Genomic DNA, 144,179 nt, shown 5'->3' on the forward strand with positions numbered 1-144,179 from the left:
AAGCTTAACTGTGTCAATCTGCAGCCCTATGTTCTAACTAGTGATATCAAGTCACCCGACGACATGACGTAATTGTGACGTCAGCCAATACACGCTCGAGGCAAGCCGCCCAACACACACTGCTCACCATAGATATTATTACGCTGAAACACCTATTTCTGTATGGGGACAATGAATAACGCCAGCATTTGACTAGCGTTATTTACTCGAATGCTATTATCACTCCGGTAGTACGTCACAATGATGTCATATGACGTCATGTCGACCGGGCGACTGCAACTCGTAAGTTCTAACATAAGGCCCCTGTGCGTAATATTTTTGCACTTTTACAAGGTACCAAATTTACATGTGTTTCCAACAAAAATCAATTCATAATTATTTGAATGACGTGAATACGCCACGTTCCTCTACTCATCTACCGTTTAGAATTATAAATTCAAATGAACAGAAGTTATGTAAAATTAGTGAACTACACTAAATGAGCCGGTACATTTTTAATTTATTCCTCTCTAATGGGTGGGATTCGGGGAGAATTTTTCGTTTTTAAAGCACGAATGTTTGTTTTAATATTTTCACATCTATAAGTACCTATACATTCTTTCACGCAAAAGAACAATTCGATACAGTGACGCCCCGAGACAAAATGCAGCCCCATTTTTTATACAGTATTTTTTTATCATCCTTTCATGACTCCAATATCTAAGAAACGTGTTGTATGGATACATTACTAAAAAAATAATATATACTTACCACTAAATCTAATTTAAATGCTATACTTCAATTTACAATATTGCGTGTCCACGGTTTCAGATAGAATTAAATATACACCTGACATCTTTCAAAACTCGCGAATGACTGGCAAAAATATATGATAAATTATGTAGGTCACTACCACAGAACAGATAATAAATAGAATACCGATAGGCCATATTCAATACGCCGCATGGTGAAGCAGGATTTTGAATGTGTGAGTGTCCTACGAAAATGAAGCACGCATTATGCACATGCAATGGTGTGTGTAATACACCAACATTAAATGAGCGTAAATACATAAACCGAGAGCAGCTTTCAGTATTCGATGTAAAACGTATTATTGACACGTGTGAAAGTTTAGCCCGGATTCTTCCTTACTCGAGTCGGTTACCTGCTATCGCCTTACCCGTTATATATTTCAGTTCCCATTATTGCTGAGTTGCCTGGTCACTACCTATAATTCAAATATAATTCGCAAATATGCACGTGTCATTGATAGTCATCAAGGATGTGACGTCCAAAGACAATGGAAGTGAACTAGACAAAAAAATCAGGCTTAATCAGGTTAAGCCTTTAAGTTAAGTAATAGGTACATTTTGTTTCTAACCAGTGAGGTCAATCTTTTAATGGAAAGATATTTCCGTTATTACTAAGTTTAGATACCTATTTGTATATACTTACACCTAATGATTCTCCTCGATTTGCCGCCCTTCGAGTAACTGCCGCCCCCAAACGACGCTCAATCTGCCTACCCCCACGGGACGTCACTGATTCGATATAATTATCACTATGAGAGATTTAGCAACTAATCGTGATGCCTATTTCACACTAGTACCTATATGGCTGTGACCATCAGACGAGCTGAGCAAGGATCGTGGTTTAATTGACGACGTGTTCACAGGTAAGACGGTGGCTCATAACGATAGATTCATAGCGATCGACTTACTTGTCGGTATTTTATTGAACACAAAGAGGATCGAGGCAACGTGGCGTGCGTTCACTGCGTGCGCGTGGAATAAAAAGCTGTTTACGGGCACCCTCGGCTCGGCTGATGCTCGCAGGTGTGTACGCGACAGAATTAAGGCACCCGCAAAGCGAATACTATCATAATGCGGATTGAGGAATAGTTATCATTAATGTTACCTCTAATTATTTGATATTTGACGTGTGCTCTAAATATTCAGGATTCTGCACGACATTTCTACGACTTCAGATCAATTGAACCAAAAATAAAAAATAAGCGAGTGGTCTGCGCGTCTCTTCCACCCCGTTACACTTTGTAGGTTCTGCAATATCAGATTACACTGTTGAGAAATTGACGCGTAGGACGTAGGTAGTCGTCCAGCCGCTTCCTGTGGACTCTGCGCTAAGATGTTCCGTTAATACCGGAGGGTTGGAGCAGACCCTTTTTTGAGTTGCTCCGCTCCGAGACCTAATACTTGATCCGGCTCCGCTCCAGGGTCTGCTCCGCTCCGGGTAAAAGTTTTAATAAGTATATATTATGTACCTACTTATACAAATATTAAAAAAAATAGTTTTAAAATAATCGTCAATTTCATTATTAATTCTATTAAACAAAATTACCGACAGCAAATCATCTCTCACTATTTGCTTCTTCTGTCAAAAAGGTGAAGTTATTATTTATCACTCGGCAGTGTTGCCTTCAAGTGTTGCAAAGTGTCAAAATATACTACATATTTTCATTGGATCTTAGGACGAAAATTTAACAATAAAAAAAACATCCGGAGCAGTGGAGCACTACAAATTTTTGGTGCTCCGGCTCCGCTCCTGCTCCGTGTAAAATCCCATTGCTCCAGTGCTCCGTGCTCCTGCTCCGAGCTCCGCTCCAACGCTCTGGTTAATACGAGTGGAGCTTCATCTAACTGCTCCGGATAGCAGACGATATAGAGAAGATCACGCTGATAGTGGCTGACTTCCGATAGAGAATGTCACACCAAAAATAGGATTGAATAGAAAAAATACTTCCACCAATCCGGCCCCGTGCTTTCCGTAGCGGAAGATTAATAATGTTTCCCCTGTCATCCTTCCAAATGGTAAAAATAATAATTATTATTATGGTCAAAGTTTACCAAAGAGTTAAACGAATTAACCAATTTAACGACAAAAGATGATTGTGGCTATTTATCTTGGGAATAAAAAAGACATGTCATTCATTATCGTAAGGGGTCAGCGAAGTAACCATGTCTAGTCAAAAATTGACTGGTCAAATGATCCAGAAACAAAGCGGTTATCTCCATTCGCCATTTTATATTTTGAAAGAATATATTATCATAATAATATGTGTCCCGCCAGCAAGCAAAGCAAGGCAGAGGCTAATTTCTCGCCTACAACTATGTAACTTTTGGCGACCGCATTTCAACGTCGCTGACATACTCAGCACTCGAAATGTACCGGAACGCACCGGAGCGCAGTTCCTGTTCGTGGAAAACTGAAAAGTAATTTATAATCATTCACTGTCAATATATATTTTTAAAGTTTATGCGAAACTTATCGGAATCATATTAAAAAATGTTTTTTTATGACGTGAGGTTAACCTCAATTTTAATCTGCGACGCTGACAACATTACGCCCTAGTCTTGCATGCCACAAGGTTGTTATCCCATTTGACCGTCTGAATTTGGCAGGTATATAAAAAATCTAATAAGTACACTTATTTTTATATAATACATAAAATTATTAAGTACATAAATATAATAATATTTTCGGAAAATTATGGAGCGCTCCGGTTCGCAAAACTGTCCGTTTCAAGCATTGGACATACTGCACCTCCAAACTCCATTTATCAGAACTCAGTACTCCGCAGTAACCTTTGCGGCAACGTCCCGTGAGGGTAGGTAAATGAAGGAATGAAAACTTTCGAGAGCATTATTTTTCACGTAGTCTAGTGTGTAAGGCATAAAGCCCATTGACGCAGCGAGTGCGGCGCTCGCGCAAAGTTTCTACAAGTGGCGCGTAAATCATCGATAATACAACGTAATCAAATACGCCAGCGCCCACTGGATTTGGCGACGCATTATACGCGCCCGCCGCATGAATCATCGTTTTTTCGCGAATCACCGCTTCTCGGCGATACAAATGAAAGAAAATACAATGGAGTCCATTCATTGAACACAGCGAGCAAAATCACGCTCTGGACGGCGTCGTCGATCGACGGGCGAAAAGTCATTATTTAATAACAGAGAACGCATTGTTTAATTTTATTGCATGTCCTTTATTTCGCTGGTTGAATAATGTCGTCGTAAATATTTATTACAAGCCCCGAAATAATATAATATTTTTATTGCTTTGTTATGAGAGACGCTGTAAAAATAATTGTTTTGTGCTGCTTGGGCCGCTTATTACATAGGTGAAGGGTAATGCGCGGCGAGAGACGTGTGATTATGGTTATGAATAAACACTTAATACGCTGACTTCGCCCGCTCGACGCGTTCTGTGGGCACCATCGCTAAGGCGTTGGCCGTACTGCGTGTAAACCTCAGTCTTGGGCATCGGCTCTTAAAACCTTCACAGGCGTAAACAACTAATGATGCTTCATATTAAAAAAATAGAGCCTAATAATACTCTTGATTAATACCGAGTGCGGTGCGGAGCGGGTTTGTTTGGAGGGATTTATTAGGTAGGTAGCAGTAAAAAGATGTCGCAGTTCGTAAGGCGCCGGCCTTTCACCCGGGAGCTCCGCGTTCGATCCCGGTGAAGTCACGATATCTTTATATGATTTTCTCAAAGCCTGGGTGTTTGTGATTGTTTCACTTATATTACTGATTACACAACTGTCACTGGGCCTCAATGCCTGTTATAGTGCTAAAAAGAATAACAAAATAAATGTGTAGACATCTTAATTAACAGAATAATGTAAGCGTAAAAAATCTTGGCAACTATGTTGTATTGTAATACTCAATGGCGGTTAATCGCAGAGGCAACATTTTCACAAGGGAGCCACCAAACCTGTCAGCGCCTCAGACCTTCATGTACCTACCTAAAAGCACCGCCGAGTGTATTTTTCGTGAAAATGCTCTAATCATCAGGTGATGATTATGATATTATATTGATGTATGAGTATGTATAAGTGTGTAAGTATCTAACAACCATAAAATTTGAGACAAAACATTTTATCTTTTCTGCCAGGCTTCAACGCCACATCCACCGTCATTAGACGAGTTAGTCCGCTTCTTCATGAGCAATAGTCATCTTCTTAACATGCCATTCCTTAGCGGAGGTTGACTAGATACCATCAGGGTGATCTGTGCTTTATGCTACCCGTAACAGTTCAGTTGAAATTTAAGTTGCGTGTTTATATCATTTATCTGGTCGACCCGCCAAGCCGGGCCCCCTAGGCTAGAGCCCTGTCAGCCCTCCCTTGTGGGGGCCATGTCATTAAATGAAACATAACAGTATCTAATCAATGGAATTTGGTTTAAATTGAATGCATGATGAATTATTGCAGTTCATTTTATTAAAATACTAGCTGAAGTACCCGGCTTCGCACAGGGTCGCTTCGTGGTTATATTTATCTTAGATATTTGAAAAATAATAAAAGGAAATTATTTTTTTGATATTAAAATATCTGTGTAATACAATATGGCAATATGAAAATAATTCTAATAGGAGTAAAGGTCAAAACATAGGAACACTAAATTAAAATCGAATCCAAAATATGAAAACGTTATTAATGTTATTAATATGTAGTAAAAAAAAAATCAAATTGGATGGAACAAACAAACAACAAACTTTGTATGTTATATAATAATAATTTAGAAACCTTCGCAGGTGTGCGCACACAACTGACAAAAGTTTCATCGCAATCGGATGAATGGTATAGGAACGCATACGAATAGTAGAAGAAGATGATTTTCTAATTCTGAAATCTTCGTGGGCATGCGCATGACAACTCACCAAAGTTTAATTGCAATCGGATTAATGGTATAGGAACGCATACGAATAGAATAAGAAGAAGATGGTTGTACTAATTCAAAAACCTTTGCGGGCGTGCGCACAACAACAGGTCAAAATTTCATCACAATCGGATGAATGGCATAAGAACGCATACAAATAGAAGAAGAAAAAGATGGTTGTACTAATTCAGAAACCTTTGCGGGCGTGCGCACAACAACTGGTCAAAATTTCATCACAATCGGATGAATGGCATAAGAACGCATTCGAATAGAAGAATAAGATGATGGTTGTACTAATTCAGAAACCTTCGCAGGCGTGCGCACAACAACTCACCAAAGTTTCATTGCAATCGGATGAATGGTATAGGAACGCATATGAATAGAAGAAGAAGAAGATGTTTGTACTAATTTAGAAACCTTCGCGGGCTTGCGCACAACAACTGGTCAAAATTTCATCGCAATTGGATGAATGGTATAAGAACTCATACGAATAGAAGAAGATAGAATAGAAGAAAAAGAAGAAGAAAATGGTTGTATCAATTCAGAAACCTTTGCGGGCGTAAACACAACACTTAATCATATTTTCATTGCAATCGGATGAATGGTATAGGAACGCATACGAATAGAAGAAGAAGAAGATGGTTGTACTAATTCAGAACTCTTTGCGGGCGTGCTCACAACAACTGGTCAAAATTTCATCGCAATCGGATGAATGGTATAAGAACGCATACAAATAGAAGAAGATAGAATAGAAGAAAAAGAAAATAGTTTAAACAATTCAGAAACTTTTGCGGCGTGAGCACAACACTTGATCAAAATTTCATTGCAATCGGATGAATGGTATAGGAACGCATACGAATAGAAGATAGAATAGAAGAAGAAGATGGTTGTACTAATTCAGAAACCTTCGCGGGTGTTGGCACAATTACTGATGAAAATTTTATTGCAATCGGATGAATAGAATAGAAACGAATACGAATAGAAGAATATAGAATAAAAGAAGAAGAAGATAGTTGTACTAATTCAAAAACCATTGCGGGTGTTACCACAACAACTGACGAAGGTTTCATCGCAATCGGATGAATGGTATAGGGACCATACGAATAAAAGAAGATAAAATGAAGAAGAAGAAGAAGAAGAAGAAGATGGTTGTACTAATTCAGAAACCTTCGCGGGTGTTGGCACAATTACTGACGAAAATTTTATTGCAATCGGATGAATGGAATAGGAACGCATACGAATAGAAGAATATAGAATAGAAGAAGAAGAAGAAGATAGTTGTATTAATTCAAAAACCATTGCGGGTGTTACCACAACAACTGACGAAGGTTTCATTGCAATTAGATGAATGGTATAGGGACCATACGAATAAAAGAAGATAGAATGAAGAAAAAGAAGAGGATGATGATTTTTCTAATTCAGAAACCTTCATGGGTGTGCATACAACCACTTACCAAAATTTCATTGCAATCGGATGAATGGTATAGGAACCATACGAATAAAAAAAAATATAATGAAGAAGAAGAAGAAGGTGATGATTTTTCTAATTCATAAACCTTCGCGGGTGTTGGCACAATTACTGACGAAAATTTTATTGCAATCGGATGAATGGAATAGGAACGCATACGAATAGAAGAATATAGAATAGAAGAAGAAGAAGAAGATGGTTGTATTAATTCAAAAACCATTGCGGGTGTTACCACAACAACTGACGAAGGTTTCATTGCAATTAGATGAATGGTATAGGGACCATACGAATAAAAGAAGATAGAATGAAGAAGAAGAAGAGGATGATGATTTTTCTAATTCAGAAACCTTCATGGGTGTGCATACAACCACTTACCAAAATTTCATTGCAATCGGATGAATGGTATAGGAACCATACGAATAAAAAAAAATATAATGAAGAAGAAGAAGAAGGTGATGATTTTTCTAATTCAGAAACCTTCATGGGTGTGCATACAACCACTTACCAAAATTTCATTGCAATCAGATGAATGGTATAGGAACCATACGAATAAAAGAAAATATAATGAAGAAGAAGAAGAAGATGATGATTTTTCTAATTCAAAAACCTTCATGGGTGTGCATACAACCACTTACCAAAATTTCATTGCAATCGGATGAATGGTATAGGAACGCATAAGGGACAGACACACAGACAGACAGACATACAGACATTCATTTTTATATATTAGAATAGCCTATACTCTTCCCGCAAGTGCAAGCAATAAGTTTACAAAGTTTTATCGCAATCGGATGAACGGTATGGCTGCGCATTAAATACGAACAAACAAACACACAAATATTAATTTTTATATATTAGATTAAGTCGCGAGGGTTTTTTTCAATTTCAGTTTTATTTTTAATATAGGTATAAACTCCATCTAATAGAGAAGGCTTTCTACAACATAATATCGACCGTGTTTAGGAAAAAGGGCGTAACCCACACAGAACGAATTTTATAGGAGAGGCAAAAAACGTTTTTTTTAATGATTTTGGTTTAATATTAAAGCATTCGCTGCTGACTATATATTGAGTTTTAATTGCCCCCTTTAAAATGCACGTTAATTACATCGATCGGCCGCCTGGTCATTATGCGCCGTGTGCGTCTTCCGCGTCCAAAGTATTAATAAAAAAATAGGCATAGACATTGTGTGCATGATGATTGATGATTTGGTGTTATATCTTTTCGATCTAATAATAATTAAAGAAGTTATTACAGAAAATCATTAAAATTGAGGGTAAATGGTTTTTTTCTTAAATTAAAACTTAATTAAAGCTCAATTAAAACCTGAATTTAGATAATAAATCGGCATTTGCGGCTTACTTCCTTTTTACAGAACTTGTATTTAGTTGTATACATTGTTAATATCTAATAAAAAACACTTTTCGAAAAATTGAGGGTTACGCCCTTTTTCCTAAACACAGTCGATATGTTTGCTACGTTTGTAATATCATCATTATACGATAAAATGCCCCAACAAAAATGAGGTATCATTCATTTTGACTATGAACAGGAACGGGTGATCGGCAAACATCACTTCTTTAGGTATCGGGAGCTCTTCATCACCTAGAAAAACAAACAAGCGTTAAATCACATTAATCTAAAAGATTGTCAACATCATCATCTGGATTCCAATTATCATATCGTCCTGTTGCTGAGTGCCAGGTAAAAATTGTCGCTCCTCCCCCCAAGCCTATATAAATCTACAATATCAATGTAAAATAACCAAATCGAGCACAATTTTACAACGTTTTTATTAGGTCGTATTCTTATTTGTCCGGTGGTTGTTTATCCAGTACAAATCTTGCAATCGATTTTTAACTAACTTCCCGACTAGGTAGACATTTGAAACTTTTCGAATATTATCAGAACACGATGCCAATGCATTTTTTTAATACTTTTAGCCATCTTTAAGCAGAATTGAATTCATTTTCAGTTAATTCTGTTTTGTATGAAAAGTTATTTCGGAAGAAATCCGTAATCCAATCCATTATTATTGGTTGCTAGGGGTCTAGGGTCCTAGTAACGTGCGTTACTATGGAAATCAATATGAATGTCAAAATGACATTTCAGTATTATTTCTATCAAGTACAATTTTTTTTTGATCGTTTAAGCTAGTCAAGTCAAGTTTATAATATGATTCAACAGAAAATTTAAAAACGTTGTATATAAAAAGTTTTTTTATCTTGTAATTATTTTTAAATAGTTAATAAGATAAACAAACATATGAGTTACAGGCGACTTTTTCACTATCCGTGAAACAAACTTATGAGACAAAATTGCTTTCACGTTTTTGGTTCAGCTAATGTTCTGCCGCTTTGTCATACAAACAACTATAACATGTTTGCAGAAACGCTTTATTTATTATGCTAATACACTGATCCATTCTATTGAGACTTTGAATGACTGCTTTTCTATGATTCTGCACACGACTGTTATTCTATATATATTAGTTATTCAAGATTTTAAACGGTGAAATAGTAATATATTATTTAGGTTTGTATATTTCGTTTTCACTATTCGATTTTCCGCCTTATGGTGAGCGCCGCCATTTGACAGTTACATTGGACAACAGTGTCGAAGGGTGACTTTTGGAAAGAGGTAGGCTGTGGAGATCTGATTAAAAGAGCACACTTGTCAGGTATACTTACGAGAAATAAGAAGATCATACGATATTTCTACTAATGAATAGGTACAAACTAATGACAACGACACACTAATTTAATGAAACTTCAAAAACTCACTGACGACATAAAATTAAGCGATCAGTTTAAATACTTTTCATTACGTATTTTTTCAAAAAATATTGTATACACATCAAAAATCATTAGATAAAAGTTCTTTTTATTTTTAATAACAGACTATACTATATTCGATTAAACACCATAGAAATATTTTTTTAAATTATATAATTATTATTTAGCTTTAGGCTCTGCGATCGGAGCTTACCTTAGTTCATACAATTCGATAGACTGGGCGGGGCTACGTGACGTAAAGTACATGTGAAAAAAATTGAGAATTATTTGAAAAATAATCCGACCTTTATTGACGTCAAGACAGATGGCGCGCTGTGGCATATTTTTTAAATCCTTTGCAGATTATTTTGTAATTATCTGTGTAATACATTCCTACACATATGGCATCTCTCGTTGGCAAAATAAATTATTTTATAGAATATATAATCAAGTGATTATATAAAAAAGTCAATATGCAATTTTAAAATATTTTTCTTAAGAAGGTAGGCTTCTAATAATCGCCTAGTATGGAGTCTTCGCCACTGGTGAACAACGTACATATAATATTATATTGTATTTCATAATACATCTCAACATAAGATTCAGTTTATAACATATACCTACCTATTATATAAAATATGTTTATTAAAACCTATAACTTTATGAGATTCATTAAGAACATTAATTTGATATTGATTGGTATCAAATATCTGATAATAATGCTGTCATGTAGGTACGACATGATACTTGCTACAATGCTATACGGCCATTGGTTTTGAATACAAGACCTCACAGTGAACTGTAATATGGATAACCGCGTACCTACGCACAATTTTCCGGACACGAGTAGCGGCCTATTTAGTATTTTGGTAAATTCATGTCTTCTTCCATTAAATTAATTTGTATTCAGGGCTCGAAATGAATCGGAACGCACCGGAGCGCCGTTCCGGGTCGTAAAATCGGCAACATTGTCATTTCGTCTCGTGGAATTAAATCATTTTAGAATGGCCATATAACAAAAAATCCAACACACTTATTTTTATAAAACACACATAAAATTAGATAATTTTACTAAGTATCTTATTATTTTCAGAAAATTAACGAGTCCTTCGGTTCGTAATATTTTCCATTTCGAGTTCTGTTTGTATTAGTTAGTATGTACAGTAAAAACAAAACAACGATTCGGTTGGTCGATGGTGTGCGTGCGGATGTTTAGCCATACTAGTGCTACTAATAATCTGCTAGCCGATGCACTCGTAGCGCTGACGACGGTATACGTATTCGTACGCATACAATCCATGAACCGAATCATTATTTTGTTTTTACTGTACGTACATAGGAACTAGTATAATATATAAACGGGTTTGTTAGTGTCACATAACAAATTAATAAATACAATTACGATTGGCTATACCCCAATACACTACATTTTAAAGCAGGGTTTTGTATGTGTGAGTGTCGTACGAAAATGAAGCACACATTATAGACGTGCAGTAGTGTGTGTTGCAATGTTCAAATACACCAATATTGAATGAGTGTCAGTGCATAAACTGAGAGCAGTTATGAAAACGAAGGACAAGCTTAGAATGATGTATTCTTGACACGTGTTTAAGTTTATCCCGTATACTTCCACACTCGATATTGGTTGCCTGTTACTCCACACCCGTTATGTATTTCAGTTCCCATTAATTCTTGTGTTCCCTGGTTATCAGTGGCGCACTCAGGATTTAATATTGCGGGGGCCCAAGGAGGAGAATGTAAATTAGTCCCATAGGCTCTTTTTCTTCTTCATATAATTATTTTTACATATTTTCACAATACATGGCGATATATTTGTAGTTTCTCTTGGTTTTTATTAAATTCAAGGCATAACGGCGGTAACCGTTAAGCGTGTCATCAGCGACTGGCGGATTGGACCCCAGCCATGGCCTACACCACTCCGGAATTCGGGTGGACACCGAGATTTTTTTGGCAGTTCCATTGAGAATTGGGTTTCTAAAAAAACCCGACATTAGTGTTTCGAAATTTTTGTGTTGGAAATTAAAATCTAAGAATTTTTTTCTAAAAACGGTGCTGGAGAATTACAAATCATTTTTTTGCCGTGTTTTTATTTGTCTAAGCCCAAGGTATAGTTTATTGGCTTTCAATTTCAATGTTTAAAATCAAGGTGCCAGGGCCCCTTGCCCCCCCCTTGGGCGCGCCACTGCTGGTTATTGTATTTAAATATTATTATATATTATTACCAGTGTCTTTAAAAGCACCCTTGCCGGCATCCGCCCAGAATTTGATTCTTTGAATTGCATTTGTAATGCTAACATTTTTGTTTTTAACAATGTCATTCATCTCGTCATTGTGTTTAAAGATTTTCTTTATGTTCATCTAAAACAAACAATTTGTATTAATACATGTTATAAATACACGAAATAAAATAGGCACTAAGTGAGTATGCAGGAATTTTCTATATACCATCGCCAATATCATAAATACATGACGTGAAGTGCCAAAAATATATTAGAGCTTCTATGGACATTCAAAGGTGGCTTTGCGTAAAAGAGGCAGCGTGATTATTTTTAAAATAAGCACTAAGTGCCGTTTGGTTAATATATAGGTAATGAGACTTAGTTCTTCGTTTTCGATATAAATGGTTTTTAAGAAATTAGTGTTGCGACGTAGTACTTTTCTAAAATATCGTTTTTCAAACGTGTTTTTCTTGGTTACATGTAAATTGAACGTATTCCAGTTCACCGTAGCACAGTTCGCCGTGAGTTTTCTTATCGGAAAGAGATGAGGGTATACAATATAGTCATCTCTATAGCACCGAGATGAAAAAAATATACGTTGTTCATGGAGCATTGCAGACAATAATGTACCTAATCTAAATCCTGTAAATCGACAAGAACCGTGTTTTATTTAGACATGAATTTTATCTCAGTACTATATGACCCAAAGAGGATGTCCAACCTTTTGGGTCTTTAATATACGTTTTATATTATATTTCACGGTGAACTGCATACGTACAAATTTCAGGACACGGTTTTTCTTACAATGTGTTTAATTATAAATTGTATTTTTTGTTCTTAATAATAATCTATTGAGAAGATTATAAAATTGTGCTTTTATAAAAAAATAAACGAATTATTCATTAAAACCATTATAACTCCGATTCAGCTTTTTGGTACTTAGTGCCTATTTTATTTCGTGCATTAAATGTTGAATAAATTGCGGTCCTAGGCAATCGAGCATGTAGCAAGTTGCCGTTAGAATATTCTTACCTTTTGGAGTTTACTAGGTAAAAGGACATTGATTTCGGCTGCATAAATTGGTAAGGATATTGCGACCGGTGTTTCCTTCATTATCTCTTTGGAGTATTTCAAAATGTCTTCGTTTTTGAAAAGCTTCTTTTCCATTTCCAGTAGTCCATTTAATGTATTCGGCAAAAACACAATCATCGACAAACCTTCCGTTTTGTATGGAATCTCAACAACCTAGTAAGTAAAAGAAAAAATATTATCCTGTAGCTGTGTGATACAACCAACTAAGAATTGGGCTCTGTGATAAACGAGCCGAAGAGATAAATTACTGTTTAGGTCTTCTTCTTTCTTCTTTTCTTTCGACCATGTCCGATCCTAATAGGATCATATGGGCCTCCACAGAGTAGTGGTTTGTATTAACAGATTTTGTTTTTTACGAGAAATGGATGTCAGCCACTTGCTCAACCTATTAGGTCCAACCCTGACAGACACAAATTGAAAAACAATATGTGCACTTGCCAGATCCAGGATTCGAACCTGGGACCCACGGCGTCATAGTCCAACGCTTAAGCTGCGCGGCCACCGTGGGTGTCACTGTTTGGGTCTACTGAATTGCAAAAAAAAATAAAAAACGAAACTGATGTTCAGAGGTCCTAATAATAACTGTGTTTTTTAATCCCGATAGAACTTGAAATAGTAAAAAAATAACATGAAGAATTAACTTTTATGCCGTACGTAGCGCCATCCTGTTGAAACCACATCTTGTCCGGATCAATATCATAATATCATTCGTGGTCCGGTAACGATTGACCGTAACGCGAGCTCCAGCTTCACTTTTAAAGAAATAAGGCCTCCGATGATGCCACCAGCGTGTAAATTGCACCAAACGGTGCATTTTTATGGATATAATGCAGTCTGTGGGTTTCTTGTGGATTTGTCTCTATATGCAGCAATTTTACTTATACGAAATATCTAAATATGTATGCTAAATGAACCTAAACATAATCGAATTAAAAGACACACGTTTGGCTAAACGGGCGAATGCTTTATCTATTAAGCCTGCTTAAGACCATGCGAGCGAATGTTTGTTCTTCCCCCACTCCAGCGAAATTTTATCGACGTAACCGCTTTTTGGCGAGAAGTGGGGGAAGAATGAACATTCGCTCGCTTGGTCTAAATGCACCTTTAAGGTCCATATATGACGTCTGCATCGCGATTTCCTAACTATCGACTCGTGTGTCACCCGACGACATGACGTAATTGTGACGTCAACCAATACACGCTCGTGGCATGCCGCCCAACACACAGTGCTCACCATAGATATTATTATGATGAAACACCTATTTGTGTATGGTGACAATGAATAACGCCACTATCTGACTAGCATTATTTTCTCGAATGCTATTATCACTCCGGTAGTACGTCACAATGATGTCATATGACGTCATGTCGACCGGGCGGCTTGGACTCGCAAGTTCTAACATAGGGCCCCTGATATAATATTGTGATGATTTGTAACGAGGGGGAGAGGGGGGGGTCAGAGAAAACGTGACGTCACAAAGTAAACAAAAAATATAAAAGGATCTGAAAACACAATATTGGGGATCGGGGGTAAATATTTAAAAAAACATTTTTTTATATTTCTTAATATTTAGGGGAGTGTCAAAAATGTGACGTAATATAAATCTTATCTTCTCTTCTTCTCTTATTCGGCCATATCCGCCTCTTAGTTGAAGCATATGGACACCACGAGGCTCCTCCAAGAATTCCTGTCGCTTGCCAGTCAACCAATGAGAGGCTGCTTGGTGCGTCCTCGTTGCTCCTAAAGTCCACCGCACACCCAGTATCCGTCACAAACAACTGTTTTAGAAGTTTAGTATATGGTTGTTATGAGCCTTCGTAAGGTGCCATGATTCGTTACCGTAAAGCAGCACCGGGGTCAGCAGCATGGTTCGGGGTCACGACCTGAGTCAGACAGGGTTGTGTCCTTGCTCCGTTTCTCTTCATCATCCTCTTTGACTTCATACTACGGAAGTCAATACCACCTGACCGAGGCATATCTGTTACCCCCTCCGTGAAGCTATGCAACCTAGAATATGCCAATGACGCTGTCCTTTTCGACAACTCAAACGAGAGCATTCAGGAGACAATCGACAGTTTGCATGACAACTCGTCTCGCGTTGGTTTGAAAATCAATGCGAAGATAACCAACATGTTATGCAACAGCACCTGTCCTGATCGAGACGTAATATAGATAAGGGGTAAAAGGTTATGTGACGATGGGGGGGGGGGTAAAAATAGCCAGAATCGTATGACGTCATAATATGTAGACGGCCCCCTAAGCTACCGAGTCAAGTAAATAAATTATAATACATTACACTATTACCCTTGCATCGCAATCTGGAAGTTCGGCAAACTGCATTAATCCGTTGACACGAAACATCCTGACTTGAAAAACATGTCCATTTGGATTGAATTTAAAGTCATATGTGCCATTCAGGACGGTGGGTGGATAGAGCCAACTGTTTTTGTAATAAATGCTGGTCACGAGGACTATTGACGTATCGTTTGGCTTTAGATCATGGTCCTCGAAAATATCTAGTAGCTTTCTTCTCGTTCTTTGGTTGATCTGGTAAAAGACGTCGAAATAAATGGAAAGAATGTGGGATCATTTGCATATAGGTATGTATAGACCAGTAGCGAAGGGTGGAGGTAGGCTGTTAAGATTCGCCATAAATAGTGCACATTAAACTTGTTTTATTTTTTATTATTGAACTAAAACTACAATTTACAGATGATTTTGGTTAATTTTTAAAAACCAATCAATCAACCTCCTTTCCTTCCTTTGGGTCCTTTGACAAATTCATATTTTATAACATATTTTTACAATTAATTGTAAGTTTATCTTTTTTTACTTAAAATAAAAAATCTTTTTCTATTTAATGTTTTCAGATACGTCATATTTATTAATTAATTAATACAGTTGAAACTGTAAGGTATCAAAAAATGTCTCAAATTGCAAGCTTCGTATTTTTCCGCTAGGTGCCACTGGTAGGTAAAGACACTAGATGCCTATGGCATTCACTTTTCTTTTAATGTTGATATAGAGGTATTTTTTAATGACACTTTTAAATTGTATTTAATCAAATTACAGTCGCACTTCCCTCCCTTAAATCGTTGAATAGGTACACAACGGTTTGTTACCTTTCTGTTTAGATTGATCCTGGATTTAGTTATGTTGGTAAAGTCGATGTAGTCAACGGTCATATTAAAAGTCGTGGTGACAAATTCGTGGAAAAAATCCTCGATCAACAAGTCTGTGTTTAAAAACATCATATTCATGACTTCAAGTTTCATATTCTGGTTGGGTTTAATGATGTTCTCCCTGTAATATGTCAGCATCTCCATTTTATCCTGAAAAATATGCGGCAAAAAATCATACAGAATAATAATATAAGTTGTATTTAGATAATTATGGAAACAAATGGTTGGTATTTGGTTAATTCTAACGCCTAGTCGAAACCAATACAGTACTCTCACACTAATCCGCCACCCCAAAAACCAGACTATAGTGCGGATTATAGTGCAAACATACAAAATATGGTAAAAATTAAAACAGGTAAGTATTTCGTAACAATAGTTTTTTTTTTGAGAAATTTGTACTAGCAAATTACTGTTTTATTTATAATCAAAATCAAGTATTTACTAAATTATAGATATTTTACAACGTTTTTATTAGGTCGTATTCTTATTTGTCCGGTGGTTGTTTGTCAGGTACAAATCTTGCAATCGATATTTAACTAACTTCCCGACTAGCTAGACATTTGAAACTTTTAGAATATATCAGAATACGATGCCAATGCATTTTTTTAAAACTTTTAGCCATTTTTAAGTAGAATTAAATTCATTTTCAGTTAATTCTGTTTTGTATGTAAAGTTATTTTGGAAGTAATCAGTAATCCAATCCACTATTATTGGTTGCTAGGGTCCTAACAACTAAATTATTAATTTATATATGTGCGTTACTATGGAAATCAATATGAAATGTCAAAATGACATTTCAGTATTATTTCTATGAAATACAATTTTTTTTGATCGTTTAAGCTAGTCAAGTATAAAAAGTTCTTTTTTATCTTGTAATTATATAAACCAAGTTTATTAACTAAATATTAAACAGTAAATCACTTGACACAACCAGTTGTTCAGTGAGGCGGATATTCTTGAATGGCTTAGGATTCCTGGCTTTCCCTATGACCAAAAGTTTCAGTTTGTGTGTCCCGATTGTATTGGAGCATGGCATAATTGTGATGCGGTCCTTGGGCACTTTCCTCCCTGGTACATTACTTTCATCGGAATGAACGTATGTACGAAGGAGAAGTTTCCAAAATAAGCCCGTCTCTCCGAATACCGGCGAATTATAGAGCTTGATTTTGTGCTTTCAACTAGTAAAAATAACGGCGGATTATAGTAGTTGTCGGATAATCGAGCGGCAGATTACTGAGAGTGTACTGTAGTTAACACGGTAACACGTTTCCGTTATTTTTATTGGCCCAAAATAACATGGACATTACTCGAAGCAATTCCATAAACAAGACAGTTATTTACAATAATTATAGTTTAACACACCGCAGTACATCTTACTCAATGATATTTGACAGTTCGTGGTTAACACAGTCATGGATGGGCGTGTTAATTAACTGCCTGAATGTAACATATCATATTTATCACTTCTTTACTAGTTTTGGAGTTCAGTGATACATATCGCCCTGCAGGGCTGGTTCGATCAAGTGCAAGGCCCAATTATTGGACCATGTGCGCAAAGCGCCTGAGTATATTAGTATATTAGTCCAAAAAAGGCTAATCCAAAAAAGAATATGGGGGCAGTATAAATAGTTTTCTTGACTGCTCGTTTCCAATTGTCGAAACTGTGATGGCTAGTGAGATACCCGGGGTTCCAGCGGCTAGCTCAGGTGTCCATCGAACCCCGGATTCACAAAAAAAAAGATATTTTAAATTGAGGAGAAATTAAATGAAACCACGTCTGTCTCGTGCGTAACTTGGTATTATCATATATTTTACACTTTTTTTACACGTTAATAATTTTGTTTTAACAATAAATTTCGCAGGTCCGTACATGTTGGAAAAGGGACGCTCACTACTTTCTTTTTCTTTTTCAAACTTCGGGTACCCACGCCGTCCAACAAAAAGGACTCTTGTGATTGGCCAAATTTTATCGCGTGATGTTTTTGATTTGACGAATCACGAGGACCACCCCGGCGCAGGCGCGTGGAAATTTGAACGTTGCCGGCAAGCGCGGCAAAATTTATTATATTTGAATAAGTACTTATATTTAATCTTAAAATTATCTCTTTCATCCATCATCATTTATACTTTAAAATCTATCTTAATTACACCTCCGCCCAGTAAGTGATTTTCACGCACCGGACGAAGGCCTTTACTCATGAATAAAAAAAAAAAAATTATGTAGTTGAGCAAGGAATCAGATTAGATGTTTTATGAAGCCGTTTCTAGAGGTCAGGGTTACGTTTCGACTTATGACTACTAAATGATTATTTTACACCGGGAGAAGCCCGCCTGTAACAGGGGTGTATCACTAGACTGCGCCAAAAGAGATTTAAGAATACTCAGTCAAAGCAACTGGAGAGTGTTTTAGCGCTGGATCGTCCTGGATGAAGGAGGTTTTTAAAGGAGTTCAAGAGTTGTGGTGCCGTAAATTATGATGATCTGTTTATATATTAAAAATGTGGTTTAGAAAAAGTGGGCGATGAGTGGTAAGTAAGATGTTTAACTGATTCAATGCCTTCAGCGAGTTATCTCGCTCTATGAGGTCGTGATCGACAGGCCTCACATACAAATTTCGCGAGTTTTCTCGTCAGACTTTAAACTCAAATTACTAGTCACTGTCGATTGATTTGCATAATCTAAAAAATTAAACACACAGTGACATCTGTTTGAATAATTATGAAATACTAAACCACAAATTATCGGTATTACAGCGATTGTAGTAAGAGCTTCGTTCTACATTTTAACGTGTGTCGTTAAAATTCTAGTAATATCGTGGCATGAGGCATAGAAAAAGGTTGATGATCATTGTAAAATAATTAAAAATGCTGTATGAAATGGTTATGTACACAGAACAGATTAATAAATATAATTCAGATAGGCTATACCCCAATACACTACATTTTGATGCAGGGTTTGTAATGTATGAGTGTCCTACGAAAATTAAATGAAACATAGACATGCAATAGTGTGTACTGCAACCTTCAAATACACTAATATTGAATGAGCGTCAGTGCATAAACCGAGAGCAGTTGTCGGAATGAACGACAAGCTTAGAATGACGTATTCTTGACACGTGTTTAAGTTTATCCCATATTCTTCCACACTCACTAGAGATCGGTTGCCTGTTACTCCACACACGTTAAGTATTTCAGTTTCCATTATTTCTGTGTTTCCTGGTTATGTGTAAAAGACTATTAAAATATTCCAGGTTATATATCGACTGCATAACCTGAAAATGTGATTTGACATGTTTTCATGCTTAAACAAAATTTCACACTTCTAAACCTATAAATAAATGCGTTATCGTTCTTTACAGAAAACAGCCAACTGTATGTGCCAAATTTCCAATATCGTAAATGGAACAACTCCGCTCTTTATATAAATTTTCTTTATATTATTATATAAAAGGGAACCTAAAATAGTGTATTAATTCATAGTGCAGCTTATTTGTAAATAAAAAAATTACCAAGTGTAATTTTGGAATTGCTAAATTCCGCTCGATAGTTAAATTATTAAGTTTTTTCTCCTTACTGAACAATTTGCCCAAATGGAGTTAGCTGGTTTGCAGATTAAACAGTCGATATATTTTATTTTGGTACAGTTCGGTTATGAGGAATACAGCGGAAAACACATTTTGAAAATACCCGATTTATTGGATTATTTATTAGTTTGGGTTAGTTTAGGTTAGGTTAGGTTAACCTAACAAATAATCCAGTATATCGGGTATTTTCAAAATGTGTTTTCCGCTGTATTCCTCATAACCGAACTGTACCATTATTTTTATTAGGAAACTGTTATTATTACCACATTGTCATATTTGAATATTACCAACCGCCAATGATTGTATGGTATAATTTTATTTTATTGTTTCAAACCTCTTTTTTTTCATGATAGTGCGTTCCATCGTTTATTTCTCGCAACGTTTCTCCGTTAACACCCAACGATAACGTGACCAGCAGCATCTGCATCCAAAATGGAGAGATCACCAGCGTTGCGGAATCTTCCCCAAAACTATCCTCAAATAATTTAGCCGTCAAATCTGATAATGCAGCCTGTAATATGATGGTTTACAGATTTTTTATTTTCGACTTTTTTTTATGTTACCGCTCATTTAAAAATACCTATTCTCTGATATAACGAGTACCGCTTATAACGAGCAAATTCAGTCGGTCCCATCTTCCTCGTAATAACCAAGTTCGAGTATTTAAAAAATTACAATGTCGCCATGCACAATATGCATAACGGTGCACTTGTACTAGCAACGGTAGAATATTGTTAAAATATAGCCGATTAGTGTATTGTTTTTATTTTGAAAAATTAAAACGTTAAAAAAATTGTATTGAAAAATTGTTATTGAACGATCGCAAACAAAAAACAAAGCATAATCGTTTACGCGTATTTAAAAACATATCGCAATAATTAAATGATTTTTACAACGTTTTTATTAGCTCGTATTCTTGTTTGTCCGGTGGTTGTTTGTCCAGTACAAATCTTGTAATCGATTTTTAACTAACTTCCCGACTAGCTAGACATTTGAAACTTTTAGAATATGTCAGAAGATGATTGCAATGCATTCTTTTAATACTTTTAGCCATCTTTAATCAGAATTGAATTCATTTTCAGTTAATTCTGTTTTGTATGGAAAGTTATTTCAGAAAAATCTGTAAAAAGTAAAAGACTATTATTGGTTACTAAAGGGGTGGTCCTAGCAACTAAATTATTAATATATACGTGCGTTACTATGGAAATCAAAATGAAATGTCAAAATGACATTTCAGTATTCTATATTTGTTTGTTTTTTATTTACTTCATATCAAGAACAAGTTTGAGCATATTGAGCATAAAAAATTATTTTGATTAAAACCATTTTCATATTTAAAGAAGTACGTAAAAATTACGAAGGTTTAATTGTACTGATAAATTTCGTTGACAATTCATTTAGATGTCGGAATATGAGGTTATATATTTTATAGACATGCCGGTTTATTGATATTTTTCTAGTTGAATATAATTCATAATACACACCTTTATAAACATATATGAATACAATTCCAATGTGTTTAAGTTACTTTTTGACAAAAAAAAAAAATGACAGACATTACAAGATAAAAAATATTCTTCTATCCATAAAATTATGTATGATTTATTTGCATATTTTAGATATTTTATAAACAGAAAATATTTTTATCTAATATCTATGACGGTTTGCTTTAAGCCAGGCTGCCACGATCCAAGTACACTTGGACCGAGTGCCATTCAAGTGTACTTGGATCGTACTTGGACCGTGTCAACGCGGCTTTAGGCATGGTTTTATGGTTTATAAACTAACCATTACCATCTGAAAATTGTGTTCTTAATTCAATGAAAACAAATATGTATGACTGACAAAGATTAGTTTGCACCATTTATGTCGAATCTCTCACATGTATGAATGATCTTTCACAGTATACAGTAGCAGGAGAAATCGACAACATTAATAAAGCAATTGTTGCCAATTCTTTGAATTTACTTGATTCTTTGTCAACATATAACTTCGATGACAACAATGGTTTTTAAGTACTTGGTCATGACTCATTTCCAATAACGCATATTTGACGTCAGTTCAGTTAATTAAATTAAATACTGAAAATGATGTTGGTGACCGCAGCAAAATCCTCTGGTGGCCGCACATGAGAACTACTGCTCTACAGCCTACCTCCACTCTTCACCACTGCATCGCGAAGTAGGCTATTTGCACAGTAAGAGAATAGTTTGACAATCAGTGTTCAAAATAGACCAAAACCAAATTGAGAGTTTGAGAGATTGAGTATTTTCTTTGTGATAGTGACAGATGAGAGTTGTGTCGCTGAGTTTCAAAACCCGCTACAACACTTTTTCATTATGTTGAGAAAATCAATAAAAACTTTTTGAACCAAAAAGGTTTTTGAATGTTTCAGTAGTGTTATAGCGGGATATGATCGACACATTGATTTTGTTTCATAAATGACAGTTAATCGTAGCGGATTTTGAAAGAGGCGATAAAATTTTCATGTAGAGATTTTAATAACGAATCCAACGATATATATATCTTAATTATTTCAAAAAAGTGTTTTGAAATTTAGCAACACAGTTGTTTAATTTGTAATACCTCAGTGGACCCAGCCAGCAAATATAATAGGTTTTTTCAAGTTGAAGAATGAAAATCTGCGAAGAATGAGTGTCGTAGATCATTACTAAACTGGATATGACTGTTCTATAGAAGAAAATATCAAATTCTAAGGAAAAAAGTATCATATTATGATACGATATTTATAGAAAAGAATCAAAGTATTGTTTAAAAAATCATTAGCTGTACTCATGATAGTCTAAATACATACCTTGTAAAATGGATTATCAAATTTTCCAACGGCATCTTGAAAATTTCCCCACAGATATTCCTTATAACACTCATTTTGCTGTGACTTGTTTGTAAGCAACGACAAAAAGAAATACACCATTTTGAGTTCAGTGCCACGCAAACAAAACATGTTTGATTGTAGCAACCATTGATCTTCGATTGATCAACATAATTTTAAATCGGCCTCCATTAGTTTTCTGTTATCACGCCGTAATTTATAGCGAAGCTAATTGATTAGGACCCACCATGTTGGAATTAAAAACAGCTTAGCATAATTAAAAACTTAATGCCGCGTAATGCACGCCGGAATATTTACAAACTTTTAAAATTCATCGATTTACTTTACGATGCTTTGTTTTATTAATTGGTTTTATATTACGTTTCAATTGAATCATTTTCACCATTAATACTATCGACCAAAGGTACTTGATGGAATTTGAATTTAAATTCTAATGGATTTAAGTTTTGTACTATTCCATTTGAGTCGTTTTTTGCGACCTGCGTTTCGCCTTTCAGCATCTTCAGGCACTGTGTACACTTACCAAAAGGCAAATATACACGGCAGACCGTGAGTGATAAAATATTACATAATACGACAAAGTCATGTGTGCTTTCTAACGACTTCCGGGTCGACGACGGGTTAAGGAAATAAAAATGGTTATGCTTCCCTTTCAAATCCTCAATGAAATCATATTATATTGCAACTGAATGTTCGCACATTTTACATTTTCACGACTCAATTCCTATGGGTCTCTATGGTATGATGCGATCGATCAAAATTCATCCCGCGATCGACACGATTGACAAGCCAACATTAGAACAACTGACGGGTAAGCATAACCACTAGGGGTTTTAGCCGCAGCTACCTAGGACCAGTGATACCCAACCCTGTGCCCGTGGGTGCGGATGTGCCCTCAGGCTCTTTTGTGTGCGCTCACGGACTCATGTGCGCATAATAAAATATGAAAATACAGATCGAAACTGACTGATGCGAGTCAAAATTACTGTTTAACATTAGGAATATCCACATACATTCCGAACTACTCAAAATTGACTGAAGAAATCCAATGCCATAGATCCCATTCATTCTGTTTTATTGTATATATTTTTGCAAATGACATTCATATTATATATTTTTATTAAAAAAAACATAATTACACGCATATTTATAATTATCTTTTTTATTATATTTAACAATGTTTTAAAAAACTAACGTTTATTTTTGAAATATAATACAGTCGAACTTGATTATTCAAAGAAGATGGGACCGACTAAATTTGCTCTTTATAAGCATTACTCGTTATATAACATTTTTTGCGCCACATTCTATTTAAGCATAGAACATAAAAAATCTGAAAACCATCGTAAAAATCCCCGAAACAAGCATGGCATTCATAAACTACAAATTGTAATGAAGTGCTGAGCCGATCTGAAGGATTTTTTACAGGTCTTTGCGGTCTAGTTAACTGCCCAGTCGGATTTTATTGCTTCGGGTCGAAAATGTTGTTTTTAAACGATCGACTCATTAACAGTTTTGCTCGGTATACCCGAGAAGTAACTTGTTATAAAAGTGAATAAATGTATGGAGAAAATCATAAACTAAAATGTCAACGAATGTTTCCTCATTACATCTGAGATCTCGCTATTTCCGTGATCGTAATAACCAAGTTCGACTATATATAACTTATGTAGTGTTTATTCTCTGTCTAAGTTATGTAAGATCCATTGAAAAAAAATTGCTCGCCATTCTATTTTTGGCTATAAATTTGTAATAAAGATAAGGTTAGGAACCCTAGACTGTCTGGATATAAAGAAAGCATAACGAGGATCCTTCTTCAGAAGGAATAAGGTGAGGTAAGGTGATTGAAGAGAAAAGTGAATAACTGAAATTCAATAACTGAGCCCGTCAGATCGCGCAGAAAGAGATCGAAATTGACAATGGGCGGCGATCATAATAAAATGACATTATTCAGAACATAAAATATGCTTCTAACAAATGAACGCAATATTTCTTTTAAATTCATATATTTTTAAATGGCAATACAAAAATAAAGATGTTTCGCTTCGGTATTTTGGCAGTTGAGTCTTTCAAGTTTCGGTTCCGTGATTAAGTTGCGTCTGTGTGTGGTAGTAAATGCAAATTTGTTGGGATTCTGTTGTTGTCTAGTTGAATGACTGTGCATTGCACCTAACACAGTCCAAATATTGATAAAATTTCAAATAAAAAGTAGGTAGATACTTTATTGTTTTGGAAAATTATCTATTTATATTAAAATAATATATACATTTTATTTACGAAATTAAATACAAATGATTTAAATTTAATCTTATTTGTCAATGAGAGTCCCGCGCACTCTTTTTGGTTCAACTTCATGAGATCTTGGCGTTCCGATTGGTCGTTTGTTCATTCCCTTCCTTTCTAATTGCTTCTCGATGATTCTGGCGTTATTGGCGTAACTGTCAGCCACCTCTCTCTGGAATAAATAAAAACAAATTAGCATATACAATTTTAAACTTTAATAATTAATCTCCACGTCTCATGATTTTCCCATTCCAATTCCCATCCCCTCTTGCTACGGGAAGAAAACGTTTGACAAATATACACAATGAAGACATAAATACATTAGAGTTATTAATTGTTCGAGTTCTAGTCATGTAATTCTTTAGTGAATACTCAAAAAAGACGAGACTGAAACTCCAGTATCTAGCTAATGTATTTCCATGGCGGCTTGCTGACGGCAAGACTGGAATCTCTGTTCCAAAACGTCCGCGACAAAAACCGAAGAGACGCGACATGCTAGTCTCCCAATGTCTCAGTTTCCAGTCACCAATAAAACAGTGGTACCAATATCAGTAGATTCGATGAAAAATCATATTTTCTCATCAAAATAGGTAGCACTGAACTGAACTAAACAAGCAATAACAGGTCAAGATGTGAAAAGTTAAAGATGGGCGAACCGATCGGATGGCCTTATCCGCGCTTAATCTCATATTGTTGCGAGTGTATTATTTGTATTATAGTTTATATGGAGATATCGAGAGATACTGATTCATCAGTATCAGTAATTTTTGAGTTACAACTGAACAAATTGACAGCCAGCACTCCACTTTTATTATTAGATCAGATTGTAATATTTTATCCAAAGGCATACCAATTATTAATCTGGACGAATATAAAGACACTTACGGCTTCAATTTCATCCTCCTCTTCGTCGATTGTAGATACAGTGACGGAGCTGAACTTGCCCATGTTCTTGGTGTGCTTGGTCACCATAATCTTCTTGGGCTGCGCCACGGCCACCTGGCGGTAGATGTCGGTGACGGGGCCCTCTCCACTTGACTTGATCAGCGACCCCTTGATGATGAAGTTCACATTGCTGGATAAGTCGTGTTTGTAGTAGATCGGCAGGCTGCATTTCTTGCACTTCTGTCGGAACTGCCTCTCGATGCCTTCAGGCCTTTTCAGGTACACGGTTTCGTCTTCATCACAGGTTATTTTGTGTGCATGCTTCGCGCCGTCAATGACACGTGCTCCATCTTTTTTACGCAGTGGTAATTTTTCGATTGCGCAATCTGTGATGGTTAGCAAATAGTAATATTATTCGACTGTGTTTAAGAAAAAGAGCGTAACCCACACAGAACAAATTTTACAGGAGGCAAAATACGTTTTTTGAATGATTTTGGTTTAATATTAATAAAAAAATAGGTACAGACATTGAAAGCATGATGATTGATGATTTGGTGTAATATCTTATCGATCTACTAATAATTAAAGAAGTTATTACAGAAAAATCATGAAAATTGAGGGAAAATGCTTTTTTCCTTAAATTAAAACTTAATTAAAGCTCAATTAAAACTTGAATTTAGATAATAAATCAGCATTTGTGGCTTACTTCCTTTTTACAGAACGTGTATTTAGTTGTTTACATTGTTAATACCTATTAAAAGCACCTTTCGAAAAATCGAGAGTTACACCCTTTTTCCTAAACACAGTCGAATATTAAATGTAAGGCTAAATACTAGATTAGAGTTATTATGACATTACAAATAATGAAAAATTTTCATTGGTATGCTTTCTTTATCGAGTGCAACCATAGTTTTTAAATATTGTTTTTGTAATTTTACCATCATCACCAACAAACATGTGAAAAAAAATTAAATGAAGCCAGCATCTTTGTTTCGCCAAGTGTTACTGACGAAAATTGGAAAGGTCTTGCGAATATGAAATTTTCAATCCACAAGGCTAGGCTTACCATAATTATGAAACTCTAATCCAGGAAAAGAACGGGATATATGGCAAAGAAACAAATTTAATCACCAAAAATTGTATTAAAGTATGTACAGAAGAACAATGCAGACCTTCTTCAGCAGAATTTAAAATTATTTTATTTATTTATTGTACCAGTCCGCACTTCTCGCTGGAATGTACTATTTTCGCACCCTTCCCCGCTATCTCATCACATAATATACGCTACTACGAACAATCATGACAATCATTGATACGCGGAACAGCCGGGACAAAATGCCAAACCGGCCGGGACCAATGTGTGAAACCAGGATGTATGGTAAGCCTACACACGGCTAAATTTAATAGTGCCGGAATCAAAAAAAAAATAGCTAAACTGCAGCTTCTATGTCGCGACATACACGTCACCACCAGGGACGGCTCTAGTAAAGGAGCAAAGTGTGCACTGCACTCCCATCATCGATTAAATAAAAATATATAATATACAACCCCCATGTATTCCGAAAAATACGATATCGAAAACTTATACGAAATCAATCATTTTGAATTCCGCGCGCATTCGAGCAATAGTGATTTCGACGCGCAACGCCACCGTCTACCAATACACACGTAACTACACCATTGAGACGCGACTAATACACACATACCTCCATCGGTGAGATATGGCAAGGAGCAAAATTCAAAGTGTACCTTGAGTTTACACTATTTTTCACGCATACATTTAAAAATTCACAACAGCAAATGAGGCTAGTAGAATCAAAACCAACAAAGTTCTATAAGACTACATGAATCTTCGTTGGAAATGATGTTTTCCAAGTTAATTCTTCAGGAGGTTGCTTGTACCTAATGCCATAGCACACAAAGCTTAACTCGGCGTTCGGACAATAAAACCATACACTGGCCGATATAAATATTCCAACACAAGCGCTTAGGCCACGCGTCGAGATATAGTTGGAAGCCTAATTATTGATGACTAATGTCATGTCGATGCATGCCGTGCAAAAATAGAAATATATTCCCGACTTATTTATCAAACGGTTAGTTTAGTAAGTTTAGTTCAACGTACGCCGCTCCCGGTTTCACCGATTTCGCCGATATTACTCGTATTATGCTAACGTTGGTGGATTAATTTTTTTATTTTCATTTTGAGATTACCCTATTACTATTAGTGTTTCAATAGGTAGGTATCTTAAATTAGATGTACACACAGTTCAGTTCAGCTTGTTGATTTTTTTAATCAGGTGGGTATTTCACAGAAACGCTGTTATTGAGAATAAATAGGTACTTAGGTGTAGAATTGTAGACGTTGGTGGGTGGGTAGCTTTTAACAATTAATTATCCTAGTGTTTGTCGTATTGAAGTAGGTACCTAGTTACATAGGACTTATAATATTTATTATTACGTTTATTTTGTACAGATAGGTAGGTAGGTATCTATTCAATAAGAAGGAAATGGAGCATAGGTACTGTCGTTGAATGAGAATTTTACAAGTGGAATTATTATTGTTCATCGTTATTTTAATGAGCGATTCACATCGAGACGGATGACAGTTTACATTGGCCGACATTATTAGCTCAGCCAGGTATTCATTCATTGAACGGTACCTACCTACCTATTTATAATTTTTCTTATTTGAAACGATAATGGGGCCCTATTTCGTGATCGATTTGAGATTAGGTGGTACCTATTTTGATAGGTAAGTAAGTACGATAAAAAGGCTCCATTTCTTTCGTGGTCATTTTGAGATTAGGTAGGTATCATTAACCTTATCATTAGGTAGGTAACTGTGTAGGTAGTATGTCGATAACTACCCACTGTCCTATAGTTTAATGGGAATTAATTTTCCGAGTCGAATTCATGAAGCAATTATTATTCACATCGGCGCATCATCTATTCTATAGGTGGGTAAGTATAAAGACTGCTTTCGGATCACAATAAGTGCTAATACTTCGATACAACCCTACCTTGGATAGCTGCCGTAGCGGCAGAATGTCATCAATGGGAATTTAGAGCATAAATCGACGATTCAATGCAATAACGTCATCGTAGGTATCGTGACAATGCATTCATTAAACGAAGCTGCGATTTTATATGACAGATCACAGCACTGTCGTGTCGCGGGAACGTTCTGCGATTTGAATCTGACATGGGCTGATTTTAAAGAAATTACCGAAGATATTGATTTTTCCCACTCAATATCGACGTTTCGGCTTAAATATGTTCAATAAGCATGTCACTCATCATGTTAAATGTGCCGAAATTCCTTCGTTGCAAAGTTTATATCATTTTTTGCAGTTCGACATTTAACATAGGGGCAGATTGGCAATGCGCGGAGGTGACATTTATTTTTTATAACTTTTATTATACCTAACTATCTTATTACTCGATGGACAACGTTAAAACTTTGGGGAATATGTAAATATGCATCGTCTAAAACATATCTACAATGCGGCTGCACGCAATGAATTTTTAAAAATCGGCGGTCACAGTTAGAGTTCCGTAAACAACGCGACCGAATTATGCCAAATTATCAGCTATGTTTCGCATTAATCATTTCAAAATCATACGTATATTTAAAATGTGTACTGAAGAGAGCTAGCCGCCTACCTAGCCGGCTGGCTTTATATTTTAGTAAATGAATTTTTTTAAATCGGGTAATTTAATACTTAATTATAAATAATGAATAATTATTATTAACGTGACAAATTTTAACTTAAAAATGAACTAATAGTCTTATACAGTAGAGAAGATTTCTACGTTACTGTTGGAGCATTATTGCTACTTCAACTTTTCACTAATAATAATTTACTGGAAGTATTTGGCAAAAGTGTTACCCTATTAAAAATAATTTGTACAATCCCGATGATTTCAGTAGGAAGTGAGCGTTGTTTCTCAACTTTAGAAAAGGTTAAGTCATTTTTGAGAAATACAATGACTCAAGACAGGCTAAATGCTCTTGCGATGTTAAGTATAGAAAAACAATTGATATCGTCAACACCAGACTTTAATGTTCGTGTTATCGACGTGTTTTCAAAATCGATGGAAGATGGGGACTTCTTGCATAAATAGGTGAGTTTTTTTGCACTCCCTCATATTCTTGTCACCGGCCGCCACTGGTCACCACTGTTGATTCTGGAACTAAAACCATAAATACCGCCAGCATGCAAAATGCGCGTGACGCAATACTGCTAGCCATCGCCATGTCGTAGATGTCAATATATAAAAAACGCACAGTGCCTATATCAATAATTAAATATAATTGTGGAAATGTGGATATAAAAAAGATTCTCGGTTTTATTTTTTCGATATTTGGATGAAAGCTTTGACATTTTGTTTATCTTAAGCTTGTCCACTGAATATTGGATAAATAAACAAATATTTAAAAAGATATCTTTCGATTTTTCGTCATTATTTTGTTTTATTCATAAGATGTTTATTATGAAAAATAGTGTCTTATTTTGTGTTTGACTGAATGGTTGACAGGTGTGAGATGTTTAAATTAAGTTTTAAATCCAACTATTTACCCCAAATTAGGGATTGCAATACCGAATGAAAATATCAATACCGGTATTTCGGTATTTAGTATTGAATACCGGTAGTAATACCGGTATTCGTGAAATATATGGAAAAAATATCTAAATATGTATTTAAATTTAAACCTTCAAAAATCGATGACGAGATGCTGGTGTTTATAAATACCTAGTAGTTGAACTATTGGCACTTTCTTCTTCGAATGATCTTTAAATTAATTTATGTAATGAAGTGTTCTTAGATCTATATGTGCCCCACTGGTGATTCCACCAAATGTTTTACTAGCTTATTGTAGTTTTTACACTTATCAATTCCTTTATTATTATCCCGTAAGAAGTAAAACTGAACAAAATATTGCTCATTTCATCGTTCAAAAAAATTTATTTCTCCTTTGTTGTATAAGCTACTCTTCAGTAGAAAAAAATAGGGTGCCTTTTACTGGTTCTCCGTCATCGTAATCTGTCAGTCGCCATTTTGAATTTTAGCTATCTTTTTGTCATCGAATTATAGTACGCGGTCCAAGCCATTATAGTATTTCGGCAAAAATTATAGGACGTGTAGAAAATGAAAGTTATTTGTTTGTCACATAAACATAATGGAGAATTCGAGAAATTCCGATGCCCGATGCTCTTATGACCGAAAAATGCTAACACTGGCCGCCATCATTACCTGTCACGTTAGTTTTTTAGAGTAGGTATACAACACAAAACCACGTCCATAGACTAATATCGCACACTGAGATCTTATATTATTTATATTATACACCGTCCCTCGCTTCACACCCCTAACCAAACCGGCAAATTCAATTAATAAAAATTTTCATAATTGTGGTATTTTTGACGTACTATACTTTTTTAATAGTACGCGGACGAAAATGTAACTTTTCGAATAGTACGCGAACCAAAATGTACTATAATTATAGTTCGGTTGGCAACACTGCGCTCACTGACAGATGACAGCGGCCGGTGGCGGAGAACCAGTAAAAAGACCCAAAAATAGGTACATTATAGTGTATAATTATTATTTCATCGCGAAATCTTTCCACTTTCAATACCGAATATATCGGTATTGTCTGATTATTAAAACCGGTATTTCGGTATCGAAAAATACTGGAATACCGGTTTTGAAATACCGGTATTGCAACCCCTACCCCAAATATTATATTTACTAATTTGGAAACAGTCTTACCTAAAATGAGTGACATTTGACCACATAAACAATAATATATATGCAGCGGTTTAGTTTCACTATATTCTTCTTGATCTTTTGTATCTGAGCAAACAATACTTCTCGATACTACTTTAGGCATCTTTATTTATTAAAAAATATATTTACTTTTACACGAAATCACTTTACGAACGAGACAGAAGAATTATTACGAATTAAAACGACCACCTTGTTTTGACACTTATTATTTGACAGATGATCATAGACAATAATGCTTAAATTTAATATTTTATAGCTGTAGAATAAATTACAAATTTTATTAACTCACGAAAAAGTTTCAAGTATTGATTCCACGAGTCAACGTAAATTAATTTTTCTAGTATGATATGGTAAATTTAAGTCTGAATTATTTATCAAATTATTAAATCGTACTCTTTACCAATTATTCGAGCGTTTATTCTTTCCATTTCGAGTAAAAGGCAAGAAGTTTTTTATTTGTTATTTTCAGAGGATACTAAAGAATATAAGAAATAATAGAACTTATAATTTATTATTATTATAAATTGATTTTAGTATTTTTTCTGTTTATAACTCAATATATTACTTATATGTATAGCCTACTAGCCATAAAAAAAAACTGAAAATTTTGTCTATGGTCGGAAAATTTAAATTTCCAATTCTACATCGATCTGTCAAAATCCAACAAATGGCGAAATGTCGCCGATAAGTTATATGCGGCAAAGGAATCTACAAGCCAAAGATGGTAATAAAAAGTCGTCGGGAATCAGCCACCGTACGACGAAAAGAAGCCTCATTGGAAAGTATCCAAAAAGAACCGACGAATACGAGTAAGTCAGTGATGTTATTGCCCTACAGATGCGCAATATTTCGACGTGTCAGCTACCTATTGTTATTGTGTTAAAATGTTATGACATTCAAAATAATACACAATTCTTAATTTGAATTCATGGTGATAAGGACAGAATCTTAAAATTTGTGAAGGAACTTAATTTATATTGGTACATTTTTTATATGTTAATATTTTGTTTTTGCGCTGACATACACAAAGGCATGAAAATAGTGATAAGAAATTTATTGCTGGCGTGTCAAATTAAATATGGTAGTTAAAGTGATATATTAGGTAATTAATTTGAACTGGCAGAAACACCTGAATGTTCTGCTATTTATTCGAAACGACGGTAATGATACAATACCTACTCGACAAAGATATTGAAAAAACCTTCTATGTAGCCTAAATGTATGAAATTGAAGCAAAACAAAGGACCACTAGTCCACTGATTACGATAGCCACAAATGACTTTGCATTGGAGGTTCATTTGCAGAGAACTTCACACTGCTGCTATGACATATATTTGCTAATTTGCAGGATCCATAAAAAGATAATCCGTCACATTGAGTAGATAAGCAGCCAATAATACTATACTTTGGCATTATTATTTACAGTACAAGTCGGTTATGGGGAAGCCAGGCGGGAACCGCGCTAATTGTCATAACAAATTTTGGCAAAATTCATTAATTTCAAACCTAACCTAAACTAACCCAACCTAACAAATAATCCAGTATATCGGCTATTTTCAAAATGTGTTTGCCGCTGGCTTCCCCATAACCGACTTGTACCTTATTTAGTTGTATCATGTACAATTTGTATTAAGCCGTTTATAACTTCACTCAAGTAAATAATCACAATGAACATAAAAAAATGGTCGCTATTGCGTATGTAAGAAAATCGGAATGGCAACTGAGCGATGTTAATATTTCTGGAGTTCAACTAAGCCATGCTTCATGCATTTGCTAAATAATTTCAAATGTCATAACAGAAATATAATATACTTGATAGCGCCTATACACGTGCATGGATTTACTGGCAGATAGTGAGTATTCTAAACTAACTGTTTATACGTAAAAGTGCTGACTGTCTCTCCAATTCATTCTTTAAGAGTGGGCGAGACGCAATGTCATTGTATGGTACTATTTCGTACTATTTAACAGGAGAAAATCGGTCGACCAGAAAATTCGTTCGTAGTTCGTTTTTTTTGCTGGCAAGTTCGTCACTGTCGTTCTACTGCGCAGGCGCAGATCGAAAAAATCCTACTGTCGAATGAAAATTCAGAAGCTTCCAAACTTTTTTGATTCATGCATGCAATCTTGTCAACTGCAGGATAATACATGTTTACCCTACATTTTCTGACTGTCAACAGTAAATCCATGCACGTGTAAATGGGGTATAAGACTTTCTATTTATTCTCCAAATTCTTTGGTACGCCATATCATCATTCACAAATATAAATGTATGCCACAATTTATGAGACAATTAAAAAATTTATTATACAATTTTATTTCATGAAAACTAAACACGATGACAAGAGCCAAAAGTAACTATGGCCGATGGTAGTAAGTATGTGAATTTTCCCATAAACAATCTTGTTCCAGTGTCCTACACAACTTTCCGAAGAAACCCAGAAACAAATAGAAACCTATGGCGCAAAGGCAACTGCAAGCTGCATAGGTTTTTGTTTATTTCTTGTCGCTTTCAGTAGGCTTTATGTCATAGTTTGTCATTTCTTCCTGGGATTCAGTAGATTGTGGTAGGATGCAAGATCGTTAATGGAAAAATTCACCTACTGCTATCAAACTTTTCAATGCTACAAATGTCTACGTAAGGCGTGGTTGGGAATAGTTTAGGTGCATCTCTCCCATGGACACGACAGAAAAAGAAGAGGGCTCTGTGAAATGATGAAATTTGAAAACCACTGTGTTATAAGATTGTTGAAATCTATATTCACTATCTTAAAACAATATATTATACTTTCACGTGTATGTATTATTTTTTTAGGTTAGTGACAAATGCCCCGACGGCATCCAGTGGTATATCATTTCCGGGAACTGCAGCCGCGTTCAGAGCGCTCCTGTCTGCGAGATGCTGCGGTGCTTTCTGGTGCCACATCACAGACTGCGATGAAGTCTTCAATTATTTGGAACCGCTTCATTACTTGAGTAAGTCTTGGATTGGCCACGTCCAATCTTTTCTGATCCAAGTCCGCCTTTCATTCGAAGAAAGTAAAGTATTAAATCGACTATATTATGTATTTATACAGAGTGAGTCAATATAAAATATGAAAGTATTTAATGTTAGACTGATCTAAACTCCCCTTCACTCGAGTGGAATACGTCAATAACTGAACAAATTCGCTAAACATTGATTTCCAGTTTACGGGTGGGGTCTTCAGACATGGGAGTACAGTGCGGCGGCGGCGTTACGCTCGTACGCAGCCCTATGGACAGTGGGCAGTCCGGGGGCCCTCCTCGCCTTCTTCGCCTCGATCTCTCCACCCGTCGTGCTCTACATCACCAGGTGCCTTCTGGCGGTGGCCTCTGCAACGGCGGATCTCTTCTTTTATAAGTGAGTTAATACAGGGTTTGGCTTCTTTGATCAATTAGTTATTCTTCTTTATTCATGTCGTAACAGCGATAATGTTGAAATCATATCTAATGTATAGCCTTAACCCTTTATAGGGCAAAGCATTTTTTTCTTCATTTCAAACGATCTCTATCATTTTGCATCAGGTATTTAATATCTTAAAACAATTTCAATATAAAAATAAAAAATATCAGAAATTTGGATAAACTATAATTTATGGTGGTTTTTTTATCAACCAGTGCCCATTCGCCCATTCAGGTGTTTTTTTTTGATTTTTTGATATATTTTTTTCAATTAAAACAAATAAATAATGGTTGTACATATTATTTATGTAATCATAAGAAAAGTTACATTTACGTAATACTTTTCAAAAAATAGTATGCAAAGCGGTACGTTACATTGCTTACAAAAATAAGATATGCGTTTTGGCTCTCTAGCCGTACTACAATACGCACATCGACAGCTTTTTTTCTTAAATTTACTCTTGAACACAAACAAAAATAAAACATTACCGTAACAGTACATACCAACCTACAACATTACCATATTACGAAATGACTGAGAAAATGGAGTATGATGGGGGAGGCCTTCACCCAGCAGTGGACAGATCCCGGCTGATGATGATGATATTACTTCTACAGTCAAATATAATACAATACAACCCCATGAAAGTTGCGATATTGATAGTAATTTAGTACTTTCGCATTCAATTGATGTCACAACTAACAAAAAACACCATTTCTTCGCGGATATTTTGAAAACTTTTCCGATCCCAAATATGTTGAGTAAAAATAAAATATATTTTTATGATAGTATACTATATTCACAATAAAATATAACTATACACAGCTCCCTAAGCCGCTTTTTTATGTTTAAATTAATTCTAGAAGTTATCCGTGCGGATTGAAAATTTGAGGTTATGTACTTCCCGCTTGGCAATAGAATGATGAAAAAAGTACTCTATCACAATATATTTGTAAATAATATAATGTTAATCGATAAATAAATGCATATTAAATACTTATGTACATACCTTTTTTCACAACACATAATATAAATGGGAACAGAATGACTTGCATAGTCAAGTGTCACTCGCTAATTCGTCGAGTCGCGACCGCAAACGCGCAATGGCCGATACATCGACCAATCGTTGAAATAGTGTTTTGCGAGCGATTGACGTACTCTTCGTATTAGATGGTTTATTTCGTAACTAGAGAACGTTCTCGACAACGTCTTGACGCACTAAGGTTGATATTCCATATTCAGTGTATGACTTATAGCTCATAAATGAGGTGGTCGATAAATAAACCGTTTTCGACCTTTGCCCTATAGAGGGTTAAGCCGGGAATATACGGGCAACTTCGTGTTGCTGCTGCTGGCAGCAAACGAGCAGCCGACTAGAGCAACTCGTGCTGCCGTAATCGGCAGCAAACAAGCTGTCGACCAAGGCAACTCATGTTGCTGTGCTTGGCAGCAAATGTGTCAGCGGGAGCTGGAGTTTACGAACGAATGTCGACTCATATCCAAAATTAATGTTGAAGGAAAAACTGTGTTGTTTATGAAAGTGTTGTTCCTTGTGCTTTTAGTACGTAAAAGAAGACGTAGAAAAACTCGCAGATTTTGGATACATCCTCTCATGTCTCAAAGGGCTGGGCATGGTGAATTTCATACTCTATTTATGCAACTACGGCACATTTTACAAATAAATCACATTTTAGATTCCAAATGCACTCTTAGTTTTTTTATGTCACTTATAAAAGCGTCCGTGTCAAAATTATTGTCGTCCATATTTGGCAAAAACTCGGACTGGAATGACGGTGCGTATGACTAGGCGCCAGGCGGTGGGAGAGGTAAGAGGGGCTGAGTTGCTATACTGGGCAGCCAGCGCTGCTGAGTATATGTTAGACGCGGCGACAAATTAACTGCCGCAACTCGGCGGTTCCGGGCAGCGCGTCGACTGCAGTGAGTTGCTGTGTGTGCGTCCATAATGAGTTTTGTATGAAAAATTGGGGTTCTTCGAGTTGCCACTGCCGGCAGCAGCAACACGATGTTGCCTGCATATTCCCGGCTGTAGAGATAGGGCGAATAAACCTTCCACATTGATGATCATTGTAAAATAATGAAAAATGCTTTATGAAGTGGTTATGTGTAAAATACTATTAAAATATGCCAGGTTATATTATATCGACTGCCTAATCTGCAAATGGGATTTGACATGTTTTCTATGCTCACACAAAATCTCAAACTCCCAAACCTATAAATAAATGCGTTATCGTTTTTCACACAAAACAGCCAACTGCAGGTGCCAAATTTCCAATATCGTAAATGGAATAACTCCACTCTTTGTATAAACTTGCTTTATATATAAAAGGGAAGCTAAAATAGAGTAACAATTCATAGTGCAGCTTATTTGTAAATTAATAAGCTACCAAGTGTATTTTGGGAATTGTTAAATTCCGCTCAATAATCAAATTATTAAGTTTTTTCTGTTTCCTGAACAATTTGCCCAAATGGAGTTAGCCGGTTAGTCGAATACTTCACGGGCATTGTATTATTTCTAGGAGCATATGCCAGGAGTTTGGAGTACACGTGGGGCGTGTTTGGCTGGTATTCTCGTTGACCAGCGGTGGCAGTTTTATAACGGGCGGGGCTATGCTGCCGAGTGCATGGTGCGGCATTCTCAGCTCTCTTGCCCTGGCCGCCTGGTGGAAGCACCGATATCCAGAGGCTGTGGTACTGACAGCTATCAGCGCTTTCGTGGGTATGTCATTGACATTATATTTTTATTCTATTTTATCCTCTAGTATCCTGAACTTTTCAAAGATAATATTTTTCATCACCCCCCTCCCTCCTTAATTGATTAAACATACATCTAATTTAATCGTTAGTCTCAGTAATATTCACATGTAAAACCTCTATATGCAAGGAAGAAGGTTTTTCTTCACCGTCTTTGAACAATTTATTATTTGTTATTTTTATTGTTGCCAGGTTGGCCGTTCGCCGGACTCCTCGGTCTACCAATCGCGATAGACCTGCTGTTCCGTCGAAAGCAGCCTCTGGTCCTGTTGCAGTGGAGCGCAATCAGCATCGTCATGATTCTGGGGCCGATGGTGTACATCGACTCGTGGTACTACGGCCGGTTGGTCATCGCGCCTCTCAACCTCATCAAGTACAACGTATTCACCGACCATGGCCCCGATTTGTACGGCACCGAGCCGTGGACTTATTACTTCATCAATGGATTCCTCAACTTCAATATTGTCTGGGTGAGATGAGAGCATATTCTATTTTAAACTAATCGTAACACAACCAAAAAGTTTGACTACAAAATGAGGGAACCTTATAATATTTTAGTATTAAAACACTTCATGGCATGGCATTTAGTGTGGCAGATTTGGTAGCTGGCACAAAAGTATTAATCTGTAATTTCGGGGATTGGAATTAAAACATGGCGACTTGTTTAGTTTTTGGTTTTCACTTTTCGATACGAACAATATAAATGTTTGACATATTTGTGATCGTTCATCTAAATGTTCTTTAAATATATTGACAATATTTACACAATACTAAATAAAATATCCTAAGATAATTACGAAACGTCACACCGGAACGTTCTCTAGCAATTTTTATGGAGAAATCACAGAAATGTCCGCTCCTTAGTTAGAGTATATGAACATCACATGGCGCCTCCAAAAATCCCTGTCACTTGCCAGTCTTCTTGCGTCCTCCCGGGTCATGTCAGCATGCTGTAGCTCCGTCGTATACATCCTGTGAATGGTATTTAGCAAGCTTCTAGGATGCCGGAATCCAATTTCCTTGTAGAATAGGCACGCCAGGTTGAAATTCTCATGAGGACATCCATCGCACATAACTGAGTCGGGTCCAATGTCGTTTCTTCACTTTCAAAGTCGTGAGAGACTGCATGGTCTGAATTCTTATCTCCTTGTTACTCCTAAAGTCATACACACCTACTATCCACCGAAATCATCTGCTTTTGAATATCAGTATCAGTTGCTCTGAGCCTTTGTAAGGTGCGATGACGTGCTTTTATTAAGCTGCAATGTTCAGAATACAAGCAAGTATCAAACAGACAATTTGGTTTTAACCAAATATACCTGAGAGTCCTAGACGTTCCGCATTAAGTTGAATGTAGTTCCAGCAATTCCCATTCGGATCCCCATCTCATGTGATATAATAATAATCATTATTATTATCTAATATATAAAAATTAATATTATCTAATATATAAAAATTAATATTTGTTTGTTCGTATTGTATGCACTGCCATACCGTTCATCCGATTGCGATAAAACTTTGTTAACTTATTGCTTGCACTTCCGTGAAGAGTATAGGCTATATCTTATATATAAAAATGAATGTCTGTCTGTCTGTATCCCTGTTTGTCTGTCTGTCTTTCTCTCTGTCCCGTATGCGTTTCTATACCATTCATCCGATTGCGATGAAATTTTGGTAAGTGGTTGTATGCACACCCGCAAAGGTTTCTGAATTAGAAAAATCATCATCTTCTTCTTCATCATTCTATTTTCTTTTATTCGTATGGTTCCTATACCATTCACCCGATTGCGACGAAACTTTCGTCAGTTATTGTACACACACCCGCAAAGGTTTCTAAATTAGAAAAACCATCTTCTTCTACTTCTTCTTCATTATATTTTCTTTTATTCGTATGGTTCCTGTACCATTCATCCGATTGCGATGAAACCTTCTTCAGTTGTTGTGGTAACACCCACAAAGGTTTCTGAATAAGTACAACCATCTTCTTCTTCTTCTTCATCATTCTGTCTTCTTTTATTTGTATGGTCCCTATACCATTCATCCGATTGCAATGAAACCTTCTTCAGTTGTTGTGGTAACACCCGCAAAGGTTTCTGAATAAGTACAACCATCTTCTTCTACTTCTTCTTCATTATATCTTCTTTATTCGTATGGTTCCTGTACCATTCATCCGATTGCGATGAAACCTTCTTCAGTTGTTGTGGTAACACCCGCAAAGGTTTCTGAATAAGTACAACCATCTTCTTCTTCATCATTCTGTCTTCTTTTATTTGTATGGTCCCTATACCATTCATCCGATTGCGATGAAACTTTCATTAGTGGTTGTGCCAATACCTGCAAAGGTTTCTGAATTAGTACAACCATCTTCTTCTTCGGTACTGTTCGGTTATACCGGAGCCAGCGGAAAACGCATTTTGAAAATAGCCGATAAACTGGATTATTTGTTAGTTTGGGTTAGTTTAGGTTCGGTTAGGTTGGGTTAGGTTAGGTTAGGTTAGGTTAGGTTTGGTTAGGTTAACCTAACAAATAATCCAGTTTATCGGCTATTTTCAAAATGCGTTTTCCGCTGGCTCCGGTATAACCGAACAGTACCTCTTCTTCTTCTTCATTATATCTTCTTTTATTCGTATGGTTCCTACACTATTCATCCGATTGCGATGAAACCTTCGTCAGTTGTTGTGGTAACACCCGCAAAGGTTTCTGAATTAGTACAACCATCTTCTTCTTTTATTTTATATTCTTCTATTCGTATGCGTTTCTATTCCATTCATCCGATTGCAATAAAACTTTCGTCAATAATTGTGCCAAAACCCGCAAAGGTTTCTGAATTAGATTAACCATCTCCTTCTTCTTCTATTTTATCTATATGAAACTTTGGTGAGTTGTCGTGCACATGCCCACGAAGATTTCTGAATTAGAAAATCATCTTCTTCTATTCGTATGCGTTCCTATAACATTCATCCGATTGCGATGAAAGTTTTGTCATTTGTTGTGCGCACACCTGCGAAGGTTTCTAAATTAGTATTATATAAAATACAGCGTTTATTGTTTGTTTGTTCCACGCAATTTTGATTTTTTTTATTACATATTAATAACATTAATAACGTTTGCATATTTTGGATTCGATTTTAATTAATTGGTCTTTTGTTTGACCTTTACTCCTATTAGAATTATTTTCATATTGCCATATTGTATAACACAGATATTTAATATTAAAAAAATAATTACCTCTTATTATTTTTTAAATATCTAAGATAAATATAACCACGAAGCGACCCTGTGCGAAGCCGAGTACTTCAGATAGTATAATATAATAATCATTTTTAATTTCAGTTGTTTGCTTTGGCCTGCCCTCTATTGTTGTGGATTCAAGGCGAACTACCCAACATCAAGCCGAGAGCACCGTTCTGTCAACCATATTGGTTGAGCTTGATGCCGCTCTATTCCTGGCTGATTGTTTTCATGCTGCAACCGCACAAAGAAGAAAGGTAAGTCTAATACTGTGCAATAAAGGAGAATGGGATGATTTGGCAACGCCATCTGGAAACCAAGACATCTGGACGATTGTCATTTTGGCACTGGGTTTTTTTATAAAATGCATTGATAATAATCAATCTTTGAATCACAGTCATCGTTTGTTTTCCAGGTTCTTATTTCCGGTGTATTCCATGATCTGCCTGTGCGGAGCGATCGGGGTGGACTGCATCCAGAAGATGGTGTTCCGCTATATTCCCATGATGGACGCCATGATCAACAACATCGCCATCAAGAAGGTGAAGCCTGTCACGATGGACAGGAACAATCCCAACTACCACTATGTCTCGCAGACAAGGAGTTTCATGATTTTCTTCATGGTTGTCGCTGCTCTCTTAGGCAAGTAACCTTTCACCAGACCCCCAAGGCAGAACATAGAAATAGTGCGTACCTCCAATATTTTATATATATGCGCACGATGGCTGAGCAGTTACCGTGCCAATTGTGCTTGGCTATTTATTCCAGTCCTAACAATTGAATAATGCTGAAAATGAATATATTATAAATTGCGGTCAGCTATTTTATTGAGAAAACACTTTATTGGATATTTCGCTGACTATTTGTGAAATGCATATTTAAGACAATAAATATTATAATTGAGGTAAGCGTTCTTATTGGTAAGCAGTGACTGGATACTGGCTGACTGCATGTGAAATTGTATGTTAAGGAAATAAATATTATAATCGACGTCAGTGTTCTCATTGAGTAAGCGATAATTGGATTTCGCTGGCTGGATGTGAAAATGTACATTAATCAACTGAATATTATATTTGAGGCTGACTCCTATATTGCAGACTTATATGCTGACAAGGCTTGGTTCTCACAGATACGACTAGATACTTACAAGCACCTACCATAATTTTATATGATTGTATTTGAATTTGATTTCAATACAATATAACAGGTTACGATAAACTGTGATATGACCAATTGCATACGTAAAAATTTCCGGACACGAACCTGAATAGCGGAATTGGCAGTGTACGCATCCGTTAATCAAAAGGTCGATTTCAACCAGTTGATGCTTCTAATTTTTATTTTGTATGTTGAGTATATCATGATGATTTTAAGTCATAGGTCAGTGCGATTCACTCTCATGGGAATTGTCATGTTCCACATGCAAAAATAATTATATTTATCATAATAATATATAGAAATTCTTCTCTTCTAGTGTTGCGTTAACGCTAATTGTCGTCATTAATATTTCTATGTTTGTTTCGTCTCATAGGTCTTTCGCGCACCATCGGTCTCTACCAGCACTACCACGCTCCGATGGACATCCTAAGAGGTCTGGCCAAAGAGAACGTCACGTACCAGGGCAACATCAACGTGTGCTACGGCAAGGAGTGGCACCGCTTTCCCTCCAGCTTCCTCTTCCCGGACCACCGATACAGGATCGGCTTTGTCAAGTCACAGTTTGATGGGATGCTGCCAGCCTATTACGCACAGGGAGAAAACGGTTAATATGCTTATGGATTAGTATAAAGTAGAATTCAATTTTATGCCTTTGAAAAGTCTATTATGAGTAGAATATATTATAGAATATATAGAATTCTCAAAAAAATTGGAATGTCTTAGTAAAACATTATCAGTACAATATTAATAACAATATAGTTATGAGGTATCACTATGAAAGTTGCCAATTCGAAAGTGTAAAAGTTAACAGAAGATCAAAATTATTTTATGTAATTACTATTACTATAGAATAGTAATCTTATGTCATCAAAGTCCAGTGCGTAAATCACTTGCCTTTCTTCAGTGTGCTCCGAGTTCATTGAGTTCAGTGTTCAGGTCATTGTTTGTGATTGTTTCACTTCTATTACTAACTACCAGTAGCGAGTCAGTTGTCGGTCATACTTATTTGTTTTCATTGAACTAAGATGGCCGAGCGTGGCTTATGCGTCGGCTTATAATGTCGTGGGTCCCAGGTTCGAATCCAGTTGTTTTTCAATTTGTGTTTGGAGTCAGAGTATGGACATAATAGGTTGAGCAAAGTGGCCGACGTCCATTTCTCGTAAAACAAAAAAACTCTGTTAATATAAACCTCTACTCTATGGAGGCCCATATGATCTTATTAAGATCGAACATGGCCAAAAAGAATACAAATTGCAGATGGTGCTGATTAGTTTTTAAAATTGAATTAAACCCCGCATCAACCAAACAATAATAGATAAGAAATATTCTTCTATCTATAAAATATTGTTTCACTTTTATGTCTTGGTTTACCCAGGGATTAATTGAATTTTAAAAACTAACCAACACTATCTGAAATTTGTAGTCTTACTTCAATGAAAACATATAATATGTATGACCGACAAAGTTTAGTGTGCACTGTCGGATATTAACAGCCTTCCTCCACCCTTCGCCACTACTAAACTACACCATTGTCATTGCCTGTTGTAGTGTTGAAAAGAATATATTAGAAATTATATATTTCTATTTGTTTTTGTTTAGCGACCATGCTCGAGCCGGACCACTTCAACGACATGAACAAAGAAGACCCCCGCCTCTACATGAACATCGCTGACTGTCACTACCTGGTGGATTCCACGCTGGGCGACGTGAGTAAGCTGGAGCCGCGCTACTCCCAGCACACCAACAATTGGACCCTCATCAAGTCGCTGCCATTCCTGGATGCCACCAAATCCGACCGACTCTTCCGGGCGTTCTACATTCCGCTTGTATCAGACCTCTTCGTTAATTATGGAGAAGTTCAACTGCTGAGGAGCTCCAAGTTAAAAATACTCTGAGGATAATTTATTTAACATCTTGATTATGGAACAACCAAAGGATATAATGGCAATTGTACAGTGTGGTTGTCAAGATATTCGACAGCACAATGGTGGTTATGAGTCTCTATTATCTTAACATTGTACCTACCGCTCTTGCCAGCGTGGCGTCCTATAGTAGCAACGGTTACGAACTGCCAGCGGTGTCTTTAGGTGACTTTGCCGTACAAAATAAATTTAATATTCAATTTTAAACATCACTGCATTGTTATTTGGCTCGTCCGGCACGTAGACTACTTTATAAATATTATTCTTACGTTCACAATCCTTGGCGGGCCCAGAACCTTTCTCCAATGTTGCGCCGAGCATCATACTATCTCAATTTCTTTTATTACCTTCAGAGGATGCGTACATAAACCCGTTTGCTGGTAACTGTTCCAGAATTCTATGCACTTGGCCGATCCAATGCAGACTCAGCATTTTCATATGCCACATGATTTAGTCGCTTATATAAAGTGTGTGTAGCTCCTCATTATACATCAACCTCTAAATCGTCATTAATTTTCTACAACCACGTATCTCAAAAAACATAACTTTTCAGGAGAGGCATGAAACAATACTTTATTCTCTCTGTTTTTATTTCAGAAATAAATATTCTTCTTCTTTAATCTATTTATTATAGTTACACACAATAATATGTTCATGAAAAAAATGTTCTTCTTCTTTAATCTATCGTACTACACTTTTGACAGAACGGTCATGATGTCGAAGATACGATAATGCATTGTAACTTTACGGTGAATCATCCCAAAGTAACTTCAGTAGAATCATTGGTCTGAGCTCAGATTTCTGTGTACATACTTACAAACACGTATCTCAAGATATGAATATTTATAAAAGTCTTTTATTGTTATACGAATTTTTTGTAATTGCTTAAATGTATTATGTTATTATATTATATGCGTACATAAGAGTTCTTTCTCGGTAAGCTAAAGATGTGTGTTTAAATACCGATCAGTCAACGATTGTTTCTAGAATTTTTCTAATAGGTATATTTCTGAGGCTTTTCCATGTTATGTAATTTCAACAAAAAGAATGCTACATTCTTAAATCTTATGTATATTATTAGTCATGAATAACACCTAATTAAAATAAATAATGTATGTATAATTTTAATCATTCCGATATTATGTTAATTAGTGTGTAAGATTTGTTATTGTTTGTTTTATTTGTATATTGTCGTCTGAGTTTTAGAATCAAAAGTCTCGGCAGCTTACCCCATGAGGATGGGGCCTGTGACGGTTCCAAAGTGATTGATTATTGGATGAAAAAAATTATCAAAGTAGAGTAAACGAATAATGCAATATCAACGATAAATATTTACTGTCTCGGAGCCGGCTGTGGAATAGGGGTTAGTTCGTTTGACTAGTGATCAACAGGACACAAGTTTGAATCACTTTGAATTCACTACTTGTGTTTGGATCCATGTTACAGGCTGAAGGAGTCCAATCGACTCTGGTACAAGTCTATGTTGAAGAAAACCTTCTTCTATAGAGATGGTCCCTTAATGCATGCATTTGCCTAGACTCAATAACAAATCAGTAATCCCATCGCGAAGATAGCGGCTGTATGAAAGATGCCATGTTTCCGTGTCATTACGGTCAAACTCATTTATACTGTGGACGACATATGCTCCATTTTGGGGTGGAAATGAGTCCCGCTTCCCGTTGTATTTTGCCATGTTTTTTTGCTCTGCTTAAATGTTACTTTTCAAAATAAATAAAATTGAATTCAAACATCTATTTTTGTTTGTTGTTATTGGACAGCTTTTAGCATTAAAACGAATGAGTTTTGGTTAACGACAGCTGTTTGACATTCGGCACAATGTAACGAATCACATATACGTATGCAAGAAATCAGACCAATTTTTGAGTCACTTCGTATGTCTGCAAGACAAGGGCACTTAATTTCGCGATAATGTCACTAACAACATAATTTGGAACGCCTAAAATACATAAAAACATCTGTACCGAACAGTGGCGAAGGGTGGAGGTTGGCTGTTAAGATCCGTCATAAATAGTGCACACTAAACTTTGTCAGTCATTCATATTTGTTTTCATTGAAATAAGACTACAATTTACAGATTGTGTCGGTTAGTTTTTAAAATTCAATTCAGTGCTGACAACGCAACTGGTACATTGCCATTAGATACTATTAGCATGTTAATTAAATGTGGTAATTAAATTGGAATTAACTGGTCGGCAGTGAATGAGTTAAACCCTGCAAAACCAAGCCATAATAGATAATAGTAAAAAAATACTTGTCTATCTATAAAATAACTAAAATTATGCTAACATTAAATATTTTATAGATAGAATAATATTTCAACAATATGTGTAATATGTAATACAACGAAAACAAATAAGTATGAATGAAAAGTGTACACAATTTTATCATATCACCCAAAATATACCAAAACTATTATGGTTTGGTTTAGGCAGGGTTTAATTGATTTTTAAAAACTAACCAATACGATCTGTAAGTTATAGTGTTGGTTCAATAAAAACAAATACGTATGACTGACAAAGTTTAATGCACATTATTTATGGCCGATCTTAACAGCCTACCTTCACCCTTCGCCACTGGTACCGAATGGGATTTGAACCCACCATAGACATTGAATTGAACCATTGAATAACACCATAGATGAAACAGCATTCATCTATGGTGTTATTCAAAATTCTGTTGTTGGTTACGTTCTTTTGCAATTTCGAATCAAAGTAGTAACAATATGTTCTCACTTTGATTCATAGATGGCGTCAGGATCTCTACCGGTTTTATTTTTAACGTACTTGCAATTTGTTATAGAACTATAAATGCGTAAATACTGTCCGATTTTAACAATTTGATGTGAAAAAGCGTAGATAAGTAAATTTATATTGATTGTAAAATATTATGTATGATTTTAAAAATACCAAAGAGGTGGATTTATAAAGAATGACATATATAATTGGGCCACGTTACGCATTAAAAGTATCCTAGTGTGCATGTCCCCTCACTACGTGAGCCCCCCCATATAGATTGCCAAAATACTACAATGTCTTTGAGATATTTTTTTTTCTCTCGCACTACTGTCAGCATTACTGGTGTACTGATTGTTCAGACTTAACTTCCTAATTTACCTAATAATTATTCATCGTACACTCAGTCTTGCTGATATTGATTTCTGAATTAAGCTCAGATCGCTGACGAACAAGTCGACAACTTAGAGTGATACCGATCTAAATAAAAAATCTTACCAGCAAAACGACACGGCTGCCAGACTAAGCCATCATGCTAGCATACTGTAGACGAGAGGTCGGCAACTTTTCCACATAGAAGGTGTATTAATTGTATTGCATTGTATCGCATCCTCCATGTGGATAAGGTTGCTGACCTTTGACTAAAGCAGTGTTTCAGATAGTCCGCAGAAATTTTCTGGTCCACAAATTTTATTGTCCAAATAAATGCCTATGCTAAAAATTCAAATAAAATTTTCAAAACCCGTACAACTGCAAGTGTTTGTGCATTGTGTTTTTGTTCATATGGCGAACCTGCCGGTAAAAAAACGAATTACGACACACTCATTTTGAGGTTGATCCATTTTTACGACCTGTCAAATAGTACTATAAAATGACAACATCGCGTATCGCTTACTCTTGAAGAATGAAATTGGTAAGACAGTCAGCACTTTTACGTTATCGCAATAGTTTAAAATACACACTATTGGTGCAAATAAATCCATGCACTACAGGCGCTATTAAAATTGATCAACGGTTATAGTCAACCACAATCAGACCTTATTAATATTTTTTATTTATGTGTTAGCGGTCCCCAAAACGTTTCTCCTATTTTCAATAGTCTGCAGGTGTAAAAAAGTGAAGAAACACTGCTCTAGCCGGTTCTATGCCTTCACAGAGTTTTCACGCTCTATGAGGCCGTGATCGAGAGGCTGCACATACAAATTTCGTGAGTTATCTCATCTGACTTTAAACTCAATTACTAGCCACTGTCAGTTGATTTGCATAATCTAAAAAATTAAACACAATGACATCTGTTTGAATAATCATGAAATACTAAGCCACATATTATCGGTATTAGCTTCGCTCTATTTTCAACGTATTTTTACGTCGTTAAAAATCTACGGCCTGTTAGATACTGCCATAGTTATATCGTGAGGCATAGAAAAGGCTAGAAAATGCTAGCACGATTGCTTATTCTGGCTGACTTGTCAGTTTGCTGTAAAGGCTTTTTATTTAGATTGGTTTTGCCTTAGGTCGCCTGAATTTCTCGTCTCTCGATTTAATTCAGTCCAAAGCTTGTTTTGGCAAAAGTATGAATGCGTAATGTGGGCCAATTGTTAATTATTGTATGTTTGGTGTTTGAATGTAGGTACTTATTAAATTTTTAAAAATTATATTAGTCGATGTGATAAAATGATTTTTAAATTATAATAAATGTAGAGCGACGGCAAATTGAAAATTACTTCATTAATTGATGTACTGTAAAAATTATAATGACGTTATTCTTAAGTAATTGAATAAAAACCTAGAAAAACCCGACTTTTATTTATTTATATATTTTTACCTGGAGTCCAACGGAGAAACAAGAGAAAGCATTGAACACAAAATTCTCCGTAAAATACTTATTGCCAGAGCCGAGTTAACTCGTCAAAGCATGTATGTCGCATCAGGCCATAGACGAATTAACTCGTGCGTTTCTTGTAAACGTCATAATTTCTGAATAAATTGTTTGTGTATATTTTCTAAACAATATTTATCATTCTGTTCCAATTTCATATTTTTTAAAGGTTTTATTTTATTTCAAAAATAGCTGGCCTACAAGTGTCCACCTAGTAAAAATTGGCTGGCTGTGAAAAGGCTTTTCACTGCCAGCCAAACTGCAAAACCAAATGCGGTACATCCGTAAGTATACTCAGCTCTACGAACAATTAAGTCCAATATAGTCAATGTCTTCAGAGTCCGACGACTCACATGGGGTAGTCACGTTAGATGCGATGGATCCAGAGCTTTCCATAATGTTTTATGAAAGAACCCCTGTAGGCACTCGGCGCTTGGGCCGGATAGACAGATAACGTCGAGAGGGACACAGTGAGCTCAGGACAGACCCTGGAATAGGTTGTGCAGTCGGTCATGGACCTGAATGATCTGTGGCTTATTATTAATATAGAATACGTTTATTGATGAAAAATGTGTCACGCTTATTGCCCGCATCCATTTTACAAATAAAATAAAATTCACTACACCAACCAGAGTTTGATACCGTGCTTACACAAACCACAATTTCCGCTTCGGTTTTATGTGCTATGCTATGCAAGTACGTAGGTTAACCAACCTTTTAATTGCTGTAAAAAATAGCAGTAAGTGGGGAATGGACAGATTATTGCGGCCATGACGAAATCACTTTGGAATGGTGTTGTGTCATTCGAAAGTAACTGACACCTAAATGAGTCGTCTACACTGCCAGAAGAATCTGACAACATACTACCTGTCATGCCAAATATAATTCGCGGAAAAAAAACATTCTGTGAACTTTACATTATGTACATGCAAAATTGTTTTTCTTGAAAATAATGGATTTAGGATAGATTTAGATCAGAGGGGGGCAAACTTTTTGGATGGAGGGCCAAATTCAAGATATCAAAATGAGCGGCGGGCCGCAAGTAAAATACCATTTTTAGATATACACTATTTATTATCACGAAAAATAAACATTACAAAAAAATTAATGAGAAGAATGAAACTGTTGTATATTTTTTAACATTTTTTTTTAAATTCAGGTGTTAATTTTGTAGTTGATATTCTCAAAACTGCTTGTAAATGGGCATCGGAGATATTTGATCGTAAAGAATTTTTATTGAGGTTCATGATCGAAAATGTTTGTTCACATATATCTATAGGTTGATCCAAAAATAACGAACATTTTTCTTTCATAATCTTTAAGTTGGTCGAATTTGTCTCAATTAAGGGCATTGTAAAATTTGTAGATTTCTTCACGACGATGCAATTCTCTTAAATCAGTGTCACACTGCAGATCAGTAATTTCAAGTTGTAGCTCTGTCGGTACACTATCAATATCTATTGAAAATGGATCGCGTACTATTGCTAAACTTGTCTCAATTTTTCGGATGTCACCAAATCGTTGTGAAAAATCGTCATTCAGGGCTTTAATAATTTTACCATATTCTTCAAATTTATATTCTGGTATATTTATAAGTGGTCCACGTTGTTATTCGATATTTGTCGAAGAAATAACTTGAGTTTTAATTGAAATCCATTCAAACTTTTTACCATATCATGGGCATATATTTTTTTTCATACAACGCGGAGTTAAAAGTATTTAAATGTGTCACGATGTTCAACGTAGAAAATAGTGGTTACATAGTGTGAGATGAGACGCAAGGAAGACGTACTGAGATAATACATTTACGAAACAACAAATTCTTCAAATTTTAATCTATTGTCAAAAGTTATTCGTAATCAGAAGTACAATTAATGATGGCGGGCCGCAAAAAAATACCCGGCGGGCCGCAGTTTGCCCTCCCCTGATTTAGATGAATGCCAATATGTGTAATATCTAAAATTTATTTGATTAGACGGTGTAATTAGGTTCTTATTAACGATATATCTTGTCTCTGGCGTGGCGGCCATGGAATATTATATGAGTTATTCCTTGCAGTGGATCCGGGATAAGTTAATGCATGATAATTAGAGTGTGGTAGATCTTTCTTTTCTTTCGACCATGTGCAACCCCACACATTGAAAAACAATATGTGTACTTGCCAGACCCAGGATTCGAACCTGGGACCCACGACGATATAGGCTGATGCTTAAGCCGCACGGCCATCGTGGGACTGTTGATCACCACCAGTCTAAATACTGGATAGTTGATCACTACCTACTGCAAGTCCGGCACGATTGTCATAGACCAATAGATATTGCGTGAAATTACTCAATATAGAATATGAATATACTTTTTTAGATATTGACCCAATGATTTTTGAAAATGGATATCTCATATTATGGAAAATACCAAGCCTTGCGTGAGACAAATTTTAGTCAACGTTGAGACGTCACGTACTTACTTACCTCCATCTTTCCACTTTATTTAAAAATAAAAGCACTATAAGTATTAGATAAATTAATAATTTTATTTAGTCTTCATAGACTTGTAATTAAATTTTGGAACAGATTTACCATTAAACATAATAAATACATGGTTGTTTTAAAAACACTTTATAAAAATATCCACTGGTGTCACAATAAATTTTATATACACACTTTTATTGAACTTAAGGGGGGACATGCTCAGCATAGGTCAAAATGGAGATTTTGTTATATTTTCAAAGCATGATCCTGGACATACCTTAAACGTTGTAGATAATCTATTTATATAATTTTGAAGCCTTATTATCCTTTATATTTATTTTAAACATTTGATGACTGCATAAAGTATTTTTATTACATAAAATAGTATTCTTTTAAACCTCTCGCTCTATAATGTTTTAGAATATAGTCATATTTGAGTACATAAATGTGCAGTGGTGTTAAGAATTTTTACATTTATTAATTTTTAAACGCATTTATAATTTCAGATAATTTCAATTCACCTATGTAATAAGGGGCTCAAGGAGCACAAAATAATTATTATTATCAGCGTCTCTTATAACAAAGCAATAACAATATTATTACATTTCTCGGGGCTTGTAATTAATATCGGACACGCAATAACTTAACAAAGAGTTCACTGTTCCTAAATAATGGCTTTTCGCCCGTCTATCGACGACGCTTCGAGGAGCGTGATTTTGCTTGCCGTGTTCAATGAATGGACTACGTTGTATTTTCGTTAATTTGTCCGGCTGAAAAGCCACACAACGGTGACTCATGGGTCAAATCCAATGTGCGCTGGCGTATTTGATTACGTTGTATTTTCGATGATTTACACGTCACTTGTGAAATTTTGCGCGAGAGCCCCACTCGTTCCGTTAAGTGGGTTTTACGCCTAATGTATGCAAAAACGGTTGAAAGTTTTGAGAGGAATATAGCAATATAGGTACACCCAGAGACGGAACAAGGAAAACAGAAATGAATTTTGAAAACAGTGCTGCCACTGTTCATAGGGCAGCAGTGTTGCCATCTTTTTCTATATGAACATTTTCGTCTTGAATAAAATTCTTCAAAATTATTGTATTTTGGCATAATATCTCGGGTAAAATTACAGTATTTCTTTTGACCATGTCCGATCCTAATGGGATCATAATTATGATGAGATTTCTATTAACACATTTTTGTTTTTTTTTTACTAGAAATTGATGTTAGCCACTTGCTCAACCTATAAGGTCCATACCAGTGTCAAAAAATGGAAGTAGGCTGTGGAGATCCGATATAGGTAAATAGAACACACTAAGCTCTGTTGGTTGGTAGTTAAAATTTAATTAAACCCTTCCTAACCCACGGTGGCAGCGTGGCTTAAGCGCTGGACTATCACGCCGTGGGTCTCAGGTTCGAATCCTGGGTCTGACAAGAACACATATTGTTTTTCAATTTGTGTGTGAGTCAGGGTATGGACCTAATAGGTTGAGCAAGTGGCTGACATACATTTCTCGTAAAAAACAAAATCTGTTAATACAACCCTCTACTTTGTGGAGGCCCATATGATCCTATTAGGATCGGACATGGTCAAAAAAAAAAAAAAGCAAACCATAAGAATATATTATTATATAAGTAAATAAATTAAATTATTTCATTAAATTAAACATAACTTTATATATTATGGATGGTATGGTCTAGGCAGGGTTTAATAGAATTTTACAAATTATCTGCAATTTGTATTGTTCAATGAAAGAAAACTAAGTTTGACTGACGAAGTGTGTGCATTATTTTTGTCGGATCTCCACAACCTACTTCCACTATTATGTTTTGGTTTAAATAGGGTTTAATTGAATTTTAAAAACTTACCAATACCATCTGCAATTTGTATTCTTAATTCAATGAAATTAAATAAGTAGGTATGACTTACAACCATAGAGGTATTAAATAAAAAGAGAGGCAAGTATTCGGCTTTCTCATACAACTGAATGAAGCAGGCCAACAATAGCCGACAACTTACGAGAAATAGCGACGCGATAAAAAAAAAATGCTGGGCATCAGAGGATTTACTTTCGCCTTTTGAGCGTCATTATAACGTATCCATATACGTGGAAGTTTTGCCGCAACTTGATTACCAGCCTGCCTCACCATACTTTTATAGGAACATGCCTGCTTCACCATACTTTCAAATAACCTGGCGCCCCTAGCTTACAACAGTTAGTATACCTAGTGGGCTCTGTTTATATTGAATCGGTAAAGGATTGCATTCGTGAAAATCCTAAATCGTTTTGGGATTATATAAAATCATTAAGAAAGGATGGTGGATTTGCCAATTCGATGACTTGGAAGGGCGAAGAGGTGACTGGACATAGAATGGCAGAAGCATTTGCTGGTCATTTCAGGTCCGTCTACGCAAGTAGTATTCCGAATCTGGATGTCGCCTCAACGTCAAGAAAACGATCGTGCGGTGCCCAATCCGTTGACATCTTCCCAATTGATGAAGGTGACGTGTTTAGATTTATTAAAAAAAACTTAAGAATACGCACTCTTTGGGACCGGATAACGTCCCTACATTTTTTTTAAAGGGGTGTGTTGATTTTGTCAATGACCAACTTGCATATATATAATAATCTTACAGTGGAGACAGGTATCTTTCCGGAAATATGAAAGATGTCAAAGGTGACTCCAATTCATAAGAGTGGTACAGAGTCGTCAGTAGAAAACTACAGGCCGGTAGCTGTTCTCTCTGTACCAGCAAAAGTTCTGGAGATGATCATGCACAGCATGATTTCTCCAAAAATTGAGTCATTTATAATGAATGAACAGCATGGATTTAGAGCAGGCCGATCAACGGAAACCAACCTGATGGTATTCACTGATTATGTGTCGTGAGTACTAGATAGAGGCAGCCAGGTTGACTGTTCTTACAATGATTTCTCGAAGGCATTTGACAGAGTCGATCACGATATTCTAATGGAAAAACTCCAACTTATTGGATTGTCGGATCGATTTTTGAAGCTATTCGGGAGTTATTTTAGGAACCGTCAACAATACGTTTCGTACGGCCTTTATCAGTCACAGACCTTTTACACATTTTCTGGTGTCCCCCAGGGCTCAAACTTAGGGCCATTGCTGTTCACGATTTTCATAAATGACATAGCATTGGTAATTAAAAATGCTATGTTTTTGTTGTTTGCTGACGACTTGAAACTCTTCATGGAAGTTGTCACCTTGGACGATTGTCGTCAACTCCAACTTGATATAGATAATATATTAGATTGGGGCAGGCGTAACAAACTGGACTTCAATATTGATAAATGCAATGTTTTATCGTTTACTAAAGCCTCACGAGTATTGTTTTTCCAGTACTCGATGCATGGCAGAGTTCTCTCGCGAATATCATCTGTAAGAGATCTTGGAATTACGTTTGACGGAAAACTGACGTTAAGTGGTCATATAGATACCATTTGTAAAAAGGCGCTAAAAATGTTGGGCTTTGTCTTGCGTACTTCCCGGGTCTTTTCGGATGTTACGGTACTAAAAATTCTCTATAACTCCTTAGTTAGAAGCAGACTTGAGAGTGGGTCTATCGTTTAGGCCCCGCATCAGTTGAAGTACGGCCTTATGGTGGAGAGTCCAAAAGAATTTTTTAAGACTCCTTTACTTTCGGCTGTATGGATATTATCCGTGGCTCTATCCGACTGATTTTCTCTTAGGGATGCTTACATACTGTAGCTTAAAATTTAGAAGGGATCTTTATTTAGCTACATATTTTTTCAGACTTATACGCGGCGTAAATGTGAACTCTGCCATTCTTGGTGGTGTTGGCTTGTGTTTCTCTGATAATTACCTTAGGAATCAAGGGCATCCGTTGTTTGTTCTCCCACGGTGCAGAACTAACCTGCCATTAGTAATGCCAATTGGGAGGGCAGTAACCATGTTTAATAAAATCGCTTCAGATATTCATATATTCCACTTACGTGAGGGTGAATTTAGGTGGACGTTGTTTTATAAGTTTTTAAGATAGGGTCTATCAAAGTTCACTCTGTGTGCATCCATCTACTTTTATTTATTTTCTCATTTTATTACTTATTCTCTGTATTTTTATTTTTAAAAATTATTAACACTTATTTTATGTCATGTCCTGAACACTTTGAATTTATAATTTGTTATGTTCATTATATCTGGTTCATACTCTGCATCAAAGCACACATTGGTAAAAAACATGTTATTTTGGCCGGGAAAATAACATACACATAAGTATAATTACATGTAATATTGTATATGTTGTTCCATTAAAGTGGACAAAACTAATACCTACTGATTACTAAATTATGTGAAAAAAGTAGGTACCTACCTAGGTATTATGTAGGTACATATTGTATTTTATTTTAATTAATACAATGTCTTTCCACCAAGAATTGACAGTTAACACCATTAAAGAAAATAGTGAATACGTTTTTTTATCGTAAAAATGTTGTCTTTGCAAAACAAATAACTGTACAACTATGCATAATTTATCGTAATACCTTCTGCACAGTGATGTCCCGTGGGGGTAAGCAGATTGAGCGTCGCTTGGGGGCGGCAGTTACTTGAAGGGCGGCAAATCGAGGAGAATCATTTGGTATAATATAATATAGAAGTAGCTAAAATTACTTTGTTTACATGTTGTACAATAATAGCATAGTAAAATGGTATGAAAATAATAAATCTGTGTATTGCAAAATGGTACAAACCAAATGTGTCAGAAATATCCACCAAATGGAACCTCAGATTCTGACGATTTGGGTAAGTGTCTAAAATAATTAATACTTATTATTATATTATATAACAGCCACGGTGGCCACGCGGCTTAAGCGTTGGACTATAAAGCCGTGGGTCCCAGGTTCGAATCCTGGGTCTAGCAAGTACACATATTGTTTTTCAATTTGTGTCTGTCAGGGTATGGACCTAACAGGTTAAGCAAGTGGCTGACATCCATTTCTCGTAAAAAACAAAAAAAAAAAATCTGTTAATACAAACCTCTACTCTGTGGAGGCCTATATGATCCTATTAGGATCGGACATGGTCGAAAGAAAAAAGAAGAATTATATTTATTCGCTTTTTATATCTAAATTTAATTTTGAATGTTTTCGTTAGTGGTATATATTTTGTTAGTAATGTATCCATACAATACATTTATTAGATATTGGAGTCATGAAAGGATGATAAAAAATACCGTATAAAAAAATGGGGTGGTATTTTGGCGCTGCCTAGGGGCGGCATTTTGTCCAAGGACGTCACTGCTTCTGCGGGATAATATTTTGTACAGTTGGTATTTGTTCCATTTTAGGCCAGTAAAGTTTGGACACGTGTATGTCCTCAGATGTAGGAAACTGAAATTTGGAAGACATTGGTCGTCAACTTCCCTCTATTGGCAAAATAAAACTCCTCAGCGATCCAAATGGTGCGGGGACTACAAATGTTGGGGTTCGTCTTAGTCTTATGTGCTTCCCGGGTCTTTTCGGATGCTACGCAATTAAAAATCCTTTATAATTCCTTAGTTAGAAAGCGTCTTGACATTGGGTCGATTGTTTGGCCTCAGTATCAGTTGAAACACGACCTTATGGTGGAGAGTTCAAAAGAAATTTTTGAGACTCCTTTACTTGAGGTTGTACGGATACTAGGTACCTATGTCTGGTTAGTGTATATTTTTTTGATTTCAGTAATAACCAGATCTTAAAATCACTTACATCCTTCTGTGTCCAGGGGAAGTCTTTAAGCCGGCGCTCCATTGGCACGCAAGTCAGACGATTTACAGTCTTCGGACTTTTTTTTCGCGTGGAGCACCCCAGCGGACTTTTTAATCCGAAGACCAGGCTCGTTGGATTTCAAACATGTTTGATATTTTTGCCAGACTTCGTCAGTCGATCATTATGCAAATTCGATTTGACATTAATACGCAATCATTAAGACTTTCATTCAATCAATCATTCAATCATTAAACATTTTCATTGATTTATTTGTTAATTTAGAGATTTACCAATTATTTTTTTATTTGTATTTATGAAATTCATAAAAGAAATCGTAAAACTTGTGTTGTTTTCACTGCTATATTATTTTATGCAAGTCTACATATAAATAACACAAAATTATATGATTACCGGAAGACATTACGAGAATCGTAACTTTTCACTTTTGACAGCTCGACTTTTTTATTCGTTCGTTGATCAGTAGCAGAGCATAGACAAATCAGACGATTTATTGTCCTCGGACTTTTGGCTCGCCAATGGAGCGCTGGCATCAGTCTTTACCTACCAGAGGCACCTAGCGGAAAAATACGAAGCTTGAAATTTTGAGACATTTTTTTTTATAATTAACAATTTAAATTGTATAAATTAATAAATATGTATCTGAAACCAAGGTATGCGTCCTAATATTGAAGCTCGATTTGATATAAATAAAAAGGATTTCAAGTCATACACATTTATGTACATTTTTATAAAAATTAATGTTTTTTAAAATATAAAAAATATTAAAACTATGAATTAGTCAAAAATCTCTTAGATACGAGTACCTACAACATAGAAAACTTGATAAACTAAATTTGAATAATAAATATGACCATAAAATATATTATATAATAATATGGGGTCCTTTGACAAATTCACATTTTATAACATTTTTTTACAATTATTGTATACATTTGAATTAAAATAAGACATATTTTTCTATTTAATGTTTTCAGATAGGTACATATTAATTAATACAATTGAAATTTTAAATTATCAAAAAAATATCTCAAATTGCAAGCTTCGTATTTTTCCGCTAGATGTCTCCGATAGGTGAAGACATCGCCTTAATACAATAACATTATTAATGGACAACGCACTCAATACAGTACCTAGCAAGTAAATTCGTGCATAGTGACATTCGCACATGCATAGGTAGACGTCACGCAATTTCCATTATGCGATATCACGCATCAGGAATTTATAGCAATATCACCTTTATTGTAATGGCGTTAGAACAGTGTTTCTAGTGTCAATGTTCATTTGAGCGAACCTGTTCGAACCGAACCATTCGGCAGACCCGACAAAAAGCAACTGGAATTTATAGCAATATCACCTTTATTGTAATGGCGTTAGAAGAGATTATGCCATTCGGCAGATCCAACAAACAAGTGAGTGTCATTTTTTTTTCCAGATGCTTCGTTCATATTAATGTCATTGCCTTAATACCAATATTTGTTTGAAAATAAAAAAATACCTTTTAATAGAAAAAACATTTATTTCTACATCAGTTTATTCCTAATGAATGATTACCTCAAATCTATGATTACTTAGAAATTAAACTTTTTTTAAATCTAAAAGTATAAAAAAATGGTGGGTATATTCTTTTACAATCCAACATTATTCTATGAAAGGAGTATTTGGGGACAAAAATATACTACTTTTTTCCCGTTATTATATGTGGATTTTTTAAAAATGATTTAGAGAAAATGACATAATTACAGAATGAATTGAGCTTGAGCTCGTGCTGGTAAATCTACACCAATCAACTCCCAAAGTGACAGAAATATGACATTTCTGTCAGAAAATATATCAGTTTTGCAGCCCCGTGTCACGTGTCCCGTTTCCGGAAACTTATACGTATGCAGTTCGCCGTTCACACTTCGCCGTGAAATGTTGTATCGGAAATATACTGCCGTATATTGAAGACCATCCAACCTCTTTGGGTCGTATAGTACTGACATAAAATTCATGTCTAAATAAAACATGTTTCTTGTCGATTTACACTTTACAGGAAACCAACAGCAAACAAATTAGTTAGGTTAGGTTTCCATTCTTGAATTCATGAATATTGCCAAAATTAGCTATGAAAATTGTATTAGGTAATGTTCATTTTGCATCTGATAAAATTGGAGACCGTATAGTATACAGTCGTCTCTTTCCGATAGAAAACTCACGGCGAATGTGCCACGTTTAAATGTTTTACATACAATTTACATACAACCGTGATCCTTGGACTTGGACTATTACTGACATAAAATTCATGTCTAAATAAAACACGGTTCTTGTCGATTTACACTTTACAGGAAACCAACAGCAAACAAATTAGTTAGGTTAGGTTTCCATTCTAGAATTAATGAATTTTGCCAAAATCAGCTATGAAAATTGAATTAATGTTCATATTGAATCTAATAAAATTGGAGGCCATATACTATACGATATATCTCTTTCCGATAAGAAAGCTCACGGCGAACTGTGCCACGGTGAAATGTTTTACGTACAACTTACAATATGTAACCGAAAAATCAATGACTATTACAAGTTTCAAATTAAGGATTCCATATGAAAAATGGCATAATATGTAATAGATATTCATAAGGCACGGTTAAAATTAGTTATAGGTTTAAATATTGAATGGAAATATTGTCCATTTTCATACTTTTGGGAACAGATCGATGTACCACTGAGGTAAAATTAACATGTCTTCATCGGTAGCAATGAGAACCACTTCGGTGCACCACTTCTTTCTCTCGAAGAGTAAATTCATCTTGGGAAGGTTCCTGATGTCATCCAAACAATCACCGTGTCGGTTGAGCAACTCTTTCGTCAGACACTTCTTTATGAATGTTAAAAAGGAACTGCCGAAATTCATGCAGCCGTTGGGACTCCAATTTAGCTGTAAAAGAAGAGAGGATTACAATTTACAAATTCAATTTTTTTTAATGTGTTGCTCAAAACCCAGTCGCACATTGAAATCATCTTGTCCGGGATATAGTCGTCAATCAAAACTGGGCGTAACATTGCAACTTTCTTCCGTGTGTATAGGCGAGGTCATGACTGGACTGTGGTGTCACACGGCCAGCCAAAATAAAAGACTAAGCCGGCTCGCACATCACAACTCGCCTCGTGTGCCTGACCGCCATGAATCAAAACTTCCGAGAACGGGCAGCCGGTGTTCTATGATACAACCTCGCACATCTGCCTAGTGACATCGACATTCGCCGCATCGCGGCTGCTTCGAACGCGGCGACAGTCTGGAGAGAAATGGTCGATTGTGCGGCTGTGCGCATACGCGGAGTCGATATTGGCCGATGTCGACATGCAGGCTCTGGCCAACGCAACTCGACGCATGCGGCAGCGTCGCAGTTGCATCAGCCAATCTGCGAAGCTCCATTTGATAACGTTTGTTTCTTGGTTGACGATGACGTCACATCGAGGAATTCGTCATAAGACGCATACGGCGAGTTCTGATGTGCGAGCCCTCTGCGTGTGAAATTTTGGGATTAAACTTGCACTGCATGTCGGGTGGAATTTATTGCATGTGACAGGAACTGTTTTTTTTAAAGCTAAAACGTCGCATTCCAGCATTGACATATTCAACAACACGGCTGTGTATCAAAAAGTGGCCTGTATAGCGAGAGCAAATATTGCTCACAGTAAAAATGGGGTGATGGTGTACCTACTGTGGATGTAATTTACGAACAAAAATTTTATGAACATTCTCCGTATCGGTGGCCGCTGTTGAATGTTCATTTCCAAAACTGTGTTATGTACCATTCAAATTACCTAACTATATTGAGTCAACATCCCAATAGCTTCGACTGGCTGGAACAATGAGTTCATTATTTTACATGTTAAATCTTGTTTCATTTTTTGATTTGTTGCATCATCAATATTATTCCTGCCTAGTAGTTATCCAGTAATATAAAAAACACTCTTCAGTTGCACTTCTAACCAGAAACATAAATTGTACCTAGTAATATTCAAACTTTATATTAGTATACCAGTAAAAGTGTTATGTGATTTTATGTTATAAAGAGGAAATAAAGGACAACATTAAATATAATTAATAATATCTTTTAATAACTCCAACCCATAACAACTGGATATTATAGAAAATATTTCAACTGGGGAAAAAGTTGTATAAATATTGATATTGTGTCAATCAAAATTATTAATACTTTTCTTAACCTATGTTCGGATTGGTTACACTGCAGTGTTGCCAACTTAACTGTATCATAATTATTTATTTTGAAAAAAGAGAGTTTTATGGCATTACAACGATTGGCCAATGCGCCATAATACATATGGAGATAAACAACTCAATCCGTGTCAGCATATTGATCGGCGATATTATATTAAATACATTACCGCAATTACAAATTCTTTAACATCCATTTCCCGTCGTGTCCAATTATGGCAAACTCAGTAAATAGCTTACTGCAATTATTAATTCCGTGATATCCATTTTTCCACATAGTCAGCCATATTCAATGACGTAAACTCCATATAGAGTAGCTGACTCAATTATAATAATTATTTCCTAAACATTCTTTTCAAGATATTATTTTGATTGTGAGTACGTCAATAAATAACGGATCATAATTCATTGGACATGTCACTCGAATATAAGTTCCCGGTTTATTAGTATCTCAGTCTCTGTATCGCTCCGCACGTCTCATTCTACCAAGATTCGGACCTCGGAACAGTATCATAAATATTGTAACATAACTACCGTAACATCCTCCATCCATGGCTCCCACGTACATAACAAATACAATACAAAATTATAAAAATGACTATGAAATGATAAGACCAACCAATATAACAAGAAAGTAGAAGAAAGGGTAACTTATTATGTAAATATTAAAGTAAAATTATAACAATTATAAATTTAACCTATTTAACATGTTCACAAACGTTAATACTTTATAGCAGTGCTCCGCAACCGGTGTGCCATGACACGATGCTAGGTGGGCCGCGGCGCATTGTGTCAAAAAATGCAAATAATTTTGTATATTATACAATACTTACTTAATGGCTAAATTTGCGTGCACGACTGGTAATATATTTGAGCACCTGAATGAAATTAATAAAAAAAATGCAAGGTCAGAATGAAAATATATTGATATGCTTCACTACCATAGGGATATTAAATAAATTCACTACCATTGAAAACAACCAATGAATTTTGGGTCCGGCCCAAAAACTTATAACTTTGCTGCAAAAGAAATTTCATCATTACTTTCATACAATCAATACGACTGGATTCGAAACCCTTTTGCAACCAATGCCCGAAATTTTATAGAAGCACTATAATTATATTCGTGAGGAATTTTGTTGAATTGAGGAACGACGTGACGCTAAAAATGAATTTCGCCGATGTTCCATTGAGTATTTTCTGGATTTCGGTTAATAAAGAATATCCTCGGATTTCCGACAAGGCTATCTCAGTTCAGCACACATTTTATACGACATATACCTATGTGAGCAACTTTTTCAACTCAAGCTATAATTAAAAATGATAAGCAGTCATACTTGACGGGTGATAAGAACTTCGGGTTTCTCTTTCGTCAGAGCTCTAGTCTGGGGGGGCGTGGCAGATCAACCAGATAAGTGAGATAAACACAAGTTACAAATTTTCTCTAATGGCTAAAAAAAAGTCGCCTGCGGCGCTATATTACTACACTGATACTAATATTTTTAAATATGCAATTAATAAATACAAAAAATAGCTAAACATACAATGAATACCATTAATTTTACCTCAAACACCATTTGAAAAACACTACCTACTTTAGAGTATCATACAGCGATAGGTAGGGGGCCCGCTTCATCATGTGGGGTCCATATTTTGATGTATAAATTGTTTTACCTTTGGTGTGCCATGGGTGCGAAAAGATTGCGGAGCGCTGCTTTATAGGTTATACCACAACTATCTTTGGTGCCAATTATCGAAACCGAATATTTTATTACAAGTTTTACCTGTATGTTAATCAGATCTGATTGATTGTAGAATTTGATTTCATCGACGATTCCATTGTCATCTCTTAGGCCACACAGTATCGTATCAGTCCCATTAATAAAAGACTTCATCCACCAATTTCTGGCCTTGATTCTCCTGCAAAGGTAAATATATAAAAACAAAACCAATTATGTATGTATACTCGTACCTATTATATTTTCAAATGTGAACTAACAGAAGTATGTATGACGAGATTGCTTGCAGAACCAAAATGGCATGGATCGATTTTGAGCGTATTCAAATTCAAATGTATCATTCGCATCGTGAGTGTAAAACCAACGCATCTGCTAATTTTTCAATTTCGAGATTAAATGCAAAACAACTGCAAAAGTCGTGAACTTGATAATGTAAAAGTGAAGTAACTGAAAGAACATGCAATATAATGTAGATATAAACCAAATATTAAGGTTTTTTTTTGAAACTCTATTTCTCCTAACAAAACGAAGACTTCAAACCCTAATATATCCAAAATATGTCTTTTGCAGATGCCTTGGTTTTACACTCACGGTGCAATATGATGAGCATGACAAATTATAAATTCAAAGCGTTCACGACACAACATAGTGTTAACAATTTTCAAGTAAAAATACAGGGTAATGCGAGTAAATAATACAATAAAAGTACAGAGTGCACTAAGTTGATAGACCCTATCTTAAAAACTCATAAAACAACATCCACCTAAATTCACTCTCACGTAAATGGAATATATCAATATCTGAAGCGATTTATTATACTTATTATACATAGTTATTGACCTCCCAATTGGTATTTATTGGTTAGTTCTGCACCTTGGGTAAGATAATTATCAGAGACACACTAGCCAATACCGCCAAGAATGGCATTGTTTCCATTTAAGCTGCGTATAAGTCGGAAAAAATATGTAGCTAAATAAAGATCCCTTCTAAATTTTAAGCTACAGTATGTATAAGCATCCCTAAGAGAAAATCAGTCGGATAGAGCCACGGATAATATCCATACAGCCGAAAGAAAAGGGTGTCTCAAAAATTTCTTCTGGACCCTCTCCACCATAAGGCTGTACTTCGTATGAATAGTATCTTCAAAATGTCATCCGATAGATGTAGCCAAGTCGAAGAAATGGCAATAAGCCAATCATATTGCTTGGCGACAACCACTGGATCGATGAACTCATCATGTTCGGTAAAAATACGTGATGGGAAAAGGCTAGGGATCGAGAACAGTAGAAGGAGCTAGGGGAGGAACCGTTTATCTGAGTTGATTATATAAATATTATGTTAATTTGGGACCTATCACGGAATGGATGAATTTGGGCGCTACAACATCATCCCTCCATCTTGTATAAGCTCGGCCAGGTCTTTGTTCGCAGCCCAGCTTCCTAAATGTCAGTTTCTTTATCATACGTGACTTGTCCATACTGCAACGGCCTAAATTAATGGACTGTACAATGTGCGGACCCCGTACAAAACGTACAACTCGTAATCGTATCTTCGTCTCCACCCAGTGTTGCCATCTCTTTACATGCTCATTATGAATAAGTATAAAAAATATATATCATTACATATATATTCTTTTTAACACTATAACAATAATTTATAAGAAATAATAGATAAACAATATTATTCTATCTATAAAATATCCAAAGTTATGTATGATTTAATTGCATAATTTTAGATATTTTATAGGTAGACGAGTATTTTTTCAGTATTATTTATTATGACTTGGTTTCGCAGGGTTTAATTGAATTTTAAAAATTAACCGACACCGTCTGCAAATTGTAGTCTTATTTCAATGAAAACAAATACGTATGACTGACAAAGTTTAGTGTGCAGTATTCAAGGCGGATCTTAACAGCTTACTTCCACCCTTCGCCACTGCCGTTAAGAATAAACCTGCTGAGGCACTTTTTTGCTTCATTTTCATACATTCACATACATATGGAAAAAATAATCTTCAACATGTTTAATTATGAGTGAATATTGCACCTGAACTTTTCCATGTCCCAAGGGGTTAACACACGTTTCATAATTTGTAAATTGACAAATTTGAGACCTCGCAGTTTTTCAACTGTCAACTCTGCCTTGGATATTTCCTCGCCTTTTTCACACATGACAGCATCCATTTCAGATGCGTAGATCAATCGGTGTCCGTCCATTTTGGCGTCATGGACACACACAAATCCATTGGATTCATTCAGAGCAGTCTCCACATCTGGTTCCTCATTTGACTCATCTAAAAACAAATATAAAAATGATTTAACAGGTTAAGTGCCCAAAGCGTCTTTGGACGCCCTAACTATACCAATTCTTATGTTAATTACTATCAATTAACTAATTGCGGCATAGAAAGGATTAAACTGAAAATTACATAGTTTAAAAGAATAATATTTTTTTTTTTATTTATTTAGAAGAAGAGTATTATGACATTACAGCGAATGGCCAATGCGCCATAATAAATACAAATTTAAAAAATGACTTAACGTGGTAATGTAGATATTAAAGTAAAATAATAAATACAATTATAAATTTAAGTTATTTAACACGTCCACAAATATTATATAGTTAATAAAAAATCAAAAACCTTCATGGTGCCATCACATCACATCCGTCCTGCGACGGGGCATCATGAATACCGTGAAGTTACGAGTAATATTGGTGATTGTAAATGAACCGACGAAGAAGTAAAAAAAAATGCTTTAAAAAATCAATCATTCTTCGGGTAGACAAGGATTGCATTGATAGCATACCCAGAAGAAAGCGAGTCGGAAAATTAATTTTATTATCATAAGGAAATAATCCATGTCTTTAACTCATTACGTGCGTCCAACTCAACTATTGCGTTGACCAGTACCTGACCATTAGATATAATTAGCGTGTTATTTAAATGTGGTAATTAATTAGTAATTCACAGGTCCGCAGTGAATGCGTTAAGTAGAGAAATCTAAGAAATCTATTGTGGACTCGATCCAACTTAATTGTGTGGACGGATCTGTTAGGACTCCAAATAATTCATGCATATTCAAGAATACCAACACAAATGATACGTATAATGTATGTACCACTCGGACGCTATATATAACCTGTAACGAAACGTTAAATAATTAATTGTTAAATCCAATTAAATCGTTTCTTAGTACTCGTCTCACCGAAGACTTACAACTTTACTAATAATAACACTAGTAATAATAGATCCCACGATGGCCGCACGGCTTAAGCGTCGGCCTATAACATCGTGGGTCCAAGATTCGAATCCTGGGTCGTGTATAAGTAAGAGTATGGACCTAATAGGTTGAGCAAGTGACTGACATCTATTTCTCATAAAAACAAAAATCTATTAATACAAAGTTCCACTCTGTAGCGGCCCATATTATTATGATCATATTAGGATCGGACATGGTCAATATAATATATAGCAGTAGCGAAGGGTGGAGGTAGGCTATTAAGATTCGCCATAAATAGTGCACATTAAACTTTGTTAGTCGTACATATTTGTTTTTATTGAGTTGAGACTATAATTTACAGATTGTATTGGTTAGTTTTTAAAAATCAATTAAACCCTGCCTAAACCAAACCACAATCGTTTTGGTATATTATTTTGGGCGATACGACAACATTGTGCACACCTTTTCATTCATACCTATCTGATTTCGTTGTATTTAGAATACATAGTACACATATTGTTGGTTCATTTTTTTTAAATTCATTAAGCCCTGCCTAAACCAAACCATAATAGATAAAAAATATTACTCTATCTATAAAATATTCAAAGTTACTGATACACCCCTGTTACAGGCGGGCTTCTCCCGGTGTAAAATAATCATTTAGTAGCTCAAGTCGAAACGTAACCCTGACCTCTAGAAACGGCTTCATAAAACATCTAATCTGATTCCTTGCTCAACCACGTATTTTTTATTCATAAGTAAAGGCCTTCGTCCGGTGTGTGAAAATCGCATATTGGGCGGAGGTGTAATTAAGATAAATTTAATTTAAAAAGTATAAATGATGATGGATGAAAGCGATAATTTTAAGACTAAATATAAGTATTTAAATATAATAAATTTTGCCGCGCATTGTGCGTGAAATCCTCGCGCGCCGGCGCCATGGTCAGGCTCATGATTCGCCGAATCAAAGATCATGCGATCAAGATTTGGCCAATCACTAGTCCCTTTTACTAATGGCGTGGGTACGCGAAGTTTAGAAAGAAAAAAGAAGTGAGTAAGCGTCCTTTGTAAACCGTGTACGGACCTGCGTAACTAATTGTAAAAAAACAAAATATGTAATGGACTATAAAGTAACGTTGTCCAACCAGATATTAAAATATATAACGCTAAGACCGCACGAGAAAGACTTAGTGTTTTATTTAATTTTACCAACATATATAAATCTGTTTAATTTCTTTTTTTTTTTGTGAATCCGGGGTTCGATGGACACTTGAGCTAGCCGCTGGAACCCCGGGTATCTCATTACGTATGATTTAAGTGCATAATTATAGATACTTTATAGATAGACGAGTATTTTTTGACTATTATCTATTATGGCTTGGTTTCCAAGGGTTTAATTGTATTTTAAAAACTAACCAACACCATCTGTAAATTGTAGTCATATTTCAATGAAAACAAATACGTATGACTGACAAAGTTTAGTGTGCACTATTTATGGCGGATCTTAACAGCTTACCTCCACCCTTCGCCACTGATATATAGATATTATAATATACAGTGGCGAAGGATGGAAGCAGGCAGTTAAGATCCGACATGAATAGTGCACATCTGAACTTTGTCAGTCAAACGTATTTTGTTTTCATTAACTAAGACTGCAATGTATAGATAGTATCTGTTAGTTTTTAAAACCCAATTCAACCATGCATAATCCAAGCCATAGTAGATAATAGTCCAAATATATTCGTTTATTAAAATTATTTTAGATATTTTATAGACAAACGAAAACGAATATTTTTTATCGATTATGGTTTGGACTACGCAGGGCTTAATGAGTATGTATTCATAATTCAATGAAAACAAATAAGTATAACCGAAAAACTGTGCAGTATTTATGCCAGATCGCCCATAGCATATCTAACTATTATGGATTTGTTTAGGTAGGGTTCAATTGAATTTTAAAAACTAACCAGCACTAAGTTAAATGAAAACAAATAAGTATGACTGACGAAGTTTAGTGTGCACTGTTAGGAAATATTATTAGGTATAAGATGTGAACTAATATAATTATTTAATATGTTACAATATTGTCAATATCGCAAGGGATGTTTTTCAATCAATAAAATAAGGAATACCTTTTAGAATAAGTACCTATTATAGTGAGATTTTTAAGAGTAGACATGTTCCCACAAGTTGTTATTGTAAGAATTAATAATAAATTGTGATGTTATATCCTGGGGTCTATATTTAGGATGATTTGTGTAATAAAATCTATTAATCAGTAGAACCCAGTGAAGTATTGACCGTGTGAATGTATCGCAGGTACAATATAATGTCTATTGTGAAAATTAGTATGTAAGATGTTACGCCGTACCATTAAGAGCGGGAATATACGAACAACATCGTGTTATTGCTGCTGGCAGCAAACAAGCAACCGAACACGGCTGCTCGTGTTGCCGTGATCGGCGGCAAACGAGCTGCCGACCAATGCAACGATGCGGCAGCTCATGTTGCTGAGATTGTGTGACAAATGTGTCAGCGGGTGTGTATCGGATTGGAATGACGGTACGCAGGACTAGGCGGAGAGAGAGGTGGGAGGGGCTGTTGCTATATCGGGCAACCAGCGCTGTCAGTGTATGTTTGACGCGGCAGCAAATTTACTGCGGCAACTTGGCGGTTTCGGACAGCGCATCGACTGCAGCTGCTGGGGTCGGCAGCAGTGTGTTGCTGTGTGTGCGTCCAGTATGAGTTTTGTATCAAAAATTGTGGATTTCCGAGTTGCCACTGCCGGCAGCAGCAACATGATGTTGCTCGTGTATTCCTGCTCTAAGATGGACATTTAGTTAGGCTAAAACCACACAGGTAGGTGCCTCGCTTGGTGCTTAATGCTACGCTACGACCTAGGTGACATATCCTAGCGAATGGACGCACACTATACTATCGCAATGGCCAAACTGCACGCTTCGCGCCTCGCTACGTGATTATTAGTCACCTAGTGAGTCTCCTGGCGAACAAACGTGTTGGTTATTTTTATTGTGTCACCTAGTGATTCTGCAAAATGGCGGATGTTTCTTCAGTATGACAAACGTCAAACACTATGTTTTTAGGTTATGAAAAATGACGCATGGGATGAATTGACATTATGCACCCAACAAATTCGAATTTGAGACTTTCGGAATTTTAAACTTAAATTCTCTGTGAGAAATAGCTTTCTGGTAAGTTTTGAGAGTGACATCGTTGTTGACTTGAGCGCTCCCAAATGTCAAATGAATTTGTACATATGCACGTAGCATGCAATGTGGCAGTAGTGTTTTTAGTATACAAGCATAGCACCTAGCGAAGCACCTATCTATGTGGCCGAAGCCTAAGTACTAACTAGATAATATATGTTGCTGGAATTTGTGACCCAATCCTGTGGTCCACACGTCCGCCCGACTGGAACATCTCTCCGCCTCGATATCACGATCGCCCTCCAAGCGAGAAACGTAAATCACTCCTCGAAACACACTGACTGCAATACGAATTGTTCCCAAATCCTTGTATGGGAAATTGCACACTGTCACCAATACCCTTCCGTACATCACAAACGGTGCGTTCTCCAGTGCAATCTTACTCGAGTCGAATACATCAATCGGCGAAGCGTTGTCTTTCAAGTAATTGCACAGAAAGCCAACCCCGTGCTTCCATTTCAACCTGGTTATTGTTTCACTTGCCCGGTGGTTCAAATCATATTCGATTCCAGAAGTTTGCGGTACTCCCCGTAAGAACCTGAGTTTCGAATTGTCTGGGAGATATTCCCTGTCTGGGAAACCATCTTCGCGTCCCTCACTGAAAAACCCGTGTATTATCGGCCTAGAAAAGTTCGGAAAGTCTACACATTCGTACAGGCTTCGATATGTTTTTAGTTCCATTTTTTTGAATTCATAAAAAAGCAGTTTAGAAGGTAGGTATGACAAGATTCGAGCAATAATAATTATCAATGCACACCCGTATTCTCCGACAGACACCGTACACAGTACCATAGATAACATACGTAAGCACAGTACACACCATAGATAGTAAACACCCCGGAAACGGAAAGATATCACCAAACACCATAGATATTAGCGGCCTGACAGTGTTGACATCTTTTTGTCACCGTACGCGGTCCCAAGTAATAAATAGTATTTCGGGAAAAAATATAGTGCACATTGTCATAGGTATTATGTTGGAGATGTACCTATAAGTTTTTTGCTACTCACCAAAAAAATAACGTAGAATTTGAAAAATTCCATAACACGTTTTTATTTGGAAACCTTTTCCCACGAAAAACGTTTACCGATGAATTCAAGAAATTTTATTTCAAACCAAAGTCAAAGGCTTTTTTACGTTTTTCGAAAATAAAAATCCAGGTTCTCCAAAGGTTCTTATTTGACGAAATTATAGTACTGCATCAATTTATACCACGAAAATATCGAAATTTTACTACTTTTTGTGTATTTTTCCGATATTCAAAATTATCGTATTTTGGGAGTACTATACCTGTTTTATTTCGTACATAGTACGCGGACCAAAAGTATAGTACAAATACTACCTATAGGTAATTATAGGGGGAATATATATTCGCACAATTGAATAGACTGTTTTCACAAAGCGCTGACAACATTTCAAAAGATGTTCGTCACATCGGAAATGGATGATATTCACAAATCAACTACAACACTCAAATAATCGATTTGCACTAAGGAAAAAGTAGTCTTCACGTATCAATATACTATTGTAACCAATTAATCGTAAAAGAATACAAACACTATGAAAATTAGGTTTAATGATTTTAAACAATATTTTGGCAAAACATAAGTATGTATTAGGCACCTACTTTCAGATTCAAATAATACTATTAATACCTATTTAGAAAGTGACGTTAATTAAAACTTAGGTAATTGTGCCGCAGATGCCGTCATGAGCTTTTATGATTTTTTTTACGAAAACAGTTTATTCCAGTAGACAATTATAATAAATACCTTTTTCTGTCGGCACATAGGTTTTTCGATCCAATAATTGTTAATTTAAAATTTGAAATGCTCATAGATTTTGATACTTCATTATCACAATCTAAGATTATATTATTAGGTACCTAATATTTGGTTGGGGTAGGTTAGGTTAGGTTAGGTTAGGTAAGGTTAGGTTAGGTTAGGTTAGGTTAGGTTAGGTTAGGTCAGGTCAGGTTAGGTTAAGTTGGGTTAGGTTAGGTTTAGTTATATTAGGTTAGATTACGTTAGAATAGGTTAGGTTAGGTTAAGTTCAAAAATGATACTTATACAATCTTATAACGGCATCTGCGCCACATTTACCAAAATTTATATCGATGAACCGAAAAAGATATACCTAGGTGGTGTTATTTGGTTGTAGATTGTAGACATCAAATAATATATGAACGACAGCAGCATGAATATACACATATTTATATTACTGCGTTAAACATTAATTATATTGACACCTAAGCATCATTTTTGCGATTGCCTTCTAATAAATTGTATTGCTGCTACAATTACTAGTTTGACATTTGTGAATTTCTACCTTTTCTTTGTGATGAACAATTTTACAAATGTGTGCAGTTGTCAAAATTGAGTGAATTTATATTTACAATGAGTGATTTATGATTTTTGTTTTGTGAAACAAACTATTTTATGTGATTTCATCTATTTATTTGTGAAATCATTTAATATATGTGAAAACTACTTTCCAAATGTTGTTATTTTTTTGTGAATTTTGATTATTGCATTGTGCGATTAATTCCCACCCTAATTATAGTACGGTTGGCAATACTGAACAGAAATGAATTTTGAAAATAGTGTTGCCACTGTTCGAATGTTCATAGGGCAGCGGTGTTGCCATCTTTTTCTATGTTGGTGTAAAAAATACATGAACATTTTCGTCTTGAATTCTTCAAAATTATAGAATTTTGGTATAATATCTCGGGTAAAATTACAGTATTTCTTTTGACCATGTCCCGATCCCAATAGGATCATAATTATGTAAAGATTTGTATTGACAGATTTTTGTTTTTACGATTGATAAACAATTTGTGTATTTACCAGACCCAGGACCCACGACATTATACGCCGATGCGTAAACCACTTAGCCATAGTATCTCAGCTTCCATCAACTAAGGTGAGTGTTTTGTGTAAGGCCATCCTCCCACGTGAATACTCAAAAAAGACGAGACCGAAACTCCAGTTTTTAGCTAATGTGTTTCAAATCGCCCGCAACTGAAACCGAGACGCGACATGCTAGTCTCCCAGTCTCAGTTGCCAGTCAGCCATTAAACAATTGTACCAATGTCAGTAGATTCGATGAAAAAATCATATTTTCTTATCAAATTGGTAGCACTTTCGTGTTTTGTTGTTGAACAAGCTCAAGGTAGCTTTCCTTGGACATTCTGTAAAAAGCAAGAAATTTAGAATCCGTTACTCGAAGTTCCTTTGCAGCAACGAACAGTCTGCAGTTTATATTTTTCTCTATATAAGGATGAATTCAAAATTTTCTTATATTATTTTGTCTCCTGTAACTATAATATTGGTAAAGAACCAAAGCCTCTCGTCGCTTGACTCGCTCGAAGACATTATTTATTAGATTAAGGGTACCTACGAAAGCGCTTTCTGATCTCCTTATTGAGGATTCCATGGACAGGATAAAAAAACTATTCGAGCGATGTATTCTAGTAAATGCATCAGCGTGCGTTTTGTCAGTTTTTAACTGTCAGTTTTTTAACACCGGCGTCATGTACAAAACAGCTGATGGTCCAGTTTGAGGTTATGAGATTATTATTTCGAGTGAGTTCCAGTAGTAGCGCTGTGTGCGAAGCATCAGTCACGGGCCGGCTTAGAGTTCCATCACCAACCAGTTCCGTCGGATTTCAGTTGCTGCGTGGGAAGAGGGCCTAAGTAGGTACCTAGGTATTTACATATTTTTTATTTTAAATTTATAAATTGATCATTGGTTTAAATAGAATAAATTGATAGAAATAATAATAATTGAGCCATAGACTAATATACATCGACTGAACCTCGTATGACGAGGATTGTGACCCGGTTGATTTGGCTGTCACAGACCTACAAACTTATCTGGAGAATGAGATGGAGGAGCCACTGTCAAAAACTACCCAATCACGACTCGTAACTGGCAAAATCTGACATTCTAATGACGTTTTTCAATATGGCGTCCTATGGTAGTTCGTAGTTCCATCTTTGGCCATTCTCCAGATAAGTTTTAGGCCTGTAATATTACAGGTTGGCCAAAGATAATATAGGTACTCAGCGTTGCCATATCTACTGAAATTTTATGAACCAGGCTTTATTAGATTATACTAATAAAAGTACTCATATACCAATAACTATAAATTATTTAAAATTATGCCATTAACATACTTAATTTTAGATAAGTATTTTATACATACAGAAGAATATTTTTTATCGATTAGGCTTCGGCCACATAGGGAGGTGCTTCACTAGTCCTGAGCTAGATGCTATGCTTGTCTACTAAAAACATTACTGCCACATTGCAGGCTACGAATCAGTGTTGCCAACCGTACTATAATTATAGTATTTGTACTATAATTTTGGTCCGCGTACTATGTACGATATAAAACAGGTATAGTACGCCGAAAATACTATAATTTTGAATATCGGAAAAAATATATAAAAAGTACTAAAATTTCGATATTTCCGTTCGATAAATTGGTGCAAAGTACTATAATTTCGCAATATAAGAAGATTTGGAGAACTTGAAAAAGAAATGCTCGAAAAACGTAAAAAAATCCCTTGAATTTGGTTTAAAATGAAATTTCTTGAATTCTTCGGTAAGCATTTTTGGTCGGAATAGGTACCTAAATAAAAAGGGGTCTCGGAGTTTCTCAAATTCTGTTATTTTTTTCTGAGAAACATAAAACCTATACATTTTCAACAGAATATGACAACGCGTACTATATTTTTTCCCCAAACACTATAATTTTGGAGGCTCTGTACTATAATTCCACTTTGAAAAGATGGCAGCACTGACGTGCTTAGGAACAAAAATAATTCATGTGACATTTGGGAGCACTCAAGTCAGTGTTGCCACATTTTTCTATGCTGATTATAGTACAAAGGCGTAAAAATTATAGTATTCCTAAAAAATATATAGTACAGGAACATTTTTCGTCTTGAATCCTTTAAAATTATAGTATTTTGGTATATTTGGCGTAAAATTATAGTATTTCACGAAATCAAAATTATAGTATTGTACTATAATTATTGCGATAGAATAGTGTGCATTCGTTCGCTAGGATATGTCACCTAGCACGTAGCCATCAAGCAAGGCACCTGCCTATGTGGCCTTAGCCTTATAGTTTAGTTAGGAAAGGTTTAGTGAATTTAGAAAACCTAACACCATTTGTAATGTGTATTCTTAATTCAACGAAAAGTAATATTATGTAAGTAGTAGGTATAACTGAAAAATGTGCACTATTGTTGCATAGCATACATAAACTCGTATGTTTTGGCTTAGCAGGGTTTATAAAATTTGAAAAACTAACCAGCACCATCTACAAACTATATTCAAATCAAGAAAAACAGCACCCGGAATGAACCAGAATGCACTGGAGCACGGCTCCGGTTTGTAAAATCACCGAATGGCAGCGAACCGTCTCGTAAAATTCTCGACCCTCGTTAGAATATTACGTTTCGGTCCAGATTTAATAAAATTAGGGAAATTGAATTGGTACCTAGGTAAATAAAAAAACATAAATATAAAGTAATTAATATTTTTTTATTAAGAAATAATTTTACTGGTTGAGTACCTATTTATCTGGATTTTCAATGACCCGTAAATATGTAGGTACTTATTAAGAATGTGTAAAATAGTGGTAAACTAGGAAACGACAAAAAAATCTAAAAGTGTAAAATTTTAATTCGGTCATAATATGTATTACAGCTTAACAATGAAACGGTACATATTGTAAAAAGAAATGAAAGCACAATAATTGTTAAATATTATAATATACTAACTAGGTGAAAACCCATTCAGGGACATGCGAAAATATATCTAAATTCTTGTTAATTATTAGGAACTTCACTGGGTCTTCAAGGCGGCTATCGACTGTAGTTTATCATATGTATGTATTGAGTCTAAATTCTTGTTAATTATTAGGAACTTCACTGGGTCTTCAAGGCGGCTATCGACTGTAGTTTATCATATGTATGTATTGAGGAGGGTAATTGTTACAATAAGTTAACCGTCTCTAAACTGTCAAAAACTGCTATTTTATAACAGGTTTTCTCTAGGCTGTGTTAATTTTTCGAGCGAGACAGACAGTTTTGAATGCTAACATACTGTAACAATTGTAAAACCTCATTACATAAATATGATTTCAATTTGAATTTATTTTTTAACATATTGTGGACATTACAAATTATGAGTTTAAGACGTTCACAACATGACATGAACATTGCTGTAAAGAAAAAAAGTACTAAAACGATAAATTGAATATATAAAAAGAGAACATAATATAAACATACCAATACACCAGTTCAATGGGGGAACAACTCAAAATTTAAAGGTTTTGAGCTAAGAATGCCATTTGATGTACAAAGGTCTTCTCTTTATAATTCAGCAAAAAAAATAATTAAAATTTTTTTCAATGTGTCATAAAATCGAATAATCCTTTCTAAGTGATACACCCCTGTTACAGGCGGGCTTCTCCCGGTGTAAAATAATCATTTAGTAGCTATCAAGTCGAAACGTAACCCTGACCTCTAGAAACGGCTTCGTAAAACATCTAATCTGTTTCCTTGCTCAACCACGTAAGTATTTTTTTATTCATAAGTAAAGGCCTTCGTCCGGTGTGTGAAAATCATATACTGGGCGGAGGTGTAATTAAATTAAATTTAATTTGATTTAAAAAGTATAAATGATGATGGATGAAAGAGATAATTTTAAGACTAAATATAAGTATTCAAATATAATAAATTTTGCCGCGCATTGTGCGTGAAATCCTCGCGCGCCGGCGCCAGGGTCAGGCTCGTGATTCGCCGAATCAAAGATCATGCGATCAGATTTGGCCAATCACTAATCCCTTTTACTAGTTGGCGTGGGTCTGAGGAATTTAAAAAGAGAAAAAAAAGTTAGTAAGCGTCCCTTTTCCAATAGGATAGGACCTGCGACTATAATCGTAAAAACCCAGATAAATTTGTGAAACTAAAAATCATAAGAAAATATAAGACCACGTCACGAACACGAAAGACCGAGTTTTATTGCCACTCTAACCGTTTATATCTTTTTTTTTGTGAATCCGGGGTTCGATGGACACCTGAGCTAGCCGCTGGAACCCCGGGTATCTCATAAGATTAATCAGTAATTCCATTATATAATCAAATTTATTTGTTAATTCGTTATTAAAGTGTACAATTTCATTGTGCATTGATGAATTCCACTAAATCAAATACAAAAAAACATACACTTTCATCGAAATCAAGGCTTTAAAATTTAAATAAGAATTACTGCAAAAAATTCAAACACCATTATCTCGGAACAAGGTTTTATGAGTTGTTCCCCTATTGAACTGGTGTATCGATACAAAAGCAGTGAAAATACAATTAAACATCTATAGAAGTTCAAAGAAGTATACCTACCGAGTTTGCTAAGGAGACCCCATTTAAAGAATTTATAAAATAGTGTCCAGTATATATATATCAACACCCGAAGCAATTTGGTTGAGCATAGTTATCGCCCTCCCAATTGCCATTACCATTAGCAGGTTGGTTCTGCACCTTGGGATAATAAACAACTGATGCTCTCTATTTCTAAGACTACCGTTGATCGCCTTGAGTATATAATAGGAATAGACCCACATAACTATAATAATTGAGGATGTGCCTCGACATGTAAAACATAGAATGATTACCGAAAGCTTTCCTATAAAGTTGGTATTTAAACAAATATCATTTTTTTATTACTAAAGTTAATTAAATATAAATTAAATATCTAGCATGTCCATCGCATCTATTCTATACACAAGACTGCTTTCGGCCGCTACGGCAGCTATCTAGATTAGGTTTGTATCGAAGTATTCGCACTTATTGTAACAATTACAATAAGTACTATCGTTTAACAGCACCCCTCTTAGCTGTGCTAAATTTTAGTGCGAGATAGACAGTTTTGACTGTTTAGACAGCTAACTTATTGTAATTGTTACAATAAGTGCTAATACTTCAATACAAACCTACCCTAGATAGCGGCCGAAACTGTGCTCGAAATGGAAAAGTTTGCGAACCGGAGCGTTCGACTGTTTTCTGAAATTATTTACATAGTTATCAAATTTTTTGTATATTTTATAAAAATAAGTGTGTTAGATTTGCTAATATAATATGGCCTATCTAGCTCTGACGGTCAAATTATTTTTTCCACGAGACTGAGCAAAAATTTTACCGATTTCATGATCAGGAACGGCGCCCCGGTGCGCTCCGGTACACTTACGAGCCCTGGGCCGAAAGCAGTCTTGTGTATATAATAGATGCGCAGGTCCATGACAAATGGGTAAAGTGTTACTGCTATGAATGAATAAAACTATTTTAATCAAAAATATGTAAGTATTATATTAAATTTATTCTTATTTAAACTGCTACTTACTGAGACATATTCTGTCACATGCAATTAGAATACTTGAATTTTGTTTATATTGAGATAGGTATCCTCTGCAATAAGCCAATAGCATTAGTGACAATACTCTGACTGACCCATTTTGCAGCATTTTCGGGCACTGTGCACGCCAGTGGCGAAGGGTGGAGGTAGGCTGTTAAGATCTGACATAAATAGTGCACACTAAACTTTGTCAGTCATACATATTTGTTTTCATTGAACTTAAGACTAAAAATTGCAGACAGTGTTGGTTAGTTTCAAAATTCAATTGAACCCTGCAGAACCAAGCCATAATAGATAATAGTCAAAAAATACTCGTCTATCAATAAAATATCTAAAATTATGCAATTAAATCATACAACACGTCTTTGAATATTTTATAGATAGAATAATATTTTTATCTATTATAATTTGGTTTATGCAGTGCTTATTGAATTCAAAAAAAAAATGAACTAACAATATGTGTAATAACGTATTCAAAACAAATAAAAGTGTGCACAATTTTGTCATATCGTCCAAAATGTACCAAAACTATTATGGTTTGGCTTAGGCAGGGATTATATTGATTTTTAAAAACTAACCAATACCATCTGTAAATTATAGTCTTAGTTCAATAAAAACAAATACGTATGACTAACAATGTGTAATGTGCACTATTTATGGCGGATCTTAACAGCCTACCTCTACCCTTCGCTACTGGTGCACGCTCACTGAATACGAGTTTAAAAAAAAGATCTGAAAAATCAGTTTATGATTGCCATGGTATGTTCCTGTTCTGTTTTTCATTAACATTTTAAGCACATTGCAGAGGCTATTCTCAAGAAATAATGTATTGAAGAGACCACCAATCGTTGCGATTCGGCTCACGCGCCAACTGTGTCCCTGATTATCTGTATATGAGGATTAGCACGAGTCAAACAGCAACATCTGGTAGTTGTGTAGGAGCACAATTTAGTACACTTCAATACATTATCTCTTGAGAATGATCTCTGCAATAAGCCCAAAACGTTTCGGAAAAACAAAGGAAGAAAACACGACAATCCAAAAACAACCTAATGACAATTAGAATTGAAATTATATATGGTTACAATGAAAATTATAATATTTATATTATGCAATGTCCTATGATACAAAAGGCTTGATGCACTTTAGCGAACTTGCTTTGATTGTATAATTACACCCATTATTTATTTTAGCAGAGTAGAAAAATTATTATCACCATAATTCATTTAAAACTGTCACTAAATGAATCAGTTATAGGTATACCGAAATATTATTACAATACTGAAAATTAAAAAAAATATTTAGGTTTATATATGTTACACCGAATGTGTGAAATTGCGTATTACAGGAAATCGGCAATATTTTGCCTAATTCATGAATAAGATAACGGGCTTGCATTATTCATAAATTAGGCAATTTATCTGCCGAGTGCGTGAATTTGGCAGTGTATGGAATTCTTAAACTGTCAACATTACAGTAGAAAAAGTAAATTTAATACGGATGGTTTTATTAGTTATAATTGGACTATTATTATTATTAGGTTAGGTTAGGTTTTGTAATTCTGAATTCAACTGAATGTCCATTTTGAGGTTAGCTAACAAGTGTCAACAAACTATCAAATCATACTATCACAAACAAACAATCGACCATTGCCTAAGACCCAAGCACGAATTAAATCGCGAAAATACCTTTAAATAAAATTCTTCCGTTATCATATTATGGTTTTAGATTTTTTTGGGCATAGTAAATTGATATGAACGTCATTGTAGTTTTTTGATTGGTATATTTTTATATAATCAATGACGTTTGACACATGTCATTTGGTTAGTTTGATTAGTTGCAAAAAACACCACCGGAGCGCGACCATCTATTTTGACCAAATGCATGAGCATTTGACACATTTGGTTTAGTTGCAAAAAACACCACCGTAGCACTACTATCTAATTTGCCCAATGCATGAACTTGGCAGAAAAATTACTACCGAATTCACGCACTCGGCAGATATTTTGCGTAATTCAAAAATAAAGCGACGGGCTTGCATTTTTCATGAAATAGACAAAATTTTCCGATTTTATGTAATACGCGATTTCACACATTCGGCGTAACATATATATCATGATTACTGCTTTATTTCTTCTGTATTTCGACGCAAGCTTTTGGTGTTTGACATATCTATGAAATATAATATGTCAATAGAAATATAATATCTATTTTTTCCAGTTGGTAAAAGATTCATATTTTGTAAACTTTTCATGTAAAAAGGCGAGTTAAAACTGTACTATTTTTTTTTTCACTGATGTTTCCGCGGATTCCACATACATTGAAAATGTAGCCTACTGTTATACTACAAAAGATGTTGAACAACCTTCTTTTATAGACATATATCCTAAATGTATTAAATTGAAACAAAAAAAAAACTTAGTCCACTGGATAACTTAACTTATTACTATATAACCATGCTTTATGCGCTTACAAAATAATTTTAAATGTCATAACATAACTAATATAATATTATAAGACTCCTACTTATAGTCCAAATTCTTTGGTTCATACCCCCCTTATTAGGTATGGAACCTTAAAATCGGCTTGCTTCTTAAGCGCGAACAAAATTGAGGTGCATGTCGTCTACTAAGGGTTCAAATAGACTATATGACGATCGGGCACATATATGCTAAAAACGTTTTAGTGTCTATGATCAAATCTATGCCATTCTGACATATTATACATACATATTGTATGAGAGCTATGACAACGTATTTACACTCTGTGACACTCTGTGACACAGGACGCCAACATAAGAAACGGGTTTTTCGACATATATATTGATACCAGATGGAAATCTCCCACAGGAGACTACCTCAAAGGGCGGACCGAACCATCATATTTCCCAAAATACCACAGCCTACGTCCACTCTTCGCGGTGATCGCAACCCTCGGCCGAGCGGAACCCGTCTCCTTGAAATTCAAATTCGTCAGAATCCCGCCAAAACAGACGCGGCCTACCGATAGCGCCGCCACTGGTCAATTTGTCGGTAAAACAGGGAGGTTCGCGACCGAGAGCGGGATGACGCCGAATCTGACGGTTGAACACGCGCGAAAAGCTCCTTCTTCGATTGGCCGCCGGACAGCGAGCATCATCTCTGCTCGCCTCGGACGCGAAGCCAAGATACATATCCCGCCAAAAGGACCGCGTCGGCAGACTTCTTAAGCATCTCCAGGAAATAAAGGACCACATCGGCAGCACGCCAAGCCGCAAGCCCCGATCCTATCTCCCATCGGACAGCGAGCATCGCCTCGGATGCCAAGCATCAGCAGCTAGGACGCAAAGAAGCCACGTTTGCAGCCCGCCAATTACCGACCGACCGCCATGACAATAACATGTAACGACTTACAATAAACCAGCCTTGACCAAATACCCCGTGCGTTTCTGTCCTCCACCCCCGCTTTGACCTTGACGTTATCACGGCCTGCCATCTCCGCTTCAGAGCGCGCAGAAGGCCGGTGATAAGTTGATCGCCGTCAACGTGGGGCTTGTGGGCAGGATTGTGTCCACCGGAGCCAGCATCGACCCTGAGATACGCCAGCAGAGTGAGTACACCTGTGAACTTCCTCAAGCAGTGACATTTGCGAGTACTCACTCTACCGGGGGAGAAACACACGGCCGGTATTTACAATGTCAAATTGACTTTGTTTCGCGCGTGCAATCGCAACATCGAGACACGCGGCGATACGTTCCTCGCAGCGGAAATGACACACGAGATCGCGCGGACCGTACTCCCGCAAGTTCATTCGATGTGGGAAGCATAGCCAGACAATGCTGGGGGCCGCGCAAAAAAAAACCGCGTGGTCCCGAAACCTGGAATTCAGCACACCAGTGGCGCCTGACAGAAGCAAAAGCATGGACATCGGCTCCATCACAAGACGGGACAGCACCATGAATCAGCAGCATCGCTATGTTCCTCCGACCAGCTGTATCATCCCTCGACCCTGGCCCACGGAGGAATACATAAGATGTCATGGCCAACGGCGTCGCGACGCTACACGGAGATGCCCCGGCTACCGACGCCGACGCTCTTCGTGACCGACGTCACCCAGCACAGCGAGGTGCCAGCCAATGGCGCTCGTACCTCCAACCCAGGCGAAACATCTGCCACCAGCGCGGATGTCTCGCCTAGCATAACCACCAGCCTTATCAAGCCTAGCGAGCCTTACGACGCTCCTCGCAAAGACTCAAGGTCAAGCTTCAGTACCAAACCCCATAACCAGCCGCTTACCATTTGGCACCGGCGTTATCACGGAGTGCCCCGGCGCGACGCCCGGCAAATGCGTGATATACCTTACGGCAGACCGAGGTTGGTCGCCTGGTCTCTGGTTGCCCAACCGGCGGTGACCAGCAGATACATCAGACACCGCCTCAATCGCCGACGGCCCAAGGCTACATCGGATCTGCAACCTGAGGGTCCAAGAAGACTGAAGCGGAAGCCAAGATTCCAGGGACGCAGCAAGACCCCCAGCATTAATCGACCAACAAGACAAACATCCGACGCCAGCGAGGATGTCACGCCCGCCTTAAAACTACGACACCTATGGCCAAACCGCTTCGACGCCTTGGACGTGCGAGAAGACGACGCTCAAGAACTCAAGGTCCCACTTCCAACACCAGACCCCATCACCAGACGTCTATTCTTGGAACCGGCGCTATCACGGAGTGTCCCTGACTGACATGTCTGACACCTCCGCGAAAACCTCACGAGGAAGCTGAGATTGGTGCCCTGGTCTCTAGTCACACAATGGCGGCGACTAGCAGGCGCAACAGGTCCCACCTCACTCTTCGACGGCCTAAGGATGCGATGAGCTGATCGATTCGAGGGAACCACCATGTGGAAGTGGAAACCTCAGCAGTTTTGACACGAAAGAGCCTCAAGCACGCCAAGACCATCGGACGCGTCAAAGCCGCACAGAGGTGAACCAGCCCCCAAGGACAAGCGACGGTAGGCTGATGGAAAAGACGACGGTTCGGTCGTTTCCCGGAGAGGTCGTTTGATACCAGATGGAAATCTCCCACAGGAGACTACCTCAAAGGGCGGACCGAACCATCATATTTCCCAAAATACCACAGCCTACGTCCACTCTTCGCGGTGATCGCAACCCTCGGCCGAGCGGAACCCGTCTCCTTGAAATTCAAATTCGTCAGAATCCCGCCAAAACAGACGCGGCCTACCGATAGCGCCGCCACTGGTCAATTTGTCGGTAAAACAGGGAGGTTCGCGACCGAGAGCGGGATGACGCCGAATCTGACGGTTGAACACGCGCGAAAAGCTCCTTCTTCGATTGGCCGCCGGACAGCGAGCATCATCTCTGCTCGCCTCGGACGCGAAGCCAAGATACATATCCCGCCAAAAGGACCGCGTCGGCAGACTTCTTAAGCATCTCCAGGAAATAAAGGACCACATCGGCAGCACGCCAAGCCGCAAGCCCCGATCCTATCTCCCATCGGACAGCGAGCATCGCCTCGGATGCCAAGCATCAGCAGCTAGGACGCAAAGAAGCCACGTTTGCAGCCCGCCAATTACCGACCGACCGCCATGACAATAACATGTAACGACTTACAATAAACCAGCCTTGACCAAATACCCCGTGCGTTTCTGTCCTCCACCCCCGCTTTGACCTTGACGTTATCACGGCCTGCCATCTCCGCTTCAGAGCGCGCAGAAGGCCGGTGATAATATGACCGATCGTCATAGAGTGTATTTGAAGCATTACTGTCACACTGTCGCGGCTACAAATTTAGTCTATGGATTAGTCATTTTGCAGAATATTTTGAACGATCACCATCTCTGTATATTCACTGAAGAATGGCACTGATGAAGAGTGCCAACTATAATGTATTAGTAATTTGAATTATTAATTATTCATGCTAATTTCAATTAATTTTAACAGTTTCTACGTGTGCGTAAAATTACTTACGACATGACATCCATAGATAATATTTTGAAAAGAACTCAACCTGCAGACCATAGATGATAGACAACATTCTTATAGAAAATACATACAGTGCCAACCGCTAAAAACAAAAAAACGTGATTTTGACATGACAGTCGTAAAATGTAGGCATGTAGAAAATGATAAAAACGTTCATTGAGTCATGCAGGTGTCGATGCAGTGCAGTTCAACGTGAGGTGACCTCATTGTTCTTGTGATTTCGGCAGATTTTGCCAAGTGACAATGTTAGTTTAAAGGTTCAAAATGTGCTACAGGATGGGAGCATCAGTCTGATAACATTTTAAACACCAAGAAAACTTTTTTCTTGTAGCGGCAGCTTACTGTGACGCCACGTGATAGTCAGCGACATGCACCTCAATTTGGTTCGCGCTTAAAGCCTGCAACTGTCTTAAACCGTCACTGGTGATAACGGAAACCAGTCTATAACTGATATTCTGATTTTCTTCGTCCTTGCCTATACTTTTGGGAACAGATCAATGTACCACTCCGGCACAACTGATATGTCTTCGTCGGTGTCAGACAGTACCACTACCGTACTCCTAGAGTGTCTCTCGAAGAGTAAGTTAATCTTCGGAAGGTTCCTGATGTCATCCAAACAGTCTCCGTGTCGTTTTAGTAATTCTTTGGATAGACACTTCTTCACGAATGTTAAAAAGGCATCGCCAAAATTTATGCAGACGTTAGGATGCCAACGTAGCTGTAAAAGATAAGAATAATGCATTAATTACAGCAATCAAAATGATAATCTGTCAATGTGACTTATAGACTGGTACATTATTATCATCAGGATAACCAAAGACACGCCCAGTGATGTCCTTACGACAAAATGCCGCCCCAATTGTTTATACAATATTTTTTATCATCCGTGCTCGTGTCGTTTCTGGTGACCAAGGACGTTGAAGGGCAACGGAAGTAAACTAGACATTGCGAACCCAACAAAAAATTAAAGTCCTATTATTGCTTTATTAATATTGTCGATTTTTCCTAATGCACTTCATAAAAAACAAATATCGAAGCCAGTTGAGAGATGTAAACTTAGATGCAGCCATTGCCAAGCGCATTGGAAAAAAGGAGTATTGACGAATTTCCATTTGCATTATTTTTAATTAAATAGATATGCACTAAAATGTTCAAATGTCTTTTATTAAATGGACTTGTCTATAAATAAATTGATTCATTTTTTTAGTGAATAAAATTTAAAAAGCTTTAGTTTTTTCAATCACAACAAAAGTGAAATTTGGTGCGGCCACCAGACGTTTCTATAGAACTGTCAATGTCAATTCTGCCCTTCTTAGGAAGAAGGCAGTAACTGACTCTCACACACTTTCGAGATAAATGACATAATGTGTTTTTTCCCAAACTTTAATACTGTGAATTAATAAAAAATGGTGGTAATTTTTATTAGAAGATGTTAAAATACAAAGTAATAATAAATAAGCAGTAACTGCAATGAATAGGTGTAATTACTGCCTTTTTGCTAAAAAAAAATGTATTATTTTAGAAGATGTCAATTTTTTCAATAAGGATTTTAACGGTATTTTAGTGATAATACTGATTTTAAAGTGAACAGAATATATAGCTTTCAAAATTACCTAGCGGATGGCATTCATAACTCAATTTCACAAATTTTGCGAGTTACTGCCTTCTTCCTTAGAAGGGCAGAATTGTGCGGGCACATTTGTTTTGATAAGATATTGACGAATTTAATACTGCTGTTGACAATTGTGGCATATACTTTATTTCCTGGAAGTACCTTTGCAGGCGTATGTGATAAAGTGATAAACAAACAAAAAATAAATAAACAAAAATGGAAAATGTACAATAATGGAGTGTAATAATATGAAGTTAAAAATAACAATAATGGAGGAAATATAGGTAATATTCCTAAATATTATAATATGACATATTATTTCGTCTCTGTTCTGGCAGAACACTCTAACTGGTGAATACTAGTTTTGAGTAATTTGAGTTGTTAAAATGTTTGAAATGGTCTATCATGTGAGTTTATTAAGTAATCGTAAAAAGGATGACTTTAAAATAAAGACTGTTTATTTATTAAGAAGGTTTCCAGAGGGTAAAAGTTTGAAATAAGGAACATTTTGGTATAACTAACTCAATATGTCATTTTTTCGAATTAGTGTCTTCTGCCAGAACAGTGACGATTTTATAATATGACATATATTATAGGTATATCAGTGGCGAAGGGTGGAGGTAGGCTGTTAAGATCCGCCATAAATAGTGCACACTAAACTTAGGTTACACCAACACCCACGGTGGCCGCGCGGCTTAAGCGTTGGACTATCACGCCATGGGTCTCAGGTTCGAATCCTGGGTCTGGCAAGTACATAATATATTGTTTTTCAATTTGTATGTGAGTCAGGGTATGTACCTGATAGGTTGAGCAAGTGGCTGAAATCCATTTCACGTAAAAAAACAAAATCTGTTAATACAAACCTCTACCCTGTGGAGGCCCATATGATCCTATTAGGATCAGACATGGTCGGGAAAAAAAAACAGTCATACATATTTGTTTTCATTAAAACAAGATTACGATGGTGTTGGTAAGTTTTTAAAACTCAATGAAACACTGCGAAACCAAGCCATAATAGCTAATAGTCAAAAAATACTTAAATACTTAAAAAATACTAAAATTATGCGATTAAATTATCCATAACTTTGGATATTTTGTAGATAGGATAATATTTTTTAATATTTGGTTAGGCAGGGCTCAATGAATTTAAAAAATGAAATTAAAAAAATACCTAGTATGAAAAATACGGCAACATAGTAATTTACACGTCAATTTAACTGGCAACTCTAAAAACGGATACGATAACTGATGGAAAATCCATCCTGTCTCGTCTCCTTTTGGTTTCCGTTTAGCTAGCTCGACGGAAACGGAGACAGATTGGATCGATAAAATTGATTGTTTAAAAGCACCTTAATACATAACTATTTTGTTTAAGGGCGGACATACTCTCTACTACTTGTATTTTCAAAGCATGATCCTGGACATTCCTTAAACGTTGTAGATAATCTATTTATATAGATTATGTGTTAATCTTGCCCACTTTTTTTAATAATAAAATGCCTAATTCTTGTCAAATTTGGGATCACAGAGATTATCAATATAATTTTTTATCGTAAATATTTCGCTATAATAATGTCGACATAAATTATACTGATGGTTTTATAAATGCGTTTAAAAATTAATAAATGTAAAAAATCTTGACACCACAGCACATTTATGTACTGAAATATTACTATATTCTAAAACATTAGAGCGAGAGGTTTAAAAGATTACTATTTTATGTAATAAAAATACTTTATGCAGTCATCAAATGTTTGAAATAAATATAAAGGATAATAAGGCTTCAAAATTATATAAATAGATTATCTACAACGTTTAAGGAATGTCCAGGATTGTGCTTTGAAAATGCAATAAAAGCTCCATTTTGACATACACTGCGCATGTCCCCCCTTAAAGTTTTACCTTCTGTTTTCTGAGATCCGACTGGTCATAAAACTTGACTTCTTTAATGATTCCGGCATCATCTCTTAGGCCGCAAAGTACTTTATCACTGCCATTAATGAATAACTTCAACCACCATTTCATTGTTTTCCATCTCCTGTAACAATATTAAGACAAGATTAATTATTTTTCAACAAATTATATTGTCTGTCGCCTGGGTTTCGAGACATTTGAGAAAACAGCTAGTAAGTACCTGAGACAGCGAATAACCATAGAATTCCAAGGAAATAATACAGTCACTCTTTTAGGTACTCTTGATGTATCCGGGGGACTAGAATATATATTTAATATACATGGGGAAACCTAAGATAGTGAGATCCCCGGGGTTCCAGCGGCTAGCTCAAGTGTCCATCGAACCCCGGATTCACAAAAAAAAAGGAACGATATATTTATTTTTGTGGTTAAATAAAACACTAAGACTTTCTTGTGTGTAACTTGGTATTAGGTATATATTTTAATCTTGAGTTTGACAAGGTTATTTTGTAGTTTTTTACAGTTACAGTCGTCAGTCCGTATCGTTCTAAAACCGGACGCTCACTCATTTTTTTTTTCTTTTTAAATTCCTCGTACCGACGCCATCCAGCAAAAAGGACTCTCGTGATTGGCCAAATTTTATCGCGTGATCTTTGATTCGGCGAATCACGAGCCTGACCCTGGCGCCGGCGCGCGAGGATTTCATGCACAATGCGCGGCAAAATTTAATATATTTAAATACTTATATTTAGTCTTAAAATTATCGCTTTCATCCATCATCATTTATACTTTTTAAATTAAATAAAATACTTACGTGGTTGAGCAAGGAATCAGATTGGATGTTTTATGAAGCCGTTTCTAGAGGTCAGGGTTACGTTTCGACTTGAGCTACTAAATGATTATTTTATACCGGGAGAAGCCCGCCTGTAACAGGGGTGTATCAATAGGTATTAAAAGTTTTATAAATATGACGTTTTTATATAATATGTTCTTATATCACGCATATGAATAAACAGAACATGAAGAAACAGAATGGTGACAAAACAGAACAGCAATAAACAGAACTAGGATGACAATTCAGAACAGGGTAAAAATACAACATTTAATATTGATATTCTTGTATAATTTTTTAATAAGTAAGATAGGTTGTCAAAACGCCGAACAAAAACAATTTATATAATTTGTGCATTGCTAGTCGCTGGAAAGTATTAATGAAACGGGATTGAACTCGATGTTACAGGCAAGCTATATCTCGTCTTAATATTAGCGGCAATAATAACATGTAGCTATTCGCTTTACAAGGACATCCCATACCTGAATTTTTCCATATCCCATGCAGTAACCATACTTTTGGTGATATGCAAATCAACAAACTTGAAATTTTGCAACGTTTCAAGAGTCAACTCTGCTTTAGATATTTCATCGCCTTGCTTGCACATGACAGCGCCCATTTCCGTTGCATAAATTAGTCGATGTTCTTCCAATTTAGCTTCGTGGACACACCAAAACTCATGGGATTCGTTCAGAGGAGTCTCCGTGTCTGGTTCTGCATTAGATTCATCTAAAAACAAATTCAAGAGTAGGTCCACTTAACAGTAAATAAAAAAATGTGTATCTCGCAGAGAAATGTTACTTGTGTTTCAGTGTTGCCGAGAAAAAAAGACAGCTCTACTGTTGGGATTAATAGGGGTGGACGGATGGACGGATGGACTACACCCCCAAATATATGGGAAATAACCCTATCGGTCCAATCGCCCCAAGGCCACTTGAATCATTTATTCAAGTGAATGCGAATTTTCGCAAATGAATCTATTTATTACCCCAATAAGAGCTTCGTTGAAGACTGATACAGTTCCGGTACTTTTGTTCATCAAACTCATCGGGCCACCAATGACACTTTTAGATCCTTCAAAATACGTCGATCGGTGGTTACTCAGTGGAAGACATTCGGCTATAGTAGACTATATGAAAAGGAATCGAGACGATTTGCCAGACAAAAATTGGACTGAACTTTGGAAATCACTATGGCCCCCACAAAGGGGATCGACCAGATAAATGAGATAAATGCACATCACGAATTCGCTCTAATCGTAAAAAAAATCGCCTGCGGCGCTAATTTCCTTCAGGCGTATTAACATTTTAAAATATATGGTTGTGTAATTGCAGTTTTTGGTTGTTTGTTGATACACTGAATACCCTTAATTCTACCTCGAACACCATTTGAAAAATGATACGTCAACGTCACTTAGTGATATGTAGGGGGCCCGCCAAAGATCCTGGACTGGGGGCTCGCGAATGTGGGGGATATGGAAATCCCTATATACTTTTGTTCAAGTAGGTATATGATGTTTTTACAATTTTATTTTTTCCAACTTGAGTTGTTTATTTGTATTTGTTTGTTCGTTTAATTTTTTATGCACTTCGTCGCATAGGAAAAGTTGCTTTAACTAATCTAACCTTTTAATAACCACATTTAAATAACATGTTAATTATATCTAACGGCCATTTACTCCAAACGCGCCAGTCGCGGTGTTGGTACTAAATGATATTTGAATATAATTTTCTTTAGTAGGTAAGAAGTTTGGCAAGAAGTGAGTTCCGGCACCTTTTTTTGTTAAAAAAAAGCCCTGTAAGCTATACCTCAGTTGAGGCATGGTCTAAAAAGATCGTGGCTAGGCGATGCGCGGATTGCGGGTCGCGGGTGCAAATGATGCATACCGAACGAAATATAATTTGTCATATAAATCCAACATGCGTCCATTTAATGTTCTGTTTATTGTACTATTAGAATCAATAATAATATATTCATTGACATGTTTTCTTTTTCAAGTAAATGGGTAACGTTTTTAGTCATCTTTACACGATTTAAGAATTAATACCCCCGTCGCCATCACGAAACAAATTGACGTATTCACACCTCGACGTTCGCTCTCCTAATGCCAGCGAGTCCAAAATTTCGTCGCGCCTATAGTTGAAAATTATTTGCTGTTTCACTGAAGTATCGTCGTAAATCATCCGAATTGGTACGAACACTACTACTCGCCGTGACAGTTTATAAGTAGGTACTTACGATATAAGATAAACTTGCAATTATTGTAAAAAAATGTTATAAAATGTGAATTTGTCACAGGACCCTATCTTAATATTACTAACATATATTTTATGGTCATATTTATTATTAAAATTTAGTTTATTAAGTTTCCTAGGAGATTTTTGACTAATTCAGTTTTAATATTTTTTTATATTTATTTAAAAAAACATCGATTTTTATAAAAATATAAATGTGTAGGTATAACTTGTAATCCTTTCTATTTATATCAAATCGAGTTTCAATATTGGGAGTATTGGGACCATACCTAAATAAAATTGTATAGTTAATTTTCAAGTTGTAATACAATACTGAATACACCCTCTTCCACAGCGCTGTATTGCGACATAATGAATATAATATAATTGCTCACATTTCGTCCCGAACGGAGCCGCAAGGGACCGATTATTTGCAATCATGCACCTCAGTTGTAATACATTTCAAATTATAAATTATCAAAAAAAAAAATCAAATTGCAAGCTTCGTATTTTTCTGCTATGTGCCACTGGTAGGTAAAGAGAGTGTGGTAGGTACATTATTATTATTATACCTGAGAGTAGATGGTGCAGGAATTTGTGACCCCATCCGTAAACCATGGTTTCCCATTCATTGGAAAATCCCTCTGCGCCAATATCACGTTCGTTGCTCATGCATGAGATATATATTACTCCTCGAAATAAACACACCGTAATACGAAACGTGCTCATATAATCATATGGGAAACGGCAAATAGACGCTAAAAGCCTTCCGTACATCGCGAACGGTGCGTTTTCCAATGCCATCTTACTAGAATCAAATACATCGATCGGCGACTTGTTGTCTTTCACATATCTGCACAAAAATTCGAGGTTCGACTCCCATTTCAACCTGGTTATTGAATTACTTGCCCGGTGGTTCAAATCATATTCGATTCCAGAAGTACGCGGTACTCCTCGAAGGAACCTGAGTTTCGAATTGTCTGGAAGATATTCCCTGTCTGGGTTATCTCCGTCACGCCCGACGCTGAACGAGCCGTGTATTTTCGGCCGAGAAAAGTTTGGAAAGTTCAAACTTACATAAATGTCTGAATTTGTTGGCAGTTCCATTTTTTTAATGTATGGAAAAACGGTTGAGTTTTGAGAAGAATAATATAGCAATAATCAACAATACAGGCGGCGGCGGACGATGGAAACAGAAATGAATTTATAAAATAGTGTTGCCACTGGTCATAGGGCAGCAGTGTTGCCATCTTTTTATATGCTGTGTAAAAATACAATAATATGAACATTTTCGCTTTGAAAAATTACAGTATTTCGGCAAGGTCCATAAAGTTGGAGTTTTAACATTGGGTGATCCAGATAAATGGATCTTGGGAACGCATTTTATATAGGGGAATATATTATATTCGCACAATTGAATAGACTGTTTTCACAAAGCGCTGACAACATTTAAAAAGATGTTCGTCACATCGGAAATGGATGATATTCACAAATCAACTACAACAGCTGCCAAATGATCGATTTGCACTAAGGAAAAAGTAGTCTTCACGTATCAATATACTATTGTAACTAATTAATATATGGATTCATTACTCACAAAATTAGTAATTATTAATATACGTAATTATTAATATACGTAACGTAATTATTCGCAAATCTGCACGTGTCGTTTCTAGTCACCATGGACGTCGAAGGGCAATGGAAGTAAACTAGATATCGCGAACCTGACAAAACCAGTGAGCTGAATGGAAAGGTGTTTTCATTATTACTAAGTTTAGGTAGCTATTTCTATATATTCCAAATGATTCTCCTCGATTTGCCGCCCTTCGAGTAACTGCCGCCCCCAAGCGACGCTCAATCTGCCTACCCCCACGGGACATCACTGACTTTCAGATTCAAATAATACTATATTTTAAAAGTGACGTTTATTAAAACTTACCAACAAACCATTACCAACACGGTATTTGTGCCGCAGATGCCGTCATGAGCTTTTATATTTTTTTTTTTACTAAAACAGTTTATTCCATGTAGACAATTATAATAAATACCTTTTTCTTTCGGCACATAGGCTTTTCGATCCAATAATTGGGCTCTATGTTACGATAGCACACCGTGTTTATTTTCGCATGTTTAGAGCGTTTTTATACGAAGGATTAAGCACGAGTGTCTTCGTATCAAAGGCTACATTATATTTATTTAAATTTTATAACATGTATTGGCAAACTCTATTATGCTATACTGATTTTTGAAAACGGCGAATTTTATTAATTAAAAATGTTTGAATTTTATTCATTGTAAATGATTTTTATATTTGTATTTATTGTCTACGCTTATAATAGCGGTTTTGCCATGATTGTCTATGCTCAAAAAGTGAGTCGTGGTCGTGACTTTAGATGCTTTCAGGTAGGTATTGAATAAAAAAAACTGACGTTTCTCCGGGGTAAGCTCTCGTAACATAGAGCTGGTATTATTAGGTTGGGGTAGGTTAGGTTGGATTAGGTTAGGTTAGGTTTAGTTTATTCTAAAAAGAAATTTATACAATCTCATGACGGCATCTGTGGCACATTTACCAAAACTTATATCGATGAACCGAAAAATATATACCTAGGTGGTGTTATTTGGTTGCAGATTTACATCAAATATTATATTATGAACGATAGCAGCACGAATATCCCCATCCTTTTTTTAAATATAATTAAACAACCAACGAAAAAAACGACAAAAGTGATCCCTAGGTAGTGTTTTCGGTTTGAATGATGCGTACCTACCGTGTTAATGGTAGGTACCTACCTACCGGACGAATTTCGGCGGCCCAAGGATTAAAATATCAAGATAGGTATCAATAATTAATAATATTGCTTAAAACCAAATGAACCCAAGCTTACATATTATATTTTCTTTGACCGTAGTCATATTATATTGCCTTCTAATAATAATGGTATTGCCGTTAAAATTATTACTTTGACATTTATGATTTTCTATCTTTTCTTTGTGCGATATTATTATTTATCGGTGAAAACAATTTTACCAATGGAATGTCGCCGCGCGATTTTTAGCCGTGACGGCCAAAACCGTATAGTGTAAAAAGAGCGTTGTGAACTCGGACCGCGTTCCACTCTTCCGAGCTAGCTCTTATAGGAGTACTTAGTATGAAGCTGTCTCGTACGAGTGCGCTCGGTCCGAGTGTACTCGGATCGTGTCAACGCGGCTTGAGCTAATCAAACCAAACTGAACCAAATAAATTGTATCTCGGATCATTCGGCAGAAATTTTGCGGGAACGCGTTGACAACTGATTAGTGTTGCCAGTACTTAAAATTATAAAATTCTCATCTCATATATCTCGTCGTCTATAAACACAACTTAATTGTCGTACCTACCTATTCATTTATTTTAAATGTATAAAATAGAAATAATGCTTCATGAATAGTTACCCATTTAGTTCATCTATGAAATTTATATGACAAAGAACAAAATACTCTTTCTCAAAGCGTTTCCTAAACACTCACTTGTTTGATTATTTTCATGTTTACATGATCTGACTTGACGACAATATAACGTAATAACAATTTAATATAAATTGATAATAATCGATAGGCAGTATTAAAAAATAGTTAGATAACATAAAACCGCATCATTCTCAGTTGATGTAACACATAGTTTGTAGTTTAGAATTCGTTACAAGATATAAATCAAATCAAAAGAAATTGTTGGTTTCATATGAAAATATGATGATACTAAATCAAACTCTTTGCATAGAAAATATGGCTGGAATTATGAGATAAAAATACTAAAAGCGGTTTCTCGTTCGTACAATATCATGGTTAATTATGAAGGTTATGCGGTATTGATTACTAAGCTATAATATACCCAGTGACGTCCTTAGACAAAATGCCGCCCCTAAGCAGCGCCAAAATGCCGCCCCATTTTACAGAGTTTTTTTTATCACCCTTTCATGACTCCAATATCTAAGAATTTTTTTGTATGTATACATTACTAAATATATATATATATCGAGGGTATACTGACAGAACGCATTAACTCAGTTTTTGCTGTTTTTCTGTTTAAAATGCCAAAATGTGTACAATTTTACGCTCTACGTCCTGGTAAAACGCATAAACTCATAGGATATAATGGTGAAAAAATAGAAACATTATTAAATCATATTGTTATTTTTTTATTCTGATAGAAAGCATGATAATGGCCTAATGCGTTCTGTGTATACAAAATACAGGACTTGTAACATGTCGTATATTGTGTTTGCCATAAAGGTTAGTCTTTATAATGTAGAAAAAATGTTTTTAAATCACAAAAAAATCTATGTGGGAGAACGCTTTGAAAAAAAAATTAAAGTCCTTTTTGCAATTATCTCAGAACTTGTTTTAATGACTTAATGCTTTCTGTCAGTATACCCTCGATATATACCATTAAATTTAATGTAAATGCCTCTTCTACTTCTACTACGACGACCGACAAAAATATTTGGATAAATTAATTATGTACGTATGTACCTACCTATAATTAAAATATGATTTTCAAACCTGCACGTGTCATTGCTGGTCATCAAGGACGTGACGTCCAAGGACAATTGAAGTAAACTAAACATTGCGAACCGAACAAAAAAAATACAGTCCTGTTAAACCTGTTATGTTAATTAATAGATACATTTTGTTTCCAACCAGCGAGCTGATTTTTTAACGGAAAGATATTTCCGTTATTACTAAGTTTAGGTACCTATTTATATATAGGTATACCTAATGATTTTCCTCGATTTGCCGCCCTTAGAGTAACTGCCGCCCCCAAGCGACGCTCAATTTGCCTACCCCCACGGGACGTAACTGAATATACCTAATTTAACTAAACTACTGTGTAAATGTCTAAAAATATTCATACGAACATTTTTTCACGATATATATAAATGCCGAAGAATGCTTATTATTTCGATTTTTCTTAATCCTAAAAATATTCATATTACGTAACGCAATATGTCGATAAAATGACAGATAGATATGGAATATATTAATATAATACCTATATATGACTATCATTTTTAGGTAAGGACTTGTCTGGACAGTTATCACTTTGACAGATCGTCAGAAGTGGTTTGACATTTCAGAGAAACCACTTCTGACGATCAGAGAATGTTTTGAAGTTTGCTGAAACAGTCAACCAAACGTTAAATCTCAAACTATTTCCGGTTTACTTTCTACGCATGTGCAAACCATCGTCGAACGATTTGCAACTTCACTGGAACGCACTTTATAAGCGACAAAACGATGACAGCACTGAATTCATAGATAATAATAAATGCAAATGTTATCTGGCAATACCTTCGTTTGATTGTCGTGGATGTTGGTGTTCCCCGGACCTGCGCGATTGTACGTCAGTGCTGCCAACCGTACTATAATTATAGTGTTTGTACTATAATTTTTGTCCGCGTACTAAGTACCTACTCTCAAGATACTATAATTTTGAATATCGGAAAAAATATGTAAAAATTACTAAAATTTCGATATTTTTGTTCGATAAATTGGTGCAAAGTTCTATAATTTCGCAATATAAGAAGATTTGGAGAACTTGGAAAAAAAATTCTCGAAAAACGTAAAAAAAATCCTTTGACTTTGGCTTAAAATGAAAATTCTTGAATTCTTCGGTAAGCATTTTTGGTCGGAAGAGGTAGGTACCTAAATAAAAAGGGGTCTCGGAGTTTCTCAAATTCTCCGTTATTTTTTTCTGAGAAACAAAAAACCTATACATTTTCAACAGATGACAACGCGTACTATATTTTTCCCCAAATACTATAATTTTAAAGGCTCTGTACTATAATTCCACTTTGAAAAGATGGCAACACTGGCATTACCAATATTATCATTACCTAGCAGCGTTGCCATGTCTACTGAAATTTCAGTAGATCTACTGATATTTTTGGCAATATACTGAATCTACTGATATTTTCTAAAATCTACTGATATTTCTCCATTTCACAAAATTCCCACCAGCCGTGAAAAAAACGAGCCAACCATGAAAAATAGGGAACCTGCGGCCCGCGGCGAAATATTTTTCCTAAAAAAAACAAGCCGACGATGAAAATCTGGGAACCTGCGGCCCGCGACGAAATAATTTTCCTAAAAAAAACAAGCCGACGATGAAAAATTGGGAACCTGCGGCCCGCGGCGAATTTTTTTTCCTAAAACAGAAATCTACTGATATTTTGTCTAATCTACTGAATTTTTTTTACACATTCTACTGAAATTTAAAATTTTGACTTGGCAACACTGTTACTTAGTTCAAGTCTGAGTCCTGTAGACCTATTGTACGCAGTTCTGTCCATTTTCATAAATAAAACAAAGAAACGATGGAATTGTCCACTAGATTTCAATCGTATAGGAGTGCTCAGTTTCCCAATTTTCCGAATCCGACAATATGCGGTTTCTTCAGTGTTGACCGCGAAGGACACACGCCCGAATGGAAATACGTCGCCGATCACTCCCAGCTCAAGTTTCTGAAGAGAGGGATCCCCACTGCTGGGATCCGCTACGATCTGAACTACAACGCGAAGAATACGATCAGCAGAATGAACCCGGAGCAGGATATTGGATTTTTGTGCCATTTTTTGAAGGATAATAAGACGCCCATCGATATATTCGACTCGAGTAAGGTTTCCCTGGATGATGCACCGTTTGTCACATTCGGGGAGTCATTGAAGGAGATTTCATCCTTTCCTTATAGTGGAATGGACACGGTCGGTATATCTGTCAGCCTGCTTAGAGGAGTGATATATCTTCAAACTTCAGATGAAAGTGGGCGTGACACGTCACCAATGACTGCAAAACAAAAGGCATGCTTTGGATGGGGTTATAAATTCAAGCAACACATATTGTCAGGTAAGAGTCCACGTCATTATCATTAAAAATGAAATAAGGCAGTGGTTCTCATTTTTCTTTGTCTGCTGTAGGAACTTAAAGAATTGGGGAACTCCTGGAATATTTTGTTCAGATACAATGTTGCAATCGGTGATCAAACTTTCTAAAATATACCTAGTTCAAAGCTAACATACCACAGAACATATAATAAATAGAGTACCGATAGGCTATATTCAATACGCCGCATCTTGATGCAGGGTTTTGAATGTGTGTGTCCCACGAATATGAGGCATGCTTTATACACGTGCAATAGTGTGTGTAAATACGCCAACATTACTTAAATGAGCATAAATGCATAAACCGAGAGCAGTTTTCAGTATTCGACGTAAAACGTATTCTTGACACGTGCGTAAGTTTAACCCGGATTCTTCCTTACTCGAGTCAGTTACCTGCTATCGCCTTACTTCGTTATGTATTTCAGTTTCCATTATTTCTGAGTTCCCTGTATACCATACCAAACCATACAAAGCTCAAAAATTGTAAAAAAATTAATCTACAATCGACAGATGGGTATTTTTTTTTCAAAATGAACCCTTCCCAAACCATTTTACCACGTTTTTATTAGCTCGCATTCTTGTTCGTCCGGTACAAATTTTTTCTTTGTCCGATACAAATCTTCCAATAATCGATTTTTAACCAACTTCCCGACTAGCTAGAGTCTAGACCTTTGAAACTTTTAGAATATATTATAACACGATGACAATGCATTCTTTTAATAATTTTAGGCATCTTTAAGCAGAATTGAATTCATTTTCAGTTAATTGTGTTTGGTATGGAAAGTTATTTCGAAAAAAATTCGTAAAAAGTAAAACACTACTATTGGTTGCTAAGGGGGTCCTAGCAACTAAATTATTAATATATACGTGCGTTACTATGAAATGAAAAAATGACATTTCAGTATTCTATTTATTTATTCAGTATTTCAAGTACAAAAAAAAGTATTTATTAATACATAGAATTGTCAAGTTTATATTATGATTCAACTGAAAATTTAAAAACGTTGTATATAAAAAGTTCTTTTTATCTTGTAATTATTTATGTGTAGTCAGCCGCCTTGTCTCGACAGTATTCATAGTATTCCAAGCATTAGGTCAGTTTGAGTTCCCTATTCCTGTGTTTGGGAACGGCTACTTTCTATACGAATTGGATTGATTAAACTTATGTTTGTTTTAGGTGACGTTAATGCAGAACCAGAAGTTGAAACTCCTCTGAACGAATCAAAACTGTTTTACCTGGTCAACGAAGCTAAATTTAACAAGCATAAACTGGTCTACGCAAATGCAGTCGACGCTGTCATGACGTCTGAAGACACGGAAAAAATATCAAAAGCGGATTTAACGATTGAAAAGTTGGATGGTTTGAAATTTGTGCAGCTTAAAATTTCCAAAGAGCCAAGAAACGCACACGAGCTCGATTCGTTTATGTAAGTACTGTAACCACCATATAACTTTATCTATCCACGACTACCCCCTCTATGAAGAGCAGCGATGAAGTGTGGAGGTGGGCTTTTAAGGCTATACTTCAGTTGAGGTATGGTCTAAAAAGATCGTGGCTAGGCGCATTGTGCAAATGACGCGTGCCGAACGAAATATAATTTGTCTTAAAAATCATTTAATGTCATGTTTATTGTTATACTAATAATAATAATAGTATATTCATTGACATGTCTTCTTTTTTTAAGTACGTACGTTAAGTTTTTTAGTCATCTTTACACGATTTAAGGGGGAGACGCATGCCAGCAGAGAACCTAGCGGAAATATACGAAGCTTGCAATTTGAGATTTTTTTTTGATAATTTACAATTTCAACTGTATTATTTAATAAATATGTATCCGAAAACATTAAAAAGATTTTTTATTTTTTTTTAAACTTAAAGATAAACTTACAATTGTAATAAAATGTGAATTCGTTGCAGGGTCAAATCTTATTATTGCATTATATTTTATGGTCATAATTATCATTAAAATTTAGTTTATTAAGTTTTAGATTTTATGTGGTGTAGATTTTTGACTAATTCATCGTTTTAATATTTTTTATATATATTTTAAAAAACATCGATTTTTATAAAAATATAAATGTGTATAACTTGAAATCCTTTTTATTTATATCAACTCGAGCTTCAATATTGTGACCATGCCTAAAATAAAATTTGATATAAATAAAAAGGATTTCAAGTTATACACATTTAAATTTTTTTTAAAATCGATGTTTTTTAAAATATATATAAAAAATATTAAAACGATGAATTAGTCAAAAATCTATACCACATAAAATCTATTAATAAACTAAATTTTAATAATAAATATGGCCATAAAATATAATGTAATAATAAGATTTGACCCTGCAACGAATTCACATTTTATTACATTTTTTTACAATTGCCAGTTTATCTTTAAATAATAAAAAATCTTTTTAGTGTTTTCAGATACATATTTATTAATTACTACAGTTGAAATTGTAAATTATCAAAAAAAATCTCAAATTGCAAGCTTCGTATTTTTCCGTTAGGTGCCTCTTTTCGCATCTGATAGTATAAGCATCCCCCTTAAGGATATTTTCATCCGACGCCATGACAAAACAAATCGACGTGCGGACACCTCGACTGTCAGTCTCCGATTGGCGACTAATGAGAAATTTCGTCGCACCTTCTGTTGAAAATTATTTGCCGTTTCACTGAAGTACGCTCTTGAGATCTGACATGAAGTGCACACTATAGATACCCAGGGTTTCTTTTTTTTTTTAAAGAACTCACATGTCGAGCTTTTTACTAAATAAAATTTGAAGCAGATATTCCTTGTCTTTTAATTTTACACGTGTCAAATCTAAAGTTAAACAAACAAACTAATATAAATATACAACTAAAGTTGTAAACAATAAAATTGTAAAAACATATCATATTTGAATAAAAGATTATAGTGATTTCCAAAATTTTGTCCAATTCACATCTGGCAAATCGTCTTGATTCCTTTTTTTTAGTGTTGGTGTTTAGGACCGAATGTCTTCCTCTCAGTAACCACTGAACAACGTATTTTGAAGGATCGAAAAGTTTCAAAGGTGGTCTGACGAGTTTGATGACCAAAAGTGCTCTTGCGTCTGTTTTGAACACTTCAAAATTATAGTATTTTTGGCTTATTTGGTGTAAAATTATAGTATAATTTACTATTATGTTTATAGAATTAGGTAGGTAGGTACTAGAGGTGGGAAAACTGGTCGATTTTGAAGATTAAGTATACTTACTACCATTATAAAAAATACTTAGTGTCGAAACTTGTTCCAAAATACTTATTAGTATTTGGAATACTATATAGAGCATTTGGCGTGCGTATGCGACATAAGTTTCATACTCAACTGGAACTAAAACTTAACTCCATATTAGTATTTGAAATATCGGCTTCAATAGGATCGCTGAAAATACACTGAGCTGGGCTTTTCGAAATGTCCCATTTATTAAAAAATTTAAAATTTATGAGTTGTTTTTATGTTATGTTATAATATTCTTGTTAACATAAATGAATAACAATGTTTTTTTTTAATTTTAAACTGACGTCACACAGTCACCTCACCACATTCTCGAGGGAATGTGCTGCTACAGAAAATTTATGACCTTCTGTTCATACATAGGATGATGTCATTCGCATGCATAGACTAATAAATTAAAATATGCTTCTCGCTCGCGACTCGCGATGGTATCACAAGTTTATTGGGCCACACGTAGAGTATGGGTAGTTTCATCCGATACTTGAGTACACAAACTGGTGACAGTATTTCCAACTCACCTCTAGTAGATACCGAATTTATAGGGGGACTATAAGCAATCATTTTCTGTTATTTTACACAGGGAACATTCCTAAATAATTATAGACGCCAGCATAAAGTTTCTAAATGTGATTTACCAATTGAGCCGTGCACATTTTATCTAATTATGACGATACGTTTATTTAAAACGCAAAACTAATTGCCAAAAATTAATGAAATTTGGCAAACCTGGGTCTGATCACCTGTAAGTATTAATTTTATGTCTTATTTTTATTTTAGGAAAAACAAAACAATGGGATGGTGGCTGGAGACAACTTTTAAGGGTGTTGAAACAGTGTTGTGTGGATGGAGAGATGCCAACGGCATTGTGACGGGACTCCGTTTCTATAAGACGGCTGAATTGATTGAAAACTACAGGGTACGTAATTATTTTAAAACAGTATACGAAGCCGGATTTAAAATAAAGTTTATTCACACTGTAGAAGTGTTTGACAATGGATTGCCGATGGCATGAAATATAGTGGAACCCCGATTTCACGAGCCCCGAATTTATGATTTGCGTGTAGTTTCTGCATACCCATTTTATTCAAATACATTAATTTACGTTTGAATTATTCAAATTTCAATAAATCGTATGTAAATTACACGTACCACGTATTACAAATATGTGTAACACAAACACATTTAATTCAATGTATGACAATCATTGAATTGAATTCCAGATGCATGTGTGCATTCTATTTATAGACATCTACAGTGGCCAAACAAAGGTTCCACAACACGACTACGTTTTTTTTATTTTTGTTTACAACCATTTCAATAATATCTGAGTTATGAGAAACATTGTCAGTTCGATAGAAAAAGAACATTCTCGAAAAGGTGAAAGAACACATTGACATAATATGCTCACAAACCAATTTTTATGATTTTCAATAAAAAATTAGTTTATATTTTTTAAAAATTTCAATACCTCGTATTTACATTTTTTATTTGTTCCTTTAAAGGCGGACGTGCTCAGCGTAGGTCAAAATGGAGCTTTTATTGTATTTTCAAAGCATGATTCTGGACATTCCTTAAACGTTGTAGATAATCTATTTATATAATTTTGAAGCCTTATTATCCTTTATATTTATTTTAAACATTTGATGACTGCATAAAGTATTTTTATTACATAAAATAGTATTCTTTTAAACCTCTCGCTCTAATGTTTTAGAATATAGTCATATTTCAGTACATGCATGTGCAGTGGTGATAAGATTTTTTACATTAATTAATTTTTAAACGCATTTATAAAACCATTAGTATAATTTATGTCGACATTATTATAGTGAAATATTTATGAAAAAAAAATATATTGATAATCTCTGTGATCCCAAATTTAACAAGAATTAGGCATTTTATTATTCAAGAAATGGGCAAGATTGACACATTTGAAGATAATTCTAAAGATACTAATTATAAGCAATGTCTTTGACCATTGAAGTGTGATGAACATCCTACGAATACTGATTGCTTTATAATAATTATTGACCTATGAATAAGATAGTGTTTTTTTGAAATACGCCATTTCTTTTATATATATGTATTTATTAATTTTGTAATTAACGTACAAAATTAGCATTTTTTTGCACAGTAATATGAAACCGAGACTATTAAAACTATAAAGACTATTATCGAGATGTAATTCATCAAAAAATATTTTTTAATGACTGTATTAACGGCCCACATGCTCGTCGTAGGTCAAAATTGAGTTTTTATTGTATTTTCAAACCATGATCCTGGACACTCTTTAAACGTTGTAGATAATCTATTTATATAATTTTGAAGCCTTATTATCCCTCATATTTATTTTAAACATTTGATGACTGCATAAAGTATTTTTGTTACATAAAATAGTATTCTTTTAAACCTCTCGCTCTAATGTTTAAGAATATAGTCATATTTCGGTACATGAATGTGCAGTGGTGCAAATTTGGGATCACAGAGATTATCAATATAATTTTTTATCGTGAATATTTTACAAAAATTATCTCGTCATAAATTATACTGATGGTTTTATAAATGCGTTTAAAAATTAATAAACGTAAAAAAATCTTAACACCACTGTACATTTATGTACTGAAATATGACTATATTCTAAAACATTAGAGCGAGAGGTTTAAAAGAATACTATTTTATGTAACAAAAATACTTTATGCAGTCATCAAATGTTTAAAATAAATATGAGGGATAATAAGGCTTCAAAATTATATAAATAGATTATCTACAACGTTTAAGGAGTGTCCAGGATCATGGTTTGAAAATACAATAAAAACTCAATTTTGACTTACGACGAGCATGTACCCCCTTAATGCATTCGAATAATTCAAACGCATATTTTTTACTTCGCCAGCTTTCGGGAATAACTGTATATTTAGAAATACATGATTATGAATGTCTTGTACAGAAAGCATAGAAGCGTTTATTTTTATAGCCAATAGTAGGTACATTATCAATTAACACATTGACTAGATCGCAACCAGATTTTTTGCGCTCAGCGATCTCAATGCTATTCTATCGTTTTTCAGGTGTTTCCGTCATAATTTTCAAAAATCCATCTCTTCAAATTTTTCAATTTGGTAATAGCATCCCAGTGTACTTTTAGACTTGAATGCCTTTTTAAAAGATACAACCTCCATTCAATCCACTTCTTTCCCGACGTGAATTCTCCTTGCATATTTGCTGCGGAGCATATTATGATACAATCATTTGTTTCCGAATGAACAAAATATATCACCAATTCTTACTTTTTGCGAATGCATCGTAGATGGTATTTCTGTTTCGATGATTTCAGAGAGTCATTCCAATTTAAATTTATTGCAGGATATATATAATATCACATCCACTCCATTTTGACATTTTTAGGGGAGTTCTCTATAATTAATACTTTAGTATTTATACTTTATATGTAACATTTACTGTGCAAGCAATCGTATTGTTCACTTGAATTGTTTGTTACGTACACCGAACACACCTGTAGATATTACTAAAATCTGCGAAAGTAAACTTTCTTTTACAATATTTTTGTGTTAGGACTGTGCGGGGGATGAAAACATGTGTGCGGACACATTTTGGTAAGGTGTGCGCGCGCACACACCTTACAGGGAACATTGCTTGGTAATATACCTCCCGATCCCTCGCAGAAGACTACCCTCTTATAACTTGAAAATTCATATTTATATTTGCATGGGGTGCTCATTAGGGCTATTCTACAAGAGCAGGTAAAACACTGCGGTTCAGCTACCGACCACGCCATCCATAACACCTCGCGAGCCAATTGTCCCATTGCTGCACCGGTTGTGTCATGCATGATCAATCACAGTGTTTGTATTCTGTATCCTTTATAATGTCCTTTTGTAGAATGCCTCTTAAGCATGACACGGCCATAGTATGTTTAGATGGTGGAGAACTTGAATGTCTAACTTGATTATACTTTTGATAAATGACGAAACATTTTGTATTTTTCCAGAAATTGTGGCTTCCCAGCGTCCCCATGAATTTTTGCGACGCCTTTTTAAGCTTCGTGAAGGAGTCTCTCTCGAAAGTGCTGCTGAAAAACCATGGCAAGTGTTTGGATGATATCAGGAATCTTCCCCAAGTTGATTTGGTCTTTGAGAGAGATCCGAGATCTAACGTTGAACTAAGTGAGGATGACAAAGACGCCATATCTGCATTGCCGGAGTGGTATGTTGATCTGTTCCCAAAAGTATGACAGATTCACATTTTACCGATTGAATACTAATATGTTTTAAAATATAACTATTTGTAGATTACTAATCAAAAAAAATAAATATTATATCACCGTTATTCATCATTGATTCTGCAAGAAGTAATAATTGTTGTAGGTATACGAAACACTATATCGGACACAAATAAACTAAATAATCATTTATTCTTGAGTCTCTGTCACTCATATCTGCCAAAGATACACATTACAGAGTCAATGATGGAATGAGTATCTACTTATTAATTAATAAAAACAGATGTCGCATATTTTAAAAATATACTAAACTTAGGTATTAATATAAAACTAATTAGTATAGACCAGCACTTCCCAACCTTTTCCGCTTCACGGCACACTATAGATTGTAAATGTTTTAGAGCTCACTGAATCGGAACTATCAGATTTTTTCTTATTGTGCCATCCCTTAGCGGAGGTCGGTCACCAGCAAGGTGATCTTAGCTTTGTCATCTGTTACCCGGAACAGTTCAGTGTAGCTGCACTAGTACTGATCACGGAGGTTCTTAAGCCACTAAATGCGGCACCGTCCTCTGCTACGCTTACCATTGATCTTTCCTTGAATGGCAAGTTGGGGAATTCTGTACTTTTGTCCTGTCCTGTCATAATGTGGCCAATGTTTTGTTACCCTCCTCTCCCACACCATTTTTCTATCTGGAACCATGCCGAAAATGTACACATCGACTATAGATCCACCAGTATCAGTTGTCCGCTGAGTTTGGGCGCCACATGTAAACATATCGTTCAATACTTTTTATACTGCGATGAGCTTAGTTCTAAATTCGAACACCAGACGATCTATGATGGTATATCTATAATACTTAATATGATTTGTGGTTTTTGCCTAGCTCTCCCAATGTACGACGAGGCTATATCACTGTAGCTATTTAATTTCTAGCATTAAATTTAAAATCATAATTTACATGCAGTATAACCCCTATTTTACGTTTTTTAAGGGACTGAAAAAAAAACCTAATTGGAGGGAAAATATAAAGGGGGGTATTGAAAAAAAGAACATTTAAATTTTATGTTTCTAAAAAAATAATGTTTTATTAAAAAACAACATTCAATTAAAATTTTTATTGAAAAATCGTTCGAATGTCACGACCCAATCATTGTCAAGCGCGCGTAACTCGCATATTTTGAATATTTCCGACGTAAATCGCGGGAAAGAAAAACGTAAATGCGGGTATTAAATGTACTGAAATACATCGGGACTGAAAAAAATACACGCAATTGCCGGGAAAACGTGAATTCCGGGCACGTAAAAATGAGGTTATACTGTATTATTATAATCTAACAATATTATCATAAGTGGATTTATTTTGAATATCATTGTAATCTTACCATAGTAATGTATAATTATTAATAAAGATTGTTTTTAACCCAAGAATGTCAATTATTTTGTTGTATTTTTGTGGTGTTCTCTTCCGCAGAAGATCTGTAAAAAAACCACCTATGGCAGGAGTGGCGAACCTTTTTATGATTAGATGCCAAATTTCACAATTCATAATTTTTTGCTACATGTTATTGTTCTTTCTTAACTTGAACCACGTGAAATACATTTTATGCAATATGATTAACTTTCTGCTGCGATTGGAATTATGAGATAAGCATTGGTCTAATCTCACCCCATTTCAAGATACGTATTTATTTCATAACCCGTTAAAAATAGTTTGTATTACTATCATGCACGAAATTTCATCGTTTAGCGCCAGGGGCGGCAAGTAATATGAAAGTATGGTGAAGCAGGCAGGTATATAAAAAAAGTATGGTGAGGCAGGCTGGTAATCAATTTGCGGCAAAATTAACATTTATATGGGTACTGAGATCCCCGGGGTTCCAGCGGCTAGCTCAGGCGTCCATCGAACCCCGGTTTCACAAAAAAAAATATTTTCAACGGTTGGAGTATAAATAAAGCTCGGTCTTTCTCGTGTAACTTGGTAATCCTTATATATTTTCTTAATTTTTAGTTTTACAAATTATATTTGGGATTTTTACAGTTGTAGTCGTCAGGTCCGTACCTATCGGAAAGGGGACGCTTACTAACTACTTTTTTCTTTTTCAAACTTCGCGTACCCACGCCATTCCAGCAAAAAGGACTCTCGTGATTGGCCAAATTTTATCGCGTGATCTTTGATTCGGCGAATCACGAGGACCACCCTGGCGCAGGCGCGTCGAAATTTGGACGTTGCCGACAAGCGCGGCAAAATTTATTATTTTGAATCCTTATATTTAGTCTTAAAATTATCGCTTTCATCCATCATCATTTATACTTTTTAAATTAAATTAAATTTATCTTAATTACACCTCCGCCCAATATGTGATTTTCACACACCGGACGAAGGCCTTTACCTATGAATAAAAAATACTTACGTGGTTGAGCAAGGAATCAGATTAGATGTTTTATGAAGCCGTTTCTAGAGGTCAGGGTTACGTTTCGACTTAAGCTACTAAATGATTATTTTACACCGGGAGAAGCCCGCCTGTAACAGGGGTGTATCAGTACGTTATAATGACAAAAGTAAATCCTCCCTGATGCTCTGCATTTTTGTTATCGCGTCACTATTTCTCGTAAGTTGTCGGATATTGGCCTGCTTCATTCAGTTGTATGAGAAAGCCGATTCTTTGCCCCTCTTTTTATTTAATACCACTATGGTTTAGCGTCATTACTTCATATCATATGTTACATATAAGGTACAAGTCGGCATATTAATTTTTAAGCAAAACTAATATTCCAGCTTTTTGCGAGAAATTTTAAGATGTTTGCGGTGTCAAAAACGTTAACTATAACGCCAGTCGTGTATTTCAGAAGCTAGATGTTTATTAAAAAAATGCTAGATATGGCAAGAAAAACACGTTAGTTGGCAACGCTGGGCAGGACACTCTTTAATGAGACACATACTGTAAATAATTTTTAGAGGTTTTAGGATCACAGGGGCCCATCTCAGTGTTGCCAACCGTACTATAATTATAGTACAATACTATAATTTTGAATCTGCGAAAAATGTAAAATACTATAATTTATGAAAATATGCCAAGAATATTATAATTTTAAAGGATTCAAGAAGAAAAATGTTCCTGTACTATAGTTTTTTCAGAAATACTATAATTTTTATCCATTTGTATCATAATCAATATAGAAAAAGATGGCAACACTGGCCCATCTACAATAACACAGTTTCGAGATAAACACAAATAAAGATTTTGCTAATATGAAATTCATTAAATAACTCACTTTACTAAACTGTGTCTTTACTAAATTATGTACGACATAAAGCTTTGTTGCAAATAAATATGATTACCTACCGGAGCTAACTCAAAACATGCATTTTTGCAGTTGAACCCCTATGATTCTAAAACAATTATTGTCCTCGTTGAGACCCCGAGACCAAAGAGGCTAGGTGGACTGAGCTAAGAGCAAAACAAGAGCCGTTCTCAACGTCAAAGACTGTGAAGGAGGGTAAGGGCTAGAATTGAACAGTAGTTGAAGGAGGATGTGTGTAGAAAATAATTCATGTACTTATGTCCAAAAGATTTCCTTTATTGAAAAACTTAATAAAAATACGTACAAAAAGATTATAAAATTGATATTCTTATAATTAAATCATTTATCACAACCATGTCCGATCATAAGATCATATGGGTCTCTGGGGAGTCAGAAACTTGATGCAAACAATTGCATTTAAATAGCAGCATAGCAACAAAAAATATTTGAATTTTTATCACAATTGAGTCTATGAGAGGTGAAGTATAATTAATCAACTCAGTATATGGCCTTTCACTATAATGACTGTAAATAGGCATACAGGCCTTTTTTATTAAAAAAAGAAGAGGTGCCGGACTCACTTTTCGTCGAGCATTTTCTAAATAAAATTATATATATGAAATTTAAAGCAGCTTTTCCTGTGCCACATGTATATTAATGAATTACTATTTTTCATGTATTTTATTTATTTTTACCAACGCCAAGATGGCGATCATTCAGATGTCCTGGCGGCTCCGAATCGTTCCATTCCTCTCATCTAGTTCAACATTATTCCATTTTGGTCCCATCATAAGGTAATTGTTTTAAAAAAATATTTCTATTAAATTTTTAATTTACTTGTCCCATGAACAACATGATTTTGTATATTATATTCATTATGACAAAATACAAAAATAAGATACATACTCAATATCTTTTTTTAATAAGGGGGTCGTCCATGTATGGTGTCACGCCCTTGGGAGGAAGGGGGTATATTATGTGGTGATTTTCACCAATGTCACAAAACCAACAAAATACACTCATATCTAGAATTTTCAACAAATGTGTTTTCGAATCGTGAGGGTTAAAAATTGTGATTAATTTAGACGGGGAGGTAGATTTTGTAATGAAAGGTGATCCAAAAATACCGAAAATCATAATATCGACGCTTAAGAAACAACACCGCGGAAGTCAATTAATTAAATTTTTTAGGGGAAACAAAAAATGTCTCAAAAAATAGTGAGACATTTCGTCGCACCTGCAGTTGAAAATTATTTGCCGTTTCACTGAAGTACGCTCTTAACATAAACGTCACTCCACAACGGGTGTGTCTAAATATACCATCCTAAACAGGATTTCGTTTGTGTTTTTATAACGGATTATCGGCTTTAACGGAAAATCGCCTCACCCGCCTAGTACGGTACCTAGTCTGTTATAGCGGTTCTACTGTACTTTGCTTTTTCAACATTTTTTTGTAAAAAATATTAATGAGTATGAAATATCAATATTCGATTTCAAAAAAATATATTATTAATGTAAACTTAACGTTTTATAAAATGATAATATAAATTATATTAAATTCTTACGTTTCTTATTACAAAATAATATTATGTGTTTTGAATTTTCATTTAACTGGTATTACCAGAGCGATAAAACCAACAAAGGGTCATCCAGTGCTGAAAGAACTCTTGCTTCATAGTATTTTGTTTCCGTTTTAATTAATATTTTGCACAAATACTATTGATATAAATATGTCGAATCATATTATGAAATCAATAATTATTTATAAAATCTTTTGTCAAAATATTACGTTTTTTATTTAAATTTGTGTCTATGGTACTCTTTTGGCGCATGCGTATTACGAAAAAATAGCTGTCAAAACTTTTTGTCAACAAATCTAACGTCTTGTCACATAACCTATATTATCTAGATTCAGCTGAATATTTCGATTATTGAAATCCGATAAGGGACATATTGTATTATGTAGGTGGTGATTTAATTTTTATTACGTCTTTATCTACTAAATTATACTATGATTTTTATGTCGGTAAAGATACACTGTATGTATATCGTGTGGTTGAGATGTTTGAGGCCAACAACCGAACACAACTTATAATACGGTTACATGTAATTTGTACGTAAAACATTTCACCGTAAGCCTTTTGTCGGAAAGACATGACCGTATACTATAGGTCTCTAATTGTATTAGTTTCAATATGAATATTAATCCAATTTTCATAGCTGATTTTCGCAAAATTTATGAATTCAAGAATGAAAACCTTACCTAACAAATATTCCAATATATCGGCTATTTTCAAAATTTGTTTGCTGCTGGCTTCATGAAAAGTGTAAACCGACAAGAACCGTGTTTTATTTAGACATGAATTTTATGTCAGTACTATACGACCCAAAGAGCTCTTTAATATACGGCCATATTTTCCGATACAACATTCACGGTGAAGACAGTGACGTCCCGTAGGCGTAGGCAGATTGAGGGTCGCTTGGGTGCGGCAGTTTCTCGAAGGGCGGCAAATCGAGGAGAATCATTTGGTATATATAGAAATAGCTAGCTAAACTTAATACCTAATAGAAAGTATCTTTCCATTAAAAAAATCAGCTCACTGTTTGGAAACAAAATGAGTGACTTTTGGAAAGAGGTAGGCTGTGGAGATCAAAGAAAAGGAGCACACTTGTCAGGTATACTCACGGGAAATAAGACGATAACACAATATTACTACCGATGAATAGGTACACACTAATGTCGATGTCACACTAAATCGATGAAATTTAATTTCAATAGCTCACTGACGGTATAGAATTGAGCAATGAATATAAATTATGTATTTTCCTATACCTACACGTAACATACGCCTAAAAATATATCATCGGTAAATATAGCGGTATCAACAGCTCAAAATGACAAACAAAAAAATAATATACCAATGTTAGTCTATGACTGAATTAACTGATAAATAATAATTATGAGATAAAATTATTAATTATATTTAAAAATATTCTATCTATATGATGTGATTGAACCCACAGAAATTATTTTTTAATTAATCATCTCGAGTCAATCGATATTTCAATACCTACTCGCTAGAGGCGCTGCTTTGTCACTTATTATTTATTTATTCTACATTATTCTGACGATAGATGGCTCCCATTCATATTTTTTTTTAAATATTAATTAATTATTCTGACGATATATTCAATTGGTTTCCGCATATTTTTTTATTTGTTTAAATTTAAATACTTTCTATCTATTTTTCTTAGAAGGTAGGCTTCAAATAATCGTCTACTATGGAGCCTTCGCCACTGACACGCGTGTCATATGACCATTTTTGTATGCAAAAGTATAATAGTTTTTTTATAGGCACTTCATTTATCTTACGATTGGACCCAATCGGGGTTCGCTTTCTAGGGAGCGCGTTTGGTCTAGGTATCACCGGCCATTTGTATTTTTAGTTCGATGAAAACAAAGAAGCATGGCTGACAAAGCTTAGTGCAAACAGTCCTTGACTTTCATACAATACACTATAAAATTTAGATTTTTGTCGATAATCTTGTGTTGGAATGCGTGTTTTGGAAGTTTATTTGTTTATATGTGTGTAAATATTTCACGTTTTATATATTTATAAACATGAATGAGAAATGGAGAAACTGCAGTGTTGATACGGACAAAAGGACTCATAAACTTCCTATGATTGAGACAAAGATGGAAATAATTAGGCGTTCTGAAAGCAGCGTTTTACTTTAATCGGCCATTCGTATGACTTAAAGGCGATGCGTATACCAGCAGAGGCACCTAGCGGAAAAATACAAAGCTTGCAATTTGAGACATTTTTTTGATAATAAAATTTACAATCTCAACTGTATTAATTAATAAATATGTATCTGAAAACATTAAAAAAAAATTATTTTTTTTAAGTGAAAGATAAACTGTGACCGTCAAAAACGTGAATTTGTTACATATTTATGTCAACAGTTACGTTATTATTTGATTATATTTTATGGTCATATGTATTATTAAAATTTAGTTTATTAAATTTTCAATTTTTTACCGTGTAGATTTTTGACTATTAACAAACAATACTTGCACTCAAAATAGAAATTATTACAATCAATAGTCGTCCCAGGGCTAGTGACAATACAAATTTATGATCGGGTTAGATTTAGTACTTACACAAAAATATGATTATTTGATAAATCAAATTGGTAAATAGTCTAAGCCGGCTCGCACATCAAAATTCGTCTCGTCTGCAACGTGTTGAATACGTCATCGTTATTCACAAAACACACGTTGCCAAATGGTGCTCGCACATTGGTGGAATGTGACTTTTTAGTTTGAAAAAACATCTAGTGCTGCTAGCAACAAATCACATGTGTCTCAGGCTGCGAGTCGAAGCCATCAGAACACATACGGATTAGTCATTCCTATACCGGCTCGCCGATCGCCGATCGCCGCATCCAAATATCTATACGTTTCGAAGGTTACGTGCGACTGTTGCTAGGTAGATGTGCGCGGTCTTCATATGCGACACCGGATCGACGTTATAGGAAGGTTTGATTTATGGCTGTGCGGCAGATGAGGTGAGTTTAGATGTAAGAGTCGGCTTAGTGCTGCTAGCAACAAATCGCATGCATCTCGAAGCCGCCAGAACACATGCACACCTACGAACTGGTCATTCCTATACCAGCTCGCCAATCGCCGGGTCCCAATATATATCCACATTTCGAGAAGTTACGCGTGACTGTCGCTAGGTGCCTATGTGTGTCTTCATATATAACATCGGAGCGACGTTTCTAGAACGTTTGACTTATGGCTGTGCGGCAGACGAGGCAAGCTTGGATATGAGAGCCGGCTAAATTATCATATTCATGTATTTGCGTTAGCAGAGTGTTAAGTCTTTTGCATGTCATGTTGTGAATGAATTGAATCTATAATTTAGTACATAAGTAGGTACTGTTCGGTTATCAGGAATACAGCGGCAAACGCATTTTGAAAATAACCGATAAACTGGATTATTTGTTAGGTTAACCCAGTGGTCGGCAAACTCATTAATCAAAAGAGCCAAATATCAACAAAATAGCAATTGAGATTTCTTTTGAGAGCCAAATTTTTAAAACTTAAAATGCCGCTCCTGGGGAGCGGCAAAATGTCAGCCCATTTTTTTATACAGTATTTTGTATCATCCGTGCACGATGTCGTTTCTCGTCATCATGTATGTCGAAAGCCAACGGAAGTACACTAGGCATCGCGAACTCGACAAAAAAATTACAATCCAGTTAAATCTTTTATGTAAATTAATACATTTTGTTTCCAACCAATGGACCTGTATTTTTTAATAGAAAGATATCTTCGTTATTACTAAGTTTAGGTAGCTATTTCTATATTTACCAAATGATTCTACTCGATTTGCCGCCCTTCGAATAACTGCCACTCCCAAGTGACGCTCAATCTGCCTACCCCTACCGGACGTCACTGGGTACACGGTACATTGTCTATTAACTTTATAAAATTTAATCAAAGTTTAAAGTCTTAATTAAACTATAGGTAGGTACACTGAATAAAACTTGATATCAGACTTAATAATGATCTTATTTGTTGTTAAAGATTAAATTGTTAGTAAGATATCCATAAAAATAAATTATGACAATAACTGACAAACACTCAATGTGAACATGGCCTTGCATCTCCTTGGAAAGTTTTAGTAAGTCAGGATTGTAGGTTGTAGTTTTTAATTTTAGGCACGATTTCAGGTTCTCATCAATAAGACGACTTCTCAATTTACTCTTGATAAGGTTCATGCTTGAAAAAGATTGTTCGCATGAATATGTAGAACCAAAAAGGGAAAGAACAGCTAACACTAGTTTTTTCAACTGATCATAATATGGTATATATATTCTCCAGGTCTTTCAACTTCACTTGTGCTGTGAACTAAGTTCAGATTTGTTTTTCTCCAATATTTCCATATCCGCATAAAGACGTTCAAATTTAGAGCTCCATAAATCTTTGTTTTTTAAATCCAGCAATTGCATTTTAAAGTTGCCAATGTCAACATTAAAGAGAGATAAAATTAATTCTGTTACAGTAGCATTAAGAGGTTTTTTAACAAAGGCTAATGTCGCTTTGCTGATTCTGAATTCCTGAAACCTGTTGAGAAAAGCTTTCCTCATATTTAAAATTGTCGTTTTGAAATAGCAAATGTCAATATCAGAATTACTTTCTTGGCGATGTTTCAGCAGGCTTGGAAAGTGAATCAAAGTTTCTCTTTCAAAATCTTGAGCAAAAAGGGATAATTTGTTTTCGAATGAAATAACTTCTTCTAACATCGAAAAAAATGTGTTTCCTTTCCCCTGTAGTTTACGATTAAGCTGTTTTAGATGAGACGTAACGTCTACCATGAAATAAATTTTTTGAATCCACTGATCGTACGTTAGTTCTGGATAGTGAATACCCTTCTCAAAGAGAAATGCTTTAATTTCTGTTAATAAGGAAGCGAAACGTTTCAAAACGTTTCCTCTTGACAACCAACGTACCTTATTATGCAACATAAGATCTGCGTACTCACTCTCCATTTCAACTAAAAATTCTTTAAACTGCCGATGATAAATGGAGTTGATAATCTTAATCGCCAATTCCATAACTTTGCAAATTTCTTCTGGAAATGTCTGCGCACAAAGCGCTTCTTGATGAACGATGCAATGGTAAGCAAGTATCTGGTGATTAATTTTTTCTTTCATAATAGCAACAAACCCTTTTTTATGCCGGTCATACTTTTCGCCCGTCTGTTGAAATTGACACAATCTTATCGAGTGGAATATGATGTTTTTCCATGCACTCAATTTCAGCATTTGCAATACCCTCTTCACGTGTTTGACCTTTGAGTGGCAATAATCCTAAAAGCTCTTCTTTAGGACCTGTAGATGAAATAAATCGTACAAAAAGTGAAACTTGCGCTGCATCATTTATGTCACAAGACTCGTCTACTGCTATTGATAAAGTTGAAACCAATTGAAAATCTTCGACTTGCTGGTTGGTTATATCTGAAGACATTTTGGCTATTCTATCTTTGACTCTTTTAGCAGACAATGATAACTCTTTAATTTTTTTTAGAATATCAGCTTTGTTATTAAAATCCCGAAATAACTCTTCGGATGCATGTATAAAACAGCTTTTTATGTATTCGCCATCTGTGTATGGTCTTCCTCTCTTAGCAATCTTTTGACTAACCACAAAACTTGCAATATTAACATTGTTGGGCGATTGTATCCAGTAATTAAATACAGAACTTAATTTTTCTTGACTCTTCTGAAGTTCCGCGACTGCTTTCTTCCTTGCATCACCAACAGGATATTTAGTGCTAAATGACACGTGTTTAGTTGTAAAGTGTCTCTCCAAATTTGACTTCTTGTTATGCGCCAATTTTTCCTGACAAATAAGACAGGTCGGAAGTCCATTTATGTTTTGAATAAACGCAAAAGTCTCGGTCCATTCAACTTTAAATTCACGGCTTTCGTCATCCGTTTTTCTTTGCTTCTTCTTTGTAGCCATGTCAAATAGGGAAAAAGTCACCAACACAAAATAATTATAATTTTTAAATCGATTACAAAAATACCTGTAGGATTTACAGTTTGTTGGAAAAAATAGGTAACTTTGTGCTTCCAGTAGGAACTTTTCGTCTGTGCCACGTACCCGTCACGCGACCGATCGACACCCCGCGCCCGCACGTGGTCATTTGTCTCGAGAGCCACACTCAAGGGGCCAAAGAGCCACATGTGGCTCGCGAGCCGTGGTTTGCCGACCACTGGGTTAACCTAACCAAACCTAAACTAACCCAAACACAAATAAAAAACATAACAAAAAACTAACAAATAATCCAGTATATTGGGTATTTTCAAAATGTGTTTTCCGCTGTATTCCTGATAACCGAACAGTACCCATAAGTACATAAATAAATTTGAATTTCATGACTTGCAGACAGTCTCCAGTGAAGATGATAAAAAAGCTGATAAAACATTATTAGAATCATTTAATCTGGCTCTTAGATAGTCATCAGGGGGCAAGAATAGATAAGAATACATATACCGAGATTAAACCAAGAAGTAAAAATTATGACAGCTTGCCAATATTTTCTAGTTTAAGTAAGCACTCTTTATTAGACTTATTTTGGTCAGTTATTTATTCAAATCGTAACGTGCATTCCTACGTGTATTTTTAAGACATTTCATTAATTTGTATCAGCGCCGAGATGGAGGTTTGTATTAACAGATTTTTGTTTTTTTTTTGAGAAATGGATGTTAGCCACTTGCTCGACCGATTAGGTCCATACTCTGACTCTAAACACAGATTAAAAAATAATATATTGTGCATTCGTCAGACCCAAGATTCGAACCTGGGACCCACGACATTATAAGCCGACGCCTTAGCCAACAGATAAGTATGACTCACAGAGTTTAGTGTGCACTATTTATGTCGGATCTCCACAGCCTACCTCCATCCTTCGCGTCTGATCTGATACCTACCTAACATATAAAAAACTCTTTGAAAAGATCATCTCCGACCATATTTTCGCAGCTCTACGTAAAACTTCATCACACCAAATCAACATGGTTTTTTCAGTAGACGCTCCGTAGAAACATTAACCTTCTTGAGTTCACTGATTTCATTCTTAATTCTATGCGCAGTAAAACACAAGTGGGCGCTATATACACGGACTTTTCTAAAGCTTTCGATAAAATCAATCACAGTATTTTACCTGAAAAACTCTGGGCCTGGTGATTCACGGTGATTTATTTCGTTGGATTTCTTCATACATCTCAAATCGGTCACAATCTGTTGCAATTAAAGGATTCGTATCTTGTTTTATACACATTCCATCTGGAGTACCGCAGGGGTCCCACCTTGGTCCCCTATTATTCATCTTATATATTAATGATATGAGCACCTGTTTTCGTAACTCACAATTTTCCATCTATGCAGATGACACAAAAATATATAAAAATATCTCTTCAGTTGATAATTGTATTGAGTTACAATCTGACTTAGATAGACAGTGTAGATAATGTCAATTGAATCACCTTTATCTAAATGTCAACAAGTGCTCGTCAATAACATTCTCCAGAAGTATGCACGCCATCAACACAGAATACAAACTAGTAGTCGAACCCTTGAAACGCAGCTCAAAAATGCGTGACCTGGGTGTCATAATGGATAGTAAGATGAATTTTAACACACATATCAACGAAACTATTAATAAAGCATTAAAATTATTAATTATTCTTCGGATCTCTAAACCATTCGGATCACCTGATGTTCTGAAGGCACTTTATTTCTCATATGTTCGATCCATAGTTGAGTTTGCTTCTGTCGTGTGGAATCCACAGTACGTTACATACATAAACCATCTCGAAACGGTACAAAACCGATTTCCTAAGCACTTAAATTTTAAAGCTTACTGTTATGATTTATATAATGACAGACACGACACAGCTAATTCTCTTTCGACCACTGCATCACTCATGGTACCATCTTTGGAAAGTCGACCGTCTATATCTGATCAATATTTTCTTTTTAAAATTATTAATAGTTTTGTTAACTCTCCAAACCTACTCGAAAGGGTGGGTTTCCATTGTCCATCAAGATTTATGCAAAACCAAACTTTGTACAATGTCAGTCGTAGCAATTCTAATTATGCACAAAACTCTTTTATTTGGCGCTCTTGTTTAAATTACAATATGTATTTCTCCACCGTTGATCCTTTTAATAATGCACCTGTCTCGTTTAAACGCGCTATCTCCAAAATTTTGTATAAACAGATATATATGTTACACCGAATGTGCGAAATTAATTATTACATGAAATGGGCAAAATTTTGGCTAATTCATGTAATAGTGAAGCTTGTTGCCTTATTCATGAATTAGGTAAATTTTCTGCAGAGTACATGAATTCGCCAGGGTATGGAATTCTTGAACTGTCAACATGACAGAAGAAAAAGTAAATTTAATACGGATGGTTTTATTAGTTATAATTGGACATAATATAATATTATTATTATTAGGTTAGGTTAGGTTTTGTAATTCTGAATTAAATTATTCAACTGAATGTCCATTTTGAGGTTAGCTATCAAGTGTCAACAAACTATCACAAACATTCAATCGACCATTGCACGTTTGATACCCAAGCAGGAATCAAATCGCGAAAATACTTTTCAATAAAATTCTTCCGTTATCATATTATAGTTCTAGATTTTTTTTGCGCATAGTAAATGGATAATATGAACGTCATTGTGGTTATTGATTGGTATATTTTTATATTATAATCAATGACATTATTTGACACATTTGTTTAGTTTGCTTAGTTGCAAAAAATACCACCGGAGCGCGATCATCTATTTTGACCATAGATAATATAATGTACATTTTGACCAATGCATGAGCATTTGATACATTTAGTTTAGTTGCAAAAAATACCACCGTAGCGCTACTATCTAATTTGTCCAATACAAGAACTAGGCAGAAAAATTACTGCCAAATTCACGCACTCTTCAGATATTTTGTCTAATTCATGAATAAGGCAACGGGCTTGCATTTTTCATGATTTAGGCAAAATTTTGCCCATTTCATGTAATATTCAATTTCGCACATTCGGCGTAACATATATATGTAGATATTATATTTTTAAAAAAATGTTACTTTTTTGTGTATAATTAATTATTGATTATTCTTCCTCATTTTTCTCATGTAATATCTTTATATTTATGTTATTCTTACTTTCTATCTTGTTAGGCTTAACTATATTATAATAATTTATACATGGAAACTTTGCTGATTGCAATAACTTTTCATTATTCTATTTTTAATTTTTGTAATCAACTGTTTGTTTCCTTAAAGCTATACTTCAGCTTGGGCATGGTCTAAAACGATTGTGACTATGCGACGCGAAGATTGTGCAAATGACGCATGCAGAACAAAACATAATGTCATAAAAAGTCAACATGCGTCCATTTAATGATTTGTTTATTGTTCGTTTAAAACGTTTTAAAATTGAATAAAGGTATGACACGGTTTTGGAATATTTCTAACTGGTTGAAGTACCCGGCTTCATAGGTGGTCGCTTCGCTTCATTGATCGATATAAATTTATCGTAGGTACTTATAATTAAGTACATTCTTCAATATTAAAATGCAGGCGGCTCTCGTGGTGTAGTGCGTTAGGCGCTTGCCTTCCACCCGAGAGTTCCTGGGTTCGATCCCGGTTAGGACACACGATATTTATGTGTTTTTCTCAAAGCCTGGGTGTTTGTGTTGTTCAAAATTACTAACAACCACCTTGTACGAAAAAGCAAGGACATGATTATTAATAATTCTAAAAAATATATATATTAAAATATATTATGTACGAGGGTGGGTCAATAAGTCCTTAGAAAAGCCGACAAGTGGCGCGACTAGTACTGTAAGCGGTTTGTTTTCATGCAGCGGCACTACCGATTCAGTATGCTGCGAAGTTTCAATCAGATTGGTCGGGTTGTTGTGTGTTTTTCGTACATTTAAAAAAAAAATTTGCTTGTGGAAAATGGAAAAATGGAAAATGGAGAAAATTGAGTTTAGAGCTGTTATTAAACATTTTAATATAAAATGGTTAACAGCAAAGGAAATAAAAAATGAGTTGGATTTAGTTCACGGCATATCTGCTCCTTCACTTGCAACTATTTATAACTGGTTAAATGAATTTAAACGTGGTCGTACATCAACAAAGGATGAACCACGCTCAGGACGTCCTGTAGAGGTGACTACACCAGATATGATCAATAAAATCCACGATATGGTGTTAAGTGACCGAAGATTAAAGTTGAGTGAGATAATTGAGGTTACAGGGATCTCAACAGGTAGCGTCATTTCTATTTTACATGACAAATTGGGCATGAAAAATATTTCTGCAAGATGGGTGCCGCGTTTTCTCACAGTCGACAATAAACGCAATAGGGTGGTGGCCTCTAAAGCCCTGTTGTCGCTCATGCAACGCAATCCGGATGAATTTTTTCGTCGCTTTGTGACTGTAAATGAAACATGGATACACCACTATACTCCCGAGACGAAAGAACAGTCAAAGCAGTGGATTGCGAAGACAAACCATGTCCAAAGAAGGCGAAAACCGTAAAATCAGCTGGTAAGGTTATGGCTACTGTATTTTGGGATGCACGTGAAATTATTTTCGTTGACTATTTGGAAAAAGGAAAAACAATAACACGGGATTATTATGCATCTTTATTGGACCAGCTAAAAAACGAAATTAAAGAAAAATGGCCTCATTTAAACAGGAAAAAAATCCTCTTTCATCAGAACAATGCCCGTGTTCACACATGTTTACGATCAATGGTTAAAATTGAAAAATTGAAGTTTGAATTGGTCGACCACCCACCGTATTCGCCAGATTTAGCCCCCAGTGACTTTTTCCTTTTCCCAAACTTAAAAAAATGGCTAAGTGGACAAGGTTTTTTTGCAAATGAAGAAGTCATCGATCGGACAAATGCTTATTTTGAGGACCTTCCGAAAACTTATTTTTCTGACGGTTTAAAAAAAATTGAGAAACGTCTAACCAAGTGTATTGAGCTCCAAGGAGATTATGTTGAGAAATAAAAAAAAAATACAAAAATAAAAACTGTTTTAATGCTTTTTTCTAAGGAATTATTGACCCACCCTCGTATCTAGGCCCTTGGCCCTTGCTAGGCATATAACATGACGACAAAATGAAAATTATTCGAACAGCCAAGTCAAACAATAGAAATTAAAATCGAATCAAAAAATGCAACCTTTATCTGTTGTGAAAATTTAAAATTGGAATTGACAGTTAAGGTAATTTAAAGTAGTTGTGAAATGGTTTAAGGTCAAGTAAGATAATTACAAGATAAAAAGAACTTGTTATATACAACGTTTTTAAATTTTCTGTTGAATCACATAAACTTGACTTGACTATCATAAACGATCAAAAAAATTTGTACTTGATAGAAATAAAACTGAAATGTCATTTTGACATTCATATTGACTTTCATAGTAACGCACGTATATATTAATAATTTAATTGCTAGCACCCCAGACCCCTTGCAACCAATAATAATAATATTCATTGACATGTTTTCTTTTTCAAGTAAATGGGAACGTTTTTTAGTAATCTTTACACGATTTAAGAAATAATTCTCCCATCGCCATCACAAAACAAATTGACGTGTTCACAGCTCAATTTTCGCTCTCCGATTGCCAGCCAGTTCGCAATTTCGTCGCACCTATAGTTGAAAATTATTTGCCGTTTCATTGAAGTACCGTCATAATAAATAAATAAAAATCAAGACTGTTTTGATAAATAAAACAGCTTATAACAGACATGCCTAGTCTCAGAAGTCATTGCATGCCACTGTCACTCGTATATCTTTTTATCAATAAGGAGTCGACCATGTATGACATCACGGGGGGTTTTAATATTTGATGGAAGGGAGAAAGTAGGTGGGGGGGGATGTCTTGAAAATTATTTCACAAAACCAATAAAATATAAATTAACTTTTATTTGAAAATACTGGAACATTATACGGAAATCGATAATTTTATTTTCAACAAATTTGTTTTCAAATATTGGGCGGGAGTACAAAAATATAAAGTATTTTAAACTGGGGTGTAAAACGTTTTGACATGTTCAAAAATTGTGTATAAAATCAATGTATAAATTTAATATTACCCTATTTTAAAAAAAATTTCCAAATAGATAAATGCCGACTCATATGACCATTTTATATACGGTATAATTTATTAAAAATAAAAGAATTCAGTGTTTCTCAACCGGTGGTCCGCAGAAATTTTCTGGTGGTTCGCGAATTTTTGGCATTCAAATGCCTATTCTAAAAATTCCAATAAAATCTTCAAACCCCGTGCACCTGCGAGTGTTTATGCATTGTGCTTTTGTTCATAAAATAGATTAATGGTATTATATGATGAAATCAACCGCGACCATACGTTTCACTTGCACTGATTGTTTTGCAATCTACTCGTTTCATACTGCTGTATCGGTAATATTTTTATTTCTCCGTTAACGGTCTACAGTATGTTTCTTGGTCAGTGGTCCGCATGTGTAAAAAGGTTGAGAAACACTCTAGTTATATCATATATTTACATGAATATAATATTGTTTCTGTGAATCGGTAAAATACACATCATTAGTGAATTGGTGGAAGTCGTTGGTGTGTATTTCATGTTAATTTATTTGTAGTAAAAACAACTACAGTCGAACTTGGTTATTACGAGGAAGATGGGACCGACTGAATTTGCTCATTATAAGCATTACTCATTTTTTTGCGCGCCACTTTCTATTTAAGCATAGAACATAATAAATCTAAAAACCATCGTAAAAATCCCCGAAACAAGCATGGCATTCATAAACTACAAAAGAAGTTGTTTATTGTAATGAAGAGCTGAGCCGCCGGCACTGGTAGGACTGATTTCACAAAGCTTGGATTTTTTACGTGCAATTTCAACCATATACCTACGCGGATACTTTTTCAATGTTGTCGGCGAAAACACCAATTAGGTACTTAGACACTTAACTAGTGTCATAAACGTAATCCTATCCCGGCGGCATCGGTCTAGTTAACTACCCGGTTGGATTTTATTTGGTTAGGGTCGAATATGTTGTTTTTAAACGATCGACACATTAACAGTTTTGCTCGATATACCCGAGAAGTAGCTCATTATAAAAGTGAATAAATGTATGGAGAAAATCATAAACTAAAATGTCAACGAATGTTTCCTCATTACATCCGAGATCTCGCTATTTCCGTGATCGTATTAACCAAGTTTGACTGTACTACCTGTAATAATTAACAAAGTAAAATTATTATAATATCGAATATGAAATTCTAAAGTAAATTATAAAATATCTGTGGTGTGCCCACTAACGTACAATTATTGCCCATGGTGGGCTCGACCTGGAGGTCAAATTTGCTGCGTATGGCCAGCTATAGTTCTGCGAACAGATCAACATACCACCGTGGCAATACAGAAGCGGATTCTTCATAATTCTCGCATAGTTTAACGTCTCCATTCAATTGTCTATCAAAGACCAAATCGATCTGGGGAAGATTCCTGATGTCATCCAAAGGTTTCCCATGGGTTTTGAGCAGCTCTATCCAAAGGCAGTCCTTCACGAAGGTTAAAAAGACGTCACAGAAATTCATGGGGACGTTTGGTGCCCAGCCTTTCTAGAAAAGTAAAAAAAAAAAACTAATCGTACATAAGCTAACCATAATGAGTGCCTTCATTCAAAGATAAGTGTGCGCCTTTAAGTAATAAATATGTAGTCTTCATTGTTGCCTACTATCTCATTGGCAAAAATATATTAGATCAGGGTTGGCGAACCTTTTTATGTACGCGTGCCAAAATTTCCAAAATATTATTTTTCAACTGTACCGAGCAATTTCTCATGAGGAAAAAATAGTTTTTTAAAATTCTAAAAAATGATGATGTTCTAGATACCATTCACAGAACAGCACACGTATAGCTTTATCACTTTTTTCAATTACGCCATACATTTCGGTCCACAATTTTAAAACTGTCAGAATTACTACTACTAGCTTCACCAAGTTTTTGTTTTTCAAGTCATTTTTTGTGGGTAGAAATGAAATTTTTTGTTAATGTATTAATTAGTTTGGTTCTTATCGCACAAATTGACACGAGAATTGTTCCGATCAGATGAGGTATTCTCTCGCTACAGTGGTCTCAAGCATCGTAAATCGATCAAAATTAGAGGTTCGCGGCGCGGCATCCTCCGCCGCCTGATGAGGTTAGTGTGATAATATTATATGTGATGCATAAAGTCTAAGGACGACCTATGCAATTAGGTATATATTTACATTAAACGTAATGCTTAAGAGTATTTGTCTGCTATTTTTTATACAATGCGATTTGTCATTTATTATTATTATAGATTTTTTTTATCTTCAAACGCGTGCCATAGGTTTGCCTTACCTTAGGGGCTCAAGGGGATGATAGCCGGTAACAATTAAATGAAAATGATGAAAGAAAAGACATACTAAAATCAACTGTTACTTCTAAGTATACGACGTAGGTGTTTATCGTATTACAAACAAATCAGTACCTTAGTAATTAATTAAATAATATATAGGTACTAGAGGTGAGTTGGAAATACTGTCACCAGTTTGTGTACTCAAGTATTGGACGAAACTACCTATACTCAGTACGTGTGGCTCAATAAACTTGTTCCAAAAAACTTGCAACAAAAAACATTGCAAGTCGCTGGCTAGTTGATAGACTTTCAATACTATTGACATTAAATGCGCGTGAGCAAGATCGGAAATGTGGTAAGGTGAGGCAGTTTAAAATAAAAAAAAAACATTGTTATTAAATTTTATCTTAACAAGAATATTAGATATAACATAACATAAAAATAACTCATAAATTTAAAATGTGTTTCAAATTTTCTATTGAACTATTTTCTATGATTCTATTGAAGCCGATATTTCAAATACTAATATAGAGTTAAGTTTTAGTTCCAGTTGAGTATGAGACTTGTCTCTATGTGTAGTAAGTATTTTGGAACAAGTTTTGATACCAAGTATTTTTTTATACTGGTAGTAAGTATACTCAGTCTTCAAAATCGACCAGTTTTCCTACCTCTAACAGGTACCAATACAATTTTTCATTATCTAGATATTACAACCAAGACTTAAACAAAAACGGCATGTGGGATTCGTAGAGAAAGTTTCGGGAGCGAAAAGATGAAAATATGTATTTAAAAAAAAAGCGGGAATATGAATTGTGTCCTCCACAAAAAGAAAGATTTTGTTTAGGAGGAATAGTTGGCCAACGATTAAAATAAATTGAAAAATTGATATTATAGAGTCTGTCTTCTATAAGCTGGCGTGCCGTTTCCCCCCCCGCTTCAGCATTCTGTACTGCATTCCCTCCCGTTGAAAACTTGCAAAAGTCGAACGGGATGGACGCGAAGTGAACGCCAGCTTATAGAATACAGACTCTAGTGATATATCTTATGATTGACAAGAGAGAATTCGAGATTGGTACATATTATATTGATTTCTCGAGATCGTGAGAAATTTTAATTGAAAGTATTTACACAATCAAATTTTTGTGAATATCTTCTGAAAGAAAAAAATTGAGTTGTGAGATTGAGCCATGGTTCAAGGCTTCATAAACGGCTGCTCTACCAAGTCAACCACCGTGGGCATATTATTTTATTTGATAATATTCTGAAAATAAAAATATCTTTCTTACAAAGTTTACAGACTGATCAGTCCAAATTATTAATAGTTTTCATTTAATATGGAGATCTTGCCTCGAAGCGGCGCGCGTATCGTGGATGGTGTAACTGTAACCATTGACTTGGTGTGCGCAGAGCAGTACATGGCCCTGTGCCATTCACAACACGCGCGCTGCTTCCAGTGAACTTCTGGACGGGTAAGAACCGGGTATATTATTGTTAATAGTGTTTACCCTATATTTTCCAATCAGGTCAGCCCTCTTATAAAACTTGAGTTCTGATACGATGCCATCGTCATCCCTTTGACCACATAACACTGTGTCAATGCCAGTGAGAAACATCTCCAACCAAAGTGATCTTGATTTACATTCCCTAAAAAAAATCATTAATCATTACACTTGATAAAACATGACATTGTATTTTACGCAATAATTTAAAGATAAGACAAGTATAACTTTGTAATTCTTGAAAATGTAATCATTAAGGGGGGACATGCTCAGCGTAGGTAAAAATGGAGCTTTTGTTCTATTTTCAAAGCATGATCCTGGACATACCTTAAACGTTGTAGATAATCTATTTATATAATTTTGAAGCCTTATTATCCTTTATATTTATTTTAAGCATAAAGTATTTTTATTACATAAAATAGTATTCTTTTAAACCTCTCGCTCTAATGTTTTAGAATATAGTCATATTTCAGTACATAACTGTGCAGTGGTGTTAAGATTTTTTACATTTATTAATTTTGAAACGCATTTATAAAACCATCAGTATAATTTATATCGACATTATTATAGTGAAATATTTACGGTAAAAAATTATATTGATAATCTCTGTGATCCCAAATTTGACAAGAATTAGGCATTTTATTATTCAAAAAAGGGGCAAGATTAACACATTTGAAGATAATTCTAAAGATACTCATTATAAGCTATGTCTTTGACCATTCAAATGTGATAAACATCTTACGAATAATGATTGCTTTATAATAATTATTGACCTAAGAATAAGGTAGTGTTTTTTTTGAAATATGCCATTTCTATTGGCATTCCCCAGTGGTTAAGCTACAACATACGGCCGTAGCCATAAATTGACGAACTATAATATTAAAGTAGGGAGTAAAATGATGTTAACGCGCGTGTTTAAACACGTTAAAAAAAATCCGGTTAGGTACATGTTCAAACATTTTTTTACTATTAGTGTAAGTTTGTGATGTGTGTTTATCTCACTTGATTGGTCGATCTCTCACACTGGGCCCCCCGTAAGCCCAGGCCCCCAGGCTAGAGGCCTGTCACCCCCTCCCCTGTGGGAGCCATGACCTATCTAGATACTTGACGTCATAAACATCAGTGGAGATTGATCATCACTCGCCTTTCAATATGATGTAGATATATTATTTATTTTATTATTTTCGTTTTACTTATTTTACTTCTACTTAGTAGAAGATCTTTAAATGTGTTTCAGTGTATAAAACCTTTCCAAATGGTCACGGAACACCTATACAGGTTCGGCGGAACACTGGTGTTCCGCGGAACATAGTTTGGGAAACCCTGTTATAAAGCACTGATCGCAGCCCCCCCCCCCTTGTAGGAGCCATGGTCACCAATAAATCCATGCATGTGTAACGAGGTATTATGCCTGATTTTAGAGGGCATGTTGAACTTTCAAATTTGAATTATTACTCCATAACATGATTTCGAGACTTACTAACTTTTGGCAGTAACCATACGACATTGTTTGGAAACAGTATTTTGTAAAATAGTGGATAAACTTATTTCTACCGTTATCAAATCAGAAAAAAAAACACTATGGATACTTACATAAATCTATTGATGGCCCATTTGTCTTCAACTTTGGCGATTTTTATCTGCACAAATTTCAAATCTTCCAACTTTTCAACAGTCAAATCGGCTTTAGATATTTCCTCAGAGTCTTCGCAGATGACACCGCCTATGCTTGTTGCATAGAGCAGTCGATGGTTATTCAATTTAGCTTTGTGCACCAGGCAAAACTGTTTGGATTCATTCATCGGAGCTTCGATGTCTGGTTCTGCATTACATTCATCTAAAAACAAAATCATTTTGTTAGCAGGTATGTAGGGTCAATACCCTATCATCCGCATGACTTGGCAGGAAACCATTAATTTTTAATTACAATGTATCTTGCAACATAATATTGTTAAAATTGCAAAACAAACTATTTATGTGAATCAATCAAATTTCAACAGAAAGCTAATGTAGCAAAATAATTTAATAATTCACATAATCAATAATATCGCAAACTAATAAATAATGCTATATAAGTTTATGATTATATGCACAAAAGTTGTTTATATGAAAGTCAATCTTGCCCAATTATTAAAAAGTGCATAATTGTTCAAATTGAAATCAATTGTTTACACTTTACGAAACGAATCATGCATTACACAATAAAGCATGATTATCAAAATATTCAAGTAGTTATAGCAGCATTTTTCTATTGTATCGAATCACTATAAAACACTCAGTAGAAGAAAGCAACATCGTCAGTCAGTTATCAAAGATTTAACCGTAAGGTTATCGTTCAGCTTCACCCGATCGATTTCGTAAATCCATCAGAACGCATAATCGTGATTTCACACATCTAAATTATAAGCTGTAAACGTAACTGTAATAATTAAATTAATATTTATTTGGAAGGAGATAATAAACCAGGGTTCATTTCATTCACGCACCAAATTCTGAGTTACTCATTTGGGAGTCAAACCAACCTACCCTGCCTGTTCCTTATTTCATCTCCTAACAAAAGGTATTTAGGTAAGTACAAGTCTGCTTGCTGGAAGCCGGGCGGGAACAGCGGCAATTTTCATGGCCGATTTCGGCATAATTCATGAATTCAATAATGGTAACCTAACATAACAAATAATCCAGTATCTCCACAGAACATATTAATAAATAGAATTCCGATAGGCTGTATTCAAAACACTACATTTTGATGCAGGGTTTTGAATGTGTGAGTGTCCTACGAAAATAAAACACGCATTATGCACGTGCCATAGTATGTGTAATACACCAATATTAAATGAGCGTTAATGGCGTCAATGCATAAACCAAGACCAGTTCGATTTAAGTACAACGTATTCTTGACAGCTGGTGTTTAAGACAATACTTCAGTGAAACGGCAAATAATTTTCAACTATAGGTGCGACGAAACTTTTGACTCGCTGGCAATCGGAGAGTGAATTTCGAGCTGTGAACGCGTCAATTTGTTTCGTGATGGCGACGGGGGTATTAAATTCTTAAATCGTGTAAAGATGACTAAAAAAACGTTATCCATTTACTTGAAAAAGAAAACGTCAATGAATCTACTATTATTGTTACTAATAGAACAATAAACAGAACATTAAGTGGACGTATGTTGGATTTATATGACAAATTATATTTCGTTCGGCACGCGTCATTTGCACAATCCGCGCATCGCCTAGCCACGATCTTTTTAGACCACGCCTCAACTGAGGTAGGTATAGCCTTAAGTTTATCCCATATTCTTCCACACTCGAAATCGGCTGTCTGTTTCTCCACACCCGTTAGGTATTTCAGTTCCCATTATTTCTGAGTTCCCTGGTAGGGGAGACCGAGGTAGGTTGACACAGTTTTTACATTTTTGGTCATAACTTGCTCAGTTTCACTACTAAGACTATGAAAATGTACTTTTTGCATAGCATAATTATTTTATCCTTTACTTGCATTTAAAAGCAGTACAGTTGCAATTAATTACTTATTTGCAATGACATTATGTCATTGCTTATTAGTGAAAACCCCATTTTAAGGGAAGCGTTCTAACTGTTTCAACCCACCTAGTACCGACGTATGTTGAAACAGCAAGTAAGGTGGGTTGAAACAATAAATTTACATCATAATACAGGGCTTTTTAACCGAAAAAACTATTTTAATTATTTTTCTGCACTTCTTTGACACCCATTAACGTAGTAGGTAGGTACATAAATCAATTAACATAACTGTCAAAACAATTCTAAAAAAATGAACAATTTAATCAAAATTTATTTCTAATTCAAATTAAAATCTGGTACACCAACACCTAAATGAGTCGCCTGCACTGCCACAAGAATCTTATACCTATACCAGAATACCTACATTTTTAATGACCATCTCGCATAATATAAAAAAATTGTATGTAATATTCATAACCGAGGTGAGTAATGTTATGGAATTGCTTCCACAACGTGAGCAAATAAACAAACTCAAGCAATAGCGTGATATGTAGTTTATTAACTGAATTTAGATGGACAAATTAATATGCTTCTTATATAGTACAAATATCAATGACGAATGACATCAATTATGAAACAATGAGTGGAAAGTTATAGATAAAACAAGTATTGACAATAATTAAGAAATCAAGTAAGTTATTAAAAATAAGTAAGTGTATAATATTAGTGGTGCATCCGTAATGCAGATGCCCGAGGCTAGTTGATGGCCATTGGACCCGTTTTTTCCTGTCTTCTCAGAATCGTGGAAATGGCAAGGACGTTTAACACGAATTGACACATAATAAACACTTTATTTATTTAAAATCTAATAAATAATATCAAATAACACTTTTTGTGTCATTAAAATTTTCTGATTCGCTTTACTTTTTAAAATAAATGACAAATAGTCGGTCCTGTTTTCGAAATTGGCCAAAACGACTGTCACGCCACAGTGAATTTTTGAACTTAATAATAGTTTTGCAGGTATATATTGTATGAAAGAAATGGGTAAAACAATACATTTCATTGATTAACTCACGTACTTTTTTTAATTTCAGAAAAATAAAGATTTTAAAGCCATTTTAGTTTGAGTATACATCAGCCAATTTTGAATGATTTTTTCTCACAAAATAATATATACTGCACAATAAAAATATTTTTTTATTATAATATAACATTTCCGTAATACTATAAATAATAATTAACAATGAAAAAATAAATAAAACCCTATAAATTCGGTACAATTAGTGACGCTATATTACCAAAACACGTCGTACGTTTTCATGTATTTATCCTATTTTCAGACAATTTAGATATATAATTATTTTGCAAAATTAACAAAAAGAGACCATTTGATCGATTAATCCATATAGTTTTTCTAATTTCTCATTTCTAACCTTAGTAGGCTTCTAAATTTCAATGGGTGAGGACGTCTTTTTTTCCAAAATTTTATCCGTCACGAACAGTATTTTAACTCATAGAAAAATGACCTTTACTCGCATTGCAGTAACAATCAAATTGGCAAGACCACATGACGTAGACCAGGTGTTATAATTTGTGTTGACAAATCAAACATCATAAAATACCAGTGAATGTCAAACTGAGAAAAATGTAGTTATATTATATTATTTATTATCTTGTAATACAAATGGTTGCAGCATGTGAGATATTGTAAGATAATTGAATCTTATAACCACGATGGCTACAAAGAAGTCCTAAAGGTATTCGTTCGGTGCAACATTTATAAAAAAAAATATTTTGGACTTGAGCAGTTTAGATAAAATATAGGTGGACTTTAATTATTTTGATAAATACCTACTTGGTTGGGCTTTAAACGATTTGAAAAACTTTGCATGTACTTAATACAGTTTTTATGTACCTGGGTCGCCATGTTTTGTTATTTTCAAAGGGACGTATCCAGGAGTATGTTTATTGGCATTATCAATAGAAACAAAATAATATTATTTTTCAAGGTCTATTTATTATCGATCTTAAGTGGTTTATGTCACAAATAGTAAATTTGTAGAAAATTTAAAGTAAAATACGTTTTCGAATGCTGTCATAGTAATGGCCACTGAAACATGTGTCATAATTTTCCTAATCGTCAAAATAATAATAAAATAAGTGTTTTGGGGCACAAAATCACGTATATGTTTTATGATGTATGTATTTTTCAGATGGTTTGTGGTAAAATCTTTTTTTTTCATACTGCCACAATTCAACTATTCATAATTAATTGTTTGTTAAATTTTTCATTGTGCACTTTGACTTAATAGGTAGGTGATAAAGTTTTTACCTTACTTTATTGTATTAATTTATTGTTAAGTGAGAATTAGCTGCTTTCGTTGTCACTGTATATTTGAGGAGTGCGCATCCTGACGATGTCGAAAGGCGAAACCAGGATCGCATAAAACGACTCAAATGAAATAGTACAAAACTTTTAGAATTTAATATATTTAATGCCGAGTTGAATTGAATGGAATCACCTTAGGCATTTATTAGTAATTATTTAACTCAAGTAAAACATATATTGAGGTAAGAACCTATTTCATTGAATAATAAAAACAATATTACTCTTCACATCACAAGTGACAAGATTTATATGAATTGTGCATTGCCTGAACTCGTTGATCCTAGACTAATACGGTCGATGGATATAAGAAACCCTCAATATAATAATTATCAAGTTAACAATTTATATCTATCAATATAATAATATCAATTATCAATTAATAGCTATCAATAGAAAAGAAAATAAAATTATAAAAAAAAACAATTTATTATAGTTATTCTAATACATTGCATACCGTTAAACCAATACACTAATTAAGGAACCAATTATTAATTTTCTATACACTAATGTTTCGAAATCCTCCGCGGCGACCAAAACGTACTGCCGTCAAATACATGGTATTATAATAATTGTTTCTTAAATCATAATTGTTGTGTACTAAATTTAAAAAAAAAACGTTCCTCGACAAATATTCATTGAATTGCTTTCTTTTATAAGTCATTTTTTTATAATTCAATAAAAACGCAATAATAACAGAAATCTTTCATGCCATCTTGTGAATGTTTTAAACTTATAATTTGTAATGTTAGCTTATGAAAATGAATAAAATTATATTTGTTTACACTTTCGTGTTTTTTAGTATTAGATTTTTTTTTGAAAAATATTTGCACTGAATTTGAACCTAAATATGATAGGTTCAAGAAAAGGTGTCACTTCACAAATTCAGCATATCAATAATATGAGGTTCTTATTTAGAGGTCTACTATTTTTATTCTTATAATTTATTCTACCGACTACAAAAATGTTTATAAAATTTGTTAGGAAAAAAATATTATTAATTCAACACTTTTAAAACCTCTGATTTCGTATCTACTACGTGAGAAGCTGAGCGAAGTGATTTTTGTTTTTTTACGCTTCGAGCATTGTTATTTTTCATGGCGCTTACGTCAAATTTGATTCTTGCGAATAAACCCATACGCCTTAAGTACTATGATTTTAAATAACATATTTTATTTGATTACAAATAGTGATAAGACATTTAATAGATAAGTATATATTGGTAAGTATGTCATTATATTATATATTCTATAACAGTAAAAATAACGATTTTGAATTTAAAATCAAAATAATATAGTATCCAAAAAAAATATTGTAATTTGTGACAATAAGTAGGTATAAAGTTTAATTATAAAACTGAAATAATTATGATACAAAAATATTGAACTCATATTACTAAATACCTACTTTACAGAAAAATAGAATAAATTTAATAAAGTTCATCAAAAAAGTGGCCAAACATTACTTTTGGTTGATTTTGCAGCACATAGGTTACATTATCACAACCGCTTGTCACACAGCCTTGGCATTGTACCAACAGGTTGGTGTAGTTGTGAAAAGAGTTCAAACTGCAATATTACTTACTATATTCTTAACAGTTATAGATTTTGAGATGTCGTCGTTGTGTCAACTCACCTCGGTCTCCCCTACTATAAAAATATCCAACCTTTACTTTAACACGATTTATAGGTGTTTACCTGACAATACGTGCTGCCTGAATTTGTGACCCCATCCGAAGCATCTGTCCTGTTTTGGGGTCATTTTTTCACAATCAATCTTGATATCTACTAGATATATCACTCCACGAAATAAGCTGACAAATATACGGACCGATCCCATACCGGAATAATATGTCGAAGGACATGGGAAAGATGATATCTTTTTCAACGCCTCACCGTTAGTCACAAACGGTGCATCTTTCATGGAAATCTTGCTGGAGGCGAACACATCGATGGGTGATTTGTTATCTTTTAAAAAATGGCACAACATTTCTAACTTTGGCTCGTCTTTTATCTTTCTGATTGTACTCTGCGCGTTGTAATGCAGGTCGTATCGAATTCCGGTTGTAGGGATTCTGCCCTTCAAAAATTTTAATTGGGAGTAATCGGGAACGTACTCCAATTTAGGAGCATCTCCGTCGCGGTCAACACTGAACGAACCACATATTTTAGGCTTCGAAAAATTGGGAAATTTAACACTTCTGTATGACTGATAATAGGTAGATAAATGCATATTACTTTGTTTTATTTTTATGAAATATTATGTAGGTATAATAGATAGTCATGGATTGAATATAAATGTCACACGGGGAACAACCACACACTTTATTGGCTCCCAGTGTTGCCATATTTTGAAAGTGGAATTATAGTACAGTGCCTTCAAAATTATAGTATTTAGGCCAAAAATATAGTACGCGTTGAGTGACCAATAATTTACTGCATTTTCAAAAAATTAAACGTGGGGTAATTAACGTCTTGTTTTTTTTAGACAAAATATCCATGAAGGGTAATTAACGTCTCGTTTTTTTAGACAAAATTCAAATGTTAAGTCAGCGGTTTCCAAACTTTATGTTACTACGCTTCCCTTTTAAAAAATCGGATCTAGGCGCCTCCTCCCCCCTTATTTCATTAAATAATACAGACACCTTTTTAAAATAGTCAACAATGTACCTACTTACGAATACAAAAATGAAAAAAAAATAAACAAGGTTTTACTACTTACATTACATTAATTTTTGACGAATGTGCTTGTTTATTAGCACAATCAATTTCAATTGTAGTCAATCCAAATTCATCTTCGTTCATTGATAAATCGATTCTTTCATGTACCCCACATCCTGAAGCGGACCACGAGACCACGGGACCACGGGTTGCTATTAATAAAATAATGTGAAAAGTGCATTAGCAAACTAACCAAGAACTCAGTAAATAGATTTTTGTTTGCTTCAATATACCTGGCGTAGAAATCATTTAAAAGTGGAGACATGGCGAACTTTTTTTTGTCATTTTGATTCCCTAAGCTCCAATTTTTTATGAATGCCTTCACTCTGTCGTTTTAAATCAGTGAATGCATTACTGGTTCTTGGATTGATTTATTCACTCAATTTTTTTCAAATTTCAACCAAATAGACAAGTTTAACAACAAAATTATCGTTCCTAAACAAATTTGCCTCAAAAATCAAGCAAACCAACCTTTTATAGGACTGTTTTTTGTGTAGTTTATAACTAGAGGCCGTTTTATAAATTATGCATTTGCAAACTGCAAGCCTGTGGCTACATTAATTGTGTTTAACTTTTCGTGCCTCCCTTTGCAACACTCCGCGCCTCCCAGTTTGGAAATAGCTGTGTTAAGTAATTAACGTCACCTTTTTTAGACATGGGGATTAATTTTGTTTGCTTCTCACGGATTATTTGGGCGTTGTTTTTCTTCTATTGGCAACTTTTTTTCCGATTTCTCAAAATTATAGTATTTTAGGCGTACTATACCTGTTTTATATCGTACATAGTACGTAAACGAAAATTATAGTACAAATACTATAATTATAGTACGGTTGGCAACACTGTTGGCTCCAATAGACTCTATGACAATAAGCAGTGTTGCCATTTTTCAAAGTGGAATTATAGTACAGGACCTCAAAAATTATAGTATTTGGGGAAAAATATAGTACGCGTTGTCATCTGTCGAAAATGTATAGGTTATTTGTTTCTCAGAAAAAAAAATAACCGAGAATTTCAAAGAGATTAGACTCTGGGGCCCGATTTCCTAACTATCGTCTCGTGTGGCACCAGACGACATGACGTAATTGTGACGTCAGCCAATACACGCTCGAGCGGGCGGCATGTATTGGCTGACGTCACAATTACGTCATGTCGTCTGGTACCACACGAGACGATAGTTAGGAAATCGGGCTGCAGCACCGCGATTTCCTAACTCTCGTCTCGTGTGGCACCAGACGAGATGACGTAATTGTGTCGTCACGCTCGAGGCATGCCGACCGCGCACAGAATAACCATAGAAAATATTATTATCATACACCTATATGTGTATGGTGACAATGAATAGCGCCGCTGTCTGACCACTCGCTATTTTCTCGAATGCTATTATCACTCCGGTAGTACGTCATAATGATGTCATATGACGTCATCTCGACCGGGAAGCTTGCACTCGCAAGTTCTAACATAGAGCCCCTGGAGGTGAACATATCATAATTTTCGTGCGAACACGTACGATGCATGGTCCATTTACCTGGAACACCCAATGTTAAAACTCCAACTTTTTTTGAGTATTGGGTGTTCCAGGTAAATGGACCTTGCGATGCAATACGAACAGAAAAAAAGTCTGTTGGTATTACTGTAAGCTGCTACTTCACCAGTGTTGCCAACCATACTATAATTATAGTATTTGTACTATAATTTTGTTTTTTTCTGAGAAACTAAAAACCTATAAATTTTCAACAGACGACAAATACTATAATTTTGGAGGCTCTGTACTATAATTCCACTTTCAAAATATGGCAGCACTGTACTTCACTATCGTTTGCTTTTCTGTTGTAAAAAAACATGGCGGATATTGTTGTATGTTGAGTATTGTATTTTACAAAGATTTCAGATGTTATTCGGCTATAAAGTGTTTATTAATGAAAGAATACAAAGGAGTAACAGCATTTCGGAACAATGTATGCATATTATTAATTATACATTGATAGTTTTTCCTAAAACATCTGTAACAATAACAATTATGTCAAACGTCAAAATGTTTACTCTCCAATGTCATGTGCCAGGGCCGTACTCGTAATATTAATTTGAACCCAAAATATAAGATTTGTTTTTCAAAGTAAAAAATATTATTGCTAGTTAATGACATTCATTATTAAGATAAATTTATAATTCATTTGAGAGTTAAAGATATTTTTAAGAATACGTAGGTAACAAATAAAAAAACTATATTTACATGAAGCATGTAATGGAGTATAGGTATGTGGCAATTTTGTAATGTTATATAATCGTTTTTTTTTGTATGAATATATTCATATAATATATTATTCAGGGCTTCTCTGATAATATTATGCGAAAGAGATAAATACCTATTGTAATTAACTATATAATCAAATTTTCAACACATACCTGTATTTTGTGTGTAATAGTTTTATATAAACAGTAAGTAATTTTATGTAAAACAATATTTCGAATACAAACCATGTTATATTTTTGTTTCATAAAATATTTTCAAAATACACATACCCACAAGAGTGAATAGTTAATATAATTAACTTTTTGTTTTGTTTATAATTAACTGTGTAATTATTTTTCAACATATTTGTGTTTTGTATTTAACAGTTTTATTTAAACAACAATAATATGTAATTTTATATACTTATTATGAACAATATATAAACGCAATATCATATTTTTTTTATTCCAAGATTTACCCATTATTGTAAATATGGATTCATCTGTGTCTCATATAGCAAATGATAATTGTAATTATTTAATTATTGTATAGGACCAAAACTCATCTTTGCCATACAGCGGTTATAATCGATTCAGAAGTGCCCATGATGAATTAATAAAAAATCAAATTTAAATATCACAAAATTTATTAATTGATATATAATTTTACCCATAAATAATACTTACATAAATATAGCCTAAAATCTTGATACACAATCTTTACAATGAAAAATAAATATACACTCCAATATAAATAAAGTTTTATGAATATAAATTAACAGTGTAGAATGTTAGTCTCCAGAATTTGTTTATAAACATATATATTTATTATGATACAATATTGGTTATATTTACAACACATGCTCTTTACTTGGTTGTATTGAACGACTAACTAAATGACACTATGCGCATGCGCATGTACCCTTGAGACCGAAATGAATATAATCATAATAATAAATTATGTGTTACATCAGTGCGCGCAACTTTGTCACACGCCAAAAATACACTCTGATCCGTTTTACCAAACGCGCCAAAAGAAGTATAACTTCAAAAATCTGGTCGACAACCAGGGAGAAGATAAATAAGATCATCACCAACATCCGACAATTAGTGATGACACAGAGAGAAGAAGACGATACAGGGGCCCTATGTTAGAACTTGCGAGTCCATGCCGCCCGGTCAACATGACGTCATATGACATCATTGTGACGTACTACCGGAGTGATAATAGCATTCGAGAAAATAACGCTAGTCAGATAGTGGCGTTATTCATTGTCACCATACACAAATAGGTGTTTCATCATAATAATATCTATGGTGAGCACTGTGTTGGGCGGCATGCCTCGAGCGTATATTGGCGTCACAATTACGTCATGTCGTCGGGTGACACACGAGTCGATAGTTAGGAAATCGCGGTGCAGGCATATCGCTACGTGTTGAACATTTGGTTTGAAACAGATCAATAATACGTATTTTCTTCATATTGTGCCATTCCCTAGCGGCATCATAGCCTTATCGTTTACTACCCGGAACAGTGAGTTCTATGGTGGAGTACTATAAAATTATCCATTTTTCTGTGTGCTTACCTGTTTACAACCTTTAATTTAATACAATGTATGTGTTTACCTGACAATACGTGCTGCCTGAATTTGTGACCCCATCCGAAGCATCTGTCCTGTTTTGGGGTCATTTTTTCATAATCAATCTTGATATCTACTAGGTATATCACTCCACGAAATAAGCTGACAAATATACGGACCGATCCCATACCGGAATAATATGTCGAAGGACATGGGAAAGATGATATCTCTTTCAACGCCTCACCGTAAGTCACAAACGGTGCATCTTTCATGGAAATTTGCTGGAGGCGAACACATCGCGAGGGGTGATTTGTTATCTTTTAAAAAATGGCACAACATTTCCAATTTTGGCTCGTCTTTTATCTTTCTGATTGTACTCTGCCCGTTGTAATCCAGGTCGTATCGAATTCCGGTTGTAGGGATTCTGCCCTTCAAAAATTTTAATTGGGAGTAATCGGGAACGTACTCCAATTTAGGAGCATCTCCGTCGCGGTCAACACTGAACGAACCACATATTTTAGGCTTTGAAAAATTGGGAAATTTAACACTTCTATATGACTGATAATTGGTGGTTAAATCCATATTTATTTTGTTTTATTTATATGAAATATTATGTAGTCATAGATTGAATATAAATGTCACACGGGGAACAACCACACACTTTGTCACTGGAAAATCGAAATAATATCTAATAGTAAGTAATACATAATCGAGTTTTTTACAAAGTTTTTAATAGGTCGTATGCTTATTTGTCCGGTGGTTGTTTATCCAGTACAAATCTCGCACTCAATTTTTAACTAACTTCCCGACTAGCTAGACATTTGAAACTCTTAGAATTTATCAGAACACAATGCCAATGCACTCTTTTAGCCATATTTAAGTAGAATCGAATTCATTTTCAGTTAATTCTGTTTTGTATGAACAGTTATTTCGGAAGAAATCCGTAATCCAATCCACTATTATTGGCTGCTAGGGGGTCTGGGGTCGTAGCAACTTAATTATTAATATATACCCGCGTTACTACGGAAATCATGTCAAAATGACATTTCAGTATTATTTCTATCAAGTACAAATTTTTTTGATCGTTTAAGCTAGTCAAGTCAAGTATATATGATTCAACGGAAAATTTAAAAACGTATATAAAAAGTTCTTTTTATCTTGTAATTATTTTATAATACTTACATAATATAGTATGAGAAAAAAACAGTATTATTATTGAAATAGTAATTATTTTTAATGACTTCGATAATTTTGGGTCTTGGAGTGTAAATCTTCTTTATATCGGGCACACTAATATTGAATGCTGAATTCTTATATCTATATTAACTATGATGTGGCGCCGTTTGAATTTGTTACAGAAATCGCAGCTTATAAAGCCATTTCAGGTCACATAGTTTGGGAAACCCTGAAATCTCTAAGTCCATTGTTACCAGATGAAATTTTAAAAATTTAGCGACTTTTTGTAACTAAAAATATTATTTACCTATTTGAAAGATTGATAATAGTGTATCAAAATCAACTATTTTACTAAATTAGATAATTCGCCATCAGTGTGTTATGTATTGTTATAATTTAAGTATCGTTATTGTTATTTTAAAACATTTAACTAATTTCCTTTCGATAATTATTTTCCGACTGCCTTTCTACAAGGCATGCTTACTTTTCACTCTCTTCAGCTTTTGTACTTGTATTTCGTTTTTGAAACTGTATTTTTCTGTATAAAATTGTATGTTTTTTATTTTCATAAATTATATTTTTCTGTATTCAATTATTGTAATTAAGTACTATGTTTTGATATTTTTTTTGTATTAGATATTATTATATTTTTTTTTCTATAATATTATTCTCTTTTCTCTTGGGCGGGTAATGTTTGACTTATAATGTAAATATCATGTTGTGTACATCTTGAATTTAGATTTGTTATGTCCACAATGTTTTGTATTCTTAAATAAATAAGTCTATGACAGATAGTGAAAGAATAGAGAAAGAGATCCAATATTAAAATATTGACTACAGATCTACAAACTTATAATATGTAGAATGGCCAAAAATGGAACTACGAACTGCCATAGGATTTTGAAAATGTCATTCGAATGTCGGTTGATTTACCATGTTCTTATTAATGAGGTTTTACTGTATCCTGATTACAACAAACAGTAGATTGGTGAATTTCATTATGTCCAGTAGGTGTGAATTTACTTCTGCAGTGATCTCACTGTTTGCTCGAATTAAAATAAATGTATAATATAAAAATATAATTATTTGTATCTTAATAAGTCCATTTACACCATTTCGATGGAGCTCATTTAAACGTTGACATATTATTTATTTTCAACTGCAAGTATGTATTGCTAATATTCATTCATAGTTAAATACCCAGTGACGTTCCTAGACAAAATGCCGCCCCTAGGCAGCGCTAAAATGCCACCCCATTTTTATACAGTATTTTTTATCATCCTTACATGACCCCAATATTTAAGAAATGTGTTGTATGGATACATTACTAACAAAATATATACCACTAAGGGCTTGCGCAGACAGAGAGCGGTCGGAGTTCTGCGTTCAACCGACCGTTGACCGCTAACGTTCAGGGACAGCAGACAGGTGGCGGTCAACAATAAGCGTTCCATTTGTTTACAAACGTTGTACTGACACAAGCGCTGCATAATGCGACACCGCTATACTCCGACTGCGAGTGGAAGTGAGAAAGCACCGCTGTTGCGTACTCACTCCCCCGTGTGGTTTCGCTCTATGTTGTGTGACTGCTCAAATTCCTATGACGGGACTGGACGGGAGGTACGGCGTTCTTTGTAATTCCGGGCATAGAACTCCAGAACTCTAGCGTTCCAATTGACCGGCGCGGTCTAACCGTCGGCTGTGTACCCATACAGTATGAAGTCCATACAGTACAAAGAACGCCGAACTCCGAACGCGGAACGCAGACCGCCTGACCGCGCTCTGTCTGCGCAAGCCCTAAATCAGAAAACAGATAAGTAACTACCTATAATTCAAAATATAATTCGCAAATTTGCACGTGTCATTGCTGGTCATCAAGGACATGACGTCCAAGGACAACAGAAGTAAACTAGACATCACGAAACCGACAAAAACAATACAGTCCTGTTAAAGTGAAACCTTTTATGTTAATTCTTTATACATTTGGTTTCCAACCAGTGAGCTGATTTTTTTAATCGAAGGATATTTTCGTTATTAGGTACTTACTAAATTCAGGTACCTATTTCTATATAATATACCTCATGATCCTCTTCGATTTCCCGCCCTTCAAGTGACTGCCGACCCCAAGTGACGCTCAATCTGCCTACCCCCACGGGACGTCATTGTAAATACCCAATTAATTGTATTTGTTCATAAACTTTTAATAGATGACAGCACCATGCGAAATGATAAACAAAATGATACACATGCTAATTATTTAAATAAACACCTCTATTTATCATTCTCACATTTAACAATACTATATTATGAATATATTATAAAATTAGAAAATATTATGTAAAATACGAAGGTTTTCGTAATAAATTCATTAAAATTAAAATCGTGGTGTTGCTGCCAAAAGTTAGTAGGTAAGTCGATAATTTAGAGTTGTGTCTATTTATAAGTGTGTATGTTAGAAAAAAACATTTAAGGCCATCCGATATAATATAGATAGAATATGCACATAAAGAAATTAGCATTATGTCTGATTTTAGATGGCATGTCAACCTTCAAATTGCAATATTACTCCATAACATGATTTCGAGACTTACCAACTTTTGGCAGTAGCCCCACGAAATGTTAGTTACTTAAATAGGATATTTAAATTTACCAACAACCAATACTGCAAATTGTGCAGACGACTCTGGAGAACATAGGCAACCTAGTACTAGACATCAATGCAGCACAGGTCAAAAACGAAGTAACCCTGACAACATTCCTGGACATCCAGGATGCGTATAATAATGTGCATGTGAAAGAAGTGTCAAGGGTGTTGAATGAATGGGGAATCGGTGGGAAGATCACGAAATATCTTAAGCAGTATTTAAATGAAAGAAAAATCACCATGTGCATTAATAATGAAAAGAAGAGTACGGTATGCTCAAGAGGCCTTCCGCAAGGAGACCCCCTATCCCCATTACTATTCAACATTCTTACAACTGACATATTAAAGTTAATAACAAGGGTCAACATTGTACAATATGCAGATGATTTCGCACTTTTTTGTTCGGGAAAAAGAGTAGATGAATGTCAAAGGTTAATGCAGAAGAGTCTTGACGAAATGAAATTATTATTGGAAACGCGAGGCCTCAAAGTAGCTCCCAGCAAAACTAAGGTGGTTCTTTTTGCCAGAGGCAAGAGACAAAACCAGCTTAACTTATAAATCGACGGCACTATAATAGAAAGAGTAGACACTTATAAATTTTTAGGTATGAACCTGGACTATAGACTAACGTGGAAGCATCATATTAGTCATTGCGCGAATAGCCTGACACAACCTGTGAACATACTCAAAGTACTGGCGGGAGGTGGGTGGGGCGTACACCCCATTCATATGAGAAGGTTATACACGGCACTCATTAGAAGCCGATTAGATTACGGGACCATGTTTTACCACTCCGCTGCCGAAACTAATTCGGTGAGGCTAGACCGCATCCAGTCCAAAGCATTAAGAATATGTGGAGGATTTATCAGGACAACACCCATTCACATGCTCCAAGCGGAACTCAGCGTACCTCCACTGAATGTCAGGAGATGGGCACTGGCTACCAAGACATGGATGAAGTGGAAATCTATAATAGATAACCCCATATTGGCAAAGGTGAAACTCCTATACGAGCTTGTTGAAAGCAATACATACTATGAGAAAAGAAAGCTCCCTCTACTGGTAGGAATCCTAAAAGCCACAGAAAGTTGGGAGGTATTAAATACAAAATGCCTAGGTATGTATTCGCTGAGGAGGCCAGTTGGTACCTACGACCTCAGCTCTGTTATCCAACTAGAGGTCAAAGGAATAGACAAACCAAAACGGAGCATAGTATCCGATAAAGGAAGAGAGCGTGTCGAAAAAATGCTGACAGAGAGGTACGCAGGATGGAGCCACCTTTATACAGATGGATCCAAAGATCAGAATAGAGCAGGAGCAGCTCTTGTGATACCAGAAGTAGGTATAAACAAGACCTGGAAGCTAAACCCAGCAATACCAATAATGACGGCGGAACTCACCGCGATAAACGAAGCAATTAAACAGACTCCAAAAGCGCTTTACAACATCTTGCCGCAGCAACTCGCTCACATAACAGTAAAACCATAGCATACCACATCCTTGACCAGATCGACGCCAAGAATAATAGAGGAGGAGATCTATGCCTTCAATGGATCCCATCGCACATGGGCATTGAGGGAAATGAAAGGGCATATGATCTGGCAAAGGTAGCCGGCCATTCAGGGGTACCATATCAGTGGATACCAGAAAACCTGGACTGGAATGAGGCTATAAAGAAAATGTGCCATAGTATGTGGATAGATTTTCACCATAGGGCATCATTAGAAAAGGGGAAATGGAGTAAGTCGATTCTACCAACACCACGAGAGGTGCCCTGGTTTGTAGAGTCTTCTTTGACGAGGAATGAGCTTAAGTTAATACTGAGGCTAAGAACAGGGCACACCATGGGCAAAAGATTTGATGTCCTCATGGGAAGAAGCGAATCGCAGCTCTGCGATGAATGTCATGTTTTAGAGGACATTGTACATATAGCACTGCAATGCCCCAAATATGAAGTTCACAGAGTACAGCTGCGAATTGCAGATATCTATGAGAATGTCGACGAATTGAAGGGTGTCCTGGTGGTGGGTAAGACGGAAGAGCTAGGCAAAATTGTAAAGTTATTTAACAGAATAGGAGTGAGGACCTGATCGACGGATCCCCTTCTAGAAGAGAAGAGGCGATATGACAGCGAGTCGCAGTCAAAGCCTCGGTAA

At 35.3% G+C, this 144,179-nt stretch overlaps 7 protein-coding genes across 7 annotated transcripts; 2 read left to right on the top strand and 5 right to left on the bottom strand.

Annotated features, from left to right (window-relative positions):
* Positions 1-8,014: 8,014 nt before the first annotated feature.
* On the bottom strand, positions 8,015-22,941 carry LOC147069159 (serpin B4-like). Its single transcript, XM_085951618.1, has 7 exons — positions 22,822-22,941; positions 20,341-20,517; positions 16,364-16,573; positions 15,546-15,788; positions 13,181-13,393; positions 12,152-12,287; positions 8,015-8,739 (listed from the first exon to the last, which is right to left on the bottom strand). The coding sequence occupies exons 1-7, from the start codon at positions 22,939-22,941 to the stop codon at positions 8,630-8,632; spliced, it is 1,209 nt and encodes a 402-aa protein (XP_085807744.1). The 3' UTR covers positions 8,015-8,629.
* A 2,153-nt stretch (positions 22,942-25,094) lies between these two features.
* On the bottom strand, positions 25,095-32,020 carry LOC147069160 (STING ER exit protein). Its single transcript, XM_085950987.1, has 3 exons — positions 31,807-32,020; positions 26,029-26,414; positions 25,095-25,315 (listed from the first exon to the last, which is right to left on the bottom strand). Exons 1-3 carry the CDS (start codon positions 31,925-31,927, stop codon positions 25,169-25,171), a joined length of 654 nt encoding a protein of 217 aa, XP_085807113.1. The 5' UTR covers positions 31,928-32,020; the 3' UTR covers positions 25,095-25,168.
* A 446-nt stretch (positions 32,021-32,466) lies between these two features.
* Alg9 (alpha-1,2-mannosyltransferase Alg9) lies at positions 32,467-48,877 on the top strand. Its single transcript, XM_085950999.1, has 9 exons — positions 32,467-32,633; positions 34,640-34,800; positions 35,014-35,206; positions 37,786-37,985; positions 38,213-38,490; positions 41,354-41,508; positions 41,667-41,893; positions 42,783-43,013; positions 44,009-48,877. The coding sequence occupies exons 1-9, from the start codon at positions 32,500-32,502 to the stop codon at positions 44,302-44,304; spliced, it is 1,875 nt and encodes a 624-aa protein (XP_085807125.1). The 5' UTR covers positions 32,467-32,499; the 3' UTR covers positions 44,305-48,877.
* A 10,978-nt stretch (positions 48,878-59,855) lies between these two features.
* LOC147069162 (decapping and exoribonuclease protein-like) lies at positions 59,856-81,954 on the bottom strand. Its single transcript, XM_085951619.1, has 5 exons — positions 81,875-81,954; positions 69,767-70,212; positions 65,189-65,435; positions 63,188-63,323; positions 59,856-60,098 (listed from the first exon to the last, which is right to left on the bottom strand). Exons 1-5 carry the CDS (start codon positions 81,952-81,954, stop codon positions 59,856-59,858), a joined length of 1,152 nt encoding a protein of 383 aa, XP_085807745.1.
* Positions 81,955-84,475: 2,521 nt separating this feature from the next.
* Positions 84,476-91,210, bottom strand: LOC147069163 (decapping and exoribonuclease protein-like). The gene is made up of 4 exons (XM_085951624.1): positions 91,165-91,210; positions 88,841-89,087; positions 87,515-87,650; positions 84,476-84,718 (listed from the first exon to the last, which is right to left on the bottom strand). Exons 1-4 carry the CDS (start codon positions 91,208-91,210, stop codon positions 84,476-84,478), a joined length of 672 nt encoding a protein of 223 aa, XP_085807750.1.
* Positions 91,211-96,945: 5,735 nt separating this feature from the next.
* LOC147069164 (decapping and exoribonuclease protein-like) lies at positions 96,946-105,019 on the top strand. The gene is made up of 4 exons (XM_085951625.1): positions 96,946-97,474; positions 98,687-98,936; positions 101,548-101,686; positions 104,777-105,019. Exons 1-4 carry the CDS (start codon positions 96,946-96,948, stop codon positions 105,017-105,019), a joined length of 1,161 nt encoding a protein of 386 aa, XP_085807751.1.
* An 18,278-nt stretch (positions 105,020-123,297) lies between these two features.
* Positions 123,298-133,435, bottom strand: LOC147069165 (decapping and exoribonuclease protein-like). The gene is made up of 4 exons (XM_085951626.1): positions 133,372-133,435; positions 127,397-127,640; positions 125,810-125,948; positions 123,298-123,540 (listed from the first exon to the last, which is right to left on the bottom strand). Exons 1-4 carry the CDS (start codon positions 133,433-133,435, stop codon positions 123,298-123,300), a joined length of 690 nt encoding a protein of 229 aa, XP_085807752.1.
* Positions 133,436-144,179: the final 10,744 nt, after the last annotated feature.

The sequence above is a fragment of the Rhyacophila brunnea genome, unplaced genomic scaffold (genome assembly GCF_057557595.1).
Source record: "Rhyacophila brunnea isolate RB1 unplaced genomic scaffold, BYU_Rbru_1.0 scaffold_24, whole genome shotgun sequence".
NCBI classification, from domain to species: Eukaryota; Metazoa; Arthropoda; class Insecta; order Trichoptera; family Rhyacophilidae; genus Rhyacophila; species Rhyacophila brunnea.

Coding starts and splice junctions, on each gene's coding strand:
- LOC147069159 (XM_085951618.1), bottom strand. CDS start 22,941: ATGGTGTATTTCTTTTTGTCGTTGCTTACAAACAAGTCACAGCAAAAT. Junction 13,394..15,545: donor TTCCAGATTGCGATGCAAGG/GTAATAGTGTAA, acceptor TTTACTTACTAG/GTTGTTGAGATTCCATACAA. Junction 8,740..12,151: donor GGGTGCTTTTAAAGACACTG/GTAATAATATAT, acceptor TTGTTTTTCTAG/GTGATGAAGAGCTCCCGATA.
- LOC147069160 (XM_085950987.1), bottom strand. CDS start 31,927: ATGCCTAAAGTAGTATCGAGAAGTATTGTTTGCTCAGATACAAAAGAT. Junction 26,415..31,806: donor TCAAATGTCACTCATTTTAG/GTAAGACTGTTT, acceptor TAACCATCACAG/ATTGCGCAATCGAAAAATTA. Junction 25,316..26,028: donor AGGAGGATGAAATTGAAGCC/GTAAGTGTCTTT, acceptor TATTTATTCCAG/AGAGAGGTGGCTGACAGTTA.
- Alg9 (XM_085950999.1), top strand. CDS start 32,500: ATGTCGCCGATAAGTTATATGCGGCAAAGGAATCTACAAGCCAAAGAT. Junction 32,634..34,639: donor AAAAGAACCGACGAATACGA/GTAAGTCAGTGA, acceptor TTATTTTTTTAG/GTTAGTGACAAATGCCCCGA. Junction 34,801..35,013: donor GGAACCGCTTCATTACTTGA/GTAAGTCTTGGA, acceptor ATTGATTTCCAG/TTTACGGGTGGGGTCTTCAG.
- LOC147069162 (XM_085951619.1), bottom strand. CDS start 81,954: ATGGTGCTGTCCCGTCTTGTGATGGAGCCGATGTCCATGCTTTTGCTT. Junction 65,436..69,766: donor CGTGTGGACCACAGGATTGG/GTCACAAATTCC, acceptor ATTTGTTTTTAG/ATGAGTCAAATGAGGAACCA. Junction 63,324..65,188: donor TGGGACATGGAAAAGTTCAG/GTGCAATATTCA, acceptor TTACCTTTGCAG/GAGAATCAAGGCCAGAAATT.
- LOC147069163 (XM_085951624.1), bottom strand. CDS start 91,210: ATGGTTTACGGATGGGGTCACAAATTCCTGCACCATCTACTCTCAG. Junction 89,088..91,164: donor CCTGCACCATCTACTCTCAG/GTATAATAATAA, acceptor ATTTGTTTTTAG/ATGAATCTAATGCAGAACCA. Junction 84,719..87,514: donor CGGATCTCAGAAAACAGAAG/GTAAAACTTTAA, acceptor TATCTTTTACAG/CTACGTTGGCATCCTAACGT.
- LOC147069164 (XM_085951625.1), top strand. CDS start 96,946: ATGGAATTGTCCACTAGATTTCAATCGTATAGGAGTGCTCAGTTTCCC. Junction 97,475..98,686: donor CAAGCAACACATATTGTCAG/GTAAGAGTCCAC, acceptor TGTTTGTTTTAG/GTGACGTTAATGCAGAACCA. Junction 98,937..101,547: donor CACGAGCTCGATTCGTTTAT/GTAAGTACTGTA, acceptor TTTTTATTTTAG/GAAAAACAAAACAATGGGAT.
- LOC147069165 (XM_085951626.1), bottom strand. CDS start 133,435: ATGACCCCAAAACAGGACAGATGCTTCGGATGGGGTCACAAATTCAGG. Junction 127,641..133,371: donor CAGGCAGCACGTATTGTCAG/GTAAACACCTAT, acceptor TTTTGTTTTTAG/ATGAATGTAATGCAGAACCA. Junction 125,949..127,396: donor TGGGCCATCAATAGATTTAT/GTAAGTATCCAT, acceptor GATTTTTTTTAG/GGAATGTAAATCAAGATCAC.